Here is a 120,330-nt window from a genome sequence, read left to right on the forward strand (position 1 = left end):
TCATTGAAATGACAAAATGTTGAATAATACATTTTTTAAGGAAGGCTAAGGAAAGCATGATTACGTGGGCGAAACCGCGGGGCACAGCTAGTATAATTATAAAATAGAATACAGATGGAGTTACCTATTAAATTTTTCACCTGCGGAATATAATATAACAATGGGTTTAATTCAGAAGATTAAAAAGAAATTGCCCGTGTTAAACAGTTCATCTTACACTATAATTTTTGGGTTTCCCTAATTTTAACTCCTTACGAAAATATCAAAGCAAAATAGAAAGGTGTAGTCATTCTTTCTAATTACTAAATTTATAATCATCTTATCTCAGCTTAGAAATATCTTTGCTAGACAAAAATATATAGGCGTTAGATGAATGATATGACGGGAACGTTACTTGAAATAAAAAAATTTATTATTATTTCAATTTTGTTTTTGCTTAAAACTAGTCTTTGTAGATACGAGCTTATTGTACCTGCAATGTTATACTTATACGTTATTAATAAGTTCAACAATCCCTACTCCCTACTAATATTATAAATGCGAAAGTAACTGTCTGTCTGTGTGTCTGTTACGCTTTCCCGTTTAAACCTCTCAACCATTTTTGATGAAATATGGCACAGACAATCTTTAGACCCTGAGAAAGAACATAACTAGGCTACCTTTTATCAAAACACCACGCTGTCGAAGCCGCGGGTGGAAGCTAGTCATAGAATAAAAATGTTGTGTGGTTTTATGAAACCACGGTAAAAGTGAAACTGTTCGAACGGTTCCGAACACTGCTTTGTGTGGCGCATGTCGCGTGACGGTCACGTGACGCGATACACACGACATGCGCTACACAGACCAAAAAGTTTGAGACGATGTAATAAAAGTTTCACTTTAAAATTGCTTATTTACAACGTAAAAAAAGAAAATCCAACAAAAAAGAAAAAACATACTATCGTATTTATAATATTACGCCTAACCCGTCTGGGTTGTTCCGGGATAAAATATAGTTTCTGTTCATCATCGGGATAATGTAGGATTCTTATAGTAAAAGAATTTCCAGAATCAGCCCAGTAGTTTCAGAGCCTATCCCATTCAAACAAACAATCAAATCTTTCCTCTTTATAATATTAGTAGGTACTGTGATAGTAACTAGATAGTAGGTAAGGATAACAGGAAACAGAATCGTGTTTTTCCACTAGCTTTAAATAACCTTCTTTGATGTTAATGAAAGTGAAACATATCTTTTTGATAACAGATACACAAATATTACATTAGAACATCCGTTTTATCTATGATTGTATAATAGAAAACGGTCTTCCGTTTATACATTCCTTATCAATCAATTTATAATATGATGCCATTTTAAAATCCACGTGATATTATTACACGCTTATTCATAAAGGACTTTTCAATACCAAATAAAACATTGTATTATTTTCTATTCTAACAAAATAAAACAATCGGTTGAAAACCCACGGAGTAATTAAAAGTGTAAAGTGAAGTCCCATGTCCCCTAGTGGGGTAAGGGGCAGATGCATTATACATCTGTTTTACTGATCGATTTTCTTTAGAGACAAGTAGGTGATCAGCCTTCTGTGTCCTACCAGACCGAGACATTTTTTTTTCTTCGTCTCCACCGGGAATCGAACCCAGGACCATCGGTGCTACGCTCACGCGTCAACCACTGTACCAAGGAGGCGGTCAACGCCAAATTTTGACCGCCTCCTTGGACCACGGAGTTAATAAGTAACAAAAAAATACCTACCTACTAAACATTCTTTGTTTTTGAAAACGTTCAACAATTTGTTCTCAAATTATCTCGTTCGTTAACGTTATAGGTACCTATTTTTGTAATTTTTGTAAGATTTTTTTACAGTTATTTGATTCAAAATTGCGTTTTGAGGTCTTTTTCATTAGCCTTTTCTAGTCCTTATTCTAAGATGTAAACAATTTTTTTTATGTAGATCGGCTCTAAAATGAGTAAAAGCTCGGAAAGTTACCACGCATGTCCACTTAAATTAATTTAAAAAATATGCGTGCTCCTCTCCTGTTGGTCTTAGCGTGATAATATTATATAGCCTTATAAGCCTTCCTCGATAAACGGACGACAGTGAAATGATTTTTCAAATCGAAGCCGTGGATTCGTATTCAGCTCTATAACATAAGTATAGAGGTTTAAAAGATGAAATATGTTTAAATACAGTATTCCAAAATATTAGTAGGTATTAAAATACAATATTCAAGATTAAATTCTTATAGTTAATCGCCGAATCAATATCCCTGTATTGGGTACTCCCCTTTAATCTTTATTATTTTATATTAATGTCTTAACCACTCAAGTGCGGGAGCCATTTTGCAAAAATCGGGTCTTGTGCGGAACCGGCTCCCGGTGCCGCCGCAGTTGGGGTTTTTGGCGGTCCAATATTTTTTTAAAGTCGATTATCTCAGATTCCTTTATCTAGCACATTTGCAAGTATATATGTATATTCATAGATAATAAAATAGTCTATGCCTTGTCAAAACATGGTAACATTTAAATAAATAAAAACAACTTGTAAGTCAAAGCAAATGTACCCTTGTAATTTTTGTTACATTTTGTCTGCTAATAAAAAATTAAAACAGCTGTTCAGTGAGATTTTAATATTTATTGATCCTTTGTTACACTCTTCTTACGAGAAAATAAAAACATCATACCCTCCCATACATTTTTTTTACACATTCCTTGTTTATTTTTTTGTACAAAAAACTACCTACTCAATGTGTCATGAAAAGTGGGCCACTTAAATCATGTGGTTATGTTGTTATCTTGATTTATAGCTAGCCTGTTCTTTCCTTAACATGTCATATAAGTTAGAAAGAGGAAGGTTATTAGACCGTTTTATAAAGCGAACGCAAAACCCACGACTGTTGATCGACCGGGAGCCGGTCGCAACGCACAAGCCCCTGAATGTGGATCGACCGGCTCCCGGTCGTTCAGCACTTGAGTGGTTAAATGATAACTACTCTATAAAATTGAATTGTGTAAAACTGGTAGCATGCGACAAAAAATCCGTATATTATACGCAGTAACGTATTGTTTGGGGAAAATCACTACATAGTATAAAAAAGGCACATTATCTGCCCCTTTGTCCCTATTTATGCTTAAGGGCCGATTTTTCAATGCTTGGATAAAACTTATCCGTCCAATAAAGTATTACACGATACTATTTAAAATGTCACGTAAACTGTCAATGTATTGTCATCGGTCCTCAATAAATCTACAAAGTTTGAACGAAATCTGGACGTTTAAAGTAGGTCAAAATCGCGCCCAAAGAAGTCGGTTACAAACATACAGGTGAAGCTAATATAAAGCGTGTAAAAAGCCAAGTGTCGGTCAGTTTTTCTATTGGAAGAAGATCCACATACATAATACCAAATCGGTTAACATATTTTGTTTGGAGCCAATTAAAGGGTCCAATTTCAAAATTGCCCCTGCTGTAGGTATGTGAATAGCCGGTCTTAGTGTACAGAAATCAAAACGAAACGAACAAACATCATCATCGCAACGTCATTTAATTATAATGTACTGATAACAACTGATAAGACAATAGAACAACGAAAATTAATGTTGCTACAAGTTATTTATCGTTTGATAAGAAATCGCGATTCACGGAATCGATAATAATCAATTCATAACAAACAAATTACAATAATCGTGAATTTCGCGAAGGGAAAACGTTTTTTGCAATATTTGCACGCTTTTATTAGCTTCACCATATGAATTCACTAGATTTCCGCTCACGGATTCGCCCGCTTTGTCTAAAACCTAATAAATTATATACTAATTATCTATTAAAAAAAACCACATCAAAATCCGTTGCTTAGTTTTAGAGATATAAGCATACATAGGCACATAGGGACAGAGAAAGCGACTTTGTTTTATAATGTGTAGTGATATCCGTTTCTCTATCTAAAAATTAAATACTAATCAAATTAATGATTATATCATTTTTAAATATAAAGATAACATAAGATTGATAAGCTCTGATTTCAGTGTAACATATAAAAACACTTGTAAAACGCCGTCAAGATAAACATATAGGAAATAAAGAAAAATTACACGATTTCAAGGTATTATTTTATAATTAAAAGTGACTTAATTTGACGACGCGGTTGGCGCAGTGGTAAAGTAACTGCCTACTGAGCCGACGGTCCCGGGTTCGATCCCCGGTCAGGGCAAATATTTGTGTGATGAACTCAATTATTTGTTCTTGGGTCTGGGTGTTATTATCTATATATGTATTTATTAAATATTATATTTATCGTCGCCTAGTACCCACAACACAAGCCTTAATTGAGCTTACTGTGGGACTAGGTCGATTTGTGTAATAATGTCCTATAATATTTATTTATTTAATTAAATTTACGTTACGTCATACTCTTTTCCTTTCTATGTGTAATAAATAAGGATACCTTTGGCTTAGAGAAAGTAGGGGTTTTCATTCCGCTCTTTTTCTAGTTTCCTATTACATGTTTTAATATTTACTGACACAATAAGTTTTATCATAAAACCACTTTTAAATAAAATTGTAGATCATAAAATTATCAATACATGTTTTCACCTGTAAAATTTCAATAACGGAGATTCTAATATTACTAGCTGTGCCCCGCGGTTTTATCCGCTTTTTTTCGTGTCTATTGGTCTTAATGCGTTGATAATCCATACTAATATTATAAATGCGAAAGTAACTCTGTCTGTCTGTCTGTTACTCAATCACGCCTAAACTACTGGAACCAATTTGCGTGAAATTTGGTATGGAGATATTTTGATACCCGAGAAAGGACATAGGCTACTTTTTACCCCGGGAAATAGGATAGGTTTTATCCCGTAAATCCCACGGGAACGGGAACTATGCGGGTTTTTCTTTGCCTGCGCGGGCGAAGCTGCGGGTGGAAAGCTAGTAATTTATAAAGCCTCTCTAGGACTATCTAACATTGAAAGAATTTTTCAAATCGGACCAGTAGTTCTTGATATTAGCGCGTTCAAGCAAACAAACTCTTCAGCTTTACAACTAGTATGGATTTTTCTTTCTTTCCAAATTATCATATAGAATTAACAACTATATAAGCTAAAATCTGTGTCCGTTAAACATGATATAGATACTAATTATTATTATATCACTTTGATAATAAAATAATCTTTCATAATTAGGTTTTTCACTAATCCCAATGGACATTATTTGTGTTATACTGGATTAAGAGATTTTTTTGACATGACGAAAGTTTTTAAGCTATTGCTAGCTTCTATCGCGGGCCTTGAGCGCGGGGACCATATCCAGAAATTGCGTAACGAAAAACCTCACGCTCCCCACTCCGACGGGCGCGGAGGTGTGGCTTGAAGGCATAGCATGCAATAGCTTTACCGCGGCAGTCCCCGAGTGCCACACGTCTTTTTTTATTAGCCTTTCATAAGAAACGATTAACTTGACTCACTAAATACGAATACTGAAAAATAAATACCGGGTGTAATCGTTATGTGTGCACAGGCGATTATTCTGTAACTATTGCAGCTATATCAAAAAACTTTAAATTGATATCGAAGTAAAAAATAAAACGAGAAATATCTTTAACTTTAAACTCTCCCATTAATTTTAGAGTAACGTCTCTGGGTCAATCAATTTTTAAAGGTCCCGATCATAATTTTCTCGTATTTTTTTTTTTACTTAATTTTCAGCATTTTACTATTTCATTTAGAAGATAATTCTTCGTAGATTAAGATTATATAAGCAGCAGTGCAGTTGATTTAATACATTTGTGGATTTACCTTCACGAACCGATCTATTCACGGGAAATAATGTCCTTTGGACAACTTACACAATAGTACTTTTTTAAATGTTAAATTCCCTTAAGAATTAAAACAAATTCTTCTAATATTAAATAATAAATAATATTTTGATATTTGTTCTATTTACACCCAAAATACGAAATATTTTTATTAAAATTGAAACGAATGATGTCTTTTGAACAACCAAATAATGTTTCATATATAAAAAAGTTTCAGTAAAGCGGAAATAGTGATATTTTTTACAAAAAAACTATTAAGGCGAGGTTGTTACGTATCGTATTATTGATTTTACTTAATTAAAATGAACTGATTCTCGATATAACTGAATGAATGAAGTATAATGTGATTTTCATATGGGGACATCTTAGTTGTAGTAGTAGCGTCTTGATTTTTGAAATGTTAAAATTACAATTAAACTAGACATAAAATCGCGTAATAAAAATGTGTTCCCGAAACAGCCGAGTAATAAACAAAACATGAACTATTTAACTGTTAAAGTATAAGTTTTATATAATTATTGTCCTAGGTACAACCAAATTGTCCATGGTACAACCACTTTGGTTGGCCCAGTGACTGGTTGTCCGCGGGACATTTTTAACGTTTTGAGCCGCCAAGCAAATACTATTGTTATTTTATATATTAATCTCAGCTCACACTAAATTATAGACGAAAGCGCATCTCGTGTAGTATAATTGATAACAATGCATCAAGTACTTATGCTTTAATCACAGTTGTCTGACGGACTGACAATAAAGCCACCCCACACTCACCAACATCGCTCGGACGACTGTTGCCGTGATTTTATACAAATCAAAATGGCGTTTGAGCCCGACAGTTAATTGTTGTGTTTAGCTTGTTGTTTAGGAATCTACCGCGCCATTTGTGTTTTGTTTCCATAACTAAATTACGGTTGTCTGTGAGACCTGTGCCATGTAGATGATTTATGGGGACAAAAGTAAAATGCCTGAAAAACGTATTATATCCAATAAAAAAAAAAATATTTGTATGTTTTTATGTCAATAATCATGAACTGAATCAAGAAGTCTATTTGGTATTTATGGTCGTGATAGTATGTGTTCGTGATGCGAAGTTTGTTTATGCATAGTAGCTTGGGGACAAATGTGATAGTACTGGAAAATTGCATTTAGTCTCTGGACAACCATGAAACTACGCACAAATTAATAAAGCAAGTAAAATATTGTTCACAATAATGTTAGAAAATATTAAGAGGAATATAATTAAAACCAATTTAACTCTTTCTGATTTCATGTTTATTAATTATCGTTCAGGGACATGATGCGTGTACCGTCGGACCATTAAAAGTTGATCGACCCCTCTAGTATTTAAAAAGATAAAAGGTTAGCTGACACAACCTTGTAGCGACGTCAGTTCATTAAATCAGAAATTGTTTATTATGACGTTTAAAATGTTTTATTAGTGAAATCAAATCTTTAAATTACCCGTATCGGTCATTAATATTCTAAATATGTAATCGTAATTGAAAAAAGTTAAGCAAAAATGTGCAGTTCTAACAAAACGAAATAATATAGGTACTCGTATTATTCTATGCCGTTGTTTCGAAGTTATGTTGAAATTAAGTATGTAATTTTGTTGAACTGACAAATGTTGCTTATAGACCGGGAGATACTGACACAAAATTTCGAGTCATTTGTAACAAGGATGGCGGTTCTACAGGGGTCTTAGTACGCAATGACAAAAAGAAAAATGATGGTGTGAACGCTGGTACCGGTGTCTTAGTCGCGTGGGCGTTTGTCGAACTCGTCGGAAAAATAGCGAAAGTCAAACGATTTGTAACACAAAAATTTTAGAATTTACCGATAGCCCATAAAAAAGTAGTAGGCGGTAGTGTCATGCCATACTTTTCCGGTGTGACTTACAGCCCGCCATACCGACGCGAATGTGTTGATTTAAATAAAACAATCATTCAACCATTTGTACCAGGCTAACTTTTGCACAGGTAACTATCGTCGTGCAGCCATTTACGAAAATCGCCATGCCATACTTTTCGGACGATTCCAAATGGTCGCCATACCGCTGAAAATCTGCAAAAAATTTTTATTTCGCCAAACTTTTTGTACCAGTATTGCATTTGGATTTTTGGAGAGTATTTGATAAAATGTGACCATTATTATATTTGCCATACTTCTAGTAGGGGGAAAAAGTGCTGTTATACTTGAAAACTTAATTTATTATTAATTTATATAAGTGAGGATTTCCAACACTTAGATCTTTGAAATTTTGTATTTATATTTGTTGATCCTCAAACTTACAGGAAAAATAAGTGCCATACTGTTACAAATCGTTTGACTTTCGCTATTTTCCGACGAGTTCGACTAACGCCCACGCGACTAAGCCGCCGGTACCAGCGTTCACGCCATCGTTTTTCTTTTTGTCATTGCGTACTAAGACCCCTGTAGAACCGCCATCCTGTTACAAATGACTCGAAATTTTGTGTCAGTATCTCCCGGTCTATTATTTAAATGGCTCTACCAAGGGCTCTACTAATAGTAAGACATAAAGTAAATACTCTTTTGTTCTTTTTAAATTGCTTAAAAAATAAATAAATAGGTGCAGTGCAATAGAAGCCATTTTAACCTTATCTCTTATCACAGCGGCATGATACAATAACATTTTTTCAGTAATTTACATGGATTCATATAATTTTGTGTAATCAAATAATTTTATCAATGCAGCTTACACACTTATTACTGATTTCATGTTTAAATCTATACTAATATTATAAAGAGGAAAGGTTTGTATGTATGTATGTATGTATGGTTTTCACGCATAAACTACTGGACCGATTTTGATGAAATTTGGTACAGATAATCTTTAGACCCTGAGAAAGAACATAGGTTACCTTTTATTGCGAAATATGTACCACGGGCGAAGCCGGGGCGGACCGCTAGTATGCTAATAAATTCGAATCTTGATTCAGCACGTTATTTTTGGATAGTTTATATTCTGTTTGACGCAAATTTTAAATTTAAGAGTAAATAACAAATATTAAAAAAAATAACAATAATGTTTGAAATTTCGCGCCAAAACAGGATAGCATCTGTGTAAATAGATTAATAAGGGCTGATTTTTCAATCCTTAGTTAAAACATATTCATCGAATAACGAATTAAACTACCATTTCGAAAATGTATTCTAAATGTCCGTATTTGACAGTTTACAGGTGACATTTTAAAATGTTCGTGTAGGCAATGACAAACAGACAAATTAAAATTACTTAATTGGATGCATAAATTTTAACCATTGATTGAAAAATTGGCTCTAAATAAAATTGAGTGAACAAGAATCTGAAAAATGACATACAGTAAAGATTTTGTGGGTCATTTGTAACAGGATGGCGGTTCTACAGGGGTCTTAGTACGCAATGACAAAAAGAAAAATGATGGTCAGAACGCTGATACCGGATACCTTAAGATACTGTTATATAAAATATTACAGTATCTTAAGATACAATATTATAGTATCTTCACCGTGTGTGACGCGCTTAATACTTTAAACTACGAGATCGATTTTGATAATTTTTTTTATCCTAGATAGATTATTATACCACAATCTCGCCTGATGGAAAGCTAAGATGGATTATTATGTGAACTATAAACTAAAAATTCTTACCTAACTTTTAAAATACCCTCATTTTATCTCTATCCATACTAATATTATAAATGCGAAAGTAACTCTGTCTGTCTGTCTGTTACTCAATCACGCCTTAACTACTGAACCAATTTGCATGAAATTTGGTATAGAGATATTTTGATACCCGAGAAAGGACATAGGATAGGTTTTATCCCGGAAATCCTACGGGAACGGGTTTTTCTTTGAAAACGCGGGCGAAGCCGTGGGCGGAAAGCTAGTAATCTATAATCTACCTTTGTAGAGCGCGCTAAAAAATTTTAAAGCAAATTACAGAAACAAACTTATATTGCCAAGAATCTGTAATGTTTTATATTAATTGTATTTTATACATAACTAGCTTTCCACCCGCGGCTTCGCCTGCTTTGTCTAAAACCTAATAAATTATATTATACTAGATTTCCGCCCGCGGCTTCGCCCGCGTTTTCAAAGGAAAACCCGCATAGTTCCCGTTCCCGTGGGATTTCCGGGATAAAACCTATCCTATGTGTTAATCCAAGTTACCCTCTATATGTGTGCTAAATTTCATTGTAATCGGTTCAGTAGTTTTTACGTGAAAGAGTAACAAACATCCATACATCCATACAAACTTTCGCCTTTATAATAGTACTAGCGACCCGCCCCGGCTTCGCACGGGTGCAATGCTGATACTAAATACACTACAGAAAAATTGTGAACGTTGTATAGGTATAAAAATATAGCGGCCCGCTCCGGCATCGCAATTCGCACGGGTATAAAATACATAGCCGGGCGGCCGCAAACGCTACGTCCCGCAATTTTTAAATCTGTAATATCTTCGAAAATATTCACTTAAATCATGCGGTGTAAAGGGCCATATAGATCTATATTAAATGAACAATGTATCCATGGTATTTAATTGCTTAAGGATTAATGCTGTATTGGTTAAAATCGCTTCGAAAATTAGCCATTATTTGTCGTAAAAAGTAAATGACAAAAAAAAGTTATTGTGGGTTATCCATAAGAGATAGACATATACCATCGCGGACTTTTCTGTAGACCTTTTCAATGTGTATAATACTTAGTACATTATTTTGATAAAACTCGTAGGGTTCAGCCTGCGTTTGCAATGTAAGCGGAATAAATGTAATTTTTTACGACATCACATTAGAAACCTCAAAAATAACAGTACTTCTCCACTACTTAATGGATCTTATTATACATATAAACCTTCCTCTTGAATCACTCTATCTATTAAAAAAAACCGCATCAAAATCCGTTGCGTAGTTTCAAAGATTTAAGCGTACAAAGGGACATAGGGACATAGGGACAGGGAAAGCGACTTTGTTTTATACTATGTAGTGATGATGATTAAGACTAAAACCTTGCTCTTGAATCACTCTATCCATAAAAAAACCGCATCAAAATCCCTTGCGTAGTTTTAAAGATTTAAGCACACATAGGGACAGAGAAAGCGACTTTGTTTTATACTATGTAGTATGTATGTATGATATCACTTGTACAATCAAACATACATAGGTACTTAGGTTCGTAGAAATTAGGCTCAAAACTACATCGAGGAAAACATTAAACCCCGATTCTTGGAGACTTTTATCTAAGCAATTTTGAATACAAAAATAATTAATGATTTACATTGCCAATTCAAATCAACTATCAGTAATGACAAGGTTGTAAGATAATGAAAATCATCATTTTTATTTTAATAATTAAGTACACGTGTGTGAAAAGTTTTGTGAAAATAATATATACTTTATTAATTATTAATCTATACTAATATTATAAAGCTGAAGAGTTTGTTTGTTTGTTTGAATTTATACATAGTATAAAACAAAGTCGCTTTTTCTGTCCCCGTATTATATTCAAGTTATTAAGAAAACTTACCTACCATTATAACTTATCTAATGTAACAGGACATCTCTCATCGCTTCTATATTTATATTTTGTTACAATCAAAACATTTTCTTTACAGAAAAAAAAATTACTCAAATGCGACTGTGAAGAAAATGGCAATTTGTGAATAAACGCGAATATTTACGTACTAGCTTCCGCCCGCGACTCCGTCCGCGCGGATGTCGGTCTTCGCGTGGATGGTTTATTTCTCCATTTTGAGTAACTCTGACAATGACATCTTATAAATATCTATTGGACCCAAATACCTATAATGATTAACGCAACGTGTGTTCTCGGTTCTACAGAACAACGTCTATGGATAAAACTGAAAAATTAAGATTTATTTTTTTCTACGTATTTTTCCAGGATAAAAAGTATCCTATTTTATGCCCAGGATAATAAGGTATAATTATACCAAGTTTCATCGAAATCGAACAGTTAGTTTTCATGTGATGCCTGAACATACAGACAGACAGACAGACAGACAGACAGACAAAAATTTTTTTAATCACATATTTGGGTTTGCTATCGATCCAGTAACACCCCCTGCTATTTATTTTTTCAATATTTTCAATGTACAGAATTGACCCTTCTACAGATTTATTATATGTATAGATTTGTCGCGCATTATTATCAAAATCGATTTTACGGTGACACTAAAGTACTTAATTAGCTGAAATTTGGATTAAAAACAAAAACGTATTAACGAAATATGCTTAAATATCATATTGAATATTAGTTTGTCGTTATTTTTGTTATATTATGTGCCCTGTAAATCTGAAAACAGAGCGTGTGTGCCGAGCACACGTGTCAGAAGTGAAACTTCGTTGCCAAAATTCGACGATACCAAAATCGTCGCCTTACTGCGTGACGTGACGGTATTGCCATGTTGCAACCTTGAAATTTTACTCTCAAAGAAGTTTCACTTCTTAAATCAAGTAAAAAACACATTGTTATTTTTAATTTTTTTTTTTTGTTTTATGAAATAAAATTATATACTTATCGTACAAATTATCTAGGCATTATTAAAATTACAGTGTTCCCGACGGCGGGAAGTGACTTCATCATGAAGTGAACTTATTCTTTTGAATACACGAGCGAAGCAGGGGGGAAAGCTAGTATTTTATTTATTTAGATACCTAAAAAAAATTGTACATACCTACCTGCGCTTTTAAAAATGTTATTTAAAGATGGCGTCACGTATATTTAATTAGATATAATCGACGGATTTGCGTACTAAAATTACGTTTAGTTTCTTATCATTAATTATTAAAGTATTCTATTCTTGGACATACTTAATGGTTTTGAAAAACATTTGGTAATTTTTTAAGAAAGTATCGATTATTTTTATAATATTAGATACATAGGTAGTTAATATTACCTATAAAAATACTTTGTAATTCTAATAATTATTTCAGTTGTTATTTTAATTTCCTTACATTAACCTTAGGACGGCAACAGGGGTGACCCGTCACCCCACTACTCAATAAAAGTGTCAATATTTAGTTGGTATTGTTTCTGTATCTTTCTAATGCTCAATCTATTCTCTAATTGGCATGGATGCAATCAGTCGCACACGTCAACGTGTCACGGTAAGTTTTTATTTTTGGTATAATGCCATTGCTGGGGTGACTCATAACCCCTATTGCTGTTTACGTAATTATTTCTTTTTGTAATACTGTAATAATTTCTGGATTTTTTTAGGTAAAATTGGTTTCGATTTCGGATACGCAGATTCAAGACTATTTGCAAAATATTGTTGATGCTAGCTCGGATGATGAGCGCCGTTCCGAAGATGGGGATGCGAGTGAAAATGATGATCACGTTTCGGTGCACTCGGAGGAGGAGGACATTATTTCAAATTATGAAGGTAGTCATGACGAGGATGTGCCGCTGGCACAATTACGCACTAAAGTGTTGAGAGGTAAGAATGGACATGTTTGGTCGTCTATTCCACCATCTTCGAGTAGAACACCGCGGCGAAATATAGTAACTATTCAGCGAGAATTAGGAGTTACTTTACGTGATATTCTAAATATAAACCAGGAAACTCCTGAAGGTGAGTCCCCTGTAAAATTGCAAAAACAAGCAAGATGTGCACTATGTCCAAGAAAAAGGGACAAAAAAGTAAAAACTTTTTGCACAAAATGTCTTCAGCCCGCTTGCACTGAACACCGTAAGGATGTTTGTTTGAACTGCATTTAACCCAAAAAAAAATACCAAATTAAGGTTGCCATAATTAATACTTTTTTCATGTCATTAATAATTGTATAAGTGATTGATCTCTTAATAAATAACTTTCGTTTTCTTACAAATTGCTGTTTTATTTGAGTTTAAAAATAAAGGGGTGATGCGTCACCCCTGTTGCCATTTATGTATGTTAAAAAAGTCTTGCCTGCGGAAGGTTAATTGTTCTTGTAAAAACTTTGATTTTCTTCTGTGTAGTTAAAAACAGGAAAAATAACTGAAGTTTAACTGTAGGGAAGTTATAGTTGGTTATGAGTTATGACTTAAATTCAAACGTATTTGAAAAGCTTTTTCTATGTATATAAAATAATTATCTAATTATTCAAATTACCTTGTAAATTGCTTGTAAATCTCCGCTGAATGATGAAAACAAAACGATAATTAATATTAAATTAACAAAACCTTTAAAATATTATGTAAAGAATTTTTCTTTTACCACCAAATTCTATTTTCAAAATTAAAAAAAAAGTTCTCTTTTTTCTTCGCAAAAAAAAACTCAAGATCAGCTTTCTTGGTGACCGAAATTTGGGTCTCACAGAAGTCTCCGATTTTGATGTAATTACGATTATAAAACTATTACAACTATAAAAACTACAGAAAATTATAAAAAAAAAACTCACCGAGACCAATCACATAATTAACACAAAACACTTGTCACTATTTAGTCCGTTTAATTATTAATCAGTGTCCAGCGAAAACGTTGATAATTATATGTTGATGCATCTACGATAATGATAAGAACATATGTTATTTGTACGATTAAATAATTAAATTTAATTCTGAATGTGTCATACAGCCCTGTCGTGCAAATAATTAAAAAACATTGTGTAAACCCTTAAATATTTTAAGCTATTGAATGTAAAAATTTCATTTATAGGTAGTTATATAAATATTTTTCATTTTCATTTTTTCATTCATTCAGCTAGACCTATGATTACACTTTGTATAACAGCGCATTATAAATCGTCAAAAAACAGAAAAACAAATAATTTGCCATCAGTTCGTAAAGCAGTTTCTACAGAAATGAGCCTGCGGGGTATCTAACTATCTACTCAGCTGTAGTTTCGCGGGAATGTAAAGCACAGATTATCCGTACGTCGATTAACCGATCCGAATCGGTCCTAGTCACAGGTCCTAGTATAGCTTTAGTATAGGTATAATATAAAAAAATACGTGTGGCACTCGAGGACTGCCGCGGTAAAGCTATTGCATAGCATCGCATCGCTGTGCCGGTTGGAGTAGGGGTTTTATGTTTTTTCGTTACGGAATTTTTACATTCGGTTGCCGCGCTCAAAGTCTGAGATAAAAGCTATACAATAGCTTAATTAAAACCAAGTAGTCTTTGTTTTATTTATTTCTTACGAGTGAGAATTAGCTAGAGTCCAGATATTTTAACTGGTGGTTCAAATGAATCCAGTCATTAAGACGATACACAAAAAAAAATCCACTGCTTGGCGGGCGGAGTCTAATAGCTCGCTATCGCGAACGCGGGTGTGCGCGAAGTTATTCTTGCAAACTCGCCGCGCTGCCGCTGGCCGACTCGGGACAAACATGTATGGAGTCGTCATACAGTTATAATATTGTTATACTGTATTTATTTAATTGTTGATTTATTGGTTTTATTTTCTTGCTTATAAACAAATAATCTTCTTTTTAACAACTACTTAGACATTATTAATAATTATTATTATTTCGTAATGTTAACTTTATTACAAAATAATACAGGTTATAAATAATCTTTAAAATAACAAAAAATATTGTTACTCTGAAAAAATGAAATGGTACTCAATAACGCGGACTACTGAATTGATTTAGATAGAATTTGATGCTGACGTAGATATTACATCATGCCCAGAAATGAAAGGTACTATTTCTCAAAGAAGTTATAAACCCTAATTCTTCTCAGTCAAAGTCAAGAGTGGAAGATATCACTAATACAGTAAAACTGATGCGAAACTTTGGGTGTTAATTTGTATATTTTTTTGTTAGTTGTTACTTAATCACGTCAAGACTACATTACCAATTTTGATAAAATATAGCTAATTGCCTGGATTTACACATACTTTTTATCCGAACTGAACACTTCTGTGGGATAAAACAGGATTCACGATATAACCTAATTCACGCGGGCAAAGCCGCGGTCGGAATGATATTTTTTTAAATAAAAAAATTGTTTTAAAAAAAAACACAAAATATATTGACGCATGTATTTATTTTTTGCACTCTATTATAATTGTAATTATTCATTACAAATAATCAAAATAAAATAGCCAGAACAAAGTTAGGCCCTGGTAGGGTAGGTAGGCAGGTACAGCAATGTGAGACGAACACTGGCTTATTTATACCAAAAATAATGTATTATAAACATTAAATTAAGTTTACAACAAAAATACATAATATTAGCTAATATTCATCCAAATCGGTTCATGTGATTAGGAGGAGTGACTGCAGCGCCATCTTCCGGGCCCAATTGTGTTTCCAGATCACCCAGGTTTAATATACTTACACAAAATTTTTCGAAATGAAAACTCACATTACTATGTAAATATGAATATAAACCTGTTTTAGTACTAAGCAATTTCCCGCGCAGGTGTAGTAAGTATAAATGAAATAAATATCAACATCAAATTCTTTATACAACATACTTATCTACCACCTACTAAGAAATTCTTGAATTTTTTTCGTATTTTTTTAAAATATAATACTACTCCAACGAGCTCCTGTTCCATAATTCCATATTACGTCCACCATACTTCCACTAAGTTCACCATGATTTTTTATTTCTTTGCACTTTGTTGCTTTTTGCTAAAAATGGAATCATGCGATAAAACCAGTAGAGCGTTGATAACATACATTTTTGACTGAATAAAGGTACTTACGAAGGAGTGGGTTCACATTGTGAACAATCAGTGGGTTTATTTTCCTTCTGGATTCCGGATTTCTGAAAAGATTATTTATGCTATAAATGAAAAAATCTTACACATTCGTTACGTACTTAAAACAGGGGTACATATCAAATATCGTCTATAATACAATTATCATCAAATTTAAAATAAAACCAACTTACTTCATTAATTTGTTCCAATTGTAAGCATTATTTTTCCTCCAACCTTTATGTTTCTTCTTCTTATTTTCTTTATTGTCCCCATTTGTCTCATTTTGTCTTATCGTGTTGTCACCCTTTTTTACGATTGCGCAAGCGACACAAGTTCCCCGTGTGACGGCCGTAGCGGGAATGACTCGTGCAGCGATCGGGGTAGGAAGGTACAGGGCGGCTCTCGCTATATTGGCTGGTCGCGCGCTAATTTCAAGTATTTCTTGTTTATTTCAAAACCATCGCATATTTCAAAATTCTAACACGGTAGACGTATAGGTTGTATATTTTATAGTTAATATCCAAAAAGTCGTAACTTTACGTTTGTTATTTTGAAGATGCCAGAGATTAAAAAAAAATAACAATGAGAACTTTGTATTTTTTTTCTATCGAGAAAATATCATGGAATCATGTTTCTAAAACGGTAGACGTATTGTGTTACTATTGAACTTTCTTGTCAAGAATTTTCATCACGACAACTTTAATAATATAAAAATTACGAAGGTTTGAAAAGGGCCGTAAATGTTAGAAAAATTAATTCATCACCTTAATGACAATACTCATTTCATCTGGCTTGAAATTTGTCAGTTAACCCTAAAAAAAATAGTATTCGCAACCATGGTCTGGGTATGTGCTGCTGTCAGACAGTGCCAGCTTCTTTATTTCTTAATTATCTGAATCTAACTGAAATTTGTCAAAAAATACTCTTATAATAAACTTTAACATCATATCTTCCTAATATCTATACATATAATAAAATCGTAGGAAAGTCAAAACTGTACATTGTATATTTTTTTAAAAGAATACATAATCCATGATCTATAATCGATATAGAAGCCAAAAACATAGTTTTTAGAATTTTTGTCTGTTTGTCTGTTTGTCGGTTTGTCTGTTTGTCTGTTTGTCTGTATGTTTGTCCAGGCTAATCTCAGAAAGTACTGCACGGATTTACTTCAAATTTTGCATGAATATTACTAACAGGTCGGGTCAGGCTGTTATATACATATTATCATGCTATAACCTTCGGGGGAGGAGCTGTGAACCTTTATTTTTCTTACGTATTCCGTGTACTACGACAGCGTACAATATAAAGACTCATGTTTAAATGTTGTTTTTGAGTAAGCCATGCTATTGTCTACCTTTACACTATAAAAACTACATCATTTAAGTAATTTTGGCAGAGAAACAGTATAATGAATCTTAGTAGTATAAAGACAAATTTAAAACAGCGCCATCTATGAGATTTCATTAAAATTAAATCAATTTACATAATATTAACGCTCCTTGGAAATTCATAATTTAAATATTATGATGTTGGTGAGTTTGTTTTTTTTTTAAAGTTAAATAAATAATTCATATCTTCCCAGAGTAAATTTCAGGTGCGCTTATATTTCATGTGAATATACTAAATTTTTATAAGTGAGGGTAGATGTTTATTATTTGATGTTAGTTACAGTTATATAGGTAATAGACGTAGTATTTGTATTCTCTTTGGGTAATAGTAGATAACAGTGATTGTGTTCATTGGTTACATTTTTAAAAATCTTCGGCTTTTTTTTAATTTTCGCCTTCTTGCATTGCGTTCCCACAAAAGTTAAGTTGTAGCTTTTATATTTATTGTTTATTATAATTATATAGTTAGACTCATGTTTTTAATTAGTTAAAGTTATGACAAAATAAGAAAATGATGAAATTTTATTTTTATCATGTATAACTTTTACAAGACTATATTATACGCCCAAAGAAGGTCACTTTAGTTCTTGATAAAACTTTATTTGTTAGTAGCTTTTTATTAAAATTAGGTACACTTATCTTTTGATTTTTTTTTATTTACAGATTCAATGTTCATAAAAATTGACGATTTGCGTGAGGATGTAGTGGAAATTAGTAACCTTGCGCGTGGTCAATCAATATTCAATACATATTATAATAAAATTCTAGAAAAGTGATGTCTGTACAATGAAAATATGTAAAAAAAATAGCAGGGGTTATTATTAAATCGACCTCAAACCCAAAACTGTAGTTATATTTTTTTTGTCTGTTTGTCTGTATGTTTGTGCACGCTAATCTCAGAAACGGCTTATCCGATTTAGATGCTATTCACTAATATATTGTGGTAATCTTCATTTAACATTATCAGCCGTACAAATAAAAACTTGCTTATTCAAACCTTATGCAATGCATAGATATGATAAGAATAAATAAAGAATAAGGATGTCATAATTTCTTACAAATAAATTTGGAATAACGTCGATGTATCTATGCTCACGCTATGCAATAGGCGCGAAGCGGCAACGTCGCAATTCATTCACAAAATTATGAAAAACATTGAAATTGTCTACGGTTAAGCCTTGGTGCTGTCATTTTGCTGACGTTTGACTTCGTCGAATTTGTTGTGAAGTTTCATCATACGATGTTCTGTTTATTTATTTTTGAAATATTTATTGGAAATAATTTAAATATATCATTAAATATGCAAGCAAATGATAGATAACGCGATCCGCTATACGAAGATAAACCCACCTTGAGATAGAGAGTTGCCAAATAACTGGTACTCAAAACATACAACTCCAGGCTTAGAAGATTTATATTTTCAACGAAAGTGCATATATTATTGTGATAAGTTTAGAAATAAGTTTTATGTATGTATGGTTTGGCGCATGTTGTAAATAAATAAATCATTATAAATATCAAAAGGGTTTTTCATAATTTCGTATATTTTGACATTTCATACAAAATTTTCCATTTCAATAGGTACGTAATGAAATTATTAATTTGCTCAACTTTTTCTACTTCTCGTATTACTCTCATTGCTATTATCTCAAATTTAGATTGAAAATTGCTTCTAAAACTTGTAAAACACAGCATAATGTACTAAAAGATATGTTATAATTCGGTTATGTCAGACTTATACTAGGGTGGTAGCCGTAATAAGGACGGAATAGCATTAGTATGAATACTTATTACGAAGTTATACTAGGTTACATTTATTTCGTGTTTATTTGTATGATTTTTCCTTATTCTTAGTTTATTCTTTGCATAAAATGTTATAACTCGTTTATTTGTACGGCTGTAAGTGTTTATTTCATGTTAATCGGTTTGAAAATAAAAAAGTTATGACCATTTAAGTATTCACGGCGAACATTTGCAAAGGCATTCTATTGTACACTATACAGTATAAAACGTAAGTTATCTGTTATACGCTACAGTAATTATTCCTTATAAATGTCCAGGTGATCATATCGAAAGTCCCCAAGGGTGGGGGGGTAAGCTGAGGTAGTAGGGGGGAAGGGGTCAAATTAGAATTATGCTTACTTCTAGGTAAAATTTATACATAAAATGTCCTTTAAATTATGTCGTATTATATTTTTAACCATTTTTAACCATCAAAAAGATGGGTGATAAGTGTTTGACCGCTATGTTTGTCTGTTTGTGCCACCGTAGCTCGCTAACAGGTAATACGAATTAGATGCGTGTTAGGCAGCATATTTTCCGACGCTGGTTCTTAGATAAAGTGTATCAAAATCGGTTCGTCTATTTATTATACCTAGGTATATAGAGGTAAAGGTGGGAATGTGGGAAAAAATATTAGTTATAGATATTTTTATCCAATTCGGTTTATCCATTTATTAGATTACAGCGGTGAAAGTGGGAATGAACAATAATCGAATGTGGTCAAATAATATACTCAAGCGGCATATCAAAATATAAAAGAGCAACGTGTTTTATCGAAATCGGTTCATCCGTTTATTACATTTAGGGGTGACAGTGGTTAGATAAATAAACCAAATGGAGCATCAAACGACAGGATATGACGTGTACCTACATATTAGGTCTCGCTCACTTGAAAATATCACATGAAAATAAGAAACCGAAGTTAAAAATTTAAAAATTAAAAAGAAAAACCCAACGCAACGAAGGAAAAGGAATAAATAATAATTTTACAAACTTCCCGACGATCTTTAAAATTAAGTACCATTATAAAAAAAATATAATTGTATATGATATGATAATGATGGTATGGCAGCCCCGATGACTTTGTTTTTTTATTTTTATAAATATTTAAAATGGTATTTATTTTTAAAGATCTTCGGGAAGTTTGTAAAATTAGTGAAACTTTTATTACATCGTCTCAAACTTTTTGGTCTGTGTAGCGCATGTCGCGTGACGGTCGGCTGCCGAGTAGGTATTAAGCAGTGTTCGGAGTCATTATCGTACAAATACGATAATTTTGTGCCTAAGTTTCACTTTTACCGTGGTTTCATAAAACCACACAACATTTTTTCCTTTTTCTATGCACTTTTCTTCGTTGCGTTGAGTTTTTTTTTTATTTAATTTTTATTGCACGGTCTAAACGGTTTAGTTACTACGGCGTGAGACAGGAAAGATCTGAGCTCTGAGACAAACGTCAAAACGCAAAGGAATAGAATCCGCTATCGATACTAATTATTGTCTTAAGCGTATGATGTTTTGATAAGGATTTGTTCACCTTACCAACGACGACGACGACCACGAACAAAATTTTCATCCATTCGTAATTAACAAAATTGTGCAAAACACAATTAAAAATAAATTATTAAAATTTCCTGTCGTTCTGGTGATTGGAATTTTTATTTTTGAGATCAACGAATGAAAAAATATATTTTTCGTAGAAACGGTTATATATATTGTCAAAAACATCCATACAAGGAAGGAAGAAAAATAAATTTGCTCCCTTCCCTCGGTGCCTAAAAATAATATAACATAATTTAAAATAAATTTTACGTAGAAAATTAACTAGGTATTTATTTTTATTTTTTAGCTCAGTTTAGTAATAAATTTTACTAACAGTTCGTTTAATTATTTATGGTAGTACGTGTTTATTCAATAAAAGTTAAGTAGTAACTACCTACTATGCAGTCACTATTCCACGCGGACGAAGTCGCGGGCACAGCTAGTAAATAAATAAATAAATAAAAAGTTCATTTATTTTATCATCATCCTCACAAACTTTCGCATTTATAATACATACATATAAAAACATATTACTTAGTAATATTATAAATGCGAAAGTTTTTGAGGATGTGTGTGTGTGTTTGTTACTCTTTCACGCAAATTCTAATGAACCGATTACAATGAAATTTAGCACATATATGTATAGAGGGTAACTTGGATTAACACATAGGATAGGTTTTATCCCAGAAATCCCACGGGAACGGGAACTATGCGGGTTTTCCTTTGAAAACGCGGGTGAAGCCGCGGGCGGAAATTTGTAATTATTGTAAGTGATAGGTAATTCTATTAAACAGATGCTAAATTATCATACACTAGCATTCCGCGCACGGTTTCGCCCGCTTTGTAGAAAACGTAACAAATGATATAGTTAGAGACTAAAACCTTTTTCGAGAACCTCTCTATCTATTAAAAAACCCTGTGAAAAAACCTCATCGAAATCCGTTGCATAGTTTAAGCATAGGGATGTCCAGACAGCAACTGCAGTGACTTTGTTTTATACTATGTAGTGATGTCGATCTATAATGTACTATACAGGGTGTAATCGTTAAGTGTGCACAGGTGATTATTCCGTAACTATTACAGATATCAAAAAACTTTAAACTGATATCGAAAGTACTTAACCTAATGAGTAAAATGGCCATAATAAATTTTTAAAAATAATACGAGAAATATCTAAAAAATTAACTTTAAGCCCTCCCATACATTTAGTATGAGATATGAATATCCCATGTACATGGGTTGATCCAAAAGTAATGATAATCAATATTAAACTAGGTCATTACAGTTAAAATAATTATGTATTTCTCTAGATAGTCTTATAACTAGATCTTCTTCGATATTTTTTTTTCCTTAACTTAGAAAAAAAAAAAACTTTGACTTCATCTACAAAAACCCCTCAAGATCGGCCATCACTTCGCTGTCGTCTTAAAATTTCTTATATCGACGCTGTTTCTTGTGCCGAGGTAAGAGATAGAATTAACTAGGAGCTAGATCTTACAAACAGGGTGGGTGTTCAAGCATTTTCAATGCCGATTTTTGATTGGCAGCCATCGCAACTGACGCTTTGTGATCTGGTGCGTTGTCTTGGTGAACCAACATTCAAGACCGAAGTTTGCCATGTCTCTTTTTCTTACTAACCTACCCGCAATCTTTTAATTTGGTCTGTGTAGTAAGAGCCCTGTGTAGTAGTGGCTACCTTCTTAAAATATTCCACATTTCTTCAGCGTCCCAAAAAACTACGGCTTTAATCTATCCTACTAATTTTCACTTTGAAAATCTTCACCGTCACTTTGGAAGCTCGCATCCAGGCCATTGATTGTTTCTTGGTTTCAGCATAAACATGGTGAACCCAGGTAACGCCCATGGTCACAAATCGTGACAAAAAATTATCCTGATCTCATTAAATTTCTGCTTTGCAAGAAAGGGAGGGTTGCATTGCGTCTAACTTGCAGGTATGCGAGAAAGAGACGACGCCGCAGCAATCGCACGTGGAGGCAACCGCGGTTTCGTGCAATATCTTTCCCGCCGAACGCAACGCGGGCGCATCGAGCGTTAACCGGACAATAGGTGCAAATGACGAGTTTATAAATAAAAATAAAGTGGACTTACGTAGTCGGTCTATAGCCGAAGTGGTACGCGCGCGACCGGTGTGCACACAAAATGTGAATAATAATAGCCATAATTCTAATAGTGAGTGGACAGTTGTGCAAAAGAAAAAGAAGCCAATCTTAAAGGATAGGTTTAAAAGTAAAACGGGTCGTGCTAATTGTGATTTGAAGTTTAAAGCCGCCTCAAATAAAGTGCCCCTTTATATATCTAACGTATGTAAGAATACAAGTGAAAAAGACATTAAGGACTATATATTTAATAAAACAAATGAGTCAGTGTTATTGGAAAAAATTAACGGTAAGCGTGAGAGAAATTATAACTCTTTTAAACTATATGTGGATAGACATAAATTAGATATATTTATGAATAGTGACATCTGGCCGGAAGGCATCTCTTTTAGACGATTTGTATTGATTAAAAATTTAAGTAGACACGGATTTGAAGATAGTAATAAAAAAATAAGTTATGGATAATCAAGTATGTACATTTGTCAGTTTTAATTGTAAATCTGTTAAAAGATCAATAGATAATGTCAGAGAATTATGTTCATCTTCAGATATTTTAGCGCTCCAGGAAACATGGCTTCTCCCGTACGATCTTCCTTTTCTCGGAACCATAAGTAAACATTTTGAGTACACTGGAAAGTCAGCCGTAGATTTATCTCAGGGGTTATTGAGGGGGAGACCGTATGGTGGAGTTGCCATACTATGGAGAAAAGGTATTTTTAAATCAGTAAAGACCATTGATTGTTCAAGCTCAAGAATAAGTGCCATAAAAGCCAGTTTGTATGATAATTCTGATATCATTGTGTTTAGTATTTACATGCCAACAGATGCAATGGAGAATTTGTTTGAATTTACGAATTGTTTGAGTGAGATTAAAGCTATAATTGAAAGTAATAACGTTGAAAACATTTATATGTTAGGTGATTTTAATTCTCATCCTAATCAACCCTTCTGGAACGAACTTGTTGATTTTTGTTCGGATGAATCCTGGGTTTGTGCTGATGTACAAAAACTGGGTTTAAATTCAAACATTTTCACCTATAAAAGTGATATTAATGGCAGTTTGAGATGGTTGGACCATTGTATTGTATCACAATCGGCTTGGAAAACAGTACTTGATGTTAACGTAACTCGTGATGTCTTCTGGTCTGATCATTTACCTCTCATTGTCAGGTGCGATCTTAATTTAGTTGTCCCAAAAATAGTACCGGATGTATATGTTGGTCACAATACTACCCAATGGGGTAATAGATGTACTAGGCAAATAGATGAATATCATGAGATATGTCATAGTCAGCTTAGAAACATTTCGTTTCCAAAATCACTTGTATCTTGTAGTGGAAAAATGTGTACAAATTCTGCTCATAAATGTATACTCGACGATATGTATATCAAAATTGTTAAAGTTCTTTCCCATGCTGCAGCTGCTACTCATATGGCTAATAAAAGCTCTAAGGGTCATATAGTTGGTTGGAATAAGCACGTTCGTAGCGCGCACTGTGATGCTCGGTTGAAGTATTATACGTGGCTGTCGCATAATAAGCCGAAAGCAGGTAGGATTTATGAGGATATGTGTCTCAGCCAAAAGATATTCAGGAGTCGACTGAGATGGTGTCAGAAGCATCAGGACACAATAAAGATGGACATGATAGCCTCTCATAGAGCAGCCAGGAATTTCTCAAAATTTTGGAAAGATTCGAACAAACTGAATATACGACCGAGCTTATCAGTGTGCGTTGCGGGCTGTAACGATGAAAAAGAAATAGCCGATATGTTTAGAAGCCACTTTAGTGTATCATCTCCGTTGGGCCCGGCGTCTCAGAGGTTCGAACCTAAGACCGGAAGTGATACGAACTTATTGCATTTCACCTCTAAACAGGTTACAGAAGCTATAAAAAGGATGGCAGGGGGCAAATCGCCAGGTCACGATTGTCTCAGCGTCGAACATCTGAGATATGCTGGAGTGCATTTACCTAGAGTTTTGTCCATGTTTTACTCTCTTTGTGTGAGCCATGCGTACTTACCTAGAGATATGACGAAAACTATAGTGGTTCCTATTATTAAAAATAAAACGGGTGATATCTCCGACCACACCAACTATAGACCTATCTCGCTCGCTACCATTATAGCGAAAATCTTGGATAGCTTGCTTAATGAGGAGCTCAGCAAAACACTAAAATTTCATGACGCACAATTTGGTTTTCAGACAGGGCTGTCTACAGAAACAGCTATTTTAAGCCTAAAGCAGACCGTAAAATATTATACGTCAAAAAATACTCCGGTGTACGCTTGCTTTCTCGATCTTTCTAAAGCTTTTGATTTAGTTTCTTATGACCTCTTATGGGAGAAGATGGAGAGAGCGGGCGTGCAACGTGAGCTTCTTCTTACTATGCAGTACTGGTATGAGAGCCAAGTGAACAACGTCAAATGGGGGAACAAGCTATCTGAGCCGTATAAGCTGCAGTGTGGTGTTAGACAGGGTGGACTGACCTCCCCAAAGCTCTTCAATTTGTATATGAATGAGCTGATTGCGGAGCTAAGCAGTAAACCAGTGGGTTGTTGGGTAGATGGTGTTAGTGTAAATAATATCAGCTACGCCGACGATATGGTGTTGCTGGGTCCTTCTGCTGGTTCTATACGGGAGCTGCTACTTTGTTGCGAGAAATATGCGGCTAGGCATGGACTCATATACAATGTGGCTAAATGTGAATACCTTATATTTAAAGCTCCTCGTAAATGCGTCAAATATGAACCCGTAATTACCCTAAATGGGAAAATACTAAAAAGGGTGTCGCAATTTAAATATCTTGGGCACTATGTTACTGAGGACCAACAAGATCGGTTAGACATTGAGCGAGAACGTAGAGCGCTGGCGGCGCGCTGTAATATGCTTGCTCACAGATTTGCTCGCTGTAGTGAGGAGGCTAAAATATCTTTATTTAAGGCGTATTGCCAAACTCTCTACACGGGCAGTCTGTGGTGCAACTATACAGATAAAGCTCTTAGGGCTATTAGAGTGCAATATAATAATGGATTTAGAATGCTGTTGCGTCTGCCGCGATATTGCTCAGCTTCGAATATGTTCGCTCAAGCGCAAACTGACAGCTTTTCCGCGCTCCTTAGAAAAAAGACTGCATCTTTGCTAAAAAGACTTCGTGGCAGCAGCAACAGCATTCTGAAAGTGTTGTGCGACAAGGTGGATTCGCCAATATTAGAACATTTCCGTGAAATTCTAATATATCATGAGTAGTATTATGTTTTTAATTTTTTTTTTTTTTTATGTTCTTGATGTTAATGAAAAAAAAAATATTTTATCTAATGAAAATTAATTTAATTCATAATAAGTACTGACATATTAACTGGAATAAAATTTGTATTGTTACTAACCTAGGATAAGAATATTGTTACTAACAAGTGGACCAAGGATGTTCAATAAATAAATGAATTATTATTATTATTATTAAAAATTTAGAAATTCACCCTCTAAATGTCGAATCGTTGTTTCTTCTTTTCGTCGGGAAACATTCTGGCTCGCACTGTTCACATTAAAATTAATGTTAATACTTGGAAACGTGGCCTGTAGATATAATTTTTTTGTGATAACTTAGTGATTACATGAGCAAGCATAAAACATTTATTTTATATTTTTATGTGCACAGGAAATACCCAATTATCATTACTTTTGGATCAACCTATACATTTAATATGAAAGATTTTAGCTTTTTTTTTTGTTTTTTTTTGGTTTTCTGCTTTAATTACTTCGCAAATTTGGAGGGAAGTTCATTTAGAAACTGTAAATAGACCTCCTCATTGTATTGCACAATAAGGACGTCACTTCGAAAATCTACTATGAATACAAAATGTATGGGAAATAAATTGTATGGGAGCGTTTAATGTAACATTTTTGGTTATTTCTCGTTTTATTTTTAAAAATTTATTATGGCCATTTTACTCATTAGGTTAAGTACTTTCGATATCAGTTTAAAGTTTTTTGATATCTGCAATAGTTACGGAATAATCGCTTGTGCACACTTAACTATTACACCCTGTATAATAATAAACCGATGCAATAAAATAATAACTGTGCAGTTTCATTAAGAACTTTTGGATTTTATATTAATTTAATTTAAATAATTTTTGTATAACTTCAAATTATTTACTTACAGTATAATAGTGGCTAGTAAACTATTTTTTTTTTCAATAAATGTAGTAGTTTATGGGATAAATCGTAATAAATAGACAAAAATCAAGTTCTAAAAAATATATTTCCAGTTTTCTCTCACACTTCCTTACATATAGTTATGTGACAAATTATCGATAAGTGTTCAGTAATCCTACTAATAATTAATACCTACCTACCTATTATAAATTCGAAAGTTGTGAGGGTGGATGTATGTTTGTTGTTATTCTTTCACAACAAAACTACAGGGCGGATTTGGATGAAACTTTACTGCAATATACGTTATGTACCAGAATAACACATAAGTTATGAAAATAGTTCATTGCGCCCGCGGGTGAAACTGCGCGGTACAGCTAGTTTGAAAATATTAAAGCCAATGTTAACCTTAGTCTAAGGAAGGTCTAAACTTGCGATAATATACAACGGAAACTAAATATTCATATAACATAGTCCAAAAATGCAATTAATTTTCCAAGTCAATGATTCTCGAAATTCGTTATCTGTACATCTTTACACGGCATTTACTTTAGTTCTTATGTTATCTGTTGATAATCTAAAATTGGCGCGTATTATGACAATAGCGTCATAGCATATAGTTATTAATTATTTTTACATTGTTTTTGAACTACCTATTCTAGGTGATCAATATAGGTAATTACAAGAAAATAAACTTTATTCGTATGTTTTGCATGCTTGATAAAAATTTCCAATTGTTGTTATGTATGTATTTCTTCTCTTGATAATAAAATGTGTGCGTGTACTAGTGTACACACGTAAGAAGTGAAACTTCTTTATGACAACAACAACAAACAACAACAAAAATACTTTATTGTGAACCAATATATAAAAATTACAAAAGTAAATATATAAAATAAATAGACGCAGTTGACATTACTTTATTAGTATGACATTATTTTTCAAAAAATAATTTACTATACTTACGCAACTTTACAGAAATACGACGAGTCACACGTGGTAGGGATAAGAAATAGATGGCGCGTAACGGAAAAATGTCACGCGTAACGAAAAAATGTTACACTAAATTTTTTTCCAACCCCGATAAAGAAGTTTCACTTCAAATACTTGCGTTGCGTTGCCAACATTTAAAACCATAGGTACAATTAAAAAAAGCATAGTTACATCATTATTAACTCAATGTAAAAAAGGTGCAGATAGGTTACCAACACAACATTCGATCTTCAAAAACGGCACACTTTGCACACACTATTAGACGTGAAAGTAAGATGGCATATTAAATATAAATAAATAATAAATATATCAGGACAATTTTCACACGGCACAATCTGATCCCATACTAAGCTTTCGCTTGTGTTATGGAAACCAGATGGCGGATAAACATTCATATAAATAATTTTAAATAAATACCTAAATAGATAATTAACACCCAGACACAGAGCAAACATCTATGTTCATCACACAAATATTTGCCCCGGGTGGGAATCGAACCCACGACCTCTGGCTTGGAAGGCGTATTGGCATGATTCAATTCAACCATAGTAAGTCCACATGGCAAAAACTTATGTTATGCAAACTAGGTAAAGTCCAAACAAATCCCAAACAGCATCTTAATACTATTATAAAGGCGAAAGTTTGTATGGATGTTTGTTACTCTTTCACGCAAATACTACTGAACCGATAACAATGAAATTAAGCACACATATAAAGGGTAACTTGGATTAACACATAGGATAGGTTTTATCCCGGAAATCCCACGGGAACGGGAACTATTCGGGTTTTCCTTTGAAAACGCGGGCGAAGCCGCGGGCGGAAATCTAGTTTATAATAAAGCTGAAGATTAATTTGTTTGCTTGAATGCGTTCATCTCTAGAAATACTGGTTAGATTTGGAATTCTTTCAGTGTTAGATAGCTCATTTGTCGAGGAAGGCTATAATATAATATCATCACGATAAGACTGCTGCTTAGCAATGCGGGAAATACCTAGTTGTAGATAATTAATCCTTCTAATCCATACTAATATTATAAATGCGAAAGTAACTCTGTCTGTCTGTCTGTTACTCAATCACGCCTAAACTACTGAACCAATTTTCATGAAATTTGATATGGAAATATTTTGATACCCGAGAAAGGACATAGGCTACTTTTTATCCCGGAAAAATGACGCAATCCCGGAAATCCCATGGGAACGGCAACTATGCGGGTTTTTCTTTGACCGCGCGGGCGAAGCCGCGGGCTGAAACCTAGTACAATATAAATACGAAAGTTTGTGAGGATGGATCACGGATGGATGTATGTTACTTTTTCAAGCAAATACCGATTACAATAACAATTTGGTACATAGGTAGGTAGCTGAAGACCCAGAATAAAACATAGACTTTATGCTTTTTATCCCGGAAATCCCTCAGGAACGGGAATGTTATTATAAAGCCGGGTTGAACGAAATATCGTTAACCGACTCTTCAAAAATTCAAAGAATAAGCATATTCTCAAGAAAGGTTGATAGTAGTACATAATATTATAGTAACTACAAGAGGAATTTTGTTTATATCGTCCACGGAAAAAATATATAAATCGCGATCCAAGTAACGTGTGGCGTCATCTATTAGAAATATTCGGAATGGAAAATGGCGCGAATTTACAAGCAAAGACATTGTAGTTGAATTTTAAGCTATAACATAGCTTCTATCGCGGGCCTTGAGCGCGGGGACCGAATCGAGAAATTCCGTAACGAAAAAACCTCACGCTCCCCACTCCGACGGGTACGGAGGTGTGGCTTGAAGGCATAGCATGCAATAGCTTTACCGCGGCAGTCCCCGAGTGCCACACGTCTTTTTTAATCTTTATTTTATTATTAACACGCTTATGCCAATATACTCAAGAGGACTGACAATCGCCATACTAGTGATCGTAGTAGGTAATGAATCGCGAACAACTGTTCACATATTCGTCTTCCTTATTTGACCTGGGAAAACTGTCTTTTAACAGGAAGACGAGACTATTTTCATGTGCATTTTATTTGCCTCGCTATCGAAAGAATGTGTAAATGCACCACTTTTTCATCTGTCTTTTTGTTCCGACTAATCTCGGGAACGACTGGACCGATTTTGACTAATAGATTTCAATTATTAAGATTTAGCTTATGCTATATTTTATATACTGATATGCAAACTGTTCCCGACATTAAGATAAGGCAACCTCATTTACGCGGGTGAACCCGCGGGACTCCACTAAATAATATAGGATAAATAAAACCAAGTAAATTTGTTCAATCTTTATTTATGAAAACATGGCAACAATCTTACTACTACTAATTACAATTATTAGGCTGTCTAGTGACGTCATAGATTCTATTTTTAATTTTTACACAGAGCATGACAACATCAGCAAATAAAAATACAGATAAAATATACCATTTACAGATCTATTCATACAATATATCCTATTTGCATAATTACATTGAGACATTACTGATTAAAAGTTATCTTTAAACACATTGGTGGTCCGGGAGCCAGCAGCAGATTTTATGACCAAGTTCCTCTCAAGCGGTAATTAGTAAAATGCATCAAAGTATAGTATTATGAAGCCTCGTGAACGTCAGCTGGAGCTCGGTTGGGGGAAAGAGCGGTTGTAGCCTCCCGTATCAGCTGACGGTTTTTCCACCAAGATACAGCCAGCTGACATATATATTTATCCACAGTTACATATAAGCTATCATCAGGTAAATTTTTGTTTGAGAGGAAATAACGGAAAATAAATTTTTCTTTAAATTTAACTTTCATGTTCGAGACACCAGCTGACGTATAATACACCATGTTGTAACCAGCTGACTATTTTTTTTCGTTGAGATATTGGGTTAGCTACAATTTGACAAATTTTTAGCTGAGAGGAAATGAATGAATGAATGTATTTTTTTTCCTATGTGCGTGGGAGGCTACAACCGCTCACCCCCCCAACCGAGCGCCAGCTGACGTTCACGAGGCTTTATAATACTATACTCTCATGCGTCTGACGAATTATCTCTTGAGAGGAAATAGTTAACCAAATTTGCACCTGGCTCCCTAACCATGGGCAACGTTGGGCGAGTAGATGCAATCACGATAGTATAGAGCCTAATGGTCTTACCACAAAACAATTTAAACACAGTCTAACTTTAAACCAGGGATCTGTCACTTTAATAGTTGTCTATGTGAAATACGACAAAACCAGATTATAGAGAACCTGCGCTTAAAGTTAAACCCTGTCTAAAGCTTTTTGTGGTAAGACAGATAATTTCTATGTCGGCCGTCATTGCAGATGTTTATTCATAATTGCCGTAATGGCGGCAAACATCGACCATCATTAGTTGGGCCAACGCTGCCCATTGTGAAGAGGGCTCATTAAACTATTTTTTTTCTGTCAACTGATTAAAAGTGACATTTATTAAATAAACACACCAATATAATAGTTTGAATGACATATTACAACAACAAAGAAATACATTTTTATTTGTTAAGTCCTATTTTCAGAGAATAATAAATAAATTTAACATTTTTTAAAAGCAATACACAATCATGATGTTTATTTTGCATAATATTACGAATATGAATCAGTTTAAAATACTTCGTTATTTGGCAAGTTACAATTTCCACTTCAGATTTTAGAAAGTTCGATTTTTATTAAAAGCTCAAAAAGAGTAAAAATTGATCAATTACATGTATTACTGTATAGTACAAAGTGCTTGAAGTATTTGGCGCCATTTTTACTTCAAATTCAAAATTATAATTTAAATAAGTTTTTCACGAACATCTTTTTTTTTGCAACAAATAAACTTCGTCCATTTATTACACGTCGAAATAATAAAAATACCTTATATACCTATAAATAAAATTTGTGTCATAAAAAAATTATAATGTTCAGAAAAAATAAAAATTTGTACGATTTTTTTTTAACAAAAACACAGTCGACTATTTTAAAGGTAACAGAAAGCAGGAATGTTAAATACATTAGCTATTATATTTAGGGCCGATTTTTCAATGCTTGGATAAAACTTATCCGTCCAATAGAGTATTACACGATAATATTAAAACGTCACGTAAACTGTCAAATACAGGCAATTAGAATACGTTTTTAAATAGTAGTTTTATACATTCGACGAATAGTTTTTAACCAAGGATTGAAAAATCAGCCCTTAAATATTAAAATTTTATTACATTAAAGCTTATCTTAATAGTTTTTAATTCCAGAGCATTTAAATAATAATTTTTGCAATCATTGATATTATTTATTACATTTCTAAGCTTAAAAAGCACACCCATAATTAATCTAGAATCACATATTTTCAATGGCAACCCTTTTTAGCAAATAATATAGTAAAAGAGATGATTCAGAGTAATGAATCTGTAAAATTCATTATTAATATAGTTTATTTAAAATCAAACATTTATTAATTACTAGCGGTCCGCCCCGGCTTCGCCCGTGGTACATATTTACGTTTTCTCTACATAAAAACCATCCTCGTACTTCAAGGAATATAATAAAAAAAGAATTATCGAAATCGGTTCAGCCGTTCTCGAGTTATGCGCTTACCAACACATTTTGCGATTCATTTTTATATATAAGACTAGCTGCGCTCCGCGATTTCACCCGCGTGGCTGCGCTCCTGTTGGTCTTAGCGTGATGATATATAGCCTATAGCCTTCCTCGATAAATGAGCTATCTAACACCGAAATAATTTTTCAAATCGGACCAGAAGCTCCTAAGATTAGCCCGTTCAAACAAACAAACTCGTCAGCTTTATAATATTAGTATAGATTATGGAGTTTCTTGCCGGTTCTTCTCCATAGATACTGCTTTCGGAATCGGCGGTAAATGTTAAAAATATATTCTAGAAGAATTTTTGTATCGTCATTACATATTTTTAACGTTTACCTCTTTTATGTTAATAATTATTTGAATGACTAAAATAGTAGATTGATAATGATGCAATTTTGCAAGTATGCAATTGCATCACACTTCATACGATATTAATAGGGATAAAAAGCCAATTTTAAATTTTTTTATGAATGACTAGAGGTCCGCCCCGGCTTCGCCCGTGGTACATATTTCGCAATAAAAGGTAGCCTATGTTCTTTCTCAGGGTCTAAAGATTATCTGTGCCAAATTTCATCAAAATCGGTCCAGTAGTTTATGCGTGAAAACCATCCATACAAACCTTTCCTCTTTATAATATTAGTATAGATAAATGGAATATATTTACTGTTATAGTTGAGCCAATTTAATAGGCAACATTTGACGTCTATCAATTTTATCTTCATAGGGTGGTAACCTGCTTAAAAACATCGATTAAAGCGAATTAATCGATACGGACTTGAAACAATTGTCAATCGAACTTGAAACACATGTCAATAATTTATGATGATTTTTATTCCCAAGTAACCAATGCATTCGATTCTAGATGTCAGATTTCGATTTTTAGAGTAACGTCTCTGGTATTTATAAAGAAAAAAGGTTTATTGACACAAAATTGTAGCGACGTCAGTTCTTTAAATAAGAAAATGTTTATTATGTTTAGAATGGTTTATCAGTAAAATCAAATCTTAAAATTAGTTGCATCGGTCATTATTATTATAAATATGTAATCGTAATTGAAAAAAGTTAAGCAAATGTGCAGTTCTAACAAAACGAAATATCATGTTATTCTATGTCGTCGTTACTAGGTTACGTTGTTGAATTTTGTTGAACTGTCAAATGTTGCCTATAAAAATGGCTCTACTATAAAAGAAGAAACTAATATATTATGTAAGTTGTAGTACCGTTAGTTCTTTTCAATAGTTAATTTTTATTATATTGTTAGACGTAACTTTTGATTTAATATTTTTGTGGATGAATAGTTGGCAATTTAGTTGTCATTAATTCATGTCTGAACATGCTAGCTGTCGAATACTAAGGCCGCTTTCCTTCGACCCAACTACCCTCACTTTGCTAATAGTCGTTGACTTGCTGCGTTTTGTTATCAACTACCTACATCAATTAGGCAGTTGTGTAGAATCGCAGTACATTCTTATTAGTAATTACATTTAAACTAATATTTAACCCGGCCTCGCGTGTTATTTCTTATAATATTATAATACATTTAATTGACGTTTTCTCATTCCAAATTTTTCCCTCTTTTCAATGTTTTACCTTTTTTTTAAAGAATCATCTCCTTTACAAAATATTATTGTATATTATTAATAAGTCACATTGATTGGCAAAAACATATTTTTAAAGTGAAACTTTTATTACATCGTCTCAAACTGTTTGGTCTGTGTAGCGCATGTCGCGTGTATCGCTACTGTAAGTAGGTATACCTACTCGGCAGCCGACCGTCACGCGACATGCGCTACACAAAGCAGTGTTCGGAACCGTTCGAACAGTTTCACTTTTACCGTGGTTTCATAAAACCACACAACATTTTTTAGCAATACTGACATACCCCTCTAACTTACACGGTTTAAAATTATTAAAATATGACCAATTTCACGACTTAAAATAAATTAAATAAAACAATATCTAAAATAAATATATCGTTTACAACTTAACATTTTTTTACTAAAAATGGCATTTTATGAGACATAAAATTCACTACCGTACAATTAATTACTTAATAAAAAGAATGTATAAATAATACTTTTTAATTTACATTATGTGAGAAATCTCAAAAACATAATTTTTTTTAAACAAAAACAGTATAAAAATAATACTTTCAATTCATACAATGTATAAATAAATTTAAATGAAAATAAAACTTTAATATCTGGTAACAATAAGTTAAAACAGAGATTCAATTTATAAAATAATAATTCATAAAAATGGCAACTCTGAGACTCCACGAAAAATGCTTAAAGACGGTATTAAAAATATAAAACATTGTTAATAATTTTTCATAAGCAGCATAAATTATATTTTTAGCATAATTGGTGGGTTGATATGGTAACTTCAATTTATTTTAAATAGACTAAAAATACTGACATCTTATTTCATGCCAATTACCTTTTTAAAAACAACTAGACAAAAAAGTCATTCAATTTAGAACTTGAATCAACTAAGTAATAAACCGTATTTACTATCTTTACATGACATTCCAGAAAAATCGAACAACCGTTTGACGTTTCAGCCTCTGATCGCGGCGTTGCAAAAAAAAAAATAATTTGACATATTACAGCTACAAAGAAAAAAACATTTGACAGCTGACAGTTGACACATACAAAGTTGACAGTGACAGTCCTAAGCTTTTTTTTTCAAGGCAGCGATGAAAAAAATACAATGACATTGACATTTGACAGCTATTATTAAAAAAAATGATTTGACAGCTGACAGTTGACACATGCAAAGTTGCCAGTGACGGTTCTAAGTTTTTTTCTCGGGCGTCCGTTTCTTCGACTTCCTTGCCCTGGAGTGTTTATGCTAGTATCTATAGTAGTTCGGTTTGAACGGGCCGACCTTGTTGAGGCCAAGGTATTTCGCTTGTTCGTCTGTAAGTTCCGTGAGGTGTGCGTCGAATGTCGGTAGATGGAGGCTGGCTACGTATTCGTCCATTTTCTTTGGTAGGAGGTAGACGTCCGCCTTTAAATGATAATTATTAAGATTATTTTTATATAATGTTAGTCAATACGGCAAATATTCAAATCAAAATACCTTTTCAATGATAATTATTTAGGTTGTTTTTTAAATAATATTGTTAAATAGCGCAACTACATGAAATCAAAATACATAAGGACATAATAAGTAAAAGTATAAATACAAATAAATAAACTGTCGTCAAAAGTGGAAACAAGCGGTTTTATCGTTAGAACAGCCATCTTGTTGTTTTACAAAATATAGTCACCCTTTTATATCTATGCTGCTATAGAGGGTGTAATCGTTAAGTGTGCACAGGCGATTATTCCGTAACTATTACAGATATCAAAAAACTTTAAACTGATATCGAAAGTACTTAACCTAATGAGTAAAATGGCCATAATAAATTTATAAAAATAAAACGAGAACCCGAATTAATATGGAATGAATGAACGAAAACCCACCTTATATCTATGCTGCGGCGCGTTATACAATTCAATCAAGGCAAGCGCCTGTGTTGCCGCAGTCACAGACACAACGAAGGATGGCAACGAGGAGCAACAGAGATTCGCCAGCCGACCCTCAGCTAGCAACACTATGCGCTTGTCGTTCGGCCATATTATGTGGTCGACCTGCGAAAAGAGCTGATTAAAACGATTATTTTATTGTACTAATTTTGAATTTTGTTTTTGGGACACCTTGTGTAAGGTCTTGGTTGACCAATTGTAATATGTTTACGTTAAATAAAGGCACATTCAAACCGGAGAGTTATACTTTACGATAGCTGTAACCCAATGGGTACGCGAATAAATCTCTTACGTAGTATATCACTACATAGTATAAAACAAAGTCGCTTTTTCTGTCCCTATGTCCCTTTGTATGCTTAAATCTTTAAAACTATGCAACGGATTTTGATGCGGTTTTTTTTTAATAGATAGAGTGATTCAAGAGAAAGGTTTTAGTATATAATTTATTAGGTTTAAGACAAAGCGGGCGAAGCCGCGGGCATTAAACTAGTTATAGATAATCTAATCGCATACCAATCGGTTTACTCGGGTCGGTACGCGATTAGAGTCTCTATAATATACCGCATAAGAGATTTAATTGCGTGCCCATAGAGATAGAACTACCCACGGCGATAACTCTCCGATTTGAATAGACCTTTATACAGGTATAGAGTATCCAATTATTGTTGTATCAGCCAATTAAATCGAAGGAAAATAAAACCTTTCCTGTTTTTAGTACTTTGGCTAGCGTTGCCCTGTGTTGTTGTGCAGTGTGATGTTACGACCTGTGTTGTTACAACCTATATTGTTGTGCCCTATGTTGTTGCTACCTGTGTTATTGCCACCTGTTTTGTTGCAACCTATGTTGTTACCACCAATGTTATTGCGACCTATGTTTTTACGAACTATATTGTTTTGCCCTGTGTTGTTACGAACTATGTTGTTTTGTCCTATGTTGTTACGAACCATGTTGTTGTACCCTGTGCTTTCGCGATCTATTTTGTGCCCTGTGTTATCTGGTGGCAACGTATGATTCTTTGGTCTTTGTTACGCGACAACGACCTTTTATACTTCTTATTATGCCCCATGTAGTTTGTCGTTGCAACCTATGTTTTAACGAATTTTTTCTATTCTTTATAAATTTATAAACCTATGTTCTTGCAACCTGTGTTGTTGCAACCTATGTTGTTCCTACCTGACTGCGAACCCTCTCCCACAGCAAATCAGGGGTCCTCAAAGCATGAACATCTATCTCCGTGTTGCTATGCCCCATGTTGCATACAACACAGCCGTTCTTCATTCGCTCCATGTGTTCCCGGGTTACAACACCCTTGTTCCCTGTTGCTGTTATAACTATATCCACTTGGCGGATTACCTGATAAAAATTAATGTATGTAAAATAATCCATACTAATATTATAAATGCGAAAGTAACTCTGTCTGTCTGTCTGTTACGCAATCACGCCATAACTACTGAACCAATTTTCATGAAATTTGGTATAGAGATATTTTGATACCCGAGAATGGACATAGGATAGGTTTTATCCCGTAAATCCCACGGGAACGGGAACTATGCGGGTTTTTCTTAGACTGCGCGGGCGTTGCCGCGGGTGGAAAGCTAGTTTTAGATGATGAGGATGATGAGAATGAGGGTACAATATTTTTGTACGATACGACGACTGAATAGGGTTTCTAATTAAAGTTAAATGAAACTAAACTTTACTTTAAGACGGTTAAGTAACAAAAACAAAAAAAAGTATTGTCTGGTATTATCATATGAAATCACGGTGGTAAAAGTGAAACTTTAAAAAAATACAGTATTCAGTACACATGATTTCACATTTATTATCCAAATTGAATACGCACAAAATGTTTTAATATCGTCAATATAAAAATCATACCTCATTCAATTTGACAACTCTGAAACCGTCCATAGCAGCTTGCAGCGCGCAAATCGGGTCGATTTCTGTTACATACACCTGAAATATATTTATATTGAGTTATTTATCTATGTATAGATACAATTGAGTGTGTTAGTGATCTGTGAGTTAAGGTATGAATTATTTACTAAGTGAATTCAATTAATAGTTAATTACTGACCTGTACCGACTGACTACCGTCGGTACGCTAAAAAATGAATTAGTTCGATAGTGAGTAAGTTCATTACTTAGTCAGTGAGTTCGCTAATAATTGAATTATTTCGTAAGTCTATTTGGTAATTTCTATTTGAATGAATCTGTATATTAATCTGTATGCTAATAAAGTTAGTTTGTTAGTGAGTTAGTTCGTTACTTAGTCAGTCGGTATGTTAATAATTGAATTAGTTCGTTAGTCAGAAAGTTCCTTAACATTAATATAAATAAATAAATTACTCACCACACTGCCCAACGCCTTGAGCGCTTGACAACACCCCTTCCCCACCTCCCCGTACCCGCACACGACCGCTTGTTTCCCGCCAAACATTATATCCGTGCTGCGTTTTAGCGCGTCTATTATGCTTTCCCTGGAATATCCGCGTTGGTGTGAACATTTGATCCGGATGCGGATGTTGTTTCGGATGCGGATGTGGAAGCGGATATAGGTATGGGTACGTGAGTTATAGGTACAGGTATACAGATACAATTATAGATACAGTTTCAGATTCAAATTTAAAACGATATTTATATTGTTTTGTTTTTATAGGGTAAAATTTTTATTTTTGCTAATTTGTGCCTGCCACACACATTAGTCATTGATACAGTAACAATTTTTTTTTATTAATAAGATTATTTATTATTTCCTTAATACGAAATGTGCAATTTGTTACTCGTTACACGTAGTTAGCTTTTTATAAAAAAATAATTTTTAAATTCGATCGAGTAGTTCTTGTATTAAATGATAATTTGTAGACATTTAAATCACTTCACTACACAATTTAACTTAACTTAATTATTCATTTAACAAAAAAATATCCCTAGTAACTCACCGGCAAGAATACAGATTATCAAACTTGGTCTTAGTCACAGAGTCGTTCACGTTCATGGCGGGAACGCACAGTTTATTCGCTTTACTGAGTTGGTACAATCTGTGCACACCTGTCACGCTCTCTTCTACTATACCTGAAAAATATACATATAATTTATTAGAAAGTACCCTCGATTTAAAATTTCATAAAATATACCTGAAACAAAAAATAATATTAATAGAAAAACAGATGCAACTCAATCTTTTTTTTTATAGTTTTACCTATATAAATTATGTCTATGCATCACGTGACTATGCATCACGTGACTATGCATCACATGACTATGCATCACATGACTATGCATCAAATGACTATTCATCACTTAACTACTTAACTATGCCTCACGTGGCTATGCATTAATTGTCTATGCATCACGTGTCTATGCATCAAATGACTATGTTTCACATGACCATGCATTACGTGACTATGAAGCACATGACTATGCATCACATGTCTATGCATCTCGTGACTATGTGTCACGTGACTATGCATGACATGACTATGCATCGGGTGACTAAGCATTACGTGTCTATACACCACATGACTATGCATCACGTGACTATGCATCACATGACTATAACCATTCTTCTTTACACTAAACTTACCCTTTATCTGCTTAAACGCCGTGGGATGTTTTTTCAGCATCAAGTGTGTAGCATCACCGCCATCATCTAGTATCATGTTGGGTTGCCAAGCCCCAGTCGGAGTGCAGCACTGGTCTATACACCACCAGAACGCTTCCTCGCTTTCGCCGCGCCAGGCGAATATCGCGAAACCTAAAGGAATTTGAGGGTAGTTTGTGAGTGGTAGAAGATAAATCATATCAAATATGTTTATTTGCTCGTATATATAAAATGTATTACTTCAGAGAGCCTATTATAGCATTCATGAATATATGAAAGATGAAAAAGTGGAGAGTCGTCGCGTAAGAAGCACAGGATAGTTCTTTGACATCATTATTATGATATATGCAGTTACATATTGACATGATTTTAATAGAGCAACTATGGAGTTTCTTGCCGGTTCATCTCCATAGATACTGCTTTCCAAATGTTAAAAATGTGACGATTCAAAAGTGCTTCTAGAAGAAGTTCAATTGAATGAATAAATATCTGAATGAATGAATGAATGAAATGAATGAATGAATGAATGAATGAATGAAATTAAATTTGAAAAAATTTGAATAAATATCTGAGTTTGACTTTTAAACATACCCGCATGCGCCAACGCAGCGGCCACTTCGTTCTGCGTGCTATAGATGTTACACGCCGCCCAGCGGACGGTCGCTCCTAACGCTGCTAAAGTTTCTATCAGTACGGCTGTTTGCGCGTTTATGTGCGTGCAACCGACGATCTGAAGACGTGATAATGATAATCATTATTATTTTGTTACGTATAGACCTATATTTAAAAGTGATATCTGAAGACGTTTTCATTAAAAAATATCATTTTACAACTTTATAAAGAATAGAAAAAATTCGATCACGAGGCGGGACTCGTAAATATCAAATTCAAATATCATTTTGTTAGGTATAATATACTCATTACTCATATAATATTGAAGGTAATAATGATCAAAAAGACAAATGAGTTGAAACATACTATAATCAATGATATTATATATAGAAACAAGAGGTAGATACGTCATCAACGCACCAAAACTGATTCCGTGAATTGGTCCTATTTGGGACCAATGCAATCAGTCAGATTGTCACCGGTCCCAGTGAACGCATGTGCCGATATGTACATTAAAGTTGTCGAAAATGCCTTCCTGTGTGTTCAGAAAGTGCACGTATTCGTGCAAAAAAATAAAGAAAGATAAAGGAATATTATATCACAGCAAAATATATTAAATTATTACAGTTTAAGAGTAAAAATAACAATTTACAATTCTTTATGAATGACACTTGCTTGACACGTGTATTGAAATAATGAAAGGGATAAAACATTGCTTCAATCACTAGTGTGACAAAGCTAGCGTACACTGTGTTCAAAGATTATCATGTAGATACGATTATTGAAAATAGAACGGTTATTTTATTAATTTCGACTTGGGTAAATACTTGATTATTTTAATATTTAAATCCACACAGTGCATAGAATTAACAAATATATCTATTTATTATATACAATGAAATCGTGATGGCAAAAATGTTTGTTTGCAAAAATGATGTTGAATATACGTATACATTAAAGAAAAGATTATCGCTACTGACGAAAAATGCTATTTGCTTTTCTGTAAATAGCTATTGAACATAAATTTTATTTGTGTTTTAGATAAAAAAGGCTTATACTTCATCCTTTCTTTTATTTCATCCATTTTTTTCATCTAGGCACCACTATTATTATAATTATTATCCTACAAGTTGGAGTGATGACCTTGTACGGGTTTCGGGGACTGCCTTGAAACGAATAGCGTAAGATCGGTCCTTATGGAGTTCTATAAGGAGGACTACCATATAACAGATAAACACCCACTGCTGAGCATACTGCATCAGCAGTGGGTGTTTATCGGGTGAAATGATGATGACCGAAAACGAACACCACAGCTAGTAATAAATACTTAATATAGTTATATCTCCAAAAAAGTTTTTTTTTTTTTTCATTTTAATACGACATCATAACTAAGTATCATAAAATAGTAAATGAAATTGTCACATTTATTTACTTGTGCAGGAAACCTAACATCTATAACATTGAACCTTCTGTGTCGTTAGTCTATGCCAATTACCATGGCAACTATTTGTTTATTTATATTTAATTGGTGAATTCTTATGACTTTTGCTTAAACCTGCGCGGAAGTGACAAACTATCTTTGTCTTTTTTGTTTATATCATTTTATTAGAGCCATCTGTCTTATACAGTCTGTCAATGTAATAAATTAAGTAAAATGAAAATTGTATTTGTGTGCGCCTGACACTGCATATGAAGCATTTTTTTTGGATATATTGTGAGTATATAACGTATCTATACATAAAATATCATTGACTATAATTAGAAGATTCGACAATTTGTAAAAGAAGCAAAATCTACAGGAAAATCGGTAATAAGTTCGCTTGAAATTTTATTATTTTTGAAAACTTCTGTCATCCGAAATGCCACATCTGAGGTTTATTAAAGATGCGCCATTTATGCGCTTTTTGGCTAACAATTTAGCATGATTATAAACTCTTCCTGCATTTATAGTCGCCATCTATAATCTCAATATAAATCAATATAAAATAATCTGCAAATTATGTTTAAAAAGTAACGCTTATAAGCATAAATGCCTATAATTCAAACCATGCGGTACATTTTAATTAAGGTAATGGCAATCATCACAAGTATATTTCCCTTTTGTTTCTCTGTTGTACTCTATTTTGCACCTCTAAACGGTTTATATCATGTTTTAATATTATGTTACTAAGCAAATATTAAGCGGTTCGACTGGGTGAGTGCCTGGCGATCTGCATTACAGGCTTTTGCCTATCGCAGACACCAGTCCTCTCCAATTTATACTATGTAATACTTTGTAACTGTAGTTGTAAGTTTTTGAGGAAAATAAATAAATAAATATATGTTCACTCGCTCGCTCCCTTGCAGAAGTCCATAATAGATCTATTAAAAATTGCAATGATTAGTGTTCGTAACATACCAATAACTTATATAAATCCTACCTTAGCATCCTTCAAAGGTTTATCATCTTTCGCCCTAGCCCGCAGAGCCATAATCCCGGGCATCTCCTGTTCCGCGATCTCAATCTCCCGCCTGCCGAACCCATGCTGTTCCACATTCCTCACGCAGTATGGAGGGTTCGGCTGGCCGGCCGCGATCGCCTTCTCGTGGGGTTGGACACCCTCATCTTCATCGGATGATGACCCTGGAATGATGGGAAGAGGAACTTTAAATTTGGGAAGAGATGAGCTTATGGTATTGAATTGGACCATAAAGTTTTATAATAGATGGGCATATCGATGATACTCAATTTTCTGATGAAAAGACGGTGGTATTGAATTTGCTATTTGAACCATTAACTTTGAATATAGCTGATGAAAAGAGAATACCCTAATCATTTCATTCAAGATATGTTTATTGATGCTGCATGCGTGAAATCTTTGTACTGATTTTGACAAAAATTAACGCCAAACGTGAAAAAAAAAGGAAAATTATAGTTGAAGAGATAAGTATGTGATCTGACTGATTGTATTGGTCACACGTAGAACAACGTTAAGCACACGTTTTGTATATTGTTGGCTTATTTACCTCTATCTTGTATTTAATACCTTGCAATAACCAGTAAATATTATCCGTATATGAGCCATGGAACGATTCCAATTTCCCAGAGAGAACTGTTGTGTTATAAACGACCTATTTGACCCTAATATTTATGCAAATCAGCGAAATGAGAACTATGAAGGTTAGGGCTTCGATATTTAATCCTAAACTTTCTTCGCCCTATCTATAATGGTTTGACGAAACTAGTCTGACTTCTGAACAAAAAGTACTTTTAGTTACTACAGATTTTATTCTACATCGGGATATTTCGAAGTTTTCAAAACACTATAACCTTTTTTCTGAAGAGCTAAACTATATTTTATTAAAACGTGCAAAAGTTCTCTAAATTCGATCTCTTGATTAATTCAGAACTATTTTTCCACAAACTGCATCCTTTTCATTTACAGGTAATTAAAGCGAGATGAATACATATCTAGTATCTACTAATTTTAGTTTATCGATTGACAGCATTCACGGAAGTGGACGCTTTGATGAAACAGCGGATGAAATTGTACACTATACTGGCTTTGGGATGAAATTTGAGTTCATATAATAGAGCTAGCCTGTCTGACGTCATTCTGGTTGTATTCGTGGAATGGAAGTAATACAACGTATACAATATGCCATGAAAGTATTACAGAACAATTTATCTGACCTACATTGATTATATTCATGGAAAGATACGAATAAAACCTAAAAAAAATTGGTACAGAAGAACCCCACATGCACTTATTATTAATGTAAAAACCTAATATATCTTTATTATGACCATGAATCGATGTCTCTGGCGAAGAATGACGAGGAGAGCCGACCCCAAGTGAACTGGGATAACGCTAGGCACAGTAGTAGGTAGTATATTTTATTTTGGTATGCACTAAATGATATATGGAAGAAATTCATACGAACGTATGGACAAGCGTACTATGATAACTTATAACAATTGGATTAAAGTTTTTACGCAATCGATTGGCTTAATTTCTGTAATAATTTATCGTTAACTACCTCCCAATATCGATAATAAATTTACTAAGACTTCTTTTAAACAATATTTGAAAAAAATAAACTTTTTTTTACAATTTTCAATAGTATGCACCTGTTTTTAAATAAGATACCATAGTACATTACTATTTTCTATTATAGACTTTATATTAAGAACTTACAAAAATCACTTCTCCCTGATATTATCGAGTGACGTTTCTTCAAGTTTGGTTCTTTTTCCTCCGGTATTGTATGTTTTAGTATTCCGGTGGTAGGCATTTCTACATATACCTATATTTCTATGTTATATATGTGCTTTAGTGTTCATATAATTCAACATTCGTAAGAAACATCATCTTTAGATATTCTATCTTTAGACAGACTATCCCGCGGTACGTGTACTAAACATAATAGAACTCGTAGTTTATCATACACTGATTATGTAAAAAATACTAATTTAATACCAGACGCATTTTTTTCTATTCGATGAATTCTTAAAACTCTATGTGTACACCCCTAACAACCCGCCACCATTACCACTCGCACGCGTGGTAATTTTCATAAACACAATGCTCACATTAGCAGAGCCGTATAAGCCAGTTTCGCGAAGCTAGGGTTGTAAACAAAGAGTTTAAAATAAAATCAAATTTCTGACGTCATTTTTTTCAAATCATTTTTATGTAATCAGCGTAGGTATACCAAACTATTAGTTCCATAGAGCATAGTACACCAATAGCGGGACACCTGTATATCGAATCTATAGTATACTAGCTTTCCGCCCGCGGCTTCGCCCGCGTTTTCAAAGAAAAACCGGTTCCCGTAGGATTTCCGGGATAAAACCTATCCTATGTCCTTTCTCGGGTATCAAAATATCTCTATACCAAATTTCATTCAAATTGGTTCAGTAGTTAAGGCGTGATTGAGTAACAGACAGACAGACAGAGTTACTTTCGCATCTATAATATAAGTATGGATCTGTAGAAGGGTCAATTCTGTACATTGAAAATATTGAAAAAATAAATAGTTGGGGGTGTTACTGGATCGATACCAAACCCAAATAATTTGGAAAATCCAAAAGTGCACGCCTCATAATTTTTTTTTTAATAAATATTTATTAATTATTATTTTTGTTTATTTAATAACAATTAAACCACATCGAATCAGACCCTGAAAAATGAAAGGGTTCTATTCCTGAGCATACTCAAGCGTAAGAGAAAAAAAAAGACTCGATTAGTAAAGTATTTCGGTCGCTATCGTGTTAACAAGAAAAAGGATCCGCACATACAGACACACGGACGTCCAAGACAGAACTTTTTTAAACTGTTTTTTAACTAGTTTAAATAACAAAAATGACATCAAAAATATCATGAACGTTAAAAATAGTGTTTTTTCTTAATATGTGTGTGTATGTATTATCTTACAAGTGCAATGTATGATACATAAAGACATTTTAAGTTTGAAAAATCAGATGTTTTGCGCGAAGTGACAGTAGTACCCACCTCAACGCTTCGCTTATGAGGCGTGCAATATGTGATAAAAAAAATTTTTGTCTGTCTGTATGTGAAGGCATCACGTGAAAACTAACGGTTCGATTTCGATGAAACTTGGTATAATTATACCTTATTATCCTGGGCATAAAAAAGGATACTTTTTATCCCGGAAAAATACGTAGAAATAAATAAATATTAATTTTTCCGCGCGGACGGAGTCGCGGGCGGAAGCTAGTCTATAATATAATACATATCTAAAAGAATCCCTATTCCTTTATAGCAACACTCGTCAACCACTTCACACTTGACCGATTTCGTAAACACTTTTTTCTTGTTTATTTGTGTCAAGGTAAGGCTTTAAAGAAAAAGTAAAGTTACATGACCATTGGGAAATTTAAGGAGTGTTTTAAATTCGTATTTGAAATTTCAAGTAAAAACGGGATAACTTGGTCAGCTATTCTACACAAAAGAATGTTTTGTCTCATTCTATCTTTTGACAAATACGTAGAGAATAAAAGAAACAAAACATATATATGGTTAAATTGAAAATGTTTTATTAGTGAGGCTCTGGATATTAAAACAATAGAGGAAAAGATAAATTATAGTTTCCATTTTTGTCTCGCTTTTTTAAGTAACCTATTTCTATTGTCAAATTTGACCGTCCATTTTTCAGTAACCAATTTATTAATTTTTTAATAAATTGGTTACTGGAAAACTATTTTAATCAATTTTGTCGTCCCTATTATATGTTATAAAGACTTATGATTCGAAGTTATTTTTCTACAAAAATGTTTTACCTACGTGTTTACAAAACTGTACCCCGCAGTTTTAACCGCATTGCTTCGCTCCTATTTGTCTTAGCGCCATCAAACACAGCCCTATAACTTTCCTCGACTAATAGGTTATCTAATACTGAATTTTTTTTTCAAACCGGACCCGTATTTCCTATGATTAGCATATTCAACCAAATAAACTTCAGCTTTATAATACTAGTATAGATAATTTCGCATTGCTAAACAACGATTGCCATGCAACTATCATCAAACCCAGATCAATTTTATCAATACTCGACCGATATCACACACGAGCGAGTTTCAATTAATTAGAGATACCACAATGCATCCAGCGAACCGTTATATATCTATTACTGGAATATAATAATGTATTGACTAATGTACCGTTTAAATGTGAAGTTTATTCATATACATACTAGCTTACCGCCCGCGGCTTCGCCCGCTTTGTCTAAAACCTAATAAATTATATACTAAAACCTTCTTCTTGAATCACTCTATCTATTAAAAAAAGCCGCATCAAAATCCGTTGCGTAGTTTTAAATATATAAGCATACAAAGGGACATAGGGACAGAGAAAGCGACTTTGTTTTATACTATGTAGTGATAATATTGACCAATGGAATTAAATAAGAAGTGAAAGAATGAGAAGTTCAGAGAAGAAATATGAATGAATGAACGAAATTAACCACACCCAAAGCTTTCGTTAAAAAATATCATCAAAATCAGTTCACACAGTCGATAGTTCTGAGCTAACAAATAAGCCGAAAAAATAGTTGAATTGAGAACATCCTCCTTTTTTTAAGTCGGATTACGACACCATTGTCGCTTTGAATGCTAAAAAGTCTAATTTAGAGGAAGCGGAAATTGCTACTTCCTAATAAAAGCAGAAGATATTGTCTCTGATCAAAATATTTGTCAGTTTTTGACGTAAATTTTCACACATTATCATTATACTAGCTTTCCGCCCGCGGCTTCGCCTGCTTCGTCTAAAACTTAATAAATTATTTACTAAAACCTTCCTCTTGAATCACTCCATCTATTAAAAAAATCGCATCAAAATCCGTTGCGTAGTTTTAAAGATTTAAGCATGCATAGGGATATAGGGCCAGAGAAAGCGACTTTGTTTTATATCTACTATGTAGGTATGTATTGAAGTGACATAATTATCAAAGCTTTATCATCCTTATGTACAGGTAAATAAGCTTGGAGAAATTTTTGCGTTTGTAGTAGTGTATGGTCAGCAAATAAAATAAAACAACATTTTATTTTTAGTTTGACCATGTTTTAACACTGGAGCCATATTGAATTAACAATATAAAGTTACAACACTTACACACAAATTAAACACTAGTTATGGCCCTGCCTTCATACAAAACTGCTGAATACGCCGTTCGCACGGGAATAGAATGTGGATGCGATTTCCCTTAGTTAGCATCCAAGCTTACGTCTTTATAATTATTAAACTGTATAAATTCATTCTTTAACTCCGGTCTGCATCGTGCAGACATGGGTGTAAAAGTCTCATTTTAGCTATTAAATGTAGTTTTTAAGTACATCTGAGTTTTCATTTGGGGCCTCCGGCTGCGGGACATGTAATTCACTTCAACAAATATTATAACAATAATAACAAATAATAACAACAATCAACAAATACAAAATTTATCAATTAAACTACGTACATAATAATTATAATTTTTGAATGAAATGTGCTTTATGTTCTAACGGTACCAAACGACTGCACGTGGCACCTGCGGACAGCGTAAACTGGTTTATTCTGGTTTTGTGCGTGTTTCCACTTTCCACTATCAAGTGACGATTTATTTATTTGTTTTGTTTCGTAATTATTATGGTCAAATATTAATTATGAAACAAATTATTATGGACACGATATTTTATTGTTTCACGGTAGTCGCCTTGTCGTTTGCTCAAGGACGTAAAATTGAATGATATATTTTTTTTTATAAAGTCAAAACCATTTTCTTTCAAATAAAAACTTGTTTTTATTGAAAACAAAAGTGTTGCTAGGAATAAGTATAAAATTAAATAGTAATGTTAGGATATCGAAACATTTTTGTATAGGCCAGAACGATATAGTGGAAACGCGCTCTAAGATCTGAGTAATATACACACCACTACATATGCAAAAATTTCTCCAAGCTAATTTACCTGTATTACATAATGTAGTAAATGCGAAAGATTTATGAGAAACTAGCTTTCCGCCCGCGGCTTCGCCCGCGTTTTCAGAGAAAAACCCGTTCCCGTAGGATTTCCGGGATAAAACCTACCGTACGTCCTTTCTCGGGTATCAAAATATATCTATACCAAATTTCATGCAAATTGGTTCAGTAGTTCAGGCGTGATTGAGTAACAGACAGACAGACAGAGTTACTTTCGCATTTATAATATTAGTATGGATTGTTTAACCAATTATTATTAATGAATTAAAATATGGGTATCAAATTAAAGGGCTTGCTAAGAACAACTCAAAAAAATATGCGACGTAGCTATAAACCAATATGTCGGAGTAAGTTACTTGAATAAAAGCTATATTTTTGCTTTAATTTTATTTAAAAACAAACACTGATAAGCCTTATCTTTCACCACGGCCATTTTAACTTAGTTACGGTTAATAATACAAATAATAGCTATACACCGTGACTGTGTATAATCTGTTCCATTATTTTCTTTTATTACGTTCAGAAATAAGTTCAGAAACGTGCCTTTAGGGCAGTAAAATAATTTTATATGGAAAGGGAAAAGAATACGTTGAGATAATTAAGTAATCGTATACTTTACTCCATCTTTTTTTATCTTTAGTCAATTGTTATTACATTACATAAAAATATTATTAATGCATGTCTGTCTGTTTGTAAGGCATCCACGGCAAAACCACACCACAGATTTGGAATAAAAAAATAGGAAAAAACATGTAACGCAAACGTTTTTTTTTTCAAAAATGAACCACGTGCTTTTCCACCAATAATGTGCGAGGATGTGTAGCGAGGAATGTGTTTGTAAAGAACCAATCATAAACGCTTCATTTAGTTTAAGCGATACTATTGGTTATTTACAAACATATTTCTCACTACTAACACATCCTGGCACATTATTAGTGGAAAAGCACCCTAAAGGGAAAGAAAAATATATAATACTAGCGGGCCACCCCGGCTTCGCCCGTGGTACATATTTACGTTTTCTCTACATAAAAACCATCCTCGTACTTCAAGGAATATAATAAAAAAAGAATTATCGAAATCGGTTCAGCCGTTCTCGAGTTATGCGCTTACCAACACATTTTGCGATTCATTTTTATATATAAGATAGATTATTTTTCCGACCTAAATATCGACCAATAGAATTGCACCATTCGACGACACGTGGTACAACCTACATGGTAGTAAACTGATAATTTTTTTGAAAATTTTCTCTGGTCGTTCTGAAACTGACAGGTTGAATTCAATTGTGAAATTATTGGCCGACATTTGGGACGGAAAAATAATCCCCCGAATACCACACGAGCTTCAAAATTATCTGGCATTTCCCTTAAGGTTCCCTGCAAACAAATAAAGTCGTCAAGTTTTTCAGGAAAAATCACTCGCGCTTCGCGCTCGTGATTTTTTAACCTTGACAAAAAACTCGACTCCTTCATTTGTTTGCAACGAACCTATCGGAAAATACCCGATAATTTTGAAGCTCTTGTGGTATTATAAGTGATGAAACCGCGGGCTACAACTAGTATTGAAAAATCTATTCCAAACGCGTGATATGGAACAAATTTTGATTACATTTTAAATACATATCCCTGAAAATATCTCGATTCTATTTATACTTGGCAAAGGGCGAAGGTTTAGCAGAAATATAGCTGAAAGCTGAATAAATTGATGAAAACTTTGCACGTGGAACTGTCGCGTATTAATAGTTTTAAACGGGTTTAAAACGCGATTTATTCATCTATTGTATTATAAAGCTGAAGAATTTGTTTGCTTGCTTGAACGCGCTAATCTCAGGAATCACGGGTTCGATTTGAAAAATTAAAATTAGGCTGTTGTGTAGAATCGCAGTACATTCTCATTACCTTCATTCAATTACTATCGAACCCAGCCTCTGGTACATTTCGAAAAAATATACATCATCACACAAAGACCAATACGAGCGGAGCAATGCCGCGGGGCACAGCTACTATAATATATCATCACTACGTAGTATAAAACAAAGTGGCTTTTTCTGTCCCTATGTCCCTTTGTATTAATCTTTAAAACTACGCAACGAATTTTGATGCGGTTTTTTTATAGATAGAGTGAAGAGGAAGGTTTTAGTATAGAATTTTAGGTTTTAGACAAAGCGGGCGAAGCCGCGAGTGGAAAGCTATAGGTACGTAAAGCTGGCGATGAAAAATTAGCGAAATTAAAAAAAAACAACACCAGAATTTGTTGCTTATTTGTTGCTAATTAGTTGCTATAATGACGATTTTGTTGCTCAACCCGTTCGCTGAAAATCAGGAACAGTTCTATCTTAACGTTAAGGTAGCGTGCAGAAATCGGAAAAAGGGATGGATCGTTGCAAAAATGCAGATGAATTTGTTGCTAATTTGTTGCTGCATAAAAACAGTGAAAATTTTGAATTTTTTTCATTGGCGCCAAAAATAACACTGGCCACGTCAACTTAATTGTCGATTTTCGGTAGTGAAACATAAAAAAAAATTTGTTGCTCCTCACATCGTTCACTGGTAAAGTGTACAGAGCCAGCAACAAAATAGAAACCGGAAGTAGAGTAAATTTTGAAACCGGTTTGCTAGAAAATCGTCCACGCCAGCTTAACTGTCGATTTTCGGTAGTGAAACATAAAAAAAAATTTGTTGCTCCTCACATCGTTCACCGGCACAGTGTACAGAGCCAGCAACAAAATAGAAACCGGAAGTAGAGTTAATTTTGAAACCGGTTTGCTAGAAAATCGTCCACGCCAGGTTAACTGTCGATTTTCGGTAGTGAAACATAAAAAAAAATTTGTTGCTCCTCACATCGTTCACCGGCACAGAGTACAGAGCCAGCAACAAAATAGAAACCGGAAGTAGAGTTAATTTTGAAACCGGTTTGCTAGAATATCGTCCACGCCAGCTTAACTGTCGATTTTCGGTAGTGAAACATAAAAAAATAATTTGTTGCTCCTCACATCGTTCACTGGCACAGTGTACAGAGCCAGCAACAAAATAGAAACCGGAAGTAGAGTTATTTTTGAAACCGGTTTGCTAGAAAATCGTCCACGCCAGCTTAACTGTCGATTTTCGGTAGTGAAACATAAAAAAAAAATTTGTTGCTCCTCACATCGTTCACTGGCACAGTGTACAGAGCCAGCAACAAAATAGAAACCGGAAGTAGAGTTATTTTTGAAACCGGTTTGCTAGAAAATCGTCCACGCCAGCTTAACTGTCGATTTTCGGTAGTGAAACATAAAAAAAAATTTGTTGCTCCTCACATCGTTCACTGGCACAGTGTACAGAGCCAGCAACAAAATAAAAACCGGAAGTAGAGTTAATTTTGAAACCGGTTTGCTAGAAAATCGTCCACGCCAGCTTAACTGTCGATTTTCGGTAGTGAAACAAAACAAAAAAAAATTGTTGCTCCTCACATCGTTCACCGGCACAGTGTACAGAGCCAGCAACAAAATAGAAACCGGAAGTAGAGTTAATTTTGAAACCGGTTTGCTAGAAAATCGTCCACGCCAGCTTAACTGTCGATTTTCGGTAGTGAAACATAAAAAAAAATTTGTTGCTCCTCACATCGTTCACCGGCACAGTGTACAGAGCCAGCAACAAAATAGAAACCAAAATTAGAGTTAATTTTGAAACCGGTTTGCTAGAAAATCGTCCACGCCAGCTTAACTGTCGATTTTCGGTAGTGAAACATAAAAAAAAAATTTGTTGCTCCTCACATCGTTCACCGGCACAGTGTACAGAGCCAGCAACAAAATAGAAACCGGAAGTAGAGTTAATTTTGAAACCGGTTTGCTAGAATATCGTCCACGCCAGATTAACTGTCGATTTTCGGTAGTGAAACATAAAAAAATAATTTGTTGCTCCTCACATCGTTCACTGGCACAGTGTACAGAGCCAGCAACAAAATAGAAACCGGAAGTAGAGTTATTTTTGAAACCGGTTTGCTAGAAAATCGTCCACGCCAGCTTAACTGTCGATTTTCGGTAGTGAAACATAAAAAAAATTTGATGCTCCTCACATCGTTCACTGGTACAGTGTACAGAGCCAGCAACAAAATAGAAACCGGAAGTAGAGTTAATTTTGAAACCGGTTTGCTAGAAAATCGTCCACGCCAGCTTAACTGTCGATTTTCGGTAGTGAAACATAAAAAAAAATTGTTGCTCCTCACATCGTTCACCGGCACAGTGTACAGAGCCAGCAACAAAATAGAAACCGGAAGTAGAGTTAATTTTGAAACCGGTTTGCTAGAAAATCGTCCACGCCAGCTTAACTGTCGGGTGTGAGGTAGAGTTAACTCCGGTTTCTATTTTGTTGCTGGCTCTGTACACTGTGCCGGTGAACGATGTGAGGAGCAACAAATTTTTTTTTTATGTTTCACTACCGAAAATCGACAGTTAAGCTGGCGTGGACGATATTCTAGCAAGCCGGTTTCAAAATTAACTATACTTCCGGTTTCTATTTTTTTGCTGGCTCTGTACACTGTGCCGGTGAACGATGTGAGGAGCAACAAATTTTTTTTTTATGTTTCACTACCGAAAATCGACAGTTAAGCTGGCGTGGACGATTTTCTAGCAAACCGGTTTCAAAATTAACTCTACTTCCGGTTTCTATTTTGTTGCTGGCTCTGTACACTGTACCAGTGAACGATGTGAGGAGCAACAATTTTTTTTTTATGTTTCACTACTGAAAATCGACAGTTAAGCTGGCGTGGACGATTTTCTAGCAAACCGGTTTCAAAATTAACTCTACTTCTGGTTTCTATTTTGTTGCTGGCTCTGTACACTTTGCCAGTGAACGATGTGAGGAGCAACAAATTTTTTTTTTATGTTTCACTACCGAAAATCGACAATTAAGTTGACGTGGCCAGTGTTATTTTTGGCGCCAATGAAAAAAATTCAAAATTTTCACTGTTTTTATGCAGCAACAAATTAGCAACAAATTCATCTGCATTTTTGCAACGATCCATCCCTTTTTCCGATTTCTGCACGCTACCTTAACGTTAAGCTAGAACTGTTGCTGATTTTCAGCTAACGGGTTGAGCAACAAAATCGTCATTATAGCAACTAATTAGCAACAAATAAGCAACAAATTCTGGTGTTGTTTTTTTTTAATTTCGCTTATTTTTCATCGCCAGCTTTACGTACCTGAAAGCTATAGAAGGTTTAATCTGTAATTCCCTAAATTATAATTTAAAAGAATCAATTTGTAGGTTAGATTTTTATATTTAGGTATCTTTAGTTTTATGTGCGTAAAAAAACATAATTAATATGGATAACATTCGCAAAATTATAAACACATACTTAACTATCTTATATATAAAATTCTCGTGTCACAATGTTAGTCTGCATACTCCTCCGAAACGGGTGGACCGATTCTCATGAAATTTTCTGTGCATATCGGGTAAGTCTGAGAATCGGCCAACATCTATTTTTCATATGTACCACGGGCGAAGCCGGGGCGTAGCGGTCCGCCCCGGCTGTGTTAATATAAAAGATTTAAAAACTAGTTATTCAACTTTACAAGTTATTTCGCAGTTAGAAAGCTATCTTTTAGCAATATTTACTACATTTTTTGATAATCGGCTTCTTAGTGATAAAGCTTGCAGTTTGTTAGTTTGAATGAGCTAATCTCAGGAACTACTGAACCGATTTCGAAAATTATTTCACAGTTGGATATATAGTTATATGTGCGTGATGCCTGAGTGCTATACCTAGTAAAAAACACGGTAATCAGAAACTACTGGTCCGATTTGAAAAATTCTTTCGGTGTTAGATAGCCCATTTATTCGAGGAAGGCTATAGACTATATCATCACTCTAAGGCCAACAGAAGCGGAGCAACGCGGGTAAAACCGCAGGGCACAGCTAATTAGTTCTTATAAAAAGATAACATAAACTAGTTGAGAATCGAACCTACTTTCCTCATCTTCTCTGCGCAAAACTGAAGGCCACTCAACTGCGTCTATCTGTTATCAATATTCTTCGTTGAGTACCTCGTCGTGATATAAATTTTACACATTTATATAAGAATTTCGCATAATATTATAAAAGAAATAGCTAGTGGTTCTAGATTACAAAATATTTTACAGTAACTTATAAGTCAATAGAATATTTACTGAAAAAAATAATTGTGTTACTAATTAATATTATCTACTAGCGGTCCGCCCCGGCTTCGCCCGTGGTTAGTGTTGCCGCTCGATAGTCCACTATCGATAGTCTATCGATTAACTATCGATAGTTGGGGAAAAGCAATAGTATCGATAGCACTATCGATACTATCGATAGTGTCGATACTATCGATAGTATCGATAGTCCTATAAGCGTAAATACTATCGACACATAGCAATACCATCGATAGTATCGATACTATCGAAGCTCAATATCGAACGAACTATCGATACTATCGATAGTGTCGATACTATCGAAGCTCAATATCGAACGAACTATCGATACTATCGATAGTGTCGATACTATCGATAAACTGAGTCATAATATGGGTCGGTGGCACTGACTGACCCATTATACCAAGAAATCGTGAACAATACTATTGCACAATTTACTACTATCGATAGCTCAAAACTATCGATAGTATCAGTACTATCGATAGTATCGATTGTAGTTGCAATATTCAGTAGCAATAGTATCGATACTATCGACAGTATCGATAGTATAGCAAATATTGGCAATCAATACTATCGATTTTATCGATACTATTGCAGTTCATCAATAGTATTCCATGATTAACGCTATCGATAGTATCGATAGTATCGATAATATCGATACTATCGATAGTGCTATCGATATTCTGACTTATTTTCAAGGTCAACTATCGATAGTCAAACTATCGATAGTTCGGCAACACTACCCGTGGTACATGTTTACGTTTTCTCTACATAAGAACCATCCTCGTACTTCAAGGAATATAATAAAAAAAGAATCATCGAAATCGGTTCAGCCGTTCTCGAGTTATGCGCTTACCAACACATTTTGCGATTCATTTTTATATATAAGAAGAAGATTAAGCTTTCTAATGATGAAATAAAAAATCGGTTGAGTAGTATTTTGTCTATCCCTACAAAAAGATAAAATACAAAAATCAAATCGTTTATGATAATAATATTAGTGTCGATACAAGCATATTATATTACTACAATTTTGTTTACAATAATAATAACTCTATGTTTTAGTTAGGTTTACTATACTTAGCGATTTACCGCATGAATGCAATGAAATATTTCAATAAATACCTATACCTACATGTAACAGCAAATACAGAGTTTATTTATTAAAATTATATTTATAATTAACTACTCACACAACGCATAGGAAAAATAATAAAGAAATTCAAGTTTCATCCATAACAAAAATGGTTACTGCGTTGTTCAGATAATAAACACGAAAATTCTTAATACAAAAAGTCTTCAACTTTAAAACAAAACATATACACACAGGTTATTCCTGTAGGTCTCGGAATCAATACTGCAGTATTCGCTAGCGTAACACTAAAAACACAAATAAAACTAAATTATTTCACGACCTTACCGAACGAAAAATCCTTATAACACAACACAACCTCACATAATTACTATCAAGCATAAAACGATACCCATAACGAACCACATAAAGCACAGATATAACGCAAAATACCGTTATTCGATACACAAAATGACCTTGGCCGAAAAGAAAAAAAATTTAGAAAAAAAAAATCAAAATTGGAACAAAAATTTCAAAAAGCGAACGTGTTGCACTCGCGTGCCGCGCTGTATGTGTGACCGCCGAGTCTTGTAGCGAAATGTGCTCGGAAACTGCGGAATAGGCTTCTCTATGTGTGATTAAAATTTAATCGAGTTTAAGGTGCATCACACACGAACGTTCTTTTTGTTAATTAGAAAAGTTTTCGGAATTTAAATTTAATTAAATGTGTGTTTTTAGTTAGAGTTAATTTACATATAAAAGTGCTCTTAAAATAAGGCGTTTGATCACGTTCAGCAATGCATTATCACTGCAACGTAAAGGGTGGATTCGCTTTTAATAGAGCGTTGTATACGTGTAGAATTAACATAATCTGCTTGATGTGGGATTATTATAATTAATGAAGATTTATATATTACGTGAAGGATATTACTAGCTATCCGCCCGTGGCTTCGCCCTTGTAGTCAAATGAAAACACGGTGATTTTCGGGATAAAACCTAACCTATGTCCTTCCTCTGGAGTCAAGATAGTTTAAATTTCATCCAAATTGGTACAGTGGATTAAGCGTGGCGGAAAGACAGAGTTACTTTCGCATTTATAATATTTGTAGGGATGTGTTGTATGAATAGGATACACTATTCGTAATACTTTCATAGATAGTTGTATATCCATCTACTATATAAGTGTGACTGCTATCCTTGTACTATGCAACCAATTCTATCTGAAGCATACGATTCCCTTGTGTCTCAAACGTATTGTATTTTGTAAAGAAACAGAATGTTTATCGACATTTGCAATCTTATTTTATAGCTACATTTAACTATGGAATGCGATGTCGTGATCGAAATATTTTCATGAGGTTTTTACGGTCGTATTTATGAGCGCATTTTGAAATGGTAATTTTAATAGACAACAATTTTGCTAGAAAATAAGAATATTTCAAAGCAAAAACACTGTCTTTATTAATTTAAATTTGTAGCAGATACATAATGTTTACGTAACGAATTTTGATTAGTAATGAACTTGATTTACTGCGACTTTGTGAATTGTCATAAATTCTCAAACATGATTGATTGACTAAACAAAAGCGGTTTCGGTACATTTACTGCTTAGTAAATTTGTAAAGAAATTGATGTAAGTAAGTACCTAATCATTAAAACGTATGAAAATATTTTATAGAAGATAAAAATGGCAATAAAGATACCCAAGTTTCACCGCATATAAATTTTACGACTTTGCGTCATTTAATTTTTATTTAAGTTCTAATAGACATTAATGTTTTATGCTTTAAAGTCGATCTTTAAATTGTATACTTGTCTTATTATTTATCTTATTAAGACTACCTTTGTTTATATACCATCAAAGCATCTGAATATCGAGATACCTACATATATTTTAAAAATAATAAGTAACATTATAATAATTTATCATTTTTTGTTATCAAACATTCTACAAACATTTCACATACCTATAGTATGTATATAAAATACACACAAATACAATGTACTTCATTCCAATATATTTTCCAGCACCGCAATAAAACCTGGCCTTGCCAAAATAAACGCAAGTTGATTGATGGATCAACAAACACAGTCACAGGTTCAAATACCAACCACAGAGTAAATAGACTGAAATTCTCTAATATTTATTTTAAATTTGGACAATCTCTAATGTTTACTTTAAATTTAATCTTGGACAAGGTGAATACCCTTGGCTTGTTAAGATAAGCACAATTAAGGATTCGCGCATAATAAACTATAATAGCAATGTAAATTTGAAATTTCACTCAAAATATGTAGGTAGATATATTTAACCAGCTATTATAAAAGAGAATGAATTTAAAGCTGCTGATGACTTGCTTTATTACTTGCTTCTTTGTGTATAGAAGACTTACAGAAGCTAGATTTTCGACGAAACCTATCTTCAATTAGCGCCTTACATAACCCTTTTCTTCGTTCCTGAATCCCTTACAATGAGCCCCTTTCATAACTATTACCAAACGAGAATTACTCGAATCGATAGAGAAATGCGACACTCTTCTGTGAGGACACATTACACGACCTCGTCCTTATTACTGAAGACGACTCTTGTCAATTAATTTTGAAATAACAACAACAGAGTAACTTATTGTATTATATTAGAAGCTCTACGTTTTACTTGTATGCATTTCACATTAAGTTTCCATATTCTACTCTCATGCTATATTCTAAAATCCATCAAAATAAATTCAGCAGTATTAGCGTGAATAAGAAAAACATACAAACCTACATACTCAATTAGATATTATTCTGGATAGCATTTTTTGCCCAATTAATGTGAAAAGTTTATTAAAATTGAACTAATATCACATGTTAGAATAATTATATATACCTACTAGCGGTCCGCCCCGGCTTCGCCCGTGGTACCTACATGTTTAAACTATCCTATCTCTCAAGTTGGATCGAACTGCACATGGTGTGCGAATTTTATTATAATCGGTTAAGTGGTTTAGGAGTCCATTGAGCACAAACATTGTGACACGAGATTTATATATATATATACCTATCTTATGTACTGGACACATGTCTAAAAATGTCACCAGTTTAATCTATATCAAACACTTCAACAAGAGTCATAAGTAAACAACTATAATGCTAAGCAAATAAAAATATCAGTGAAAATATTTTATCTACTCTAATATAAAAAAATGCGAATGTTTGAATGTAAGAATGCTTGTAACCAATCTAGACGAATAATGAACGGATTTTAATGAAACTAAACGACATTAGACTAATGATTATTATAACAGATAAGTTATAGAAAACCTATTCCAGGAAGTTTCAAAACCGCGGGGCGGTTATAGTCAAATAGTTGTGGAATAATTTATCTGGCACTTACATGCGTCATAAGATACTAACACCTTTTTCATAACCTTTATTTGCGGTTGGTGGTTACATATCAATAACCATAAATAAGGTATTTTACGAAATGACAGATTGGTTATCCTTATATTTTAAACAAGCACTGGAACTGCTGATATCATAGTATCTTTCAAACAATAAATAATAATCATGATTGAATTTATTTAAAAAAATGTGTGCGTGAACTAGTGTACACACGTAAGAAGTGAAACTTATTTTTCAAAAAATAATTTATTATATGCAACTTTACAGAAATACGTCGAATCACGCGTGGTAGGGATAAGAAAAAGATGGCGCGTAACGGAAAAATGTCACGCGTAACGAAAAAATATTACACATATTTTTCTCCAACCCCGATAAAGAAGTTTCACTTCAAAAAATATTATTAAGATTTTTTCGTAAATAATCAAAACATGATTAGAAAAAAAAGCCGCTTCCACATAAACCTAACACCGCATTGCACTGCATCAATTACGATTGGACAAGCCAGATTGACCTATGTCCAGCGACATTCCAAATTGACATTTATTCCCCCTACATAAGGCCTAATTTCGCATAAACGATACATTTTTGCAATGACCTCCAAAATAAGCTTTATCACACAGGAAATAAAGTTCATTTTAGTTGTTATTCAATTAATGCATGTATGTCAAATTCAGTTAAGGCCTTTGAGAGGTGAACCAGTAAAAATCATGTGATATTAAATAATTGACGCCTTTCTATAGCCTTCCCCTTAATTGGAATATTAAAAAAAAATAAACAGCGGAAGGTTCAGTGGTCAGACACTTAATATTGCACTAGAGGGCGCGGGTTCAATAATTACTAACTCGAACTAAAATTAACAATCACTACATAGTATAAAACAAAGTCGCTTTTCTGTCCCTATACCTATGTCCCTAATCCCTATATTGTATGCTTAAATCTTTAAAACTGCGCAACGAGTTTTGATGCAATTTATTTTAATACATAGATAGATTCTCGAGGAAGGGTTTAGTAGTAGTTTTAGGTTTACACAAAGCGGGCGAAGCCGCGGGCGAAAGCTAGTTTATCTATAAAAAATAAACCCAATACTTTATTTCTAACCACTGCATACAAGAATATAAACTCACAAATTAATATTCAGTATTGGTAGCAGAGGCGGCTCGCCCTAAGGAGCGCTGGTGCAGTGAACTCCCATAAATAATTATAATAAAATCATACTCCTTAATTTAATTATTAACATTAATTATTATTATTTAAAATCAATCGTAATCTTTAAAACTAATGTTAATACCAATGAATATATCCATCATTCCATCATCACATAAACCTGTATAATACCTACTATATTATGTAACGCGCGAAGCGGTGCGCTCACGATTGCGCTCCAATGAAAAAAGATTTAGTACATTTCCTAATACGAAATCCAATAGGAGTGAAAGAGAGGGTTTTGCCAGGGCGCTGCGCGTGAAACAAAAGATTTTCTATGGAAAAGTAGCAACATTCGGAGCGCCGCACCCGCAAACGTTGCCGGTTCGTTTTTACCGCCCGGCAGGACAGCGATTGCGCGCGCGGCGCGATGTTGCCAGTTTCCACTTCTATAATATAAACAAACACTCGAGTCAACTTCAATGCACGCGCGCGATTCATGCAATTTTCTAATTAAAATCATAAAATACGTGTTGAAATAGCCTGTAGTTATCAGTATTACTTGTGAGTGTTAAAATGAACAATAATTATAATGTGGCGTTCATTAAAAAGTGTGATAAAACGTTACACATTCGGCTTGAATGTAAAGCTAAGGGACCGCCACGGCCTGAACTTGATCTTACGCAAAAATGTACGACAAAAACGAAAACATATACGCGTGTGTTTAAATCTGAACAATATGTGAAAACACCGTGGTTGTGTGGTTGTGATGAAAGCAACAAACTATTTTGTTTTCCGTGTCTTTTATTTAAAGCGGGCGCGGCCGGCGGAGGTGAGAGTGCTTGGACTGAAACGGGCGTTGACGACTTAGCTCATCTTTCAATCAAGATGAAAAAACATTCACAATCTCGGTACCATTTGTTGAATGAACTGCAATTGGCGTCTATCGGACGACAAGACATTCGTAAAGCACTAGATTCCGCGTACCGAAAGTCAATACGCGAGTTCAATGACCGTGTCGATGAAAACAGACATATTTTACGAAGGTTAATAGATTGTGTCGTATTTTGTGGTGCATTTCAAATTGCTTTATGGGGGCATGATGAGTCTTCGGAATCCCTGAATCCCGGAATCTATATATATGTATATATATATATTTTTTTTTAATTAATTGTACTGATTTACACCATGTATTTTCAGTGTTTTATTTCAAGTGAACACCCATAAAATTTTGTCACGAGCCGCCTCTGATTGGTAGCATTTTCATTACCAACGCTTTTGTTGTGAATAACACGCAATTTTTTCCGGCCGCCATGTTTGATTTCCGGATTGGAACGTAATATAAATGAAATACTAGTTAGTGTGTACGACTTTGTCTGGATTTTCTCGTTATTAATTTTATTTTTTCACTTTGTGTATTCCTAAAATTTTATTTACTTTAAATACATATAAAAATTAATCAAATAGCAACGTCCGATTGTTATGGCATTGCACAAAGCATTTTGTTAAAATATACAAAATATTATACATCCTAAATTACAACAATAACCAAAAATATAATTAATTTCTTTATCTATCCATCTCTTGCCTGCAATAAATCTCCGAAACGACTGCACTGATTTGAACAAAGAGAGGTATTATAAAAAAGTGTGTGTGCCGAGCACATGTGTCAGATCACTCAGAAGTGAAACTTCTTTGGCAAGATTCAAAGATACCAAAATCGTCGCCTTACTCCATGACGTGACGTTTTCAAAAAGCAATTTTAATATTCAAAAGCAATTATTTAAGTTAATTAGAAAAAATCAAACAAAGAGACAGAGTCACATCCTTAATATCTTATATATAAAATTCTCGTGTCACAATGTTAGTCTGCATACTCCTCCGAAACGGGTGGACCGATTCTCATGAAATTTTCTGTGCATATCGGGCAAGTCTGAGAATCGGCCAACATCTATTTTTCATATGTACCACGGGCGAAGCCGAGGCGGACCGCTAGTTATCTTATAAAATAATTAAACGCAAATAAACATCTCTTCAATTGAAATACCTACCTACGCAGTAAAATATAATAACATGAAAATGTAACATGGAAATTATTGACTCATTAATTTCGACTGTAACACGCCTACATTTATCTATATTTAAATTGTGAATAATTTATACGTTCATTTTGATTTATTTTACAAGTTAAATAAACTCCCGTGACTTTCCTTACATACCTATATGTATAAGTAGAAGTAATAATAAAAAGATGAAGTTTGTTTGAACGCACTAATCTCAGGAACTACGGAACTTTTTTCAAACACTTATGGTAATATAGGTATCAGCGTTGGAACTTGGATATGTACTGTGATTCCTGAGTGCTATAAGCCATGGGCGAAGCCAGGGCACACATCTAGATGCTGCTAGTGCATAATATTAATATGTTACGACTGACGTCTTGCAGTAAGCTTGCAGGTTTCCAGGATAAAAAAAAAGTGTGCGTGTACTAGTGTACACACGTAAGAAGTGAAACTTCTTTATGACCTCATTTTTCAAAAAATAATTTACTATATTCAACTTTACAGAAATACGTCAGTCACGTGTGGTAGGGATAAAAACAAGATGGCGCGTAACGGAAAAATGTCACGCGTAACGAAAAAATGTTACACTAAATTTTTTTCCAACCCCGATAAAGAAGTTTCACTTCAAAAAGAAATATGTGTTCGACATACCTACATATTATTTCTTTCGTCATATTAGCACAGTATTACAATATATTGTAATACTGTGAAATTAGTCTCTAGTATTACTAGATACCTACCTCTGCATCTCACCAAAATTCAACGGAATTGGTAAAGCAGTTTTTGCTTCTATTTCGTATTCACAACATTACGTCGAAAATCAATGCTCATCGAACAAAGCTATGTAAATCCATGTGTCAAGTTTCATCCAAATTCGTTAAGCCGTTTAAGCGTGATTGACAAGTATACAAACATTTTTACATTACTCATAAAAGAAAAGAGATTGTTTGGAGTAAATTAACAGCAATATAACTATGATATCATTATTATGAATTCTATTAAATTTTTATGAGTTTCAACGACAATAAACAGAGCGTATGCCCGAATACCTACACGTGTCAGAAGTAAAACATCTTTGGCAAGATTCAAAGATACCAAAATCGTCGCCTTACTCCATGACGAGACGGTATTGCCATGACGCAACCTTCACCAAAATCCTTTCACTGGTTAAGTCATTTACAGACATACATACAGTGTTACTTCACCACGTATTTTATTAATAGAGTTGCATTGAAAACCGCGGTTACAAAAACATTGTTAGTGTTGCAATATAATTAGAACTGGAGCTGATCCATTTACGAAATGTACCGGTAGTTAAATATAACTAACGCGTTTACGAGTTTCGGTGTATGAAACTTAACCGACTTGGGAAAATGATGATGAAATGTAAAATTAAAATCAATTGTTTAAAAATTGTAAAAGTGTAGGTAAGTAACAAACCACTCAGCTGAATCTTTGGTTCGTTATTTTGGAGACTTTTAAAATATATATGAATAAGTATAGTTAATTTATTTATCTATAAATCTCGTGTCACAATGTTTGTCCTCAATGGACTCCTAAACTACTTAACCGATTATAATAAAATTCGCACACCATGTGCAGTTCGATCCAACTTGAGAGATAGGATAGTTTAAACATGTAGGTACCACGGGCGAAGCCGGGGTGGACCGCTAGTATACATATATGTAATACAAAATAATTGTATGTACATAATATAATGTTTAAACTGGTTAAAATGATAGAGTAACCTTGCATCTGTATTCTGTACAATAAGTCTATAAAAAGAGTCAAACAGGAAATAAAATAGCACTTGTTTATTTTTTCTATAATAATTGCCTTGGAATAGTAATTATTGTATAAAAGAGTGAAGTCCCGTGTCCCCGTAGTGGGGTAAGCATGCATTATGCATACAACTGTTTCACTGATCGATTTTCTCTAGGGACAAGTAGGTGATCAGCCTTCTGTGTCCTACCAGACGAGACATTTTTTTTTCTACGTCTCCACCGGGAATCGAACCCAGGACCCCTCGGTTCTACGCTCACGCGACAACCACTGTACCAAGGAGGCGGTCAATTATTGTATATTGCCTGCTATTTTCTAAATTATAAAAAGAAAAGCACATCTGAATAATGGTGGGTCTTTGATGGTTCCATGCAACATATCTCTGACATGTGAATAAATAATTTTTGTGTTATTTTAATTTGGTTTTGGATAATCAATTGATTGAAGCCAGGTAACCAATAGGAGCGGAGAAGGATCGAAAAATGTTCCATTTCCAAGCAGACAATGTTGAATGAATCAACTAGTTTATAAATTTTATTAAGGTGGCAGTTGTTTACCAGAGAGTGTACTGTTTTCAGAGATCATGCTAAAATATATAAAGATGTGAATTATTGCTGATTGCATCAATATTATGCGTGAATCACTATTAACTACATAGTATAAAACAAAGTCGCTTTCTCTGCCCCTATGTCCCTTTGTATGCTTAAATCTTTAAAACTACGCAACGGATTTTGATGCGATTTTTTTTAATAGATAGAGTGATTCAAGAGGAAGGTTTAAGTATATAATTTATTGGGTTTTAGACAAAGCGGGCGAAGCCGCGGGCGGTAAGCTAGTCTAATATAATAATTACTATTGTTTTTGATGTTTACTGATTTATATGTTTCTTGCCTATATTATTATCTTGTAAGTAACTAAAAACCTATTAATCTTTGTTATAAAAGCTCTCTAATAATGGGGATGGAAAATTGGAAAATTCCAATGCAATGGTACTAAGTAATCGATAATGGAACTTTTGATTTAGAAAGCTACTTTATTCCTGAGTGACATAGGTCATATATTTTTCAAGTTTTATGTCAGGCTAACCTGCCTGAAACCACGGTTTTGCTTTAAGTACTAGCCGTGCCCCGTGGTTTTACCTGCATTGCTCCACTCCTATTGGTGTTAGTGCCTCCTATCGCTTTCTTTCACCTATAGGATATTGCTACTTAAATTAAGAGCACAATTGAATAGAACCTAAGTTATAAGGTAATGGCTATCATCCACTTAAAATAAATCTAAAAACATACCAATTCATGTCTGTTATAGGTATGTTAACGGAATTTAAATCATTTTGTTTATGTTTTTATAGACAGATACATTATTACAGCTTTAATACAGCAAAATATAAAGCCACTACATTATTGCTTCTATTTTGCTGTCTTATTGAGTTTTATTTTCAGTATTACATCCTATATTCCATGTATCTCCTAAAAACTGTTTTCAAAACATTAACACGCTTTTCGGGCCGCATGATGCACCTGTTGAAAAAATTATTTCAACTCACCAGTATATGATGTTGAGCTGTAAGAATCTGCAGACGACGCAGACAGCGACCGGCTTCTGTAGCGAGCCGACTTTTTCAACGCGCCACACTTCCCGCGTTGACCTTCGAATTTTCCAGAATTTTCCGTAGTGCCTCCCCGGACCTGCCCGGGATCCGTAACAGGACTATCACTCGACACATTAGCTGTTGCAACGCTATCCTTCCTCAGCGTATTCGGCTCGCCATGACCGTCAGACATATTGATCGCTGATCCTTCTGTTTATCAATCGATGGCAATGTATTTTATAAATCGATCTCCAATCAATCTGGATTTTAGAGGCGTAGACAACGTTTCATTCAACACGTTCAATGCACGAATACTCACGATTTATTCAAAATCAATGAAATAAAAAATATCAATAATAAATACTGAATCAGTCGCAACTCGCAGTTGCGATAATTCTATTATTAACGACAACACAATTCTTAGGAGGATTGTTTTGAAACCGCACAACCTAGAGAATAATATGATTCAAAATAAATAATGGGAAACTAAAAGCTTTTAGGAATTACATTAGATTAAAATTGGGCAATATTCAAAGGCTGCCTCTAATCCACAATCCGTAGGTAAAACTCCCCCCGCGCACTTCATTCCCCGAATTCTGTGTCGCAAAGTTCAAACAGGAGATGTCAAATTCGATTAGATAAGGATGTGATAATCGGTAAATTTCAATTTACAATTTTTGACAAACAAAATAATATCCTTGAATGATCTGCAGAGTATTAAAATTAATATTTCCAGCATGAATAGTTAAAAACTTATAGGACATAATATAATTTTGATGTGGACATTTGCAATATCTAAAATATTGAATACTCCTTATTTTACTTTACAAAAATTAGCGTTACTAAAAAGTAACAGATAATCTTAACTATAAGTATATGTTTGAAATTACTTGCATTTTTATCGATTCATTTAATTATTTTACAAAGTACGATTTTTAAACTTGGAACCACGACACAACCGGCACAACCGGTACCTACAACAACAACACTAACGTTGCTAATATGGAAGTGAAATGCTTGACAACCGCTACGCGAAACTAGTAGGAAGTAAATAACAAAAGTGTTTTTAAATTAAAAACTTGGTGAGTGCTTTTATTACATTGTTAACCTACTTTTGTATTTAATAAAACAAAACCAATAAGTTATAAAACATAAGAAGATGCGTCGCGGCGTATAGAATACACCATAATTTTAGTCGTCATCTCGCATTTACCGGTGGCAAATCTTAAACGATTTGTAAATATGTTAATCTTTCAAGAATATCATAAATAATATATGAAGCAGACTATAAAATCATTCCAGATGCGTTTAGAAAGTGGACAAATATTATTTTTCAAATTCGTTCTTTGTATAGGTCACTGACGTTTTAGGTTGTCATTTGTATATTTTGTGATCGTATTTTATGAAATCAAAAGATCGGTTTATCATCTCAAATAATATATGAGAGTAAATAAAACATTGATTGCACAGTGCGGAGTGATAACAGGTATGTTTATTGTATAAATTATTACAATGGAAATATTTTTGCAATCATGGGTGCATAGAAGATGTTATTGTCAAATTTTGAATTACACAAAAATATTTTTGTGAATTTATGTGCACATATTTTTACGCATTTTAATTATTTTATTAAATATGGACTTCATTTATTAAAGATGGAATTTGTAAAAAATAAAAGATGAGCACTGAGTTTTGAATGATAAATAAATTACTAAAAAGAAAAGTATATGTTATGCCACTTGATAAAAAAGTGCCTTCACAATAACCACATTGAAAAATTAAATGAAACAAATAAATAAAATAATTTATAATGTACAAAGGATTTATACTGTCAATTTGTAAAATTAACATGTGGTTGTAAATTTGAAACATGTGATGTTTCTTCTAATCTATACATTGTGAGTACTATATTATTGAATACTAGCTTTCCGCCCGTGGCTTCATCCGCTTTGTCTAAGACCTAATAAATTATATACTAAAACCTTGCTGTTTAATCCCTCTATGTATTAAAAAAACCGCATCAATCCATTGCAAAGTTTTAAAGATTTAAGCATACATAGGGACAGAGAAAGCAACATTGTTTTATACTATGTAGTGATAATATAATAAAAATAAATTGCCAAATGAGTTCCTACATGGCTCAATCAATTTGGCTAATATTTGATACAATTTTTGTTAAGACACAAGGAAGATGAAGAGAAAACACAAAAAAGGATCAGGGTAGAACAACATTTGCTGGGGCAGCTAATTTAGTGTTATTAAATAAAACGCCCATGATACATCCTCGGAATATTTAATAAAAAAAATAACAAAAGCAGTTCAGCTGTTCTCGAAATTTGCGCTTAGCAACAAATTTAGCGTTTCATATTTATAGTATAGATTTGTACTTGAACTCATTGAATAAAAAGTACGGTTAACTTGGATGAATCATATATGCTTTATCATCAAATACTCTTATGACCTCAAAGTAAGATGTATGGGTACTGCCTAATTTAGAGTGAGTCAGGAAATAAATATAAAAGAATGGCATTACTGTTTAAAGTTTTATGCCACATAGATGGAAAATTACTTGATTTATTTGTGCTTATTACTACACAGTATAAAACAAAGTCGCTTTTTCTGTCCCTATGTCCCTATGTATGCTTAAATCTTTATAACTACGCAACGGATTTTGATGCGGGTTTTTTTAATAGATAGAGTGATTCAAGAGGAAGGTTTTAGTATACAATTTATTAAGTTTTAGACAAAGCGGGCGAAGTCGCGGGCGGAAAGCTAGTTTTATTATATATACAGGGTGTACCAAAAAGTAGTGATGAACGGAAGCTGAGAGGTAGAGGACCTAGAGGGCTATCCGAATCACCCCCATGTATGTTATGCGATTTTTCGTATTTTCGGAGTTATGACGATTTTTTCAATTTTTCACCTATCGCCGAGTACGATGATATTTTCACTCATGCTGACGTCAATGATTGCGGAAGATGCTTGATTTTTTTTGTGTGCTAAGCTGAAAGATAGGCCAATTCAGTATGGTAACATTTACTATCGTTAGATCTTTGAATGGAATAAAAAAAATAATTAAATGGCAAGAAAGATAAAATTACCCAGTATGTTCACCACTTCAAGGGCCCGTAAAAAAATAAAATCACATAGAAAAATTTTTCCGTTTGACTTTTAAAAACTTGCTCTATCTATCAGATAGCTACCCTGAAAATTTCATTTTATTATTCAGAAGGCTTCAATCGAATAATTTAAATCTAAATGTGGTAAGTGCAAAAATTGAATTAACATGATGATCATTAAAACCAATAAATAGGTGTTTAATTACCAGAAATTTTTAAAATAACCCCGCTGTTGCTCAATGCAAGTGCGACATCACCGTAAAAAGTTGTCTTTTAAATGTCTGAATGCCCTTTTATCATTTTTAATGGTTTCTTCTGTTACTATGAATTTCCGGGTTATTTCGTCTAAATTGTGGCATTCTCTCAAGTAGCCGAAGTCTTTTTAATATTCCCATTGAAACAAATCAATGGGGTTTAGGTCGAGGGACCGTGGAGGCCAGGCTTTAAGGCAGGCTTCACCGGCGCATGCGCAGGCTGCAACGACCAATCCATCTTTCAGGGTATCTTGGCCCTTTAGCCTGGCCTGCACGGTCCCCGGACATAAACCCTATTGATTATTTTCCGTGGGGATACTACAAAGACGAGAGACTGCCACAATTTGGACGAAATAACCCGGAAATTCATAGTAGCAGAAGAAACCATTAAAAATGATAAAAGGGCATTCAGACATTTAAAAGACTACTTTTTACGGTGATGTCGCACTTGCATTGAGCAACAGCGGGGTTATTTTAAAAATTTCTGGTAATTAAACACCTATTTATTGGTTTTAATGATCATCATGTTAATTCAATTTTTGCACTTACCACATTTAGATTCAAATTTTTCGATTGAAGCCTTCTGAATAATAAAATGAAATTTTCAGGGTAGCTATCTGATAGATAGAGCAAGTTTTTAAAAGTCAAACGGAAAACTTTTTTTATGTGATTTTATTTTTTTACGGGCCCTTGAAGTGGTGAACATACTGGGTAATTTTATCTTTCTTGCCATTTCATTCTTTTTTTTATTCCATTCAAAGATCTAACGATAGTAAATGTTACCATACTGAATTGGCCTATCTTTCAGCTTAGCACACAAAAAAAATCAAGCATCTTCCGCAATCATTGACGTCAGCATGAGTGAAAATATCATCGTACTCGGCGATAGGTGAAAAATTGAAAAAATCGTCATAACTCCGAAAATACGAAAAATCGCATTACATACATGGGGGTGATTCGGATAGCCCTCTAGGTCCTCTACCTCTCAGCTTCCGTTCATCACTACTTTTTGGTACACCCTGTATATACTAGCGGTCCGCCCCGGCTTCGCCCGTGGTACATATGAAAAATAGATGTTGGCCGATTCTCAGACTTACCCGATATGCACAGAAAATTTCATGAGAATCGGTCCACCCGTTTCGGAGGAGTATGCAGACTAACATTGTGACACGAGAATTTTATATATAAGATACAAGCGGTCCGCCCCGGCTTCGCCCGAGGTACATGTTTACGTTTTCTCTACATAAGAACCATCCTCGTACTTCAAGGAATATAATAAAAAAAGAATTATCGAAATCGGTTCAGCCGTTCTCGAGTTATGCGCTTACCAACACATTTTGCGATTCATTTTTATATATAAGAAGATATATGAATGTGTTTGGTTAGAAAGAGTAAAAATGAATGAGTCCCCATCATTGTCATCAATTATAGGTGTTTTGGTGTCACAAATGTTTAAAAAGCTAATGCCAATTAAGCAAATAATTGTATTTAGAACTAAAAAACTTTGAATGAAGTAGGAAAATAATAACTATGCAGTTCTTTGTCCAAATTGTTCAAAAAAACAAACTGTATACTAGAAACCTTATTTATTTATTTTATTTATTTATTTATTTATTCTTCACTGTATAGGAAATACAAAATGAAGACGACACAAAATAAAAGATACAATCGGCATACAGTGGGCGGCCTTATTCTACTAACCTTCTTCACGAACTACTCTTACCATAAAAACTAAATCAAAATTCATTGCCTATTTTTGGAGATATAAGCATGCAGCAGAATCACAGCGGAAAGAAAGTTTGTTTTATACTGTGTAGTGATATAGACCCTACTAATATTATAAATGTGAAAGTTTGTGAGGATGAATGGATGTTTGTTACTCTTTCACAATACTACTGAACCAATTACAATAAAATTTGGTATGTAGGTAGCTGAAGACTTACTTTGAAACGCAGGTGAAACTGCTAGTGGAAATCTAGGATATTATAATCTTGTAAAACTCCTATCCTACATGGAGGAACAATATCTCTAGTACTTCAAAGTACTTAATATGCAAAGAATGTCTTGTAATAAATTATCATAATTATCCAACACTAAATCTAGGTGTATAGGCCGTAAAATCAATTTGGTTACTATGTACCATTGTATTTAATATTTAGCATACATACCATTCATAAGAAATAATTATGTAAGTGCTGTAATGGTTTTATTTTCTCTAGTTAATGATTCACAATATTTTTCATATAGATTGGTATAACAACATAAATAAAATAAAAATTATAAAGTTGTCTGCTGTGTCTGTCTGTCTGTTCGCGATAAGATGTAAAACTACCGCAACAAATTTATTTGTATTTTTACTGTTTACAATGAGTAGCATGGTTTTTGAGGAAGGTGTTATTAATTTGTTAAGTTTTAAAAAGTGCGAGCAAAGCCGGTGGCGGAAAGCTAGTATTTACTAAAAGCTTTGAATGACAACATTTTAAGTTCGTAAATAATTAAGTACCTAATATATTATTATGCCATAAATTGTTTGTGTATTTTTCTTTTATAAATAAAAAGTAGATAGGCAAGTGAGAGAACACAACCTAGAGATTCAAGTACGTAAATGATAAGAGAGAAGGTTATACTTGAAATGTGATAAGAGCCAGGCAAATAACAATTATATATATACGAAATAATATACAACAAACTCAACAAATACTGAACTGATTCCCATTCTGTAGATACTATAGCTTGATCACAGTGATTGTACCGCGGTGTAGGTATGTGCGGTGAGGCAGAGATCGGATAAGAAAGAGCCTTTGAAATTAACTTAACGGGTATACTTATCTTAATATATATAAATCTCGTGTCACAATGTTTGTCCTCAATGGACTCCTAAACCACTTAACCGATTATAATAAAATTCGCACACCATGTGCAGTTCGATCCAACTTGAGAGATAGGATAGTTTAAACATGTAGGTACCACGGGCGAAGCCGGAGCGGACCGCTAGTAGCAACATAAGCAGTAACTAACTTAATTCGTAGAAGTTTATTTCTTGGAAACTATAATATTAACAACATATGTGTTGTTGTATGGGTTGGATATTTTAATTCTGTTTACTTCAGATTTGACCTTGATAAACTAAATATAAATGAATATTGAATTAAATTTTGCATTTGTGATGCACAAGGAAAAACCATTATTTAACTTGATTTGAACACTATTTAATATTTAAATTTTCTGGTATTAATGTATACAATATGGTAGGTACATATAGTTTTTTCAGGGTTTTGGTTTAGAAATAAAAGACTTCAATATATTTTAAACACTTTACTCATTATATTATGCAGCCAAACATTTCAAACAATACAGCAATCATAGCCAGACATCAGAGCCAAGGAATATTCTGATTATAAAACGTTCCATACAATGATTCTGATTCTGAACCGTTCCGCACAACGATTCTGATTCTGAACCATTCTACGCAATGATTCTGATTCTGAACCGTTCCAGGTAAAATGTCGAGCGGCCGCGGCAGAGGCTACACCGGGCGGCACCACATCCGCGAACCTCGCCCGGGTGACGCGGACAACGAGGAAGTGAACGCTGTGCGAACACTGACTGAATTGAGTCCGAGGTCCACAGGTAATCTAAACTAATATTATGAAGCTGAAGAGTTTTTTTGTTTGAACGCGCTTATCTTAAGAACTACTGGTCTCGATAAATGGGCTATCTAACACCGAAAGAATTTTTCGGAAAAGAGCTGCGGAGCGGAAAGCTATTATATATCATCACGCTAAGGCCAACAGGAGCGGAGCAATGCGGGTAAAACCGCGGAGCACAGCTAGTAATGTATATATGCTGAAAGCACTTTTTAATTCAATCATTTGTATAGATAGTTCATCTATTCACTCTTATCGCTCAAACGATTCCATCATTTGCTAGAGCTTTCTAGATCATACCATTTGCATTTAGAATCTTGAAAAACAGTACATTTATAATCTTCTATAACATTCTATCACCACCTTGAACCTTCCAAAACAATCCATTACCACATAGAACCTTCTTAAACCTTATAGAACGTTTCATCACCTTCTAGAACATTCCATTACCTTCTAGAACATTCCATCACCACCTAGAACATTCCATCACCACCTAGAACATTCCATCACCACCGATAATATTCTAGAACCTTCCATAACCTTCTAGAACATTCCAGAACATTCTAGAACATTCCATCGCTCGTTCACGCACGCAAAGCAAATAATGACGCTTGTATTCCAGCTAAACGTACGCACGCAATGATTTCAGACGCGAAACTTGGGGATGGGGAAGCGAAAGACGAACAGACGCAGCAAGAGGAGACGGGGGACGAAGATAGTATGCACGGCATGTTGACGGTGGACGAACAGTTTGCGCCGTTACTTACTTTGGTTAGTATTTTTTTTTTCTAACCGATAAAAAAGGTGTTTGAATTCGACCGATCGATTCGATAAAAAAACAATATTTTTTTTGCTTTGTTACCTCGGATCTAATTGGTAGAATCGAATTTGATAATTGTTTTTTGAAGTGAAACTTTTTTAGGTGTGTTGAGAGTAAAATTTCAAGGTCGCGTCATGGCAATATTTTGGTATCTTTGAATCTTGCCAATGTTTCACTTCTAACACGTGTGCTCGGCACACACGCTCTTTTTTTCTATTACCGTGGAACTACCGACTGTGTGAACTGATTTTGATAATTCTGTTTTTATTTGAAAGATTGTGCCTGCCATGTTATTTAAAATTGCCTGCTATTTAAATTTGGTTTTATTGTGACAGTTTGAAAGTGGCATTTATTTTTTTGTTAAAAAAATTGTCTGTCTGTAAAGTCGGTTTACTGACGATAGTTGAACGTGACAACGTCCGATTGTGCTTCTTTGTCGCTCGTTCCGCGCTCTCGCTTGCACTTCAAGCCTTACATGGAACGCCTCAGAGCGAGGTAACGCCGTATGAGTCATGTTTTTTCGTGCGTGTAGCCGGCTCTATCGAATTATAAGACGTTGTCACGTCAAAAATAATTATCAAGTATGTTTATATTATATGTAAGTATGTAGTGATTTATATTGTTTGTACAAAATTTCAGCTGGAACAATTCACGCCAGGCGAAGACGGGATACAATTTAACAGAAAATTGAGGCAGTTTGAAACGACTGTCACAGAATTATGTCCGGATGAAGCGAGGTTACAGTGAGTGTTTTAGCCGACTTGTAATAATGAATGATGTTTAGGTTTTGGTTGCGTCTTTATGATATTTCAGTACTTGTTTTCTCATATCAAAAGTCAGAACTACATTTATTAACCATTGTAGGTACTTGTTTTACTAATTGTTAAGGGCTCTTGCTCTGTTTCGTGTTATGATAAATCATTTTTCTTGTAACATAAGGTTGTTGCATTAAAAAAGCACTTTTAACTTAAATAATAAATAATTATGTAACAAATAAATCCATACTAATATTATAAATGCGAAAGTAACTCTGTCTGTCTGTCTGTTACTCAATCAAGCCTAAACTACTGAACCAATTTGCATGAAATTTGGTATGGAGATATTTTGATACCCGAGAAAGGACATAGGCTACCTTTTATTGCGAAATATGTACCACGGGCGAAGCCGGGGCGGACCTCTAGTAATATATAAAAGGCCCTTTCAATTTAAAATCAATAATTTTCCACCCCTCATATTATTAAAAAAATTATAAAAAAGTATTTATTGTTTTACAAAATATGTATATGTAAATGAAATGAAATGAAATGAAATGATTTATTTGTATGAATTGTGGTTACAAAGCAAAGTTATAATAAATTTCACGTCCGCACAATTCGCCAACAATTGGCATACAAATATTTAAATTTTATAATTTAAACTAATTCACGTGAGTTATTATTTAAGCAATATATTATTTACATTAGTTCATTTTACATTATAAATTATAATATAGCAATATGACAATTTGATTATTCCATTCTATTACATTATAATTGATTTCTTACGTCAATTTTGTCAAGCTAGGTTAACATTTTTATTGTTTCGGTAATTATAATCTAAAAAATTCGTTTAAGGAATATAAACAGTGATTAATAAGCCACGCTTTTAATTTTTTGTGCATTAAATTTTTTGGTAGTTCCCTTATATGTTTTGGTATATTGTTAAAAATCTTTACACACATTACACTTGCATTCTTTTGGTAGAGTGCTGAACGGCAGTTAGGCATCATTAAACGTGTGGGATCTCTTAGTCCCAGTATAGAGTGGTCTTTCATGCTTTTAAAAAGTTCACTATGTTTTTTGACAAATATACAAATTTCCAAAACGTATAATCCCGTGAGTGTTAAAAGATGGTGCTTTTTGAATAATGGTCGACAAGATTCTAAGGGACCAATATTGCACATAGCCCTTATGCACCTCTTCTGTGCCAAGAATACATTTGTCACGTCCGTCGAGTTGCCCCAGAATATAATTCCATACCGTATCACAGATGTAACGTATCCGTAATATGCGGTAAGCGCAGCATTAAAGGACACTGTTTTTCGTAGTCTTCTTAATGCGTAGACGAACTTATTTATTTTTCCGGTAATCATGTCACAATGTGCTTTCCAGTTGCAATTTTGATCTACATTTAACCCTAGGAACTTTATGTAATGTGTTTGTTCGATAGTATGGAATTTGTCCGTTACATTAAGAGGTGTATGTCGAGCTTTATAATTTGAAAATTGAATAAATTTTGTTTTAGTCATATTAGCCGATAGATTATTATCATTAAACCATGTCAATACTAATTCTAAATTTTTATTAATTGTCATGTTATAATTTATCTCTTTGTGATCGTCAGAATAAATTATTGAAATGTCATCTGCAAACAATATACACTTTTGGTCCATAATGTCAGGTAGGTCATTTATGTAAATTAAAAATAAAGGTCATTTATGTAAATAAATGTAGCATTAGGTGAAGTTATAACGATTTGAAAATTAGTCTATAATATAAAAATGAATCGCAAAATGTGTTGGTAAGCGCATAACTCGAGAACGGGTGGACCAATTTCGATAATTCTTTTTTTATTATATTCCTTGAAGTACCAGGATGGTTCTTATGTAGAGAAAACGTAAACATGTACCACGGGCGAAGCACGGGGCGGACCGCTAGTTGAAAATAGAAATAAAATGCATGTAAAAATGAATACTTTCATTTTATTTTTCTATACATTAATAATATCTTATTTTTTAATACATTTACTCTACAGACAAGCGTTCGCAACGTTCCGCGCGGCGGCCCTACAAAGCTCGGTGACGTCACGCAAGCTGGCCACAGTGGGCGCGGCCTTCACGCGCCAGCAGCGGCAGGGCTTACTGCGGGCGTCGCTGTTGAACGTGATGCAGGCGACTTTTAGCAGTAAGAATCAATATAAATAGTGAAAACTCAAGAATATGGGGAAAAAGTGGGAAAAAATCGCGAAAAATACCAAAAAAATGTGAAAAAATCGTGAAAATACCAAAAAAAATGTGCAAAAATCACATGTTTTGCACCAAAAGTGTCAATAACTAGTCAATAAAGGGATAATTACGTTGAAAACACACAAAAAAAAAAAGATATAAAATTGTTCTTTTTCACGATACTACTTGTTAAAATTCATAAAATTTACATGTACCTATACATATTTTTTCAGATAAATATTACAAATAAACAAAAAAAATGATTTATTTATTATTATAATTACAGAATTGGAAGTGTTGGAGCGATCAAATCCATTGTACCTGATAAATGCGGCTAACTTGATTGGAGATTATTTTGCTGGTATGTATGTTATTCATTTTATTATTGTGTGAAGTCCCGTGTCCCCGTAGTGGGGTAAGGGGCAGATGCATTATTCATACATCTGTTTCACTGATAGATTTTCTTTAGGGACAAGTAGGTGATCAGCCTTCTGTGTCCTGCCAGACCGAGACATTTTTTTTTTCTTCGTCTCCACCGGGAATCGAACCCAGGACCCCTCGGTTCTACGCTCAAGCGCCAACCACTGTACCAAGGAGGCGGTCAATACATTTTATTATTGATAGTCAATAAATTTAAATAACATAATATTTAAATGAACAAAAATTACGAAAGAAAGAAAGAAAAGACACTGAAAATCAATTAATTCAATTTAGCTTTTAAAACTTATATATATTTCCTGTTCTGTTGTCCATATTGGATTCATGCAAATATCATACAGTTCTAAAAAAAAGACAGCCCATTTTGAACATTATTTATTTATCATAAATAAGTACATAATAACATAATATCTTAACTAAAATTATGAAGAAGACCATGTCACAAATGTTTGTTACCTTTTCCCGCGAAAACCTCTGAACGGATTTTGATGATACTTTGCTGTGATGTAACTTATGTACCAGAACAACACATTAGCTAAAGAGTTACTTAAAAAAAAGTATAAATTGTTTATTTCAGAGGCTCGCCTGTCCAATGGTAAAAAGGTTCACATTTTGGCCGGGCCTCTGGTTCAATACTTGCGTGCGTTACTTGCCAGCGATGATATTAGAGCACACAGGAGTCTGGCAACACAGGTGAATTTTTTAATATTTTCAGGACAATTTTCACACACGGCACGATCTGATCCCATACTAAGCTTTCGCTTATGTTATGGAAACCAGATGGCTGATAAACATACATATATAATTTTAAATAAATACTTATATAGATAATTAACACCCAGACACAGAGCAAACATCTATGTTCATCACACAAATATTTGCCCCGGGTGGGAATCGAACCCACGACCTGTGGCTTGGAAGGCAGGGCCACTACCAACCAAGCCAACCGGTCAGTCAAGTAATTATTTATTTATTTGTAGTAATTATTGCTAATAGTTTATTTTACGACACGACTATAAATCTATACTAATATTATAAAGCTGAAGAGTTTGTTTGTTTGTTTTGTTTTTTCGCGGTTGTTCCCGCATTGCTCAGCTCCTGTTGGTCTTAGCATGATGATTTATAGCCTTCTTCGATAAATGAGCTATCTAACACTGAAATAATTTTTCATATCGATTCAGTATTTCCTGAGATTAGCGCGCTCAAACAAACCTACTCAGCTTTATAATATTACTATAGATAAATGATGTTTATGAAGATTACGAGAGAATTTTCGAAATACAAAAAACAATTAGATTAAAAAATGTAATAACACCCACAAAATCTGTTACAGCTAATGCAAAACGGGCGGGAACTGCTATCAATACTATCACAAGATTTAGATGAGCTATCGATATCAATTCGTCTTCGACTCCTAACACCTTCCTCGAGCATTATTTGGCTTCTACTTTCCGCAGATCTATGTTTAAACAAATTCCTACCCCTACCAAATACGTTACAGCAGTTTTACGCCTCACATTTAGATCTGACAAGCGATGAAAGCTTTAGTGAGGTGTCTTATGGATCTTGGAAAAAAGATGTGGTCCAGGAGACTGTGCAGAAAATGGCCAATGTTGGTATCAACCAGGAAGACGATAATAAGCCAAAGTTGAGGCCGATTTTGGGTGCCGGGGCGGGGCTGTTGAGACAGGTGCGTTTTATGTATCTATACTATATTATAAAGCTGAAGAGTTTGTTTGTTTGAACGCGCAAATCTCGGGAACTACTGATCCGATTTGAAAAATTGTTTCGGTGTTGCATAACAAATTTATCGAGGAAGGCTATAGGTTATATATCATCACGCTAAGACCAACAGGAGCGGAGCAATGCGGGTGAAACCGCGAAGCACAACTAGTAATCAATATATTTTTATTATAATGTTTGGTCTTTAGACAGTGTTAGCAAAGAATTTTATCTGAATTTTAACGAATTTTATATGATACATATAATTTAATGATTTTGGAATTCTTTTGAACTAAAAATAAGTAGTTAATGTTAAAAACAAGTGTTCTCCCCATGTTATACCTTATATTATAAGTATTGTTAAAAGCTGTTAAATTATTTTGTTCTTGTCTTCTAAAATACTACAAATATGATCAATCTGTTACTCTTCAACGAAAAAAAAACTACTGAACGGATTTTAATAAAACTACAATTATAGTATAAAGGTTGTATGTAATAAAACACGCTTCACACTTGATTTTGGGTGAAACCGCGCGGCACAGCTAGTTTTTTAAACTCTTAAATTTAAACACATATCAGTGAACCGTAATTATATTATATTAATTATATTATAATTATAATTTAAACCATATACCATTCATCAAAGCTACAAATAATCTTAATCTTATATATAAAATTCTCGTGTCACAATGTTAGTCTGCATACTCCTCCGAAACGGGTGGACCGATTCTCATGAAATTTTCTGTGCATATCGGGTAAGTCTGAGAATCGGCCAACATCTATTTTTCATATGTACCACGGGCGAAGCCGGGGCGAACCGCTAGTATATTATACAATCATATATTTAAAATTTATTATACAATAATTTACAGGAACAACAAGACTTCGACACATGGAGTACAAAGAGCAGTCTAACGAAACGTTACGATCTCAACTCGTGGCGTCAAGATGAAAAGGAAGAACCGCCTTTCAACCCAAGCGTCCCACCACCAAATTACCAAGAATACCCATACAATTACCAAGAAAACTTCTATCTTCAACAAGGAGACGGAACATACATACAAAACGCCCAAAATGTCACAGAATACCCGGAGAAAATTAACAACGAAGTCCAAAAAGCGTGTCGGAAAGATGACGATGACAAAAAATACAAGTCTAAAGATAGCCTCAACGATGAGGAAAAATTTCGTTCGGTTTCGCGAAATTCTTCACGACAAAAAATAAGAAGGAATAGCAATGAATCGGACGTTAAAGCGAGGAGGCATGTTAGTGATGTGCCGAGGAATCATAAGTACTGGGATCATGATGATCGGTGCGATAAAGACTATAATAGTTAGTGATGTGACTGTTTTTGTGAAGTGTAGTGTTGTGCTTAGTGACAACGGTGATGGATTTTGAGGTACGGTAAATTTGAGGTAAAGTTGGTAGCGAGTTTGGAATATTTGTGGTTGAGATTTATTAAATTGTTTGTAGGTTGTATAATATTTGGATGTGAAATTGCTAGGTGTAATATAGAAATATTGTAACACTTAGGGCCGATTTTTCAATCCTTAGTTAAAATTTATCCGTCCAATAAAGTAGTACACGAACATTTTAAAATGTCACCTGTAAACTGACAAATACGGACAATTAGAATACATTTTTAAAATGATAGTTTAATATGTTATTCGATGAATAAGTTTTAACCAATGATTGAAAAATCAGCCCTTATATAATAATTCTATTGAAAAAAATTGAAATAAAGGAAATTTTTAATAAAAAGAACAAGGAGCATAATATGAGTAGTACAGAACAAGGAGCATAACAAGTAAATTTAACTAAGCTATTTTTTTAAGCTATTGCATAGCTTCTATCGCGGGCCTTGAGCGCGGGGACCGAATCGAGAAATTCCGTAACGAAAAACCTCACGCTCCCCGCTCGGAGGTGTGGCTTGAAGGCATAGCATGCTTTACTGCCGCAGTCCCCGAGTGACACACGTCTTTTTTTTTATATTAAATCTCAATCACATATTTTGGTTTGATCATGGTGACTTACTAGCAAAAAATTTACTCTAAAATTGAGGAAATTCGAGACTAGCACCTCGGGCACACATTTATGTAGAAAGCTAGAATTTAGCATAATATTAATTTCTAGAAATCCATTTGTATGTATGGATGAATTTAATATTTGAAATCTAGCTAAAACTGTAAGCGAATACAGTTAGTTTTACAACTTCTAGATAAGTTCTGGATAGCTTATCTGTCAGTTAAAATAATAAATTAAGGGCCGATTTTTCAATGCTTGGATAAAACTTATCCGTCCAATAAAGTATTACACGATAATATTAAAATGTCACGTAAACTGTCAAATACGGGCAATTAGAATACGTTTTTAAAATGGTAGTTTTGTACATTATTCGACGAATAAGTTTTAACCAAGGATTGAAAAATCAGCCCATAGTATGAAAATATGTCAAAAAGTGTTCAATAAGCTATCTAGAACTTGACAAGTTGTGAAACTGGCCTTTAGTCTTAAATTTAATAAATTCATAAAAAAATACTTATTTTTGTCCACAATTTGATGCCAAATTATTTTGGTATTTGTACTCAACACATTATTTATTGACACAGTATGTATGTATTAAAGAAAATTAGTAAATTGTCATGTACATTTGGGATTATTTTTTGTTAAAATAGGATTATTATATTAACAAAACACAACTAAAATTCAATATTTAATAATAAAATTATTTTTTTAAACTTACATTAATTTTGACTAAAATTGACTTTAATTTATTTAACTCTACAAAGAAAAATATAAAACACAACTTTTAATATTTACATACTGTGCCAACAACTTATAAAATTTTCTTTAATACAATAATATAGTTGACGAACAGGCATATTTTTTATTTATTTTTATTTGCTCAGAACCACCGGAACATGACATAGAAATTGTGTTTTCAAAATATGTAGCTCAATATTATATTATATGTGAAAATTACAAAAAAAAATTAATACAACTATTTTCATCAAAAATGTATTAAAATTCTAGAAAACTTACTTTTTCAAAATTTTTAATAATTAATGTCTATTTGATAAAATTTAAATGATGTCAAATTATTTCTGATATGATCTCAATATATTCGAGGCATGCATTATTTAAAAAAGTTTTTGATGAAAATACTTGTATATTTTCTCATTATGTTTAATAAAAATGTACCCTTTGTGGTATTCTATAGCATAATTATAGTGTAAGGGTTGATTTTCCAATAAATGGTAGAATAGTTTTTCGAAAATTAGGTACTTTATGATTAAATTACGTAATTATTTACTAATTCTATAAATGCGAAAGTATGTCCGTCTATTACTCTTTCAGTTCTTTCACAGTGATTTGTAAAGTATATGCATTATAAATAAATAAAGTATACATAGCTAGCTGTGCCGTGCGGCTTCACCCACGCACGAAACCGCGGTCTATATCAAGTACATACATATTATAGCTCATGTGTTATTCTGATAGATTAAAATAAATTGAATTTAGCCAATATAGGTTATATATTACTGTAAAGTTTCTTTCAAATCTGTCCAGTAGTTTTTTCGTCAAAGTGTAACAAATATACATACATCCATACAAACTTTGGCATTTTTAATATTAGTAGGATTAAAATTGTATCATGCTGGTTTATGATTGATTTTAAAAATATTGTCATTACGCTATTCTACTATGTATTTGAAAATAAAACGCCCATGGAAAAAAAAATGTTGTGTGGTTTTATGAAACCACGGTAAAAGTGAAACTGTTCGAACGGTTCCAAACACGGCTTTGTGTAGCGCATGTCGCGTGACGGTCGGCTGCCGAGTAGGTATACCTACTCGGCAGTGCGATACACGCGACATGCGCTACACAGACCAAAAAGTTTGAGACGATGTAATAAAAGTTTCACTTTAATATTATAATTTTTTATCGAAATAATTAGGTTAGAATAAATTTGTAACTTGTGATGGTGCGAATGTGTTTGTAATTTCGTAAGTATGACTGCTAAATAAATTGTATTATAAGTTCTTAGAATTATAGTTTTATTTTTATTTATCTTTCTTTTTTGATTTGGTGTAAACGGTTATAGTAAAGAGGTTTGTATTCACAGACTAAAAATATTTAGCCATAGATTTGTCAAAAATCAAAATTACTACTGTGAAAAGGCTATTTTGACAATGGCGTTTTTTTAAACATAATGTCAGTTTTAGTAATAATTTTGTTTATTCTTATGGCAGATGACTTAATTTTAGTTAAATAAAAATGTTAGAATTATAACCTAATTATATATATAAAATCTCAATATCTCAATTTAAATAAATGCTATATTGTAAAAGACACCATTATAAGCCAAAATAGCTCTTTTGCATTGAAAGTAACTGCAACTACTACTTTAGTTCGGCCATAATGATAAAAATGTCTTCCACACTTTCATTTCTATAAAAATAAATTTGCAAAAAATCCAGTTAGTAAAAAGGAACGCATGAATTTTGGCGCGAAAATTATAGTGCACAGATTCAAAATATAGTCTGTATTGTGAAATGTCAACAATTCTTTGGTTTGTAAAAATCACGTAAAAATGGTAGTAGTCAAAATAAATAGTTAACAGTGTCGAAGATGAAATAATATTATGAAATAAATAAGATTATTTTTAACGAAGTTCTGAAAAAGAAGTGTGCTATAAGAGTTAATTTTTAGGTTATTAAATAGTCACAAATCTAGTATAAAGTCTAGTAGAAACAATGAGTAGAAATAATAAACTTGAATATGATTTTCATTCATAATAATTTATGGCATTCAATTTCTCGCAAACTAATAAGGCGTGTGTACACTAACCAATAAAATAAAAATTACAGCATTTATGTGAACAAATCAAATTTTGTTTTAAATATCAGCTGTAAATCTTTAAATGATAACTATGTATAAATTTTACTTTTAATCGAATGAAGCGAACATTATAAGTACCTGTGAAGAAATATTGTGCACAACTTTCATAATAACTTAGATTAAGTTATATTAAAGTTAATACGGTGAGCAGAAAGAAAACTTGGCTTTTTAACTATACTTAGTTATTTAGGTTAATAGTAGGTAAATCTTATGGAAGGATATCATTCAAAGGATAAAATTTTATGCCGTGCCTATTTGCCAATGAACGTACTCTATTGTCTAATATGTATCGATTTTTCCTAAATTTAAAAAGAATATAGTAATAGTTCATAAATCTGTATATAAAAGAAAATAGGTTATACTTTAGAATTAAATCACTGCGCATAGTTTGTCGGTTAGAAATAATGTAAAATATTGCCTTCTGAATTCGGTATGGGCAGATTTTTAGCATTTGATTAAAGTGTGCCTTTAAACTACAACTCCATATATTAAATTGATTGAAATATTAATTATAAATGAGCAGCACTGCACACGTAAGTTTTAGGTAAATATGCGTGAATACAATTTAAGAGAATTGTCAAAAAACCCGCCTTTTTCTAACTTTTTAATAAAGTAAGGGATAAATGATAGTTTCAATTTTCAATAGCTAAGGTATTGCGGCGTTTTTAAATGTATATCTGGTACAGAATTGATACTTGTATTCATAATGTTTGCATTTGTAATTGTTTTCGTTTGTCAGAGTTGATACATTTCATGTTTTACAAATTATTGGGAGAAATGTAAGGGCCGGCGCACATACAGCGGAGCGCAGCGCGCTACCTATCGCATGTGATTGCTTTGATAAATTGTTATTTGATTTTGAATATTATTCTACTGAGGACAATGTCGATAATAGTTTGATGTAAAATGCTCCGCCGCGCCGGCCTGAAATGTTAATTTTGATTTATGATATTCAAAAAATTATCCCAGTAGTAAATACGTTACTTGAACAGTGTAATAGTTTTTCTTCCAATAATAATTTTCTGGTTTCTTTAGTAAAAAGGATTGTATACAGTTGTAATAAAGATCTTTAGTTGATTTTAAGTTGTGACGCATAGAAGTCTATCGTCAATTTAGTTTTTGTTAATATTTAACAGAGTATGTTTGGAAATTATGTATTCTCAATAAAAGAAATTTAATTTCGCCATATTGTTTTATTTCACTCACATAATTTATACATCGTTGATTACATAATTCGTAAATCCACTTTGTAATAAGCCTTATACATAATAATACTTTAACGGATTCAAGTCTTGATTTATTACCGTTATAATACAAACTCAAACTCAAACTCAAACATTTATTTATTCAATTAGACTTCTTCTAGAAGCACTTTTGAAACGTCATTAAGTACATATTTTAACATTTACCACCGATTCGGAAAGCAGTATCTACGGAGAAGAATCGGCAAGAAACTCCATAGTTGCTCTTTTTAATCATGTCAGATTTACAATTTTACAAATTACATATGTAATAATATCATAATATTATATTATCATAATATGCCAAAGAACTGTCCTGTGGTTAATAAACATCTATATTATTCTCCGATAATACTTTGATTTCAATAACAAGATACTTATTTTTATTATTTACTTAATAACTAGGTAGTGACTAAAACAAAATTAATCTAAGTTTAAACATGAAAATATGTAGAAAATGAATGATTTTTAATGATTACCTTGACAAAAAATAATACTTATCTACCCTAGTTCTTGAGTAGGCTTAAGTTAAACAAAACATTATGATCTCATAGGAATTATTAGAGTATCATTATTTTGGTATTTCATTAGGTACCTATAAATTTTTCATATATTTTATATTTTCCTTTAATTTATATTTATATAAGAGTCGACATTATATGAATTATCATAGTACATGAACACTGGTTGAATTAACAGCTATCAATAGATTAATAATTATCACATGACGAGGAAAACTTATGAATTAAAATTCTTACTTTCTATTTTTTGATGAGTAAGTATATAATTCTTATTTTCATACTTTATTGTGATAATAGGAAATAGTTTCAAGTGTACAAACAACATTTTACAGTTTAAGAACTTTTTGCAAACGAGTAACGCCAGTGGCGTAAAGCTTAGTTACAGGAAACTTAATTCTATTCAACATAATTTTCGTATGTTATGTATTTACTATTTATGCCTATAATTTACGATTTTTTTCTGTATATTTTATACAATACTATAATTTTAAACAGCGTTGCTTATATATCATGGCAGAATTACTTTCAACCCGCATTTTTGCTGTTTCCCACCATCATCTCTCATATTAATTCATATTTATATTAGCGAAAAATAATGTGAATTAATTTTAATATAAATCAATTGATAGTTTATAACATAATAATTAAAATTACACATATAGTGAGATTAACAATACTTATAGTGTGCTTATAGGTACCACAGTAAACTTACTAAAAACTAAACAAATTACAATATTATATCAATACATAATTTAATATTTGATTACATCGATGTAGTGTTATTACGTAGGTATAACAAAGTAGTGAAAGTTACCGTAATAATAGAAAGAAAGAAAAGTATAGAAAACAGGAAACAAACATTTCGCACCATCGCGAACTATTTGACAACTTTCCCGCTTTTTTTACTTAGTAATGAGTTTGACAGCAACTTTTTACCGCCGTTTATTTTTTTACACTGCATTCGAGTTTGAAATCCTGTGTTGGAATCTAAGTATTTTTTATCGGTTTTTTTTTACAAAATACGAGCACATACGAGTCTGGCAGCCAATTTTTTATACCCAATTTTTTTACAGTGAATTTGACAGTTACACAACAGAATAAATTTACGTGATTTACACAGTATGTTTTTTTTTTATTTATTTATTTTTTATTATTGAACAATACAGCCAGGATGGAACAATAGCACATTTAGCACAGCAGAAGTGCTAGCAGCGACCTCTAGTTGTATTTGCTTCTCTGCCGGTTGTTCCGTTTCACTCGCGCTTGATACTGACGTGATAGTTTCCGTGTCGTCTATGAGGAGATCTGTGGATGTATTGTCTCCGGGATTGTAGGGGACGAATACCTGTAATGTTATAAAAAAAATTATGCAAAGACTATTTTATAAGGACACCCACACAACTAATAGTAGAAAAATAATATTGCCCGATTCTCAGATTTATCCTAAGGATTTATCTGATATGCACACAAAATTTCATAAAAATCGGTCCAGTTGTTTCACATCGACTATCTGTCAGTGTGAATGTCCGGTTAAAATCGGTCCAGCCGTTCCAGAGTTTTTGTGACATAACTTACAGAGAGATTTCATCTTTATTTTATGAATGTAAAGCACATATTTTTTGTTAATCTATTAATCTATATCACTACATAGTATAAAACAAAGTCGCATTCTCTGTCCCTATGTCCCTATGTCCCTATGTCCCTTTGTACGCTTAAATCTTTGAAACTACGCAACGGATTTTGATGCGGTTTTTTTTAATAGACAGAGTGATTCAAGAGGAAGGTTTATATGTATAATAACATCCATTAAATAGTGGAGAAGTACTGTTATTTTTGAGGTTTCTAATGTGATGTCGTAAAAAATTACATTTTTTCGGCTTATATTGCAAACGCAGGCTAAACCCTAAGAGTTTTATCAAAATAATGTACTAAGTATTATATACATTGAAAAGGTCTACAGAAAAGTCCGCGATGGTATATGTCTATCTCTTATGGATAATCCACAATAACATTTTTTTGTCATTTACTTTTTACGACAAATAATAGCTAATTTTCGAAGCGATTTTCACCAATACAGCATTAATTCTTAACCAATTAAATACCTTGAATACATTGTTCATTTAATATAGATCTATATGGCCCTTTACACCGTATGATTTAAGTGAATATTTTCGAAGATATTACAGATTTAAAAATTGCGGGACGTAGCATTTGCGGCGGTATCGGCCGGCCGGGCCGCTATGTTTTTTAGACAACGTTCACAGTTTTTCTGTAGTGTATTTAGTATCAGCCTGCATTGCACCCGTGCGAAGCCGGGGCGGGTCGCTAGTTATATATAAAAATGAAACCCGTTTCGCGTTGTCACGGCATCACGTGTGAACGGCTGAACCGATTTCGATAATTCTTTTTTTTATGTTTGTGGAAGTCCAAGGATGGTTCTTATGTAGAGTAAACGTAAATATTATGTACCACGGGCGAAGCCGGGGCGGACCGCTAGTTAATTATAAATATAAGTATTCAAAAAGAAACTAGATTACCTCATCATCGTCCGATTCATCGTTATCCATAGCTTGAGCTTCTACATCTTTTACGCTGTAGTTATAAGTATAGTCTTCTTCCGAATTGTAGCCTTCCGTGTCGCTTTCATATTCGAAGTAACGGCTCTGTAAAAATAATATTAAATATTCTTAAAATAATCTAAATTAGTTAATTAATCTATGCTAATATTATAAAGCTGAAGAATTTGTTTGTTTATTTGAACGCGCTAATCTCAGGAACTGGTCCGATTTGTAAAATTCTAATAATAATATATCATCACGCTAAGACCAAAAGTATAAAAGTACTCATTTTATCAACAAAAAATGGTATGTTACCACTCGAAATAAGTATATGTAGTTTTACTAAACCTAGAATAATTACAACTAACAGTATATGGGCACTGGGAAATGCTGCCTCATGTAAATAAATAAAATAAAAATTAAATGAATAGAATACTTTAAGTATTAAAGTAAACATGGAGGTTATTTTTTTTATCGTAAAATGGAACATCGCATTTGACACGAACATCATGCGTGACATATTATTTCGAAACGTCAAAGTCACGGACGAATTATGTCATTGCAATAAAATGTAAAATTATTTGTTGAGTTTTTGTCCATATAAATAACTTCAAAACAAAGAAACCATGTATAATTTTATGACGTAGTATTTAAATAATATTCTAACATAAATAGATGACAAATGCGCAGTGATATATTGATTTGACGAAGTGCTGTACAGATTTGGATTAATTGCTTTGTGATAAAATACAATGGCTGCAGCCTTAGCTAATGATTCGCCTAAATATCGCAACAGTTTGATATGTTGCAGTCCGCGTAGCGTGGAAGACGCCTCTAGATCATCTTCATCTACATCTGGTTGTGTTTCTGCAGACGAAAGCATCGACTCAAACTACATCCCAAAGTCTATTTCCAATAAAAAGTTGAAGATACACAGCGCAGCAACGCGTGAAGACATTGAAAAGGCCATAACTCAATGCAAAGAACTGGTTCTAAGTAGTCCGCAGTGTTCCGACGAGCGAAAGTGGCTCGTACGATATTTGGTCGAGTTGAGATTACGATTAGAGGATTTAAAAGACAACGATGGGCAGTTACGGGCCAAAGTCACGATAAAGGGCCACCATTTCGAGCAGCAAATTAATATTAGCAATAGAAAGCAATACTGTGATCATTGTAGCGGTGTTATATGGAGTATTGTTCAGAGCTCTTATATTTGTACAGATTGTGGTTATGTATGTCATTATAAATGTGTCGATGATGTGTGTAGAGTTTGTGCGCATGTTGTTATGACAGAAAAGGGACATTTTGAAATGAATATATGTCCCGAAAAGGGTTTAGCGGCACAGGATTATAAATGTGCGGAATGTCAGACCACACTAACATTTAAAGACTCGTGGAATGAACCGAGGCTATGTGATTACACTGGTATGTATTTCTGTACTACATGCCATTGGAATGACTTATTTGCGATACCGGCAAGAGTAATTCACAATTGGGATTGGGATAAACGCTATGTGTCTCGATTAGCATATCAAATGCTTACATTATCTTGGTCTAGACCATATATAGATATCGAGAATATAAATTCGAAGTTATTCAGTTTTATAGCAGAGTTGGAGTGGGTTCACAAAATGAGAAGGGACTTAGAATGGATGAGGCGTTACTTATGTGCTTGTGCGGAGGGAACAAATCTATTATCACCATTATTTGTGCAACTTGGTGACGTGAATAAGAAGTACAGTATGTCACATTTGCAAGCGATCAACGATGGAAGCTTAGAAACACAATTAACAGAATTGACGGAAATATGTCGCGCTCATATTACGAAATGTGCGTTGTGCTCCGGAAAAGGTTACTTGTGTGAAGTTTGTGGTAATAATGAGATATTATATCCATTTGATAGTGGGGCTTTAATGTGCGATCGTTGTAACTCTATGTACCATAGAGGATGTTGGCTCCGAAAGGGCCAGAAATGCCTTAAATGTATCCGAGTTGATGAACGGAAGAAGCTAAATTTTACTGACGATGTTGACGCTACTTCGGAATACGAAATTGATAAATTTGTACAATAATGCATGTAATATTGTTTTATTTATATTGTAAATAATTGTAAGTTGACATTGCCCTAAGTAGGGTTGCCCCCTTTATTGGGTATTTTCAAACTAAATTCTAGTATTTGTGATTCAATAAAAACATGTTGAATAAATATTGTATTAAATGCAAATGGCATTGATCAGTTGTTCATATTTGATTACCATTTTAATGTAGTTCTTAGAAAAAATGACACTAAAATTAGCATTGAAAATGTGCATTTTTGACTTTGTGTTCAGAAAAAGCAATAGATTAACATAATATTATAATATATCACGGAATATTTTAAAAATTGTATATTAAAACTTATATATGGAAAATGACTATGATATTTAAAGAAATTTTTAAAGAATAGAAAATTTATCACAAAAATTTAATTAAAAATGCCCTGCTTCAAAATTTTTTAAATGCATTGTATTCCATTGGTGCTCTAAGCTTTTTGCTTATTTTGGTATAAGAATTGGTTGTAATTAAGATTGTACATCATGTATATTTGAAATAGCTATGCTAGGAATTAATAACTGACTTCAAAAAAGGAGGTTTTATGTTTTACTGTATATTTTTTAGACTTATTGATGTTAAGAATACTTATGCAGGCTAAATATAATGCTGTAAAAGCTGTTCTTTCTGTTCTCAATAAATCAGAGTTGACTTCATCCATTTTTTTTTTTACTTATATTTTTTATCACATAACACCTGCAGATAATGCTATTACTTAGCACATTTAAAAATTAACTAGAATTTGTGTATGTTAAGTTTACAACACCTGAAGGATTGTAAATATGTATATCTATGTATATTTTCAGTTGTTAAACAATTTTAAACTAATACATATAATAAATAAAACAGAACTAACGAAAACAGTAAGTTATGTGACTGCTTAATCCGTCAGTCCTCGGATCACAGACACAATAGAAAATCTATTGTGTCTCGGCCCGATCGGGCCGCTCGGTGGTCAATGAGTTAAAAGTAATTAGAAATCTGAATGATATGTTTTACTTTGACTCCTCAACTAAATCATCGAAATAAGTGCTGTAGTTAAGCAGTGAAAGAATAATGATAAGACAGACAAACAGACGGACTTTCGAATTTATAATATTAGTATGGATTATATTTCTGTTGCACTCTACACTCTGGTACTCTACTCTGTATAGTGATGTGAACTGGACAATATAAATAATTAAACTAATAACACGTTATAAAAACAATAATCTTATATATAAAAATGAATCGCAAAATGTGTTGGTAAGCGCATAACTCGAGAACGGCTGAACCGATTTCGATAATTCTTTTTTTATTATATTCCTTGAAGTACGAGGATGGTTCTTATGTAGAGAAAACGTAAATATTATGTACCACGGGCGAAGCCGGGGCGGACCGCTAGTTGTTTGATATATTTGAAAAAAAAATCTTATGACAGGTAGTTAATGTTTAAAAATAAAATAGTGTGAAACTCATGGTATATTCAATTTAATAAATTAACAAAAATTACTAACTTTTTTCTTGTTTACATTTTGGCTTCAAGCTTTAAATTGACTATTGTATAAGAACAATGAAAATAAAGAGTTTTAAAGTTATTTTGGTGTTTTATTTTGCTTTTTGTTAAGTTAACCTTTATAAAATTCTGAAATATCGCTTTTTCTTATAATTTATTCATACATATCTTTTTTTGATCAAGACACAGAAAAATATTTATTTTCTCACTTTCCTGGAGATCGAACCTTTGAAATCTCTTGCAAGTAGGTATTAGCTTAACGTTAATGGTTAAGCTACTGCAACCAAAAGTGTATTTAAATTTTGTATGTTTGAAACTCGATTACAATAAAACGGCTGAACCGATTTCGATGCAACTTGACTGTAGGCATTATTTTTACCAGTAACCACGGGCATTACAAGTATTTCTATTGCTATAAAATCTGTTCAGTGATTCTAAGCCTGTGGGATTTCCGGTATAAAAAGAAGCCTACGTCTTATTCTGGGTCTTCAGCTACCTGCATACCAAACTTCATTGTAATCGGTTCAGTAGTATTTGCGTGAAAGAGTAGGTAAGTAGCAGTATTAGTTCACGTGAAGTACAACGACACAGTACAGAATCTAAAATTTTACATTTAATAAATACCTATAATTTTTCAAAAAATTATTTTAAAAACACTAAAAACATAAATAAAATAATATCTCACCTGGCAATCCAGACATCGACACGACTCCCTATACGTGCAAGTCGTCAAAACGCTCTCCATGCGTTTTAGATATTGAGCGTTTTCAACGCGACGTTTCCGACGCGTTAGAGACGTTAGGAACGAGAGGAATGTACGGCGTGGTTTGTGTTTCTCTGTTTCACTGGATAAATTGGATAAAATAAGTACATATTATATTATTATATACTAAAAATATTATGTATTATGTGTATACAATATTATTTAAATAAATAAAGAAGTTATATTATTACAATCTTAATGATATGAATGTACGTCGGTCGTCGCGGTTTCTACTTTTTGAGACATTTGCTAAATCAATTTATTTTGTTTTATATAAGCATTACATTTTACGAAAATCTTAAAGAATATGAAAGAGTATTTTTATATTTTGATACATGTTACGTGTAATTTTAATCTACACGACTCTATACGTGCAAGTCGTCAAAACGCTCTCCATGCGTTTTAGATATTGAGGGTTTTCAACGCGACGTTTCCGACGCGTTCGAGACGTTAGGAACGAGAGGAATGTACGGCGTGGTTTGTGTTTTTCTGTATCACTGGATATATTGATAAAATAATAAAATAACTACACAAATACTTAGTTAATATTTTTTTTTGTGTATGAATATGATTTAAATAAATATAGAAGTGCTATTTCAATTATGGGAATGAACGCGATTTAAATTTATCTCTATATCACAAAATGAATTTGTAATTTTTATGCTATTAAATATGCATTTTAATTGAAACACGCATAATTTAGTTTACACATATACGCCTTACTATTAATTTTACAGTCATCCAAATTCGATACGTAGACGTATATATTTTTATAAAAAATAGTAAGTAATTTTTAATACTATGTTCAAAGTTAGCTTAAAAGTAAGTTGAATGTAATTATTTCAAATTAATTATATTATGATAAATATCCAGACAAATAAAATAAAAAAATCCCCATAAAATAAATAAAGTTCGGATATCAGAGTTCTTATCTTATCCTTTGAAAATTGTTTAAAAATATGTAACTGAAATAAGTTTAGCTATTTTTATTATTTTACTATTAATTACCTGTCACGAATATCATTCAAAGCGGCCGGTTGCATATTGTCACATAGTAGAGCATTACTAGATTGACTACTTATTCTCTTCTTTACTCCTGTATCTGCTTCGAAGTTAACTTTATAACAAAAAACAAAGATAAATATTAATAAAACATAATATGTAATATTGTTTCTTATATTATAACGCGTAGGTAACTAATTATTTTGTTATGCTTATGTGCTTTAACTACTAAATCGATTTTGATGAAATTCGAACAGACAAACTAAGCTTTTATTGTCACAAAACCACATCTTTAAGTGAGTGAATAGGAATTAAAATTTGTACACAGGCATGCATGTAAGGCTTTAAGCTAGTAATCAATGAAATAAAAATATATCTATGCTCATATACCTAGTTGGGTCATTTTCAAAATATTTGTACATCACGAAATTGTCAGTAAACTGTTTCGTAAGGAAATGTCAGGAAGTTGTAAAAGTAAGGCTGTATTCAGAATACGGTAATATTACATATAAAAAAGTAAGAAGTCACTAGTTAAAAAAAAATATATTTTTAGTTACAAAATAATCAAGAAACAATCAATTTTTATAATTCTCTGTTTGGTTTTCCTTTTATTTTCTTCTATCATTAGCTTCTTTCCATTTTTGTCTTCGAGCTTCTTTTTCACTGTCATTAAGATCTGATATTTTTCTTTGTCTTTGTTTCACTTTCTCGAGGTGTTTTTTCCTTTTCTTTTCATATTTTTCAGGGTTTTGCTTTTTTAGTTTTTCAATGTATTTTTTTGCCGTTCGGCACCGGTTAGCGGCATTCTGAAACTAAAAAAAGCTGTTGGATATATGTATTTTGAATAAAAATAAAAACAAAAGTAAGCATCACTCGTGTGGGTGGAAAAGCGATCAACACTAAATGCAATAAGGCAAGCGTTATCCCATCAGAAACCACTTGTAAAATTGGAGGCCAAGACTCACTGATCCGCTTTCACTATAAAAAAGTTATCAGATCCCAGGAAAAGTCAAGTCCCTAAGCCCGACTTTACTAACCCTACATCATGGTTTAAAAAGTATGGCCTGTAGTTACAAAAAAATAATCTTGAGAGATTTATTGTTTTTCTCCTTTATTTTTATTCGTTACATTAATTTAACACACATTTTAATATCTTATTTTCATACTTTACACATGAGACCACAGCTTTACCGTCTACAATTTACTGACGTCAGTAAATGTCAAGAAATTGTTCGTCAGTAACATGTAAAAAATAACCTAAGAAATACTTTTACACAAAACATAATCACATTTACCATTAGATTGAAAGTGTAATCTATTACTCTAGTCATAATTTAAGTATATTACAATTGCGGTAGGTGAATTCTTCAAAATGTACTTACTTTTGTTGAGAATACGTCGTTAGGAAAATGTAACTAAATTTTTTGCACAGCACACTACAGGACTTCTTCCATGTCTGGACGACGAACAAAATGGCGGCGCGTTAATGTGACCTTACTTTTCGTGACATGACCAGTTTTGCCAATGATTAGAGTTAGATTCCTCTTCTTTGTGATACAAGAAGTTGGTTAATTATGTCAATAAATCAGTGTCACGAAATTGTAACGATTGATAGGGACATTTTATAATATGTCATTCTTCGTTTATTTAAGGTAATTTAAATAGTTTAATCTATCAGATATAACACTTCAAACATTGCTTTTTAATTATGATACAAAAAAATAGGAAGTTTCATACAAAAATTCTGATAAAAATATTGGTTTTCATTGTCGTCCACATAGGGGACAATAAAAAAATGTATGGAGCTTTTTTTGTTACTTTATTTTCACATTAAATTTATGTAAGAATTTGAATCGCAATTCATTGCTTTTCATCAGAAATGATATGCAGTATGCTTAAGTTTAGTCTGTAAAACGTTAACAATGATTTATTTCAGTCGTAACCATATTTTTTTCGAAGATTTTTTAGGGGGACAAACATTTTGTAGTAATGTACAATTATTTTGAAAACGACCCAGTTACAATTTTTTTTAATAAAAATTATATGTTTTTTTAAGTAGGGATTGTAATACATATATCAAGAATGGCTAGGCCGATTTAGCATCGATTGTTTTCCCTCGATAAGCAACAATATTCCCAGACTAAATTATAAGGTAGTTTTATAAAACAATCTCACCATTAACATCAGGCTCATAATTCCACAAGCTACGCTCATTGCAATTCGGACTATCGCAATCCACCTCCTTCCAAAGTTCCTCCACAGAGGCATTTGGGTATAACGTCTCTGTTGATGTGTTACCACTGTCTTGGTCGTAGGTGGGTTGGTCTAGTATCTTGTGACAAACATACGAAAAATATTTGAAAATCTATACTAATATTATAAAGCTGAAGAGTTTGTTTATTTGAACGCGCTAGTCTCAGGAACTACCGGTCCGATTTGAAAAAATATTTCGGTGTTATATAGCTCATTTATCGAGGAAGACTATACTGCTATAGGCTATACAATATCATCACGCTAAGACCAACGGGAGCGGAGCAATGCGTGTAAAACCACAGGGCACAGCTAATAGTTATAGATAAGTCGATTCAAATAAGTCGTCGATATGTAGTCGATTCTGCGACAACGTAACGTGGTGGCGTGTACTTGTGATTCAACTAAGTATAGGATATATTCTGCCACGTTTTTGAAGTCATAGGTCGTCTTTCAAAAGAAGTAACAAAAGTTAAAATATAACTATTGTCTTGGTTATATGCGTACGCGTGAGTGAGCCGTTTCGAACGTTTTGTAGGTATTTTCCCTACTGTTCGTATATGTATTTTGTTTACTGTGGTACAACGCTGTGGCTAAGGCTAAGTAAAGATCGACATACATAGCTCTAAAATAATGATAAATATATCAATTATGTAGCAGTAAAAAAAATGTTTTTTGGAAAGCAATTACGGTAGGCAACGCACCCTGCGTGTATTAATAGTTATCGCCTTAATATTTTTAAATATTTGAACAAAAAATATCTGATGAATAAAAAATTATGTTCAAATTGCATATTATAGATGTTTTATTCTATTGACTTTTTCACATTAAAATAAGAATTATTTTCGTGTGAACCATTTTCCCAAACAATTACATAAAGCAGTTCTGTTAGTTTTCGTATATAAGATGCATTTCGATTATCTCTCCTTTGATTCATATTTTTTTGAGTAAGAACAAAGCAAATAAACATTTGATTCTTAAACCATTAAATATTTCGCCAAATTTATCGGTAGGTATTGACTAGTGTGCATTCCTGCAATACTAATAATAACTTACCTGCAGTACCGCGCTATATTTGAATTGACCTCATTTCATCATCAGTATTAAATTATTAAATTATAAATATAAATTTACATATAAGAATAATAACATAAGTACCTGATAGTGAGCTCTGGATCCAAGAAAAAATACAGCACTCGAATTTCCTGTATTTGCCATTTCTTTCATTTCTGTAAAAAATATAACATAATTAACATTATTCAATATTATGAACAAGCTTTTGTTCAATAAATTTGTAAAATAAAATCAATGAATAATAGGCTCGCTCGCGCGGTTAAAATTATGATGATTCCTTTTTCAAATATTTTTTTCTTTTAAGAATATTTTTTTTATCTCTATAGGTCCACATTTTTATATCTGACACAACACACACATTTTTTAATCAATCTTAGAAATTACTTAACCATCCAATATCGATAGTTATATAAATAAATAACAAAGGGATTCACAAAAAAATTATCGCAACATTTTTTTACATTTTTCAATCCAAATTATTTATATAAATAAATAGTCTTGTGGTGCACACAAATATGGGCGGGAATTTATTCATAAAACTGAATTTAATATTTTAAACAATATCTCCATATTTTAATTAATTTCTTGAATAATATTCACCCTTTTTCGAATTTATATAACACAATTTTTTAGTAAAGCATTATTTTTACTTTATAACCCTGTTTCATTGACATTATTTTCGCATGCGCTGTAAAGTATGTTGTATTAATAAGGGTTGCAATTTAAATACCTAACAGAATATTTCCTACCTACATAAATTATACAAGAAATTATATAATATGTTGCTTAGCAGTAAACATCAATAAATAATACCAAATTCATATTATCGTTACGAATTTAAATTGTGTTGCGACCACGTGACATTTAATTGATGTTGCCATATACATATAAGTTAAGCTAAAAATGGCGGGAAATTTAAAATTTTATATGTTTTCTTTTTTACTGTTGCGTTATAGTGGTATAACATAGTATATGTATAGATTGCACTTACTTACTTAATTTGACAAATGGCTGTATGATAAATGAAATAAACGAAAAAACTATTTTCTATTATTCCGATTGTAGTTATAAGATTGAACCTGTTTGATAATAATTATATGCTTTTGATAATCCTAATAATAGCTTAATTTGATTTGATCTGTTAACTTCTATAATATCTAAAATTAAAGACCATCTCAATGTAATCAACACAAAGCTATGACTTGCGTGAGTTACGGGTAGTAAGTACAACAATGCGTGTCGTACTCAATAGTTCGATAACCTTGTTTAAACGATATTGAATAGATTCCATGCATATTGTATTATGCACACTTCTATATTTTTATTCTATAAACATGAATGTAGAGTCACGCTAATATTATATAGATAATACTATAACCAAGGTAGAGTTATTAAAGTAATCTACACTAATATTATAAAGAGGAAAACTTTGTTTGTTTGTTTGTTTGTTTGATTGTAATGAATAGGCTCATAAACTACTGGACCGATTTTAAAAATTCTTTCACCATTCGAAAGCTACATTATCCACGAGTAACATAGGCTAGGTTTTATCCCGGAAATCCCACGGGAACGGGAACTATGTGGGTTTTTCTTTGAAAACGCGGGCGAAGCCGCAGGCGGAAAGCTAGTAATTTATAATTCTTTAGCCTATACTAATATTATAAATAGGAAAGGTTTGTATGTATGTATGTATGTATGGTTTTCACGCATAAACTACTGAACCGATTACAATGAAATTTAGCACACATATAAAGGGTAACTTGGATTAACATATAGGATAGGTTTTATCCCGGAAATTCCACGGGAATGGGAACTATGCGGGTTTTCCTTTGAAAACTCGGGCGAAGCCGCAGGTGGAAATCTAGTATCCGTATAAAATGTTTTTATTAGATAATAGATTAGATCAATTATAAATTGGAGAAAGTTGTAAATAAAGGAAAAATAATTAATTCTCAAAGATTTACAAATAGAACGCCATCAAGTTTTAATTAATTAAGGTAAAAAATATGGCGCCAAAATAACTTTGCGAATTTGGTATAAAGTACCTAACTACATTTTTTTGAATGACGAAACATAATATCCAGCAGCCAGTAAATAATACATACTGTTTTAAAAATTGGATTTAAACATACTACATATTATATTGTTTTCTGAATTTTTTCAAACTCAATGTCCTTTTATTCGAAATGTAAATTATACGAGCCTTAACAACTCTACATTTTTATTTTCAATAAGTCCACAATAAATAATTGCAGCATGCTTTATTTGCACGATAGGTAACCAAAACGTGTACCTCTACATAATTATAAAACACATTTAGGTTTTAAAATTAGAAAATGTAGGTAGAGCCAACTCTTCATTCGTCATTTAAAAGCTCCAATTTAAATTTTGAAGTTCAGTAAATGCAGAGCTTTTGAAATATATATTGAATGTAGAGCGTTTTTAGTTTTTTAATTGAATTTGGCCGTGACAATAAACTAGAGCCAAGAGTCAAGACGTAATACACGAGTCTTGTTAGATATATAAACTCTAGCTAGACTTTATTCGCACCCGCGTCACGCAACGTCATTCCATAATGGAACAGCCAATCCAATAGCACCAGCTACATCGCGATGTTGAAGTTTTTCCATCATTCAGTATATATAGAAGATATTAGCCGCACTAAATGGGGAGTCCCTTGCTACTCGGGTAGCCGGTCGTGGCGGTGGGCCGGGCCAAACCGCTGCCAATCTGAATATGTCGATAAGTTCGTCATGTATGGGTATTAATGGAAATGATTTAAATAAACAATTCTTAAAGTCGCAATATTGAGAAACTTTCTCACAGACACCGAAGTAGCTGCTTTGACTCTCTTTTTTATTGTTTTGGCTAATTTTCCATATCTAATAAGAAAGTTTAAGGCTATGCGACGTTTTTCTATTATTCTAATTAGGCTTTTGCAATATATTTTTATAATATTAAAGCTGCGGCTCAAACATTTTAGCAATATATTTTTATAATATTAAATCATTAATTAATAAGAGCTCTAGCCCAAAATAAATGATTTAAATAAAAAGAGCTACATAATCGAGCTTATTGTGTCAGTAGGTAATAATTTACATCACGTTATGGTCAATGATGTCACGTTGAGCAGTAATTTAGATTGATGCCACACCCCGGACACTCCATACAAAATGATCGTTTTGACAGTCACACCGTAGAGACTGCAAAATATGTGTGTGTTAACGCTTTATGGTTGGCACATTTGTGACTAGCGTAAAAAAAATTTCGCGTTTTTCTGATGAAATACATCCGTAAACAGCACAATATCTAACCATTTTCTACGAAAAACGATAATCACAAATCCAAAATAATAAAATTACTTTAAGTCAATTTGATTAATGTTGTCAATCTTCGTTGCGTATCGTCCTTGCAGAAAAATATGGCCCATTTTATGTCTGATCGCGCGGGGGTGAGGTAAGTTTAATTTTGGCGGGAGGCGGAGAGTGTCCGTTCTGTAGCGTTTAGCTACTATTATGTATTCTGTGTTGATGCATCAAAAGCAGTCATAAATAAAAATGACTTAATTACCTAGTGATTTGAAAGTTATTAATGTAATTATTCTGGGTTTAAAGAAATGGGTTAGAAAGAAATTTTATCATGAATAATTGCTAATGTACTTAGTAGATAGTATTAATTGTTGGGTAAGTACATTAGAATAAGTATCTACTAAATTTTTTAAATAATGTAAAATGAAGATATGATAAAAATTGTTACTAGATATTTAATTTAAATAAAATATACAAATCTATATCTATACTATTAATTTATATAAAATAATTTAAATATAAATTAATATTCATTTCATTTTAATAGAAATACTTACTATATAAATAAAAAAGAGTTATAAGTATCAAATATAATTATTTATAAATAATGTCTCTACATTTATCAATCAACGTAAAAAAAATAACTAACCATGACGTAAAAAAAAGCAAAAAGAAGGTCAAATCAGCTACTAGCGTGTGGGTGAGACCCAAGTCTCTCTTTATCATTTTCTTGACAGTATTTGAACAGTTAGTTTACCATATATGATTGCTTAATACGCTTCAAACATATCTGATGGCGAGGAATTAGACCGGCTCCTTGCCTAGACCGGCTGACACCAGTAGCTACGGACCCTCCGTATAAAGTCTCTAAAATTTCGTATATGTACTCAGTGCACAAAAAATTTCGTCACCGCGTTTCAGAAAATCTACGTCACTCTCTCATCGTAACGTCAAAACGCATACTTTAATTGTTAAAATTGAAAAAGAATATTTTTTTGTTCAATTTAAATTTATAAAGACGTTCGTTTAGTGCGGTAATGATTTTATAATAGACGTATGGTTCGTCATAAAAAAGCGCAATCCATTGGCAATTTGAGTGCATTAGCTCTAAAGTCGGTCAACGACTCTACAGAGAGCGACAGCGAAACTCTACATAGTGTATGAGTCATTGATCGTTTCTCTACAAAATATTCAATGAGTTCTTTGAGAATAGCGCCATCTATGATTGGTTCTATCAAAATATGTGTTAAAATATTTTCACTTATTGTTCTTACCGTTGTAAGAATATTAATACTGATTGGTAAATTGTATTAAAATTTATAATTACAGCCTGTCTAACTCAAAATTAAATATTGATTTAAAATACGTACATATATATTTTTAGAAATGGCAACTTTATATAAACGTCGCAAGAACTTACGACTTGCGCCTGTAACAAAATAAAATGGCGAATTAGCTTACGAATACGGCAGAAAAACATATTATTATAAATTCGTGCACGTTTAAATTATTAATTGTTAGCTAAAAAATCACAAGATAATAATATAAAGAAAGTTTCTGAACTCTTCGTAATTGTTGCCATTAGAGGTAAGTGATTTGTTGCAATAAACATAAAAATAAAACATTTTAACATTATAGAAACACTGTCAAAGAGTGTTGCAAGAAGTTTTAAATTTCAATATAATGACAAAATAATGTTTACGTTTTGTTTGTTGTTGTTCTAATTCAATATTTCTAATAAAATTAACGTCTAAAATCATGTGTTTATATGCAAGTGATATAAAATTATTGTTAGCTTATGGCTGACATGACAGTTTTCCTCCAAATAAATATGAATCCGGGATAAGTTTTCAATCAATACGTACCTAAAAGGTAAAACTTTATTCCTTCTCCAACGTTCAAGAAGAGCTTTTGTAGTTCTGAATATATGTAATCCCATGAATATTAAATTAACTCTACCTTCAGTAATAATATTAAATATTTTCGATGTAGGTATCTAACTTCTTTCATTTACAATTTATTATCAAACTATCAGTAAAATTGTAAACAAAAAATTAAAAAAGAAGAAAACATGAACTAAGAAAAAAGTTACACTCTTTGGGTACATAATTATTTTAATAGTAAACTTTAATATAAACAAGTTTCTATAACTATGTATATATAAAACTAGCTGCGCTCCGCGGTTTCACCCGAGTGGCTCTGCCCCTGTTGGTTAGTGTGATGATATATAGCCTATAGCCTTCTTCGATGAATGGGCTATCTATATCTAACACCGAAAGAATTTTTCAAATCAGACCAGTAGTTGAGATCAGCACATTCAAACAAACCAACTTCAGCTTTATAATATATGTACAGATTTAATTTAAGTACCAAATATTTCAAGATTATATTCCAGCCATTCTCCAGTTGTTTCACTATTCATGAAGGGCAATTGTGTTTTTGACGTGACAACGTCTTATAATTCGATACAGCCGGCTGCACGCACGAAAAAACATGACTCATGCGGTGTTACCTCGCTCTGAGGCGTTCCATGTAAGGCTTGAAGTGCAAGCGCGAGCGCGGAACGAGCGACAAAGAAGCACAATCGGACGTTGTCACATTCAACTATCGTCAGTAAACCGACTTTACAGACAACCAATTTTTTGTATCTTTGCAGATATATAAATATGTCAGACGGTGAAGGTACTTCTACTCAAGAGCAACAAGTGGTTGTAGAATATACAGAGGGTTGGTATTTATTAAGATTTTATTTACTACTAGCTGTGCGGTGCGGTTTTACCCGCATTGATCGCTCCTATTGGTCTTAGCGTGATGATATATAGCCTTCCTCGATGAATGGGCTATCTAACTAAATTTCTCAAATCGGACCAGTAGTTCTTGAGATTAGCGCGTTCATACAAACAAACTCTTCAGCTTTTTAATATTGGTATAGATATCTTATTAAAATGGTTAAATAAAATATCTTATTACTTATAATTTTCAGGTGAGCTAGAGATAGTTGAATATGACAAAAGTGAGGTAAGATTCCATTATTTCATAAATATTTTTAAACAGTTTCGTTTCCTTCATTCTGGTTCATAATACAAATAAGTATGAATGGGCCTATATCAAAAGTATTTTTTCCGTTTATTAGTATAATTTAATCTCCAAACTAACATTTTCTTAATTGGCTTTATTTTGAAGTTAATAAAAATATAAAGCATATTTTGTTTGCTCAATCCATTTCAAGGTTTAATCTATCACTATTACAAAGTTTATCAATACTTTTACACCAGTTTAAAATCGTAAAAAAGACATATAAAATAAGTTTTATGTTACAGGGAAGTCATATATTAGGAGAATCATCAGAAGGCAGTGATGATTTTAAATATATGCAAGTTGTGGATTCATCGGGAAAAAATGTTGTACTTGATTTACTTAACATGACTTTGATTAAGTAAGTAACTTGGAAGTAACTTGAAAAATCAGATTTGTGTATGTGTAATTGTTATTGAGAGGTTTTAAAATGTTGATATGGTATCACTACATAGTATAAAGCAAAGTCGCTTCTCACGTCTGTCTGTATGTATGTATGCTTAGATCTTTAAAACAAAACAACGGAATTTGATGCCATTTTATTAATAGATAGAGTGGTTCTTGGTAAGCAAGATAGCTAGGTAAGTTTATAATTTATTAGATTTTAGCTAGCTAGTAACATATAATATGTGTTATATCAATAAATATAATATTATATGAATTGAATTGGTTTCAGATGTGAAAATGGAGGAGATTCCTATCAATTAGTGTCGAGCAGTTCAGACTGTGGTGATTCAGAGACTGTCACATGTATACTGTCAAATGAAGATGGGGAAGGTATTTTATTAAATAATAATAATCATCAGCCTTCAATTTACTTATATCTTAATATATATAAATCTCGTGTCACAATGTTTGTCCTCAATGGACTCCTAAACCACTTAACCGATTATAATAAAATTCGCACACCATGTGCAGTTCGATCCAACTTGAGAGATAGGATAGTTTAAACATGTAGGTACCACGGGTGAAGCCGGGGCGGACCGCTAGTAAATTTTAAAATAAATTTCATTTCATTTTTCGTTCACAGAAGATCAACAATACATGGTGATGGGTGGTGATAATGGTTCGCTAGTTTATTTGGAGTCGGAAATCGGGGAAGCTGAAGAAACACAGACGGAAGAAAAACCTGTAGAGAAACAGGTGATTATTTTTATATAAATACCAGTAGAACCGCGTTTTTTTTAGGAAAAAATGTACATATTTATAAACTCATCTTTAAAATCAATAGTATTACTAGCTTTGTGCGAACAAAACCGTTTTTAGACAGAGAGGTACATAAGCTAAATCACTGCCAAGTAATATCAAAATCTGATCAATGTTTATTCAAATGAAAGAAGAACAAACATACATATATCCTGACATTCTTTCATGATTATAATATAAGTAAGATATACAAAAAAAACATTGTGAGTGTGGATAAATTATTAGTAAAATATTATAGTTTAGATTAGCAAATACTTTTTAACTATGTACCACGCAAGTGAAGACGCGGGATAAAACTAGTACTTATATTAAATACTAATATAATATGTATATTTTTATTTTTTAACATTTCTTATATTTTTCAGCCACAAAAACCACAACAGCCTAGTCCACAGTTTATATTGGAACGAGCGAAAGCTTTGCAAGCATCAAAGTGAGTTTATGAATTTCTGAATAACTAATTTGTTGCTGAATTTTTTTTAGAAAGTAAATTAAATAAACGGAGAATTAATAATTTTGGAACTGAAATGTGTAATTTTGAAAGTGTGTACTGCTAGTTTTTCTTTCAAAGTTTTAATTTATTCATGTTATTTATCTTAGAACAATAATGTCAAACCTACAACGTCGTTCCCGCGGGGGGCGAAGGCGCCGCGGAGCCCTACCGCCCCCCCACGAGTTACTCGCGTTACCTCAGTTCCGTCTGTACCTGTACTCGTGCAAGCTGTGCCCGTTCAAGTGCAACGCTGTTCGCGAGCTCTCCGCGCACAAGGTGACGAACACACAGAAATACACAGACATCGATAGACACAAATACCTAAACAGATACACATATGGTCACACATAGATCGACATATACATCGACATACACAGAAATAAACACACAGACATCGATTGACACGGAAATAAGCACACAGACATCGACACACACAGTAAACGGCATACACAAATATATGCACAAACACTGAAACGCACACACAGTAATCGACTGACACATACGTATACAGAGTATCGACACTGAAATCGAAACAAGCAAATTGTACACAGAACTTAACTTGAAATACAGATCAGACGCAGATACAAACATTTTTATATTTTAAATACAGAAACGAACACAAATAGACACAGATACACACAAATATTACATTCTAAGACACAAAATGGATTTAAAAAGTTAAAAAAAGTAATACTTATATATATATTTCTTTTGTATTTGCAGGCAGCGGAACACACGGGCGGGGGCAAGTGGAAGGCCGGGGGCAGGTCGGGCAGCATCGCCCTGCAGTGCCCGCGCTGCCCGTTCAGGGGCAACACGCATCTGCAGGCAAGTTATGGGCAAATAGGGGCAGATTGAGCTATTTATATGGACAAATAGAGGCAGATTTAATTATATACAGAGGCAGATTTAATTATTTACAGGGGCAGATTTAAAGAATTGATGGAAATTTAACCGATTGATGAATTTGTTGTCCTATTTAAATATAGTCTAGTTCTGAAATTTCAAGTCGGTTTGGTTTATTGTTAAAAAAATATTATAATATCCTGTTAATGTATGATATTATTGACTGACCGGTTGGCTTGGTTGGTAGTGGCCCTGCCTTCAAAGCCAGAGGTCGTGGGTTTGATTCCCACCCGGGGCAAATATTTGTGTGATGAACATAGATGTTTGCTGTGTCTGGGTGTTAATTATCTATAAGTAATTATTTAAAATTATATATGTATGTTTATCAGCCATCTGGTTTCCATAACACAAGCGAAAGCTTAGTATGGGATCAGATCGTGCCGTGTGTGAAAATTGTCCTGAAATATTTATTTATTATAATATTGTTGCAGTTATCAAAACACATGTTGGAGGAGCATAAGAATAAAAAAAAGGATGACGAAGGTACGTTTTGTAATTAATTTAATGAAATCTGTATGTTACCGGTAAACTGTTTACTTCAGGTATTTTATATAATACCCAGGAATGTATGAAATATGGCAATAACCATAAAATGTTATAGAATACCGTCTGGCTGTATGTATTATCATTTCTGATATTAAAAACAATTTAATAAATGTCTGATTAAACTAATTGAATGCGACAAATATACAAAAAGAGAGCACATGTGTCAGAAGTGAATCTTTGGCAAGATTCATATATACCAAAATCGTCGACGTACTCCATGACGTGACGGTATTGCCATGACGCGACCTTGCAATTTTAAGCCTTCGCTTTAAATTAGACTTATTCACTTCAAAAAAAAATTTTTCATTATATTATTTGTATAGAAGTTTAGATAATGTTTTTTTTTTATCATTTCTTTCAGATTACGTGATATTCGGTAACAAGGTATACCTCAGCAGTGCAGAGGTGGAAGCGGCTGATGTTCTCGTGTGTGGAGCGTGCGGGTTCGAGTCCAGTTCGAAGCTAGAATTTAAAAAGCATATTGAGGAGGAACATGATGCTACTGCGTGTTAATAAAGTTTAAATGTTTGATTGTGGTTTTATTTTTTGTAACACAACAATTGATATAAAAAAATAAATAAAACAAGAATACTTTTACAAAGAGCAATAAATCTTTGGCGGATTTGAATAATACTTAAATATAAATAGATATTCAAAATGATATTACATCTTACTCCTTAGCACATACTAATATTATAAATGCGAAAGTTTGTGAGGATGGATGGAGGCAAATACTACTGAGTACCGAACCGATTACAATGAAATTTATCACACATAATATAGAGGGTAACTTGGATAGATTTTATCCCGGAAATCCCACGGGAACTATGCGGGTTTTTCTTTGAAAACGCAGGCGGAAAGCTAGGCTTTATAAATCGAACTGTACCTAATGGCCGGATTTTATGAAAATTATCAGATTTATTACTTAGTCCGCAACATGAATAAGAGTAAAGCTTATCTATACTAATATTATAAAGCTGAAGAGATTGTTTGTTTGAACGCGCTAATCTCGGGAACTACTGGTCCGATTTGAAAAATTCTTTGGGTTACATTATTGCATTTTTGGTAAGGATCTCAAATTTTTTTGAAAATGCAATATAGTCTATGTTGCTCAGTGAAGATGCAGCTTTCTAATGGTGAAAGAATTTTTGAAATCGGTCCAGTAGTTTATGCGTGAAAACCATACATACATACATAATTACAAACCTTTCTTCTTTATAATATTAGTATAGATTACACACTCTTAGATTAATTCATGAGTCGATTACGACCGTGTTTACAAACGATTTTCCGAACGAAAACGTGTTAATGTTCAAAAATCAACAAATAAAATAGGCACAACCAAGGCAATGCTCTGAGTCGACTTTAGTCTCGTTGGATGGTACAATTACATATTATTCTTTAATCTTCTTAATCCATACTAATATTATAAATGCGAAAGTAACTCTGTCTGTCTGTCTGTTACTCAATCACGCCTAAACTACTGAACCAATTTGCATGAAATTTGGTATGGAGATATTTCGATACCCGAGAAAGGACATAGGCTACCTTTTATTGCGAAATATGTACCACGGGCGAAGCCGGGGCGGACCACTAGTCTTCTATAATATAAAAATGAATCGCAAAATGTGTTGGTAAGCGCATAACTCGAGAACGGCTGAACCGATTTCGATAATTCTTTTTTTATTATATTCCTTGAACTACGAGGATGGTTCTTATGTAGAGAAAACGTAAACATGTACCACGGGCGAAGGCGGGGCGGACCGCTAGTCTTCTTCTTCTTATATATAAAAATGAATCGCAAAATGTGTTGGTAAGCGCATAACTCGAGAACGGCTGAACCGATTTCGATAAATCTTTTTTTATTATATTCCTTGAAGTACGAGGATGGTTCTTATGTAGAGAAAACGTAAACATGTACCACGGGCGAAGCCGGGGCGGACCGCTAGTCTATAATATAACAAGTGATAACTGCGTTAAAAACAACCGACATCAAACTTGCACTTGCAACATTTACAAATACAGACAAAAATGCTCATAAAATAAATACTACTAGGCCTATCCGAATAAATTTTTTATGGGACCAATTCGACACCATCCCGCATCGAACAAAAAAAGAATCACGTAAATCGGTTCAGAAACCTCGGAGAAATCGGTGTACATACATAAAAAAAAAAAACATACCGGCCGAATTGATAACCTCCTCCTTTTTTTTGAAGTCGGTTAAAAATGAATCGCAAAATGTGTTTGTAAGCGCATAACTCGAGAACGGCTGAACCGATTTCGATAATTCTTTTTTATTATATTCCTTGAAGTACGAGGATGGTTCTTATGTAGAGAAAACGTAAATATTATGTACTACGGGCGAAGCCGGGGCGGACCGCTAGTACCTAATACATATTTATCATGATAATACATACAATTTGTAAACACGAGCCTTGGAAGCTTAATTCGATAACGTTTAATTTAAGTACATCATATATTATTGTGAACCTACATTAAAAAATATTAGTTTCGTAAAATCAAACTTCAACAAATGCTGTTAAAATCCTTGTTATGGGCGATGTATCTAACGAACTACCTACATAAGTAATATTGCACGCCTCATAAGCGAAGCGTTGAGGTGGGTACTACTGTCACTTCGCGCAAAACATCTGATTTTTCAAACTTAAAATGTCTTTATGTATCATACATTGCACTTGTAAGATAATACATACACACACATATTAAGAAAAAACACTATTTTTAACGTTCATGATATTTTTGATGTCATTTTTGTTATTTAAACTAGTTAAAAAACAGTTTAAAAAAGTTCTGTCTTGGACGTCCGTGTGTCTGTATGTGCGGATCCTTTTTCTTGTTAACACGATAGCGACCGAAATACTTTACCTACTAATCGAGTCTTTTTTTTTCTCTTACGCTTGAGTATGCTCAGGAATAGAACCCTTTCATTTTTCAGGGTCTGATTCGATGTGGTTTAATTGTTATTAAATAAACAAAAATAATAATTAATAAATATTTATTAAAAAAAAATTATGAGGCGTGCACTTTTGGATTTTCCAAATTATAATATTATCTATTCCTGTAGAAAAATTGAGTGGATAAATTCTTAATTCTTATGATCGTTTTGATTTGAAAATTATAACCGTAAACTGCCTTCATATTTTATGGTAGGTAAATATGCTCTAAAGTCTAAGGTATCTACTACCTACTCGATAGATAGGTAATTTAAAGTCTGCCTACCAGTTACCACTGCCTACGAACCATAAAAATTAACCGAAACATATTATATAACGACCTTTTTTATCAACTCTAAAAGTTATCAAGATACATTTTAAACGAAATAAATTAATTGAACTGTGAACACTACACCTACATTTCCCAAGGAAACAAACAAATTAATTATATCACAAAAACATTCTTTCTAAACAAGAATTGAAGTGTTTACAAAGATATACCTAAGGATCGTTAACAAACTCCTTCAAATTAATTAACGCAATAAGAAAATACAAGCACCTGTACCTCGATATTCGTCTCATCGTCCAATTAAAATCATAATAAAATTATTTTTCAATCAAAATTATACTTTATGTAAACGAGTTAAGACTTCAATTACTAAAGCAAATTTATGTGTAATGAATCGAATTCAAAATGTATTACAAACAAAATGCGCGCGCAATTCGAATTCAAAATGGCCGCTGTTTTCATAGGGTTGTCGCGTAGAACGAATAATTCTATCGAATAGCGTAATATCGATACATCGATAAATATGATACAACGTGCAGCACAAATGGCAATGTACAGTGCCACATACTTAACTGACCCGGTGACAAAAACTGGAACTACTAAAACTACGAACTAAAATCGACATCAGCGACACCGTCACCGGGTCAGTTAAGTTTGTGGCACTATACTAGCGTTTAGCTACTATTATGTATTCTGTGACTATACAGAAATTAACTACTAGCTATACTCTGTCACCTGTGTATTATAAAATTCTTAATTGAAGTGAAAACTTCTTTAGCGGCGTTGGGTATAAAATCTTAAACTCGCGTCAGGGCACGTGACCAAGCGTAAGACGGATGGATATCAAACATGCTCAACGGTAATCAAGTTTTCACTTCTGCCGGCACTCCCGGAGTGCAACTCGTCTTTTTTTACCAATATTGGTTTGAATCACGTTTGAATAAAAATTGTAAAAAATACTTACTCGATGCTACAGGGCTGCAGGGTAAGTCAAAATAGGGGAGTAAAATCGCATACATAATGGGATACATTTCTGTTCCGCTTTCACAGACTTTTTCTTCAAGTACATACAAATTGAAGAACAGCTCTCTGTAAAAGACAAAATATTATAATTTTATAGTCTAGTGTTGTCAATTTCGATTATATCGATACTCGATACGAATAATACGAGATGAAAATCGATAACTGCTTCCTTGTTCAGTCTCACGCGGGATTCGACATGTAATTATTGTATTTCAGTACTTTACACAAATATCAAAATCAAGTATTTTGTATACAATTTACTGTGTATTTTTATGGAATTAAATATTGATTTTTCACGTTTATAGTGTATTTTTGTATCTATTCTCGTAGAGATAATTTTGGAATTTTGTGGAAATTTTCATTTTTGACCAAAGGATATTTTTATTCTACATCTAATGTAAGTAAATAGTTTAATGTGTCTTTCTTTTTGGCGAATTCTGTAATGTTAAAGGAGTTAGAAAAATAAATCTTTTTGTGTTTGTACTACGACTTAATAAAATATCGTATTGATGTAGAGTTATTAAATCTAGAGTTTTCTCGTTATTAATAATCTACTTATAATATAAAAATGAATCCCAAAATGTGTTGGGAAGCGCATAACTTGAGAACGGCTGAACCAATTTCGTTAATTCTTTTTTTATTATATTCCTTGAAGTACGAGGATGGTTCTTTTGTAGAGAAAACGTAAACATGTACCACGGGCGAAGACGGGGCGGACCGCTAGTTATTAATAAAATTGTGTTTTATGATGATATTTATTTGAATATATTTTGAGGTGATTAATATTTCAAAACAACACCACTAGGTATTTTGATATGAATTTTGCATGATAGTGTACATTAAATTGTACACCCAACTTTAGTATGTAGAAAATCGCTTTCCTTTAAAATTTTAATTTATAGAGAATACAATGTATTGCAGTTACTAGATATTATTCTGTGGTATTGCGACTTTATGTTGAGTAAAGTATACCTAGGTGTCTAGGAATGTTCCTGTTTTCTATGATACCTACGTACCTATATAATCGTTGATTCTAGTGCAGACAGCTGTGATACTATTTCCAAGCGTCCACGAGACTATAATTGCGAGCCAAGCGATTTCTGTTAACAACACAATGAACATAACCAGAACATAACAGTAACGCGATGATTGTGGTATCTTTGAATCTTGCCAAAGAAGTTTCACTTCTGACACGTCTGCTTGGCATACACGTTCTTTTTTTGTCACATTAGAATTTTACAGCGTAGCTGCAATTAGCACATCTCTGATGCAAAAACTTTGATTTAGATTTTAGACTTAGAATAAAATTGGACATACTACATAATTTTTTCTAGGAGTCTTATACTGGAAATAATTATAATAATAGGTGTCTATTTAGTAATAAGTGTCCTAAAACTAGTGAGAGAACTGAATGACGTAATATGTAATATACTTGAAAGTTGAATGAGCTTCGTAATAGGGTAAAATGAGGGTAATAAAAAAAAATGTGTGGTTTTATGAAACCACGGTAAAAGTGAAACTTAGGCACAAAATTATCGTATTTGTACGATAATTATCGTACGGTTCGACCGTCACGCGACATGCGCTACACAGACCACAAAGTTTGAGACGATGTAATAAAAGTTTCACTTTAACAACATTATGTGTATAATTTATATTTGTAGTGTTATTTCACGCATTATTTGGATGAAAGAAGCTCTTCGGTAATATAATGCTTATACAGTATACTAGCTAAAGTGGTTAGGTTTTTTAATGGAATTTATAAAAGGGAAACAGATATTACGTACATACAATACCTTAAAACTAACTATGTAGGTACTAGGTACCTATACTTAGGTTACAACAGGTGGTCTTTAGCTTTAGAGCGATTTTTTCTAGATGATAATATAATAGATCCCACCAAAAACATAAATGTAAAAATTGGAGCCAAGTTCAATCGTTGACTTAATTGCCGAAAAAGAATTGATTGAGAGACCATTTTTTTCTCTTAAAAGCTCTCTCCCTCCCACTTCCCGAACTAGGATTGATTAAAATTTATTTTTCCTTACATTTTTATCATATTTTCCTCCTTTTCTAATGGATTTCATCCTACTGCGATTTTTTTTCACTTTTTATTATTTTTAAAGGCTTCTACCCTGGTGTAAGTATATTGCTTAAGTTTAGTATCTGGATTCTTACTTGGTTACATCTACTATCTTTCAGTGAAAGTCCTATCAAAATCGGTCCAGCCGTTCCAGATAAAAAGGGCAAAGTTTGAAAAAAGCGTGTGTGCCGAGCACACGTGTCAGAAGTAAAACTTCTTTAGCAAGATGCAAAGATCGTCGTAGAAGAATCGTCGCCTTACTCCATGACGTGACGGTATTGTCATGACGCGATCTTGAAATTTTACTCTCAACGCGCCTAAGAAGTTTCACTTATATTTATATTACGCAAATTAAACCATTTCGACCTTCGACGAAGCCTTCTTCCATTATACTGAAATTAAAACTAAACTAAGCACTCATAAATAAAGAATAAATAAATTTGAATATGTAAAATTATATATTGTTATAAATTAATTCCCAACTGACAACCCGAACCGAGTGGGTGGTTTATGGTTATAAAAATGAGCTGAACAGCGGATTTGACACACTTTCCGTCGTTGGGCTCTCAGACGTAACGGTCGTTTTGGTTGTGTTTAGTTGTGTTAATTATCATTTTTAGTCGATTAATATTTTATTGTTGAAGGTAGACATATAAAATCATTTTGTAAGGAATAAAAATTTCTTCGTTGAATTTAAAATCCCTAAGAATATTATTTTTAACTGTATGAGCAATATTTTTATTACAATTTTCTTTAGTTTTACGTTTAATAACAGTTTTGAATAAAGAAATGAATGATAGGTTATATTATCTATTGATCGTGATATCACAATATAGTCTATACTTAGTCTACTTAGTCTATACTCATGATATGAAGCTGAAGAGTTTGTTTGTTTGATCGTGCTAACATTACGAACTACTGGAACGATTTCAAAAATGCTTTCACTGTTGGATATGTACGTCATGTGATCCCTGAATGGTAGTTTTTTTAGGGTTCCGTAGCCAAAATGGCAAAAACGGAACCCTTATAGTTTCGTCATGTCCGTCTGTCCGTCTGTCCGTCTGTCCGTCTGTCACAGCCGATTTACTCGGAAACTATAAGTACTACAGTGATGAAATTTGATGGGAATATGTGTTGTATGAACCGCTACAAAATATGACACTAAATAGTAAAAAAAAGAATTGGGGGTGGGGCCCCCCATACATGTAACTGAGGGATGAAATTTTTTTTTTCGATGTACATACCCGTGTGGGGTATCAATGGAAAGGTCTTTTAAAATGATATAAAGTTTTCTAAAAAACATTTTTCTTAAAGTGAACGGTTTTTGAGATATCAGCTCTCAAAGTCGTAAAAAGTATGTCCCCCCCCCTCTATTTTTATAACTACGGGGTATAAAATTCTAAAAAAAATAGAGGTGATGCATGCTAATTAACTCTTTCAACGATTTTTGGTTTGATCAAAGTATCTCTTATAGTTTTTGAGATAGGTTGATTTAACTGTAATTTATTATATTTGCTGCTACGGAACCCTTTGTGCGCGAGCCCGACTCGCACTTGGCCGGTTTTTTTAATATTATAAGAATTATCCGTTTTGTATTGATTGGGTTTAAACATTAATAAATTTGCTTTGCAAATATAAAATGGCGAATGGAGCTACATTCTACAAGTTATATTTATCACTTCAACGAAAATTTATGAGGATGGATGTATGTGTATGTATGTATACCTATAGGTATACATAAACATACATCCATACATACATAGATGTATGTTTGTTACTTGTTTGTTACTACTCTTTCGCGCAAATGCTACTGAACCGATTACAATGAAATTTAGCACACTTATAGAGGGTAACTTGGATTAACACATAGGTTAGGTTTTATCACGGAAATCCCACGGGAACAGGAACTGTTTTCTTTTGACAATCATTTATATAATCATTTTGACGTTATTTACTCTCTTTTTTCCAGTATGGCTCCAGTAAAATTCGGTTTATTTAAGGCGCGAAGCCGGGACCAACAAGAGCAGCCATCTACAGAGAACTTGCTGAAATCAAGCCATAGTATTGATCAAGGTATTTATATATATTTGTGTAGGTTTTTGTTTTGTAAGTAACTGTTTAGGTACGAGAATAATTACGTATTAAATGCCAATATAACGAAAAAAAAGATTTTTTTTTGCAAAATCGGTGACGTCGATTTAAATAAGCTTTTATAATGTTGCTATCAATGTTTTCTGATTGACTTATTGATCGTATACACGTACCTGGGTCCTTTATTTGTTCGCTGTTTTTTTAACAATCTGACCCGGTTATATGTTATTCTGTCAGGACACAAGAAAATTGTTATTTATTATGTACAATGTTTTGCACACAAAAAATTAATAAAAATCCGTCAAGCCATTTCGAAGTGCAAACACAACCCAAGAGTTTTATATAAATATCAATTTAAATTATTATTTATTTAAATAATTTATGTAAAATATTATTACAGCAGGCACACCCGGCTCACCAATACCTTCTACTAGCAAAGGAATAGTCGATGATTTATCACCATTAGACTTCGCTATACTAAACTTGGACGATGATGATGATGATGTAAGTACATTATTATTAACTAATTGTTACTCGCGGCTTCGCCGTGGTCACAGAAAATTTCCATGGGAAGTTGTTTCAGCGCGGTAAAAAATGGCCTGTCACTCTCTAGCGTCCTAAATTCCTAACTATCGTCAATTGTACAGATATATACAGATATATATGTGATAAACAAAGCAACAAAAACAAAGGATTACTTACTAAAAAAATCGTAGTGGTCACTTCCGGAAAGATTAACTAAATTATGACGTCGAAATTCTGTTAATTAAATTGGATTATGTACCTACCCAGCAAGACCCAGTGTAAGAAATAACACCTCACATAAAATAAAAGAGTTTACATAGGTATTTTATTACCCTAACGCCAACGGTTAAAGACATCATGGGATCACGGGGTGCCACTAGGGTCTATTCTCTAACCCGTGTTTATATATATTTTTCAGTTATCCGACGCGAAACCAACTCCAAGACGAGGTAGTGATTGCAGTCAAATCGATCAAACGCAGGTAAACTTACTTCTTAGTAGTTCTTATTTTAAATGCAGCGCTTGTTTAGTTAATAATTACTTAAGTATTTTTTTAGCGTTTAGCATATTTGCTACTTGTAACCTAAAATAAGTTTTTTTGGGATATAAATTATTTATTTATTAAGTGATTTATAAAATCTTTATTGCACTAAAAATATTAACTTGACTGCACCAACCAAAAGGACCTCGAGTTCCAGCTAGTAATTTATGCGAACAATTTCAGATAAACTACCGTCAACTGCAAAACCCATCGCTTACGTCAACATCTACTTTAGACGATCTAGACCAAATACACATTTACGACGACCCAGCTACACAATATGACGGCGCATCCACATCATATGACGCAAACTCGTCACAATTTGACATGAACTCGTCACAATTTGACATAAACGCGTCAGAATATGACGTTAACTCGTCACAGTTTGACATAAACTCGCAGTTTGACGAGTCATCGATTGCGCCTAGCGAGGATCTGTCAGTTTATTGCGCTATGTTGAAAAAGCCGAAGAAAAGTCGATCGAAAGAACAACAGTTGCGCGATATTGATATGTGGCAAGCGAGTAATATTGAAGTTATGCAGGTAAGTTTTAAAAAACTTTACAAAAATCTAGAAAGTCAAAAGCTGTAATAATATTATTTCGAACAATTAGGGCATCAGGGATCATTACAATGTATTTGAAGTAGTTACTATTAACTTGGAATAAAAGATTTAATTGATTAAATGTTTTAGAATGATGCAAAAAAGTTGTTTTAGTGAAGAATTATGTTGCGGTGTGTGAATTGTTGTTACACAAGGATCTACTTGAGGTTTCTTTTTTGTATTCAGTATTATATGCTAATTATTTACAGGATTTGATATGTGAAATACATTTGTAATAGAAATAGCGAATATTATTCTTGCTATTTTCTTGTGTTTGGTTTAACGCGAGTATTATACGTTAAACAATTAAATCGCATTTAAAACCCATATTTTTTAATTTACAACTAATAACTTTTCTTTTTCCAGAACCTTCTTAACAGAAGCGGGACGCTGGACGAACAAATAAAATGGGAAGCGATTGCCACCGCCCGGGGACTATGTACTCTGACAGATAGTTGTACGTGTGACGATTGTACGGGGGCGAAGTACCTGGCCGGAGTCACGGACGGGGATGGAGGCCTAGGGGCTGCGCCCTTGTTCAGCGCTATCAGTGTTGGCTGCCAGATACAGTAGTTAAGATCTGATTGAAATTGTAGCCAAAAGAATATGGGAATAGAGGAAGTTTTGGCGATGTTTTGCTACTTTTCAAGATGCAAATATCGGGAAAATACTGTTTATTCTGCTTTGGGAAAAGGAAGCAAATAATCCTTTGAAGTTTTTTGGAGATCTCTCGATGTTATGTGTCTATCTAATATCTATATAGCATGTACATGTACATCTTGAATTTGTCAGAATCTAATAATTCGAGTAGATGACGTCAACCTGTCAGAATTTGATGTTAATCTGTCATATTTTAACGTCATTTGGAAACATTCTTTATTTGCAATCAGACGGGACGATTGATGATCAAATTCATTGTGATTTTTAACGGAAATGGAATAATTTACTAACGTTTCAGAGAAAAATCAATATTTCAGTTTAATTTAATTGAAATAAGCACGATATCTATTTTTAATCGAACTGATGTTATCACATTTTAAATAAAAGTTTATAAATGAAGCTACATTCGCAAACACCCCAATGCAATAGAATATAAACAAAATAAACTTATTGCTTAGCTCTTATGCTATTAAATGAATGTGCGTGTACGCTGAGTGCGCGTCTTTGTAATTTTTAACATCTATGTATAGTTTATTCATAAAAAGAAACCATATCTATGGTTATAAAATATCGAAACGAGTACATTACTACAAAAAAAGTTGTAAGTTGCAGTCACCAAAATGCGATTACGATGTCGGATAATTAATGTTATGTAGGTACTACATAAGTACTGCACGACTAAATAAAAAATAGGAACGTTAATGACCTTTGTGTCTATTTGAAAAATACAATTTACATAAAAAAAATCCTTTTTGCATTTCGATAATAAATTAATTTATATAAAAAATAGAAATCGAAAAAATGTTATTTTTTTTCTTGGATTATTTATTCGCTTGAACAGACTCCTATGATATCACAAATCGATCCAAAGCTTAATTGAATCTCATCGTACCTTATCTGACATTTTTTCTAGCCCTAAATTTGGGCCTAGACTCACCTTCTAAAAACACTAACACTAAAGCTTTAGAGCTATTGCCAAATTTAAAATAGTACTAAATATATATATTTTGTCTACATAGGTTTATGGATGGAGGCCTCTAGACCACTAAATACGATATTTCGGCTAAAATTTGAAACGTTTTAAATGCGGTTATGAAAATTTAATTCTTGGGACAATTCACAATAAAAACACAATAATTTATTTTACGTGAATGCGAAGAAAAAATCTTATTTCTATAATATTTCTATCGCTTTTTTAAATAGGTATTCAAATATTTGACAGTTGTCACAAAGAAGCGCGGTTTTTTTGACAGTTAGCTACAGGCTTTCTATTTTGCCGCGTTTTTATCGTCGCTTAGTGTGGAGGCCTCATAGTGATAGAATTGGTGAACGAAGTGGCTTATTTCGGAGAGTGCAATCCAATTTCTTACTTTTATACAAAAAACGTATACCAACTTGAAAAGAGGAAAGTTTGTCCAGATGTGAGTACAGAAGGGAACAGTGACACAGTATTACAATATTTCAGAATTGTTATACTGTGACAGTGATATGCTATTAATCACTGTGATAAATAACAGTGAAAATAACGGGTGGTGTTTATCTAGTCATTTATTAAATGATATTATATTATAGTCTTAGATCATTAAGTAATGGATAACACACGCAGGCGTTTCCCCTTTTGCCGAGGTATAAGATTATTCGAATCGAAAAATCTTATGCTTTCATAAAAACTACTTGCGTAATCGATTACGAACACTCTGCGTATTCGTAAAACATCGAAAGGACGTCTGCGAGTGCTCCGCTAAAAATGCCGTTTTGCACTGTCAAGTCTTGCAGAAGCAATTCAAACATGTCGAATATTTAAAAAGATGGAATAACCTTTCATTTGTGTATATTTTTTTATTTTTTTAACGTACATTTCTAATTAAATGCAATTTCTAATAATCGTCGATGTATCGTTTAGCGATATGATCAAGACAAATAATCGAGTCATGTGTGTACTCGATCATTGATGCGGCCTCACGAGACTATCATGGAAAGAAAATATACAAATTTAATCTTTATGAACTAAGCGATAAAGTTGAATTTAGAACGCGATATTGAACCGCACTCCCCACGAGACTATAAAGTGATGTAGCGAGACTATCTTGAAGAGAAAATATACAAATTTAATCTTTATGAACTAAGCGATAAAGTTGAATTTAGAACGCGATATTGAACCGCACTCCCCACGAGACTGTAAAGTGATGTAGCGAGACTATCTTGAAGAGAAATTCAAATTTAATCTTTATGAACTTAGTGATAGAGTTGAATTTAAAAACTCGTCGCTTAAAAGGTCGTTAATTTTTACGACTTTCTTAGTGACGGACTGCTTTTAACTTGAACGTCGATAAAAAAAATATTTTTCTAAGTATAATTTGAAATGAGATGAGAATTAATCTTTATTATATTAAAATTTTACACAACTGCATAAAAAGGAGTATAATGTTTATTTTGTAAGTCTTGTATATATTTATTAAACTATACGCTCGGTTACTTTTAACTGGCAGAACATTTTAATGGTACGGAACCCTTCGTGCGCGAGTCCGACTCGCATTTAGCCGTTTTTTTTGTAATGTTAATCTTGTAATTATTCTATTATGTAATCTATACTAATATTATAAAGCTGAAGAGTTTGTTTGTTTGTTTGTTTGTTTGAACGCGCTATTCTCGGGAACTACTGGTCCGATTTGAAAAATTCTTTCGGTGTTAGATAGCCCATTTATCGAGGAAGGTATA

At 33.1% G+C, this 120,330-nt stretch overlaps 6 protein-coding genes and 1 long non-coding RNA gene across 11 annotated transcripts; 4 read left to right on the plus strand and 3 right to left on the minus strand.

Moving 5' to 3' along the window:
• Window positions 1–16,134: 16,134 nt before the first annotated feature.
• On the minus strand, window positions 16,135–17,236 carry LOC149896445 (uncharacterized). Its single transcript, XR_016458329.1, has 3 exons — window positions 16,664–17,236; window positions 16,476–16,537; window positions 16,135–16,401 (listed from the first exon to the last, which is right to left on the minus strand). It is a non-coding gene; the product is annotated as an uncharacterized LOC149896445 (long non-coding RNA).
• Window positions 17,237–34,365: 17,129 nt separating this feature from the next.
• LOC149896446 (S-adenosylhomocysteine hydrolase-like protein 1) lies at window positions 34,366–66,998 on the minus strand. 2 transcript variants are annotated; one of them, XM_090117489.1, is made up of 10 exons: window positions 66,382–66,998; window positions 43,200–43,402; window positions 40,759–40,897; window positions 40,150–40,320; window positions 39,506–39,638; window positions 38,917–39,043; window positions 38,442–38,519; window positions 37,737–37,916; window positions 36,500–36,667; window positions 34,366–36,041 (listed from the first exon to the last, which is right to left on the minus strand). In XM_090117489.1, exons 1-10 carry the CDS (start codon window positions 66,617–66,619, stop codon window positions 35,883–35,885), a joined length of 1,596 nt encoding a protein of 531 aa, XP_089973615.1. In that variant the 5' UTR covers window positions 66,620–66,998; the 3' UTR covers window positions 34,366–35,882. The 2 variants fall into 2 exon arrangements, with proteins under 2 accessions (XP_089973615.1, XP_089973614.1); XM_090117488.1 differs by having other exon boundaries at window positions 36,500–36,679.
• Window positions 66,999–67,428: 430 nt separating this feature from the next.
• LOC149896447 (uncharacterized) lies at window positions 67,429–81,350 on the plus strand. Of its 2 annotated transcripts, none has more exons than XM_090117629.1 (9): window positions 67,429–67,508; window positions 73,298–73,429; window positions 74,069–74,217; window positions 74,906–75,009; window positions 77,060–77,208; window positions 77,536–77,610; window positions 78,265–78,380; window positions 79,021–79,377; window positions 80,282–81,350. In XM_090117629.1, the coding sequence occupies exons 2-9, from the start codon at window positions 73,303–73,305 to the stop codon at window positions 80,744–80,746; spliced, it is 1,542 nt and encodes a 513-aa protein (XP_089973755.1). In that variant the 5' UTR covers window positions 67,429–67,508; window positions 73,298–73,302; the 3' UTR covers window positions 80,747–81,350. The 2 variants fall into 2 exon arrangements, with proteins under 2 accessions (XP_089973755.1, XP_089973756.1); XM_090117630.1 differs by having other exon boundaries at window positions 74,096–74,217.
• A 4,531-nt stretch (window positions 81,351–85,881) lies between these two features.
• LOC149896448 (uncharacterized) lies at window positions 85,882–97,968 on the minus strand. Its single transcript, XM_090117384.1, has 7 exons — window positions 97,907–97,968; window positions 97,391–97,461; window positions 96,158–96,314; window positions 93,989–94,097; window positions 92,903–93,062; window positions 88,611–88,736; window positions 85,882–87,418 (listed from the first exon to the last, which is right to left on the minus strand). The coding sequence occupies exons 2-7, from the start codon at window positions 97,457–97,459 to the stop codon at window positions 87,224–87,226; spliced, it is 816 nt and encodes a 271-aa protein (XP_089973510.1). The 5' UTR covers window positions 97,460–97,461; window positions 97,907–97,968; the 3' UTR covers window positions 85,882–87,223.
• Window positions 89,166–91,412, plus strand: LOC149896449 (differentially expressed in FDCP 8 homolog). The gene has a single exon (XM_090117383.1). It carries the CDS (start codon window positions 89,384–89,386, stop codon window positions 90,701–90,703), a length of 1,320 nt encoding a protein of 439 aa, XP_089973509.1. The 5' UTR covers window positions 89,166–89,383; the 3' UTR covers window positions 90,704–91,412.
• Window positions 97,969–102,016: 4,048 nt separating the features above from the next.
• Window positions 102,017–107,369, plus strand: LOC149896450 (uncharacterized). 3 transcript variants are annotated; one of them, XM_090117517.1, is made up of 11 exons: window positions 102,017–102,201; window positions 103,271–103,341; window positions 103,598–103,632; window positions 103,935–104,050; window positions 104,366–104,466; window positions 104,720–104,832; window positions 105,261–105,328; window positions 105,496–105,664; window positions 106,112–106,216; window positions 106,726–106,777; window positions 107,202–107,369. In XM_090117517.1, the coding sequence occupies exons 2-11, from the start codon at window positions 103,281–103,283 to the stop codon at window positions 107,351–107,353; spliced, it is 972 nt and encodes a 323-aa protein (XP_089973643.1). In that variant the 5' UTR covers window positions 102,017–102,201; window positions 103,271–103,280; the 3' UTR covers window positions 107,354–107,369. The 3 variants fall into 3 exon arrangements, with proteins under 3 accessions (XP_089973643.1, XP_089973644.1, XP_089973645.1); XM_090117518.1 differs by lacking the exon at window positions 102,017–102,201 and adding an exon at window positions 102,297–102,486; XM_090117519.1 differs by lacking the exon at window positions 102,017–102,201 and adding an exon at window positions 102,505–102,578.
• Window positions 107,370–111,387: 4,018 nt separating this feature from the next.
• On the plus strand, window positions 111,388–118,845 carry LOC149896451 (uncharacterized). Its single transcript, XM_090117633.1, has 6 exons — window positions 111,388–111,506; window positions 115,162–115,265; window positions 115,684–115,787; window positions 116,227–116,289; window positions 116,533–116,892; window positions 117,319–118,845. The coding sequence occupies exons 2-6, from the start codon at window positions 115,163–115,165 to the stop codon at window positions 117,523–117,525; spliced, it is 837 nt and encodes a 278-aa protein (XP_089973759.1). The 5' UTR covers window positions 111,388–111,506; window position 115,162; the 3' UTR covers window positions 117,526–118,845.
• The last annotated feature ends 1,485 nt before the right edge of the window (window positions 118,846–120,330 follow it).

Source organism: Colias eurytheme, chromosome 28 (genome assembly GCF_061535395.1).
Source record: "Colias eurytheme isolate Ceu_HAF_F1 chromosome 28, ilColEury1 Martin Lab GWU primary, whole genome shotgun sequence".
In the NCBI taxonomy this organism is placed as follows: domain Eukaryota; kingdom Metazoa; phylum Arthropoda; class Insecta; order Lepidoptera; family Pieridae; genus Colias; species Colias eurytheme.

Excerpts from the sequence above, each read along its gene's own strand:
- LOC149896446 (XM_090117488.1), bottom strand. The coding sequence starts at position 66,619 with ATGTCTGACGGTCATGGCGAGCCGAATACGCTGAGGAAGGATAGCGTT. Across the intron at positions 37,917-38,441 it reads GAGTTGTCAAATTGAATGAG|GTAATCCGCCAAGTGGATAT; the intron begins GTATGATTTTTA and ends AATTTTTATCAG. Across the intron at positions 36,042-36,499 it reads CGCCGCAGCATAGATATAAG|GCGGACGTCTACCTCCTACC; the intron begins GTGGGTTTTCGT and ends TATCATTTAAAG.
- LOC149896447 (XM_090117629.1), top strand. The coding sequence starts at position 73,303 with ATGTCGAGCGGCCGCGGCAGAGGCTACACCGGGCGGCACCACATCCGC. Across the intron at positions 78,381-79,020 it reads ACAGGAGTCTGGCAACACAG|CTAATGCAAAACGGGCGGGA; the intron begins GTGAATTTTTTA and ends AATCTGTTACAG. Across the intron at positions 79,378-80,281 it reads GGGCGGGGCTGTTGAGACAG|GAACAACAAGACTTCGACAC; the intron begins GTGCGTTTTATG and ends AATAATTTACAG.
- LOC149896449 (XM_090117383.1), top strand. The coding sequence starts at position 89,384 with ATGGCTGCAGCCTTAGCTAATGATTCGCCTAAATATCGCAACAGTTTG.
- LOC149896448 (XM_090117384.1), bottom strand. The coding sequence starts at position 97,459 with ATGAAAGAAATGGCAAATACAGGAAATTCGAGTGCTGTATTTTTTCTT. Across the intron at positions 94,098-96,157 it reads TTATGAGCCTGATGTTAATG|TTAACTTCGAAGCAGATACA; the intron begins GTGAGATTGTTT and ends TTTGTTATAAAG. Across the intron at positions 87,419-88,610 it reads ATGAATCGGACGATGATGAG|GTATTCGTCCCCTACAATCC; the intron begins GTAATCTAGTTT and ends ATAACATTACAG.
- LOC149896450 (XM_090117517.1), top strand. The coding sequence starts at position 103,281 with ATGTCAGACGGTGAAGGTACTTCTACTCAAGAGCAACAAGTGGTTGTA. Across the intron at positions 104,467-104,719 it reads GTCAAATGAAGATGGGGAAG|AAGATCAACAATACATGGTG; the intron begins GTATTTTATTAA and ends TTTCGTTCACAG. Across the intron at positions 106,778-107,201 it reads TAAAAAAAAGGATGACGAAG|ATTACGTGATATTCGGTAAC; the intron begins GTACGTTTTGTA and ends CATTTCTTTCAG.
- LOC149896451 (XM_090117633.1), top strand. The coding sequence starts at position 115,163 with ATGGCTCCAGTAAAATTCGGTTTATTTAAGGCGCGAAGCCGGGACCAA. Across the intron at positions 115,788-116,226 it reads TGGACGATGATGATGATGAT|TTATCCGACGCGAAACCAAC; the intron begins GTAAGTACATTA and ends TATATTTTTCAG. Across the intron at positions 116,893-117,318 it reads GTAATATTGAAGTTATGCAG|AACCTTCTTAACAGAAGCGG; the intron begins GTAAGTTTTAAA and ends TTCTTTTTCCAG.